The sequence below is a fragment of the Castor canadensis genome, chromosome 9, assembly GCF_047511655.1.
Source record: "Castor canadensis chromosome 9, mCasCan1.hap1v2, whole genome shotgun sequence".
Classification (NCBI taxonomy): domain Eukaryota; kingdom Metazoa; phylum Chordata; class Mammalia; order Rodentia; family Castoridae; genus Castor; species Castor canadensis.
In genome coordinates, this window is record NC_133394.1 from 40,397,447 (window position 1) to 40,541,625 (window position 144,179).

Consider the following 144,179-nt stretch of genomic DNA (forward strand, 5'->3'; position numbering starts at 1 on the left):
GCATATAAAATTAACTTTAAAATTCAATTCTCATGCTATATATATATATATGGAAAAATTACTGACTGACTCCTCCTCTGGTCTTGTCTTTTTGAAAAATAAAAATTAAATAAACATGGTAGCTTCATTGTTTTTGTCTAATTTAAATAATGCCAACAGAATAACTACACAGGATGGGAATAGAATCTTGTTTAGTGACACATTAAATTCAACAATGACACCCATATCTGCACTAGTCATGATATACTTCAAAACATTTTTGCAACAGATGTTATCAAATAATTCTTAAGTATACCATGAACCCCGCCCCCTTCTCCATAATAGTATGTTTTTCCCTAAACTGAGCATGGAAAATAATCATCTTTCACAGACACAGATTTTGACAGCAATTTTTATAATATAGTCAATAAATACTTATTTAGAACCTATTTTAGTATAGAAATACAGATGGAAAACAAATTATGTTTTTTCTGTCAATTGAATATTTTTCCCTCTAGTGATGCTGAGTCCCAGTCAGTGCTGCTGGTGAAAGATTGAAGACATAAAGGATAAGGTATGTACTGAAGCTTTTGGATCCCATGGTCTCAACAAATCCAAACTATTCAAGTTTTAACAGTTCTAACCACGGCAGTTGCCCAAAATACCTAACCAAATGCAAAATAACAAAAATGTATTAATTCCTAAAAATAAAAAACTGAATATGTTTTTCATATCTTGTTCATTTGTTTGCATTGATTGGATTTTATTTTATAGGTCAAGGAGTTGGGAATTTCTAGACATAGCAACACTTCTCTTCCAGTCTTTGGCATTCTTTTAAAAATGTGAATATTGCTTCCATACTGTCAAACATAGAGAGGAATTGTCTTTGTACAGACAGAAATACTGACTCAGAAAAGTCACACTCACTTAAAAACCACTTTTGAGAAAGGGTGTTCACACAAAGTGAAGGAAGCCCTGACCAGGCTTCCCCCAGCCAAATCCTTGATCTTTTCCCAAAGAATGCTTCCTTCCCTGAAAAAATAAGCTGAGGGTTTTCTTGTTGGGGAACTTTATAAGGAGCTAGAACTTCTGGCTTCCATTCCCAGCTGCACCATCAGATCATGGAGTGACTTTCCATAAACCAGTTTCTCTATGGTGTTGTAGACATGGTTAACCCCAAGCAGGGAGGAGATAGGATGAGTGGTTAATTTTGCTTGAGCATCTTGCCTAAAAGGTGTTTTATGCTCTTTGAGAAAGGAAGGCTAGTGTATGATGTCATTGCTTCCAACATATGTTCTAATGTCAAAAAAGGAGGGAGGATAACTAAAGCCATAGTACTTTCTTGGAGAGTGTTGTGAGGGATTGAGGAAGGGGTGACAGATAAGTAGATTGTTTTCCTACCATAAAGCACAACTTATGCATCATGTCATTCCGACAAGTGGAATTTAAAAACTATTTCCAGCAAGGTGTGATATGCATTGGAAATGTCTGATGAAAGAACATGGGGAAGTGATTGGAGACCTGGAAATATGGACTTGATTTGAACCTTTGGATGAAAATCCCCTTTCCTGGGTTGTTTCTATGATTTGTAATATTATGGTGATGACATTTGCGTTCTCCAGTCCAGGATTAGCTGAAGGGGAAGGAAGGGCTCAGTTCAGTTGCTTTAGTGAACACATAAACCATGACATCTCCTGAAAGATAATTCTGACTAAAGGATAGTAAACCCTAACTTCATTTGCCTCTCTACACGGGTAACAGAATTATACACTATTGTGACATTTGTCTGAATATAAAGAGGAAATTTTTCTTCATCGTCATCTGCATCCTGGTTTTGGGTTAAGAGAAGTCATAATTTTCAGATGGTGATGTCAGATCCATTCCCACAACAGAGATTAGACAATACCACAAACACAGATTTATGGTTTCATGGGAGAAATCTCCTGTTTTTCAAACATTTATCTTTAACAAAGGGCTACTGGCAAGGAGAGAAAGCTATCAGTGACACATAAAAGATATGGTATTTTGTTACCAGTGATGAACAATACACAGACATAAGTAATAGTTACTTCTGTTGACCCTGCTTTCATTCAAGGCCTCCACTTATATGATGCATTTAGCATTTGCCATTATGTATGGAACTCACATAAGATTAATGGCATCATGACTCATTTGCCTAAGATAATTATCAGCAGGTTTCTCCAAGTTAACAGGAAAAGTATGATATAACACCTTGTATTCCTACCAAGGTAATTTCTATATCAAGGGCAGAAAGAACATTTTTGAAGTCTGTAGTTAACAATAGAGGGAACCGAAGCTAAAACATTGTTCCTTTAACTTCCTTCTCTGAAAAAAGTTGACTAAAACGCCAAAACTGCTAACTTCAAAATTACTGCATTACACAAGTTTCTAACTTGCTAAAAGTTACAGACTTTCTCATAGTATCATGACCCCTCATGTAGAATTTTCAGATTAAATTACTTTAAGAAACCATTACTTTTGCCTCAGAATTTTATGGTGATTCAGTGCTTTTGTTGCTGTTGTTGTTATCCAAAAAGGTTTAAGGGATTTGTAAATGTGCACACAATATAATCAGATGAAGTAAACATATAATAAAAGTAAAGAGAAGAGAAAATAAAGGATGGGATTAGAGTGAGGGTAGCGTGGTTGATTAACACTTTCATAAAGTTGACTCCATTTTCCAGAGATGTGCCTCACATTTGCATCTCATCTTTCCAAAAGCCAAAAACAAATGGGAAACAGTACTAATTATAATATTTTAGTTTTCCTAAAGCAGTAGTTCTCAAAATGTGGCCTGAGAATACATGAGAGTCCCTTAGGTTCTTCAAGGGATATAAAGTGGAAATTATTTTCATAATAGGACAAAACCATGATTGCCTTCTCATTCCCATTCCTTCATGACAGCATGGAGGATTTTCCAAAAGACAGCACAACATGAGTTGGTACTGACTCTGAAGGCTAGTGGTGTGAATGTTGAGTATGATCACATCTAACAGTTTTTATTTCAATTACTGATGTGGTAAATATTAATAGATACAATTCACATAAACAAAAGCGGTTTGGGGGGTCCTCAAATATTCTTGAAAGTATAAAAAGGACTTGTGAACTGCTTTTCAAAAGTTTGAAAAAATTTGTTTTCGTTTTCCTAATACTAAAACCTAAAATATTTCTTTCACATCAATTTAATACCAGTTTATTCTAGTTGATCATGGCCAAAACAAATAATTTTAGGTTATTTATGATGAATGATATCATCAAAGTGGTAAATCTTACTGGTCACTACTTTTGAGGCTATCAAAAACCCCTTTAAGGAACTGACAAAAGTTATGAACATGCATCTCAATGCAATGAGTACACAAAATATTGCATAGAAATTCATAATGCCTTTGAACACACTAGCATCTACTTGTTGATATCACAGAATCCTAAGAACTACCCCATAAAAACAAAGAAAGTGACACAGATACCATGACTGACTTTTTAAGATTGCTTCAAAACAGTTTTCAAAGTTGAAAGCACTAGGTAAACTTAGGCAATAAGATAGCAAGAATTAAATGGTGATTCCTTCTTCTCTTCTCTCTCCTAGCATCCCTGTTCCACTCCACAGCATAAATCAAGGTGAAATATTTCAAGTTATTCTACAACTCATTGCTTAGGAGAAAGGAATGAGTTTTACTGGTCATGTTGGTCTATGAAGGTTCTACAGTTTCACTTTTTCTTTATTGGATCCTGAAAACAATATAATATAATATAAAGTCAATTGTCATTTCTTTGGAATACTCCAATAATCTTCAGCTTCTGAATTTTACTAAGACAGATTTACTAAGTGTCTCCCAAAGTAGAGACCTGGGTACTGGAAGGGTATTTGAGTATGGTATAACATTTTGCTAAGGCTCAACTAATTTATAAGACATGACAATAAACAGTAAGTGTACAGATGTTCCTTATGATAGGCTGATAAACTGATAAACCCATTATAAGTTAAAATACTATATTCCAAAAATTCATTTAATATACACAATCTACTCACCATCATAGCTTGGCAGCCCAGTATCCTGTAAAGTATTTGTTGTTATTTCCCTTTGGGATTGTTCAGTTGACTGGGAACCGAGGCTCACTGCCACAGCCCAGCATAATGAGAAAGCATCATACCAAATATCACTAGCTAGAGAAAACATCAAAATTCAAAGTATTTTCTACTAAAGACAGGTTGTTTTTGCACCTGGTAAAGTGGAAACTTCTTAGGTAGAACAATGGTAAATCAAGGGCCAAGCAAAATGGTTAAGAAAAAAGCCCCAATTCAGAAACTTGGGTGAGTGCTAGCCTTTTAGTAGCTATATAGTTTGAGCAAACATTTAAATCTGGCCTGTTGAATTGGCACAAAGGCAGTAACTAATGCATATACTTACTACAAGAATTAAACTAGGTAATGTGTATAGACTACAGAGAAAAGCATATATAAAAAAAAACACTCAGTAAATGTTATTACAGCAAAGGGCTGTGGGGTGTGATGCAGTGAAAAATGCAATATGGTTTTGGAAAAGGAAAGGCTTACCAGGGGTCAGAAGGGTTGAAGGGAGAGTTTGTAGGGGAGGAAAATCTTCAGCTGTGGGGCTACTAAGTGGAGTAGGGAGTTATAAAGTTCTTGGTGCACCATAAATTTAAAATCTAATGGAGGAGAAAGGATCAGCCCCTATATGCATAAGCACAAGTGTCAGAAACATGGAAAGAATGTGTAAGTCTCTAGAGATGCACATAGAAGTGCTAAAACACAGGCAAGTGAAAAGGATAAAGAGTGGGTGTGAGTTATTAAAATGATTGGAGTGGAGCTAAGTATATTCTACTGCTTATGGGGCCAGATTGTTCCATTCATCCCTCCCAAATTAAATTTCACTTTTCTCGTAGGAATCTTCTGAGGGTAATGGTTCCAAAGGGAGGATTTGTCTTTTATTTTATTTATTTCTGAGGAAAACACACCTTATACACATAGAAAATTCATACACATGCACACGTACTAAAAATGAATTACCAAAACTCTGTTTATGTGCTTTTTAAGACATTCATGTGTTTTGTTTCTTCATTGAAGAAAAATAAAAGATTATGAAAGGAATCTTGGAAAAGGCTTACAAGTACATGTTAATGGAAACATATTTCTATAAAAAATTTCAAAGATATTCTGAATATCCTTGAAATGGCTTTGTAAGTCGTTTGCTGATGTTTTAAATGGTCATGATGATATATCCTGGCTTAGTTAGTGCACTTTTCCTGATTAAGAGCCCACATCAGTCTAATTAAAATAACACCATCTGGTTTTCATGCTGCACAATAACTCTTATACCCCTTAATCCCAGAGCTGAAGCAGCATGCACAATCTGGACCATACAGAGGTCACACAGTATTAGTTCACTTGCTGCAATTTATGGATACACATTGGATAAGGCTTCAAAGTAGTGGTGCCACAGATTGTTTTTTTTTTTTTTTTATGATAAAGAAGCCAGAGGAAAAAAACACCAGACAAGATACTGGAACAGTATGCAAATACACTAGATTCTCCTCTTCCACTGGAGGCCTTCAGGCTCTAGAGGAAAGGCCTTTCTTAAAGATAGCAATGGTTGACCCTCTACAAAATAAAAGGGCCAGCCATGAAATTCCACTAAGGATGTATATGTGGAAACTATTACCACACTGAAAGACTGAAGGAGGGATGGGTTTGATCAAACAAACTGGGTGAGTTCAAAAAACAGGAATAAAATGAATTTGGAGTAGAGCAAAAGTGATAAAGATAGAAAACAAGGTCAAGAAAATCGCACTGGACTTGCAGGCTATCCTGAGTGTGAAGGGAGGCCCTGCAAGATTTGTAGCTGAGGAATAGTATGGCAATGCTTGTTCTCTTAATGTTCAAAACGGGGGAAAACCCACATTCAACTTAAAAAAGAAAATGGCAATGAATACTCAGAATAGAAGGTAGAGGTGGGAAGTGAAAAGAGTGACAGAATTCTTGTTTTTTCATAGCACTGGTCAATTACTTATAGGTAGAATTTCAAGCCCAGAATTTTCCTCTAGTTTAGGATGCTTTGTTTTGCCTTGCTTCACATTTCAGGAGAATCTAAACATCCATATCTTTTGGAATAAACTTCAATTTTCTAAATATTGGCAAATAACACAAATTTTCTTAGAGTCACCACCATACAAGCCAGCATTCTATAGACAAAAGTAAACAAGTTTGGAAGCCATATGAAGCCCTGGTTTTGATTATTTACCATCCTCATGATACTACATCTTGACTTTCATACATTACAGAAGAGATCAGTGAGAAGTAGACTAACATGTATCAGAGAGTTCTGGCAAGAAGCAAATGAGAGATAAGGACAGAGTAAATGTAGAGATAGAAATGAAGGGACTATTTGTTATAGTTGAGAAAGATTAGGAAAAGGCAGCCAGAGATACTGAGGTACCCAGGCCTGAAAGGTGTTCTATCTTGAGCTATTTTTATGGAAATGAGTTACAAACTGATTAACACCAGTTAAAGTTGTGGGTTTTTTTCTCTAACTTGCTTGTTGCTTGAAAATTATAGTCATTATATGAAGATTTTTTTCTGTTCTGAAAATGATTCTTCAAGTTGTTGATTTCCTTTAAGAAAATAATACTTCTTTTTATTAGCATATATTAATTGTAAAAAGGGGTTTATTGTGATATTCCTATACATGCATGTAATGTACACTGATCAAACTCACCCTACTACTCTTTCTCATCTCCTATCCTCCCCTTTTAAAGAACTTAAACAAGTTTCATTTTTGTATTTTCATACATGTCTATAAAGCACTTTTATCACATTCACCTCTTCTCTGCCCTCTCCTTTTACCCTCTCTCTGCTGGTTCCAGCTTCTAAATAGTCCGTATCTTACACTCCTGTCATTCATTTTTTTAAAGATTTAGATTTCCCATATGAGATGGAACATGTAACATTTGGTTTTCTCAGTCTGGGTTATTTCACTCAGCATAATAAAATCATTCATATTCTGGTGAGAATTTCTCAATTCCAGAGGTTTAATGAAAACCTGGCAATTGGTCTCTCTTTCTTCTTTAAGGAACCAGTGGATAAGCGGATGACACCAGCCAAGTATTTACAGTATAAGGAATCATCTTCCAGAAATTGGTAAGTTCTCTAGGCCACACTGTGCAAGGAAACAAAAATATAGTGGTATTTTTAAAAAAATGCATAAGAGAACTTGGCCCACAGATAAAGCATAGGTATGAAATTAAGGCATATCTCTACCTGTTTTGGTAAAGGGCACACAATAATGAATGAGGTCAATGGAATCTTAACTTGATTTTTTAAAAATAACATTTTCAAAGATTATTTGGAAAATTCTCAAAATTTTATTTGGAAATAATATTTTCAAAGTGGAGATTTTATTTTGTCTTCTGAACTCTGATTTCTCAGCAGTACATGAGATGGGGTCAAGGGGAGATTGAATTTGCTCGTTCAAAGTGTTAGTCATCCTAAGGCAAATCCTGTCCACATACTCCCTCTGTCCTGTTTGAAATATCTGTCTATTCGTTCCTTAAATTGCCTTTGCTGGTCCCTTTCTTCCAAATGGCCAATCTCTTCAGCCATTCTGCTCTTAGCACTTAGTAAGTTTTTCCTGGGATTGCTTTTCTGCGTGAAATAAACATTCTCTTCTGTAGCCTTAAAATGGTGTTTTGAGCAACTTCATATTAATTGAAGAAGTAAATCCTAATGGCTATAACTTGTTTTTATCCCTCCCCTCCCCTTTTTTTTTTCTGCAGTACTTGGGTTTTTACTCAGCGCTTGCACTTGCTAGGCAGGCACTCTATAATTTGGCCTAAGTCCCCAGCCTGCCCATTTTATTCTAAGGAATATTCTGCAAATCAGCCCACATTTCTCCACAGCTAACATTGATTTTTAAAAGTCCCAAACTGAATCCCACAGTGTACTGGGGAGTTTTATCCCCATAGGCAATTCAAGGACCCTTGAAACATGTAAAAAAGACTTTCTCTGTGTTAGACTCTGAGGCATTATAAAAGCAGCATCACTGTATTTGGATCTTGGAATGCCACAGCTGGAAGGAATGATAGACAAGGTAGAAAAAGAAATGGAAGACAAAATGATCTCAATTTCAGGGTCTGTCTGAAAAGCTTAAGTTGGACTTAGAATATCTTACATGTGCTAGCTGATCTGATGTTCTCCATCTGTTACGAGGCCCTGGAGACTGACTGGTCATTAAACACAGAACGATGACTGGTGTAGCAGGTGCAGTGAAGTGGGAAGGTGTGGAACAAATAAAACAAGTCCATGGCATCTATAAGAAATGCTGACACCAGGAAATTTTAAAAGGCTGTGTACTGTGGAATTCATGACATATGTGTGAGAGGTATGATTGCAAGTACATTTCACATGAAAGTACTTCAATTACTTGCATATTGTTGTTTCTTTAAAATTCACAGGCTTACTTAATACTCAAAGGGAACTACGACTTGCTTTGACAAGTTGGCCTTTAATGCATTTCATTGGCCCATTGTCAATGGGAGTGTTGCCTGAGCTACACGCTTTGCTAAAGCAATTTTCTAAACCTACTGCTGTGAGTCAACTGTTCTCTTCCCATAAGTTCTCCTTGACACCCTTTGACATATATATCAAATTGAAGCTCCTTATTAGCACCTTTTAGGATTTCCAACACTCCACGTGATACCTCTCTTTCTTATGCTTTCATTTGTAATTCTGCTTAGTCTTTCTGCTCTGGCCTCTGTTTGTTCCTCTTCTCTGTACCATTCTGTCCCTTTTTCATCCTTCTGTTTGCCTGCAACCACTTCCTTCAGTGCATACAATAAACTCTTTTCTTGATGCAATCCCACCTTCATAGAGTTTTTTCTTAAGATCTTGAGATGGCTGGTGAGACAGAGGATGGAAAACTTTGTAAAGAATTATAGGTAGTCTACTAAGGCAATTTTTTACCAGCTAAATGCAAGGATATTGTACAAAAGGGCTTTATTTTCATCAGCAATTTCTTTTCCTTTGGTCCTGATAATCATGCTAGACTTAAAGAGACTATTTTCTTTCAAAACCTTCAACCAGTCCAATGGCAAATCCAGTTGGTTCTACCTCTAATAAACCCTAAATTCAGTCATTGCTTCTGAACTCTACTGTTCCTCACTATTACAGGCCACCAGCAGTTCCCACAAAGATGCCCTCCACAAAGCAATCTGGGTGATCTTGGAAAGCTGATGCTGTTCTCCTACTCCAAAGCCACTACCAGCTCCATATCTCTTTCAGAATAAAACTTAGGATGGTTGATAAGGTTCTACACAGTCTGACCCAGCTCCATTCCCAGCCTTGTCTCCTGCCTTTCTCACCTCATTCCTCCCATCCCAGTCTTCCCCCAGTTAACTTCTTCCCACGGTCAAATGCTTGCATTTGTTCTTCTTTTGTCAGTCTCATGCTTCTTTAGAATTTTCAATTACTATCTCTTCAGTTTACTGAATTCTACTTAAAATTTGTCTTCTTACTGTAAGACACCATCCCTTACTAGAGTATCTAAAGTAACACCAATAACCAACTTCCTCTCCTTTATCCTGTTTGTTTTCTTCAAAATGCTTATATTTGTGTCCTATAGTATCAATATAATTGCTATTTAGTTTCTCCCTCTTACGTTGCACAACAAAAAGCAACTGAAATGTAAAAGGGAGAGTGTAGCCTTCATTGGTTTAATTCTCTGCTTTTTTCCACTGTGCCTACAATGTTGCCTCAGTGAACATGTTAAATAAAGACATAAACTGGGAGCTGTATTAGTCAGCTTCACATTACTACAGTGAAATTCAGGAGACATCAACTACATAAAGAAGAAAGGTATATTTGGCTCAAAGTTTGGGGCGTTCATGGGCATGGTACATGCATTGGCTCAGTTCTGGTAATGACCTCATAGCAAATGGCAGATGTCAATGACAGGAGTGACTTTCTGAGTCATAGTTTAAGCCAGAAAGCAGAGGATGAGAGAGATCCCACCATGCTCTCTGAGGACATCCCCCAGTGACCTAAGGACCTTTCACAAAGCTCCATCTTTTAAAGGCCCATACCATTACCCTGGGGACCAAGTACCCAGCAATGAACATTACAAAGAAAGAAGACAAGAGTCTTCTGGACTCTTAGGAGTATCCTCTTTGTCAAAAGCAATTTCACAAGTTTCAGTAGAAATTATAGTTCAGGAAGCTGTTGATACGCTTCCAAAATTAGAATAAATATAGGCATGACCCATGAAGGAATAACAATCTCAATGTGACACAGTCCTAGGAAAGGACAACTTGCAAGAGATTTTGAAGGTCACATCATTGGACAGAGCCTCTTCTCAGTTAAGCACCAGTGGTGCTTCAAATATGCTAAGTACTTGAGAAAGAAACCCTGATCAAGCTAACTTCATGGCAAATCTCTAGATTTAACCAATTTTACATGTAGGGAGCAATGCCTCTAACTTCTTGATGGGACATTTTTCCTAAGTAAGTTTAAGTTCATAGAGTTTTAGATATCTGGTTTAGATTGATTGACATTTTTACAAAGCAAAAATAAAGATATTTCTCCATTTTTTTCCTTCACTCAGATCCCATGTATCTTTGCTATGATTTTTGGCAACACAGAGTCCTACATATGCTAATGGAACTTGCCTAAAATATCTGCTCTAAGGGCTAAAGATTGACTTGTTTTCTAAATGGAGTAGCATCTTTGATGTTACCTTTTGTGTTTTACAAATTCACTGTACTTTGTAAAAAGCAAGTCATGTCAGAGGATGTTGTTGAACTAATAAATCAGACATTTACTCATTCCAGTGAACGTCCATACCATAGTTGCTGAAGGAGATCTAGCTCACCCATGCACCAAGAACCCTTCTGGCTGAGACAGACAGAATAAGAAATAATTGAGGAAATTTTTTTGCTGTTACCTTGAAGATTTGAACTTGTAAATAAGAATTTAATTCATTTGAACTTCAACTTAGTTTGACTTTAACATATGAGAGGATTTAATTTTTGTAGTTTTGTTTCTCCCCAAGGAATTTTCCATGGAAGAGGAGTTACATTCAAATATGGGACATCTCTTCATAGCTACAATGTTATTATTGGAATTTATGCATTATATTATTTGATACTCAATGTGCCATTTAATTTCACTACTGAATCTCTGGTAGACTATGCTTGGTAATACAACATAAAATGGGGAATTATTTTCCAGTCCAGGTTACAGCATGGTCTTGAAATTTATTTAATTAACAAATTATTTTCACCCATTTTGCAAGCTCTTGGGGACAAAAATCTAAATTTTGCTCTACTGGTCCTGAGAGGACCTGTAAAGGAGTGACTGGTATTAGGAAGATGCCCATGTCAGGGACTGCCTGTGTCAGTCATTTTTTATTATGATGATGAAACACCAGACACAAGCTATTTATGCAAAAGGAGCTTATTTTGCTGAAAGTTTTGGAAGGTGAAAGTCTAGACAATATAACATAAGTTCTATGGTGAGGGCGATCACTTGGCTACATCACCTTATGACATGGAAAGCAATGACCCAAGCATGTGTGGGAGCAAGCAAGTGCATACATCTCTGACCAGGAGTAGAGAGAGATACTGTGGCTCCACTATCTCCAGTAGCCTATTGACCTCCCACTAGTCCCCATCTCTTAAAGGTCCACACCATTTTCCAGTACTGCCACTTAGGGAACCAACCTTCCCTATACATGAACTTTGTGAGGATAGAAGCTATATTCAAGCCATAATGTTCTGTTATCTAGCTGGTCAGGTTTGTGTTCAGACCCATATCTTCACTATAAACAAATGGTTATATATCATGTGTTGAAAATATAAAGATCTGGAGAATAATGTGTCAGAAAGTAATCTTCTAATCCTCAAAATTCGGTTAATGTAGAGGAGAATAATAATATATGTTTCATTGCACTCACTCCTAGTATATGATATGAATTTTGCAGTTTTGGAGAATTTTGAGGATTCATGAATGAGAAATGCATAATCCAGTCCCTTCCTACTCCTTCTTCTTTAGTGCCAGTTTCCAGAAGCAAGTGTGCCATTCTGTTCTGCTTGTCCGTGCTGTAAACTTGAAATGGAATTGATGTAGTCTGGTGTCACCAGACTCTATTTCTAGTGCTTAGGTTGGGCACTATCATCTATCTATCTATTACATTCCCCACTATTTGTTTTACATGCCATCTGTTTTTTTAAAGACCCTTTTTCTTCACTGGCCTGAATTTGAATGAAGAAGTGTGGCTAAGAAAAATATCACCCATATGATTGTTATAATCTAAAAATACACTTTAGGAAATACAAATGTTCTGAATTTGAGGGAATGGATAACTAAGAATACCACAAGTGACTGATTAAAGTGATGTGGAAATTATTCAGCAGTGCTTAAGGTGTCTGTAACTCTTACCTCTAGCTCTGAGACTGTTCTGGTTTCATTAATCTAGCCTAGTTGCACCTAATCCATTACACTGTATCACAGAATGTTTACTTTCTACATTTCCAGCCCATTAACATCTCTAACACAACATGGACTTTTATAGTCATCCTTAGTCTCGTGACTGGTAAGTACATTTGGTCAAATACTCCTGATATTTCTAGGTTCAGAAAGTAGAACCATAGAAAGTAGATTTGAGATCATCAGGTCCTGGTAACGTGGTTGATGGCCACCCACAGATAATGACATCTTGTAGCCTCTGTGTGCCATATGGAAATGAGTCAATACCCTAAGCATATTGGCATCTCCATTTCAAAAAATTTCTACTGAGAGAGAAGATTGTGAGGAATATGCCACCTGTGTTCAAGTATTTTGAAGATGTCTACGGAAAGCTCTTATTCCAAGAAGTTCCAGGAAGCAAAGGAAGACCAAATGGGTAGAAATCACAAGCTGGAATACTTTGGTTTATTTTAAAAATAAATTTCAATAATTACACCTCTCCTACCATGAAATAAGCTGCCTCAGTAATACTACACTGCCTTGGGTCACCTCATTCCTACCCAGGTTACAAAATCAGACCAAATCCAATTGAACTTTGAGAATCTATGATTGTATAAGTACTTTTCCCAAAAGCAAAACACATGGAAATTTAAATTCAAGTTTTGGAAGAGAAACATTTAATATATTTTATCTTATTATACATTTCCCCTAAATTACAAAGTCAACAGCTGCAAATATATTCTGCTACAAAGCTTTCTGTAAGAAATATCTCTATAAGAAAATACATCTCATTAACATTTCCTGTAAATAAATTACTTCAAATAATAATTTTGAAAGGATGACTATAAGGGAAATAATGTGGAAGCCAGATTGTAAATGAAATTAACATATAGGAAATGTTTGACAGAAATGTTCCATTGTCATGTCACCAAGCTTGTACCACCTGTTTGCACAAATTTTGGCTCTTGAATAAACTAGCCTATAGTGTTTTTTTTCTTGAAGACATGTATGGAAAACATAAATCATAATCATCCTAGTAAACGTATGTGAGAAGCTGGAATTTTAATAGATATAAAGGTCTATATTCAATTTCTACAAGAAGAAATTTGAATTTGAGGTCTCGGAGTTTAAGTAAAAGAAAAGGAGTGAGTTTCAGTCTATAAAAATTTAAAATAACAACAATAAGATAATTTTTTCTTTTATATTCTAGACATAATATTTGGAACTGAGTTAAATAAAAAAGTAGTAAAGTGGTTTTAAAAATTTAGAACCTGTGGTTTCTACAGATTAGCAATACATAGATTTTACAAATTATTACATTTTCAACCTCAATGGCTGCAGAAAACAGAAACTCTATCTTTAGTAATAAACTAGCTGAGGCAGAGAGAGAATAGTGCAGAAAAATCAGATGGTCCCATCAGCCAGTAGACAAACTGGGCAATGGAACTCCTATACCACCTACCTTAGGAGTCCAAATTGTGAGACCTCCTCATATTATCATTATTTTACACCTCAAAAATATAAAATAAGTATTTTGAGGCTAGGAAGGGCAGTGACCCCACATCTCATCTGCATAGAAAACATTATGACAGCAAATTCCATGGAGAACTTCCAGTTACGTTGTGGAGGTTCTGGTTTCAAAGATGAAAGATCAGCTTGTGCATCAGATACATGATCCTAGTGTTGTTAAAACCTGGAAAATCAACAGAGCTTTCCCCATTTCCTTGCTGTGCTTCTGTTCAGTACAAATATCACTCAAGTCTCTATTATTGCTTCACCCTACTTCATAATATGTAAAAAATAAGTGTATTTACCAGTCTACTTCTGCCAAAATATAGGGTATGTCAAAGCTTTTCAAAATAATGATCTCCTGGTTAGCTTTGTTTCCCACATATTTTGGATATCTTTCAATTTTTTTGGCAATCTGGAAACTCTACTCTGTGTGTGAATTGCACTGTACTAGTCACAATTCATGAGTATAGTTTGGAAAAGAAAATGTATTCAGGGTTGGAATCCCATATGATTAGCAGAAATACAATGTTATTCCTTTAGCATCTGTTTTTATCTTATGTGAGTTATTATAAATTACAGGTGAGAATAAAAATTTTGAAAAAGTTGTAAATATGCAGTTGAAGAAAAGTAAACATGTTTTCTTCTAACAGCCTTGCTAGATTTGCCTTTATCTTGGAATTACATGGAAAATATTGACTGTTTTTTTCTTATCTACAAAGACCTTTAATTGAGCTGTCAAAGTGGAACTCCAACTTAACCATGCAAATTTACTATGCTCTATGTTTTCACTTCCTGTGTTTCAATTCTTCATATTTCAGAGTTTATATCAAGGTAACTTTGAATAGATATATGGCTTTTAGGTAATTTGTAGACGCAACCACCAAGCTGAAGGAAATTCCTCCTCCAGCACAACCTAAATTCTGGGTAGATCACATGGTATTCGTCAGTACTTCCCACTGTGTGCTTTATTTTAATAACAGCATCTTCACAAATGTGTACATTATTTACATAAACTAGTTGCATAATGGAAACACTCTAGTTGTTCCTGCATTTGTCACCCATTCTAATCCATTCGGTTCTCCTTTTCTTCGTTTTCCTGTGGTCTATATTCTTATCACATTCCTTACTGGAATGCATAGCCACCCCTCTGCATTCCAAACCTTATATTCCACCATGCCATAATGCATTAAATACACAAATTCACAGTCTACTAGTAATGATTTTCCCCAGTGGTAATCAGATTTTCTGACACACATGGAGTCTGGCTTTGGAAGAGTAGGTAGCATCTTTCCATACTTTGCAGGACAAGCCCTTTGCACAGTCACATCGCTGGAAAATTTCTAGCCCATGAGAGCCCTTCTTGCGCTGTTTGGTACAGACTTCCCCCTGATGCAGCACTGGCTTGCAGATTTTGGTCCAGAAGTGACGAGCACAGCAAAATCCTTCAATGCAGTCTGATGATCGCAGGCATGGGTCTCCTTCATGCCCTACCAAGAAAATAACCAAAACGTGACCAAAAATATTGCCGTGACACTTCAGAAAAAATTCTAACTGCAATCAGAAAATGCTGTCACTCATATTACCTTCTATGATGCTACCATTTATAATGAAAAGTCTTGGATTCCCACCAAATGATTTTCCCTTTAATTATGTAAATTCAGTATTGTCTATTACCATTATTTATCATCTGAATATCAAATTTAATGAATATGCTTCATATTCTCTTTACTTTCTCATGGTCTGCTTCTAGATATTTCCCTGATCATTATTTTATTCTCCTAGGTGAGTGAAAAATAAAATGATTGATTTAAAACCAATTAATTTGATACCTTTTCAGTAGTTCTAAACAAATCACTAATACAAGGAGAAAATCAAAATTCTCAAGAATTGCTAAGACTGTATATCATAGTCCAGCCAGGAAAATAGAAACTCTGAATATTCAAAATATAACTTAATTAATGCAGAGACTTGGTCACACAGGCGGTGGTTATGCTAAGAATTACCAGAGGATGGTGAAAAGTTGTAGGAAGTTACTACTGCATTTAGGCTGAAGGACCTAAAGGAGGTGATGGAGTTGGGTTCAAAAGCCAAGGCTGGAATCCTCACAGGCCTTTCTAGAAGGAGTTAATGCCACACAGAGACACAGCCCTGTTAGAAACACTACCTGAGTAGTGTTTCTCAGGTAGCAAGAGAATATGTTGGTTAAATCCAGCCAGATTCATCTGACAGGGAGCAGAGAAAATGCAATCTATAAAGGTCTGTAAAACAGAATAGAGCAAAGTTGAGGGTAAGTTGGTTGAGCAGCATCTAAGCATGCATGATAAGAACATGTGAAATGCAAATCTGGGTACTTTATCCAGCAAAAAAAAAAAAAAGATTAGATGACCAAGTAGCTCCCACACATCATGATTGGGCTCATGTCTATTCTATATAAAGCAGGGATGGCAAACTTTTCTGCAAAGTGTTGGATTGTAAAAATGCAAAATTGCATATATGTTAGGGTTTTGAAGCTTATATTGCAAAAATCAGCTACTAATACAGCTTAAGTGAATGGGCAAGTCTAAGTTCCAATAAGACATTATTTACAAAGACAGAAAGTAGGAACGCTTTGGCTCACAGGCCATATGTGCCAACCCCTGGTCTAAAGGCTTATTTGTTATCTCATGTAGCTAGTTCTACTATGAAATTTGGACATAATTCACTCTCCATCCAACATAAGATTTCTTTCGACTCGCCATCAGAAAATTGCATATGTAATTACCTAAAAATAATTTGTAAATTTCAAACTGTAAAAAAAAAAAACATGTAATGACAAATGATTATTATTTGGCAAAGTAGAAATAGGAAATATGAGAAAACAATTCAGGGCTTTGGTAAGTGTTAAAATTTAAGGCAACAGAAGAGGAATCACTTGTCATAGTAAGCACTACCCATGTGGCCATTAGCAATCCAAGCCAAACTAATGGGTCATCAGATATTCTCCAGGATAGCAGCTCCACAGAACTTGAAAATGTGGGAAAATAATTTTGTGGACAGATAGGCTATGTTTAAAGGTACCAAGGTTTTCTCATTACTGGACTTCTCAGGGCCTTCACTATACACATGTTAATTGTAAATTTCTTAAAAATGGGGAGATGCATTATTACAAAAGTCTTATGAACACAGGGAACTGTTATTCATGTAACATCTTGAAAGAGGAGTTCTGTATTTCATGGATACACACTTGGGGAAGGCCGCCTTAAAAAAAATAAAAGTACTTTGTGCTTTCACATTTTTACTATGAGTTATCAGGTTTCAATAACTTCATGCTTTCCAAGTTTGCTATTAATAGTAAGGTTTCTGAAATTTTTGATACAAAGAAGAGGATTGTATGGCCATACATAATCCTATGATAAACCAACAATTTTTGGTAGGTTGGCTTATGAATAATGTGTCATTTGGTTGTTCAGTGAAATAATATTTCTGAATCTGAATCAGAAATAAAATTTCTGAATAAAATTTCAGTGACTCCTGAACTTACTGATTTAATCATGGGGCAGCAAAGATTTCCATTTGTTTTCAGAATATTTTATTCCTTGATGTGTTTGTATAGAAGATTTCATCTAAATTTCATGTGAAAAGAAAGGTCTGTTAATTGGAGAACATCATTCTGAGTGAGGTTAGCCTGGCCCAAAAGACCAAAAATCGTATGTTCTCCCTCATATGCAGACATTAGATCAAGGGTAAACACAACAAGGGGATTGGACTTTGAGCACATGATAAAAGCGAGAGCACACAAGGGAGGGGTGAGGATAGGTAAGACACCTAAAAAACTAGCTAGCATTTGTTGCCCTTAATGCAGAGAAACTAAAGCAGATACCTTAAAAGCAACTGAGGTCAATAGGAGAAGGGGACCAGGAACTAGAGAAAAGGTGAGATCAAAAAGAATTAACCTAGAAGGTAACACACACGCACAGGAAATCAATGTGAGTCAATGCCCTGTATAGCTATCCTTATCTCAACCAGCAAAAACCCTTGTTCCTTCCTATTATTGCTTATACTCTCTCTACAAAAAAATTAGAAATAAAGGCAAAATAGTTTCTGCTGGGTAGTGAAGGGTAAGGAGGGGTAAAGGAGGGAGTGTTGGGAGGGTAAGGCAGGGGGTGGGGGGAAGGGGGGAGAAATGACATAAATATTGTATGCACATATGAAGAAAATAAAAATTAAAAAAAAAGAAAGGCCTGCTTAGAAAATGTTATAATGGACCAGGGTACTGCAACTCTAACAATTTAAGATCTCTAAGAAAACTCTAGCATCCTCAAAATTAAGAATTGATGAATTCAGTTTAAATCTAACCATTACAGTATCTTATTTGTATTTTTTCCGAAACCAATAGAATCAATTATCTTTACTTTTCTGTTACTTTATAAAACAAGAAAATACAAACATAGAAGTACAAGTACTACCTTTTATATGTGACATCTTTGTGTGTGGTCTTCCTAGATTCTGCCATCCCAAGTCATGGTTTGAATAATGACCATGGTTTCGATCTCTGTGCCGAGTGCCATCCAAGGCTGGAATGTGAGGCGTCAGGATGCTCTCAGTGACAGGGATGCAGATGCCTGGAGATGGAGATATAAGCAGTCAGACTTTTTCAGTTCTCTAAACTGTGGTAAATACTCTCACATGAGGTATGAATGAAGTATTTTTATGAGCCTACTATCTATCTATCTATCTATCTATCTATCTATCTATCTATCCATTCATAATTTACTTATTTATTGAGATTGAGTATTGAATACTTTGGTTCTGGAGTCAGATTTCATTGATCTGAATCTTATTTCTTTCAACACCAAGAAAAAATAAAAAATAGGAATAAAAACTGAATTAATATTACTGAATTATTGTAAATGTAAGTGAAGTGCTTAGAATGGTCATAGTAAACTATTTAATTAATGTTAGCTATTGAGTTTTAAAATCCTCCAACCAGACCTCCATTCTCAGGATCCAAGGTTGTTTATTCACCAACAGTAAATATTAGTCTACACTGTACATGTCTCTCGTGCTCTGAGGTCATCTTCCTTTCATGTCCTGTCCAAGGTACTCACAGCAGGTTTACACGCCAAGGTCAGAGCAGACGTAGCAATATGAGCCTGACTGTGCTATTTTTGTGTGAGTTTCTAACTACCTTCTGCAATTATTGTCACCATGCATTGTCTGTTGTCATCACTTCATTATTAATGCAGAATTTTCTGTCTATAGATTTATTGAGATCAGGTGAAGCCAAACTGGAGGACAGAATTCTGTCTGTGTTTGGAGAAAGCAATCACCCCATCATCAGATGAGGGTGCCTTGGCACATCTTGAATATTAGAACTGTAGTATAAAATAGCTATGAAACTGGAACAAGGACTCGGAGTTTTATTTCTGAGCCATAGTGGGTTCCTTTCTTTGGTTTTTTTCATGTATGTGTGCATTATGTATTTAGCAGAATAGAACATCCAGCTATTTAATGCAATACTTCAGTTATTTGCAGTTATCTTAGGCCAGTGTAAATTATAAAATACAGAAGTTTGTCAGAGTCCAAGAAAATTAAGATTTGGGGGATATTCTCATACTACATAAGCCAAGATCCAATCACTCCCAATCCTAATGGGCGCTAAGTTGTGAAACAGCCTTCCTACATGAGATAGAAAAAGGCCTGTGAACACTTAGCAAGATCTCTCACCATTATTGCAGCGAGTACCAGGGCAACACATGCCATCTCTGTGGCAGCGTTTCTTTTTCCTCCGACACACCATGCAGGCTGATGATCCTTGGTGGGGACTGTGACAGTATCTCCCAACTTCACATTCCTTATCACTGCTGCAAGGATAGACCTGTCACCAAGTGGAACAACACAAAAAACAAAGGATGAGGTCCTGTTATACGTATGACATTCTAGGAAATCATGATGGAAACTAAGTCACAGCTGCCTGCCCCCCAAATGAAACTACACCATTATAATAGTATTCTGAATATAGACCATCCGTAATGACACTTACTTAACTGAGGACTTTATAAATATTGATTACTGATTGTGACAAAGATGAAGTTGACAGCATTCATGAATTTTTGCTGACCCAACTTTGGAGTTAGGATTTACAGTTTGTGTTGACTGGTGGCCACTCCATTTTTTTATCCTGATGGAGGAAGGTGAGGTAAAATAACAAAGGGCTGGGCTTGAAGATAAGACCTATCTCTTACTTATGAAACAAATATTTTAAGAGTGACTCCTCTCAGTTCCCACCTGTGAAAAGCAAGGAGGAAAAACACTTCCTGAATAGTATGAGGAATGAAATGTTTGGCACAAATAAAGCAAGGAGCAGCATCTTCACTCTTGCTGCTTCCTCTGAGCAGCAGCGTGTTCTGGGCAGTGAGGGAGATGCTGGGCTCCAGTCTTATCAGCAGTCCTTGCTCCTTGCAAACCACAAGAGTCCTGCAAGGCTATGACTTCAGTTTATATAGAAAAGACTCCACACATTTCTCTAGCTAGAGTTTTATGTTCTGAAAGCTACTTAGTCACTGTCCAATATTATCGCAGAATAAAAATACCTACTCCAGTTAAGTATTCTTTGCTTCTTGGATGTTTCAGAAACATTTAGAATGTTCCTGATTTTAGAGACAGCTCTCACACCACACATCAAACTTACTCATATGTTGAAGCAGGGAAACTTACATAGGAGCCTTTTTTACTGGATTTTTTTCTAATTTTCAGAATAATACAAGATTTTTTTAAATTGAAAACTACAAACTATATTTTTTAAAAGCTCTATAGTTTTTAAATGAGCATAAATTATGAGTATGAAACTATGCATAAAAATCTTTGTGACTTTCAGATAATTAGTGTGTTTGGGGTGTTTTCCTTATGAAATGATATTTGATGTCCTAACCCAGCATGCACTGCTTATTCCTTTTCTCCTTCTCTCATTCTCTTTCCCACTAGCCAATCCTAACATCTTTTCTCCTTCTGCCCAGCCCAAGTATGTGTAACACATTCAGCCCACACATTTTCCATCAATGTCTGATCATCTTCACAGACGAAGAAGATAGAAAGATGAAGTTTCTGTGTGAGTCTGGAGAAAACAGAATATTTCACCAGCAGCACAATGTGTTGTTTACCCTTGAAAGAATTACAAAGCAAAATCACTAATTTCAAATTGAAAGTGATTTGAAAGGATTTCGCAGTGATAATGTTTAATGCACAGATTCTAACTGGAGCCAAAAAACCTATAAGATGAATTTACATGTTATTTTCCACCCTGCATTTTCATCATTAGGCTTTAGGGAATCTGAATGAAGTTGAATTCAGAATAGTCGGCCATTTTTTAAGAACCCAAGACTGATGGAAACAAAACAAATGTCACTTCCTGCCTTACCACACTCTTTCCCCCAGGCACTTTACCCCCTTCATATTTAAACCCATTAATTTTCATTGAAACACAATTCACATGTTTCTGATTCATTTACATCTATTTCATCAAATTGTTTTGCAAGAAACATTTGATGTCTTACAAGTTTCTTTCCTTCCTCAAAAATAGGACATGTCCTTTCAACGGAAATAATAAGTGCCTCCTAAAACATCATGTGCTATTTACAACTCAAACAATAAACCCTTAAATGATTCTGAATATAGTATAATACTTGGTTTCATTGCTAAAAACACAGGCTAAATGTGTAGAAAGCAAATTGTTTGTTAAACATAGCAGTTTAGGTAGAAAATGGTGGAAGGTATGTCCATTTTCCCATTCTTATTGATGAGAAATAGAAAATAGTGAAATGGCAAATAATTGGTGATAATGATATTAGAAAAAGTGAAATACACAGTAGTCCTGTATTCGGATTGGACTACAGTAAAATTCCCATAATTTAATTTTTAAGATGGAAATTCATTTTATCTAAGGCAAAATGTATTAGAGGATATGTAGTTTTATTATGTTCTAACAAATCTTTCAATTAAGCTAAAGTAGAAATGATACAGGCAAAAAAAATACTTAGATGTTTTAAAAATATGTAAATTATGAATATTGTGAACTTGTATTTGGTATTAAATCCTGACACATAAATTCCAGGAAGAATATTTTCAGAATTAAGAAAATAAACTTTAATCATTTATTTTTTATATGCAAAATTATATTACATGGCTTCTAGTTTGCTTACAAAACTCTTGGCTCCAATAAACAACCTTTATACTAGTGAACAAAATCAAGAAGGAATTATACAAATTGATTGAAACAAGTGTGAGGGAATGCAAGTGGTATTTGGAGACAAGCCTCGCCTTCTTAAATCAAAGCTCCAAGAACAGATTTCTTCATCCATAAAGCTTTTTGTGGCATAACCATTGGCAAGCAAACAGAAGATGAGAAAATATGGATCCAACCCATTAATAAAAATTCCCAATTCTAGTGTTTTCAGCAATACTGCATTATTTTTAGTAAGTAAATGGCATTTTCAACTCAAAAATGAGGGCTCTTCAGCAAGACATTTTTTATGCCTACATTAATTTAGGACTGGTATTGCAGTAGGAAAGCAAGAGAGACAGCAAGGCAGGCACTTGGCTAACAGTATCTATGAGATATTATGAAGAAGGCAATGGCAATGGATGGATTGCCAGTAAGAGTTGTATACAAAAATAAAAAAGCCATTCAGAAACTTTCACATGGAAAAATATTTTCCATTTACTTTGGCTTCCAAAGGTTGTTACTTGGTCCCATTTGATGATACGTTTGTAATAAATAAAAAGTGACCTTTATGCCAAGAGTGGTCAGACACACCTACAATCTCAGTACTATGGAAGTAGGGGAAGAGGGATAGTGAGTTTGATGCCAACCTTGACAACATAACTAGACCATGTCTAAAAAACAAACAAGAACAAAAACTCCCAAGGGCTAAGGGTGTAGCTCAGTAATAGAATACTCGATTAGCATATTCAAGGTTCTATGTTTGATCCTCTGCACTAAAAAAAGTAAAAGAAAAAAGAAAAAACAGTGAGTTTGAGTACCTAAATCTAAGTTTTCCCTTCAAGAAAATCAATAATGTACTTATCTAGTATTTGTTTCAAAAGTGAATAAAAGGACTGATTTTTAGAGCTTCTATGGGAATTATTAAAGTGAATTTTTATAGCTCTGTTAGTAGACTAGATAACTCCTTTTTATCTGAAGATCAATGCTAGTGTTCGTGGAAGAATGAAAATTAAGTGAAAGAATTAGGCCGACAACTTCCTACATCTGTCCCTACTAAAAAGTTCCATATTGATTCAGAAATTTGATTTTGTGAGTATCCAGGAATGATTCATGCATAATCATTTATTACCCAGGCTCAGTCACAGTTAGGAGATAAGTTAATTTGGGGCCCCTATGATTGGCCATAAATTAAGAATGTTCGAGAGCTGTCCAGGATCAGGTCAAAACACAAAGACATTTGTCCAGCACCCCTTCTAAGCTAAAAATAGAGTGCTTTCCACAAATAGCAGTGCTAGTGATCATTATAACCATGACATGAGCTAAAAAAGAAAGAACACATTGAACACAGCTTGAAGATCAAGTCTATCAGAAATTAGCCTTTCTGACTTAAGTCCATTTCCTGCTGCTGGTATGGAGTCATTATTTACAATTTTAGCAATGAAATGAAGAGAGGTTAAGTAACTTCTGAAAACATATAGTGTGTTCACTGATAGAGAAGTTATGGATTTTGAGCCCTGCCTTGGCTTTTAAACTTCCCTGTAAGGTGACATGACTGAAAGTATGTCATAGTGAGGGTTTAATGCACACATAGACAAGTTGATTCATTGGTGACCTATGTGTTGAATTTAGAGATTAAAAAAATAAAGTTGGTCACATCCCTTTCTAATACCAACAGCACGTCCTGCTGCAGCTGTTGGAAAGACAGATTACTGACAAAGTTGTAAACAACATTTTCTCATTCCATTTCTTGACAAGAATTTTATGTCCTTTTAAACTCAATGTAAATCATAGTTATAAACAGAAGCCCATCGTGCAAATAATAATAATTAAATAATGTTCTAATGAGCAGAGTAAAATGAAGTATTGTCAAAGCATCTTATTTGAACTAATTGAGCCTTTATTTCCCCCATTATTCTCAAAACTTCATGGACAAAGGGACTATTAATTCAAGGCTTACATTTAGGATTGAGTTTATTCTTATTTTTTAAAAACTGCCCATCCCTTAGAAAACACAAATGCAAGTATGAAGAAATCTGACCCATCTCTAAGAACAATGAAATGAGGAAAAGTGTTTCAGGTAACTTGGCAAAGCCAATCACTGAATAGAACTTTGGCCATAACCAAAACCTTAGTTTAACTCCCAAGTTTTCAGAATAATGATATTGTTCCTGTTTAACAAGGAGGAGGAAAAAACAGAAAAGAGAAACATCACACAGAGCTCATGTGGGATGGCCACCCATCCGGATTCTTGCAAGACCGTCCTAGTTTTATTGTTGTTGTTGCTTTACAGTCCTTTGTCCCCGCAAGCACTGTTTGTAACAATCTCGGAAGTTTGCTGGAGCCAGAAAAACGTCATCAGCTGGGCAGGCAGAAGAAAGCCTGCAGGGAACAACCCAGCTGTGTGAATGAAAAACATTTGGGTGGATAGAAGGAGGTAACAGCAAAGGGCTGGTGATGGGAACATAGTTGAGGTCTCTGGGTGCAGAGCAGAAAGGTTAGCAGTTACGTTTGGGAAACCAGATCAGACTGGCTTGCCAGTCTGAATCCTTACAGAAAAAAATAATTTCCTTTGGCATGATATCCCACATAGCAAATACATATTTCTGTGAATACACAAGACATGCGACTTAAGGTGGCCATTTAAAAATCAAACATTAAAATTGCCACTGTGAGATACGTAGGGACTTGAACCTGTGTTCAGTGCTCACTGCTGGTTGAAGGCTGTGCTATCACATCTTTCCCTTTGCCTACAATTGCATCCAGGGGGAAGGGGTGTACTAGAAGCATCTTTTTTTTTTATTGTTTTATTATTCATATGTGCATACAAGGCTTAGGTCATTTCTCCCCCCTGCCCCCACCCCCTCCCTTACCACCCACTCCACCTGTCCTCTCCCTCTCCCCCCCCCACCCCCTCAATCCGCAGCAGAAACTATTTTGCCCTTATTTCTAATTTTGTTGTAGAGAGAGTATAAGCAATAATAGGAAGGAACAAGGGTTTTTGCTGGTTGAGATAAGGATAGCCATACAGGGCATTGACTCACATTGATTTCCTGTGCGTGGGTGTTACCTTCTAGGTTAATTCTTTTTGATCTAACCTTTTCTCTAGTTCCTGGTCCCCTTCTCCTATTGTCCTCAGTTGCTTTTAAGGTATCTGCTTTAGTTTCTTTGCGTTAAGGGCAACAAATGCTAGCTAAGCATCTTGAGGATTCATGAACATCAGGCCATGGAGATTGAGGGGGAAAATTCAGAAATTTCATGATGTGTAGAATGTGCAGTGATAAGCTCATTAAAGCTGTTGCTTATCTATTCATTCAGCATTCAATGAATATCAATTCAGCTTTTATCTATTGAATACCAGCTATGATCCAGATATTTTAATAACTAGTTCAATGTTCTGCTAATGTTTCACCCTGAAAACAATTTTAAAACATGTATTCTCTTACACATTTGACATCTAAAATTTTTCAGCATGTGGTTAAGTTTGTTTTATTAATGATAGCTAATGTTAAATATTTTATAAGAGGAAGTTAATGATAATTTGCTATGATTCAATAAAAGAGCTCTTAACTACCTTATTGATCAAGTATACTGATCCAAAAATTAATCACAACATATTTATCCATAAGAATTTCCCTTTAAAAATTAGACAGCATGGAACATATTCAGTTAAATTTTGAAATATAAAAATCGTCATCACTATTTTGGATGTTTTGGATACAGAATTTCCAATGGAGTCAAGCTTCACTTAAGAATTAAGGATAAATGAATCAAGAAAATGTGGTATATACACACAAAGGATTTTTACCCAGCTATGAAGGATGTGGCTTCAAGGTAAATGAATGCAATTGGAGGACATCATATTAATTGAAGTAAACCAGCCCCAGAAATACAAAGGCCACATGTTTTCTCTCACATGTGGAAGATAGACCCAAAACATTAACATGCACAAAAAAACAAGCATGATCATATACAAACTTAAATGTACAACCTGTTTGTAATGGAACTACTCCATGGAACTCGAGGAAAGAGAATGACAGAGCATCAGCATTGCAAAACATAACATCTGTGAAGGTAGAGGATATAAAGATATACACTGAAAGCTGTTGAGAAGTGGAGGGTAAAGAGGTAAGAAAGAGTAATGGAAGGGGTTGAATGGACCAAAGTAACATATACTCACAGTGGGGATACACTGAGAAACCCCTTTGAACATTGACTTAAATATTAATAATGAAAGATAAGACTAAAATAGGTACAGTGTGTATGGGGGGATACTTGTGAGATGGGGAGAGTGAATGAAGGAGATTAAGGTGAGGGTATGTGGTTGAAGGACTTCATATACTTATATGAAACAGAACAAAGAAACCTCTTGCAGTTGCTTTAAGGGAGTCCGCAAGGAGGTTGAGGGGTAAAGAGGGTGAGAATGATCTAACCAGAATACATTATGTCTATTTGGAATTGTCACTATGATTCACCCCCTGTTCAACAGATATATCCTAATAAAAAATGAATAAATATCTAAAAAGAGATAAGGATAACACAATGAAAAAGAGTTTAAGACAAATCATAATATCATTGTTACAATTAAAATTCCAAATTTTATTTTTGTTTATCATCCAATAAGTCCTGGTAGGTTTTGCATATTTTTCATTCACAAAGTGACAAAAGAATCATCATTAATATAGGCATACTCCTGGACAATTTTGAGAAGGAAGAACCTTGGGAATTCAGGATCTGGAAATTGACTCCATTTAAATAGCTCATGCTGTGCACCACATGGAAAATCTTTGAGTTCATTTTATACATACTCTTTTAAAAGATAAGGTAGTAAATTTACTTTTGAAACAAAGCTCAAAGCCAAGAGAATATCTACTAACACCGCCTGGATTATAAATTAGAAATGATGGATTTCTTCAAGTGGGCTGTTAGCTTCCCAAATGTATTCAGAAAGCATCTATTAAGTCTTAAGAAGCAATAATTCTATGAAATAAAGGCACAATCCTCTCTAACTTTGGTGGCCCCACCCTGCTCTTTGAGTGTCATCAATAAGAAAAGAGATTCTAGGGAATTCTCTACATTGAATGCAGACCACATTCTCAATGGTGTCATCTACCTACTGTTATTGATCATAGAATGAATGAGGAGAGCTAAGCTTTTCCATATGGTTGTAGTACCTAGAGAAATCTAAAGGATGTGATTCACCTGGTTCTTGCTTATTTTGCTTGTTTTTTATCCATTCCCACCTAATATGAAATATATAGAACAAAACACTTCTATACTATGCCCAAAAGGCAGCGTGTCAGGATCTTCAGCAGTGGTTGGAACTGTTTCTGATTCTTGTGCAATTATGAAGTCCTTTATAATTTTGGTTGAGTAGAGTTGCTCCTAACCTAAACGAAGAAAGAAACTGCCTTATTTTAACCACACAATTTGAACTATGCCTCCAAAATTAATTTGTTTTGTGATCCTTAAGTTTGTGATCCTTTCTGTTTCCTCTGATAAAATGGATATGCAATTCCTAATTTCAGTAGTGTTTCCTTACTGCCGCAATTTTATCATAAGATTTTCACAGAATCTCTTTAAAAATTACTTATTAGAGTCCTCTTCTAGAGATTCTATTTCTCTAAGACTGGATAGAATCCAGGAATCTGTATTTTAACAAATTCTACCCTGGTGAATATACGAGAAGGTAAGATAAACAGTGATTTAAATAATTGTGACAAAGACTAATGATGCCTCTTGTGCATGTATTATACAGATTGTGTGCTGTAATATACACACTCAATATTATCTCCAGATAGTCACGAGTCTAAGTGGGAATTGGTTTCCTGACAGCATGGGTCTAAGTAAGAGACCCACAGACAACAACTATTTCCAGGATGGTTCATCTTCATTCCTAATACTTAGCCACTGGACCTAGGGGATGGCTGGAGAATTTTTAAAGCTATATGAAAAGTAAAATAACACATTACAAACATACCAGTGTACGCTGGGAAGAACATAGTGTGGACTCAGAGCTGTCAACACATCCATTATAACTGGATTGTTGAATATCCTCATGTGGTATACACCTGTGTCATGTTGGCAATGCATAACTTTGCAGTTGTCTTTATGTCTTATATCCTGTGGGTCTTTATAAAACATACTTTTCCTCTCCATACCAAGTATGATAAATAGTTTATGTATGTGTTTCTTCTTTTCTTTTCTTTTTATAGCATCATTTTCCCTTTTCCAGTGCAATGGCATTTGCATCCAGGTAGATACAAAAACTTAAAAAATTGCTGCTTAAAAAAGATCTTTATGATTATAGAATAGACCAAGGTTGGGATAGATTCTGTGCTCAAAATGTAAACACTTGTGTGTTTTCAATATTATATGAGTTTAAGTAAGCAAATGTTTGCTTATAATATCATGGATTTACAAGTGAGGATATGAGATCTTTGTATGTGTGTACACGTGTTTACATGCATGTGCACTTATAATTATATCAGGAAATACACTGAAGAAATATGTATCAGAGTTTACCCATGGGAAGGTGGAAACGGTTACTGAGAACAGAGGAAATAGGAAAATTTCATTTACGTGCAAACCTTTTAAAAATATTTTATAATTTGCACTGTATGCACACATTACTAACTAAAATTAATAAAATGTCTAAAATAGCTAACATTGCACAATTGAAAGTGAAGTTTCTTTCTTTTTCTTTTATTTTATTTGGAGCAGGGCAGTACAGGGGTTTGAACTCAGGCTTTTGTACAAGCGCTTTACCACGTGAGCCATGCCTCCACCCCGCTTGTTTCATGTTAATTTATGCCTTATGGTTTTGCATTAAAGAAGCTTTGAAAGAACTTAAGTTTTCTATATCCCTGGCATCCTACAATATATTTCAAGCATCCAGACTAAAGTCGCCATCAAAATTTGTCTGCTTTGTTTTACAAATGTAACCTTGTTAGCACATAAGAGTATCAATGAAACATTCAAAAATTATGCAGATACGCATGTGTGCATGCACACAAACAATGGATTGTTAGAACAGTTACTTAACTGAGTGATGTTTATTGTCTAGGCTGATTTCACTTAATATAGAACATTAAAACTGTAACTCTTCTTTAATCTTGTTTAATTCTCTTTCATTTCCTCTGGGAATTAGGCCAGACTAATAATCAAGTAGCCACTGGTCACAATTTATTCTGCTTTTGAGGAAACAGCTGATGGAAGCAGATAAAATTTGAAAGATTTCTTTTTTATGGCCGAGAAGATGGGGGGAAACACAGCAAAATATATTCCTCAATATTCACTCTTCAGTGAAACAATTTCTAATTTCTATTTAAGAGTTACTTTAAGCCCTAAATAAATAAATCTTGCTTGCAAATTATAAAATGTTCCCATTTGAGCTTAGAGGCTGTAAACAAGAAGACAGGTTTGTTTTTATCACTCCAAGTGTGTCAGCAGGGTGTAGGAAAGACTTGGGAAAAAACTGGCCCTGAATGACTACATAGAGGTTTGGAGCACAAGTTTTACTGTATAATGATCACCATACAGATTGAATTGACTAACTAAGAAATCTTTTGATTAAAAAACTAGGCCAAAGAGGTGGTTCACAATTTTATCACAAGTTTGTGAAGAATATTGGACCACGATTATTATCTTTACTTGAGCTATAGAAAGATTAGAGGCAAGCTATACCCACAACAGGATAAAGGGCTTCAACTTCTGAGCTTTGTTTATTGGAAGAGAAAGGAATGAAAGTTATCTCATAAGAGCCACAATTTCGCCATTTTTCCCATCTCCCACCCTGATTCCTGAATTTCTAGGTGTATCAACCCTGTACTTATACAACCTATAAAACAGGTAAGGATCTGTGTTTTATTCTCATTTATTTGGAATGTTCAGTATTTAAGGCAGATCTCACATAGCAGTTTATGTAAGGAGCACTTCAAGTACATTTATATTGTCAATTTAATCATTTCTGTTCAAAAAAACTATGAGAAAGTTTGAACCAATCTTAGAGTCTCAACAAAATGGTAGAGTTAAAGCATTGCAGTGAAACAATTGCTTGACTTTCTGACAAATGAAATTTTACAATAGCCAAGGCTACTAATTTATTTCAGACATTTTCATGATGGTTGAGTGGAAAATCCTTAGCTTGGAGAGTATTGTTTTTTACTTTCTGATAATAACAATAATATGACCACATGTTGTTTATTAAAATAAGATACTTATCCAAAAAATAATTTATATCTCAGTACACACATGGACTTACTTCTCATCCTCCTACCCCTATGAACCAATTTAAATTCTTACTCTGTGGGAAAAGGAAGGAAAGGTCAGCAAACAAGCACACGGAAAATTGTGTCTGGTGAACAACATGATATAAAGACATCACTTATTGGATTGTTATCTATTTCTATTCTGTCTAAAGCTTTGCTAGAGGATTGGAAGAGGAAGAAATTATGAGTCAGATGATAGATGCTTTGGTTGTGTGACCCTAGTGTTCAAGTATCAGTCTCAGAAATGTGGTACATCTTGTGATGACATACTCGATGTGTTAGTAATCCCAAAGAGAACATATTGAACACGTTGGTCCTCCACGCAACCCACATCCCAGGACATCTGCTTTGGTGTGGTGACCAGCATATTCTCAATAGTGCAAGAGAGGTCAGACGATTTGTTAGCAGATGAAAAAAAATGAAATCATGTCTCAGGGTTTAAGTCACTCTCCTTTCTTTTTCCTGCCTGTACAAAGATTATCCTCGTCTTTATTTCTGCTGCTTCTTTTGTGACCCCCCTGTTCATTACTAAGGATCCCCAGATGTACTGGCATTAGTCTCTTTTTAATGCCTCCAAGTCTGGCCTCAAATTCCAGCAGCCTTTGCAGCAAATATGGAGCTTTAAATGAGAAATGGAGAAGGGTGAGTGGGAAAAAGAAGTGGAGTAGGGCTAGAAAGTAAGGATCCTTGTCTCAAAAAAAAACCCTGCGTACTGTATTTTTCTGTTATTTTTATTAGCATGCGTTAATTGTACAGAGGGATTCATTGTGACATTTCTGAATAGCCTTACGTTGTACATTGGTTAGGTTGCCCCCACTACCTCTCCTTGTCATCCTCCTCCCTCACCCCACATAAAACAATTGCAAAAGTTTTCATTGTTATATATTATATATATTTACAAGGCATATAGACCATATTTACCCTCTTTCATTTCCTCCATTCACCTCTTCTTTCCACCAGTACCTGCTCCCATGGGATCTATTTTAGGGACCTAACCTTCAATTTTAATTCCAAAGTCAGTGTTCAAAGGGGTTTCTCCATGTATCTGAGCTGTGAATATACTGTATTTTGGTCAGTTCAATCCCTCTTATTACACTCCCTTACCCTTCTCCTCCTAACCCCTTTCAGTACATAGTGTTATGTCATCTACCTGCACAGGTGCAATGTATTTCAATATGGTTGACTCTATCATTCTCTTTTCCTTTCCCTCCTATCCCAAGTTCCATACACTGCTGAGTATTGTCTTGATTCATAGAAAGTCTAGGCAAATAGAGTGAAGAAAACTCATTAGCCAAATGGAATTTTTAGACAACTTAACTAGGGCTATTATAAAATCTCATATTTTTTTGAAAATTTTTGCACCTCAACTCAAATATTGAGATGTATCTACAAATACACTTAGAATGTTACGTGAAATGTCTTAAGTTTTGTTTGTTTTAACCAAGGAAGGAAAGTATATTACAAATGAGATCCCCAGAAATCATCTTTATTCTTGACATGGCATGTGGCATATTGTCCCTATGTTTTCTACCTGCCTTTCTAATTTTTGTATTTGCACTCCAGTGGTTTAGGACTACTCAAACATCCTTTACTCAGCCATAGTCCATTACTGTACATTTGCAAACATTTTAACCTCTGCCAAGAACACCCTTCCTCCCATCAACTGCATCTAACTCATGCAGAGATTAAATCAACTAATTTGACTTTTGGGAAATCTTCCAGGATGACTCTCCACCCCCAAGTGGAGATGGATGTCCCATTCAACCTGCACACCACTGATACCCAAGTTTATTTGTACCAGGATATAGATCATGTCTATTGAATCCCTCTAATAGCTATTTAATATTCGTTGAGTAAGGAAATCATTTTTCATCTCTGTATCTCCCCTGGCTACATAATACCTGGAATAATTTAGCATTCCACAGTTTTTCCTCTCATGAATTAATGAATGAGATTTTGTTGCAATGGTGGCTGGAAATTTGCAGCATTGAGTTGATAAAAATATATTTAATATTTGGTAAAAAGGACTGGTAAGAAGAAGAAGGATAAAAAAGGACTGGTAAGAAAAAAAGGATTGAAAATTAAAAGGTAATCTTCACAGATATTTTGAAATTGATTCTTTAAAATCAGCTAAGTCCTGCAGAAACCACTTATAACCTACACATATGTAGCAAATAGCATCATATGTATTTGAGAAGAAAGGGAATTGCATGGTGAGTAATTTTCTGGCCAGCAATTTGGTTATAAATCTCCATGTTTAGCCACCTGATTCATATTTTCATGTGCTATTGTCAGTTACTTACCTTAAATTTCTTTCCTGATCATGTTTTGCATGCATAATTTACCTAAAGTGAAAAGTAGGATCTTTTCTTTCTAAGTGGTATAGATGATCTCTGCCCAGCAACAATAATACCCTGAGTAGTCAGGGTAGTAACTGTCTTTGATCTCTTTCCAAATTGTCCTCTGGAAATTGATTAAATTTTTTGGCAGTTGGGAGCCAAGACAATGGGTACTTCTAAGGATCAGTCAGATGTAGCTGGTAACGCTCTGAAGTGTTATTGCAAAGAAGCAAGAAGGGAGATCATAATGGCTTCCTTTATACATTTCGGTGTCTATAGACTTAAACATCTTGTTGATATTAAAAGGATTTGATTTCTTGATACACCTTCATGGGATCAATATAGTAACCAGAAAGAACATAACCAAACTACATGTCTCAAGGTTAAATTTCCTAAGTTCTATATTGGCTACATGTTTTGAGTCCAGTCAGGGAATATCACTGTGCATTTAGAAAGGTTAAGTCCTTGTAAGACTCTTATGCAGTCTGGCTGAAGAGAATGGATGAGAAGGATTGGATTCCCTTTTTCTGTGGGAAGAGGAAAGACACATGCCACACCTGGGCACAGCAGGTATTAGACTGGATGGATTACAGTTTGACTCTAACATTTCCTGGGTTTAAATGAGATCACCAGAACATTATTCACACAAACAAGTCAAGTTGTTACCACATTAAGATGAGATGAAGTGATTTTGATTACAAAACCCAGCACTGGCCAGGCTCCTGTCTGAGCACAGATCAAAAGCATAGCGATTTGCTCATGTACTGCTTTTCATCTGTCCTCCTGGAACAAGGCACTGTCTCATATATGTTGGACAAATGCTGCCTGGGATTTTTTAAGCAGGATGGCTTGAAAAGCCAAGAATGGGCCCTTGCCATGAGACTGCTCATTCCATGGTAATAAGAATCAGAGCTGTCTTTTTATCAATGGCACACTGAAAACCATTTACAACTTGCAAATGATGCTTCCAGAAAAACATTAGGAAGTCTTTTCTGTACAGAAACTTTAACAAAGATCAGTATATTTGCTAAGAAGCCTAGTCCTGCATTCTGGAGAAACTTCCACTTTAAAAAAAACATGAAATTTTCAAAATAGTTTCACAGAATGAATCACTTAGAGGAATAATCCTTCAGTTACTGCTTATACAGTAACAATTAATATTTAACAGTACTGTACATAGACCTTTGTCTTCAAAGTAGTAAACTTCTTAAGCATTAATAAATTAACTCTCTACTGTAAACTGCCAACACATGTTTGGAAAGCCATAAGAGCTTTAACATCTATGTGTTCTGTCCTGTCATGTGTGTACTGGGACCCTTCTACAGTAAGGTAACTATGCTTGGATGTACTTAGATGGGTAATTGCACACACCCATGTCCCATGGTCTTACTGGTTCACTGCTGACCACTCAACCAATACCAGTAAAAGGCAAAAGTATGTTCCGAATGATAAAGCATTATGGTTTTCATTGAGGACAAGTTTAGCTGAAAAGAATACAGAAATTGTCTGGGAATTTGGGTGCATAACCTGGGTGTGGTGACGATGAGATTTGCACATTTCTCACTACAGTTCAGTAACTTTACACATAACCTCAGTTCAGCCATGGATCCTATAATTTACCATCTCGCCAGCCAAAAAATTCCTCCTCCTAACAGATGCCACAGGGGCTGGAGCTTCACTGAAGACTACACAGATTTCCAAGAGACCCTGAAAATAATAGGCTCCTGGAAGCTGCAGATATTTTGCAGATGTTCTTTTTGTAAAAGTGATTTCACAATTTGCCTAGGCATTTTTTTGTGTGTGTCACTTTATAGATGAATACAGACCGACCACTGGTCTTCATTACAAATTACAAATTTGAATTGTAATCACTTTTCCTTGGTGATTTCCAAACTTGCAAAAATTAAAAAATTCCCTTACTGGGATCTAATGATAGGAAGGAATTATTGTAAATTCTTAGTTTTGATGGTAGTATTTCAGCTTTTTTTTTAGTGTATATTCATTGTACAAAGGGTTTTCATTGTTGTATTTCCATACATACATATAATGTACTTTGATCGAATTCATCCCCTCTATTCATCTTTCTTAGATTCTCTCTCCCTTTTAAAACAATTTTAATGGGTTTCATTATTCTATTTTCTTCTTTATTAGCTTATTATTGTACTGGGGATACACTGTGACATTTACAAAAGTGCTTACAAAATATTGTAGTTAGATTCATCGCCTCCATCATTTTCCTTTATTCCTCCTCCCCCTGTCTTAGAACATTTTCAATAGGTTTCATTGTTCCATTTTCATGCATGAGTACATAATACTTTCACCGTATTAGCTCTCCTTCATCCTTTCTTTATATAATTTCCCCTCCCACTGGTACCAACCCCCAGACAGGACCTGTTTATCTTTCCTTCCTTCATTTTTGAAAAAAGACATTTTTGTTTGTTTAAGATAACTATATAGGGAGTTTCGTTATGACATTTCCATGTATATATGTATTATATCCCTAATTGGCTCATCCCTCTCCATTTCTTTCCTTTCTACCTTAGTCCCTTTCTTATGACTATGCCAAGAAATTACATCAATCATATCCACCTTCTTTACTTCCTTCTTTTACCCTCCCCCTCCCATTCTCACCCTTCCCTTAGCATGATCTATTTTTCATTCTTGTCCTTTCTTATTTAGATGTTCATTCATTTGTTCAGTGGGATTTTTGCCTTGGTAGTATACCTGTATATGCCTTGTGCTGAAATCAGTCTAACCCTGCTCTGTGTCACTTCCTCACCCTTTTCCCCCATCCTATGTTATTGTAACAGTTTTCACTGTGTTTCCTTGTGTCTTGTTCCTACACAGATGTGATGTATGTCATTATTATTTGCTATCATTTTCCTTTTCTTCCTCCCTTATTCTCCCCATTCTTATTCTATTTTCATATATGCCTATAAAGTACTTCAATCAGAACCATCTCCCATTCAGTCTCTCCTTTCACCCTCTTCCCTACAACTGGATTCCACCCCACAGTGTTTTACACTGTAGTTCTTTTTTTTAGGTAGATCCTGGATATGAAAGAGAGCATATGATATTTGTCTTTCTCAGTCTGGCTTATTTCACTTAGCATTATCATTTCCAGTTCCATCCATTTTCCTATAAACTACATAACTTCATTCTTTTTATGGCTGTGTAATGCTTATATATAGATCTACATACAACTCATGTTGTCTTTATCCATTCACCAGTTGATAGGCACCTAGGCTGATTCCATAGCTTGGCTATTGTGAAAAGTCCTGCAATAAAAATGGGTGTGTAGGTGTCTCTATTCTACGCTGACTTAATTCCTTCAGACGTTATGCCCAGGAATAGTACAGCAGCTATCTTTTAAGAGTTCCTTTACAGAAACAACCGAAATATTTGTGGATAAAAGAGTATGATGTTTAGGATTTACTTTACAATGCTCTCTGAGGAGCAAGGATGAGTTGGAAAATGTAGATGAAATGTGTTAGCCATGAGCTAAAAATTGTTGAACTTGCAGGATGAGTATGTGGGGGTTCACACACACTATTCCTTCTACTTTTGTGTCTGTTTGTTTAATTTCCATGAAAAAGACAAACGAATTTTTGCAGTACAGAAAGAACGTCAAGATTAATCTTCAAAGAGCATCCAACTCCAGACATAATCTCAGATCACTTGGCTCCCGCGCATAGAGCTCTGGGCAGTATCTTGAGAATGGGGACTCAAAAATCTCTCCTGATGCCATCTTCCACTTGGAGAGATTGAAACGCAGCCTCTCACAGTGCTACATCAGGCTAAGAAGACCTCTAATGGTGTGAGAAACGTGAGCTTCCACAGCCCCGTGTGCACAATCCATTGATAAGTGGGCTTAACAACTGGTGCTCTAGCCTGTGTTCCTCAAATCCCTAAAGACCAATTTATCCCGAGTCAACAGGAAAGCATACCCACTTCCAGTCATTAGGACCCATTGACTATTTCCTAAAGGGCTAATTAATGTAGTCATTTCAACAGAGTTAAATATGCTTAGGACATGCTTACTGCCTTAAGTAGGCTAACAGGATACAGACATTGCTCTTGCAGGTAGTCACAACGCAGATGGTGACAAGACACCCTCACACATCTTTTTATTTGTATTCACAGGAACTCTATTATCTAATGCAATAGGCAAACAAGACAACTAGAAGAACTAGTATGATCAGACAGAGTACAGATTTTCTAGCTATATGGAGTATCTAACTTGTTAAATTTTTAAAAAATCTTTTGGTCTTGAAATAACGGGGGTGGGGGGAGACATGTGACCTGGAGGCATAGGACTGCTATCAGCACTAACCACATTCCCTGAAGCCAGGGCTCCCCTCAGTGTAACCCAACCTTGCTTGGAACTGTAAAGTGTTTTTCATTAAAATGCTACATGGTTTGGCAACACTTGCTAAATGTCTGTCTGATTGAGATGACAGAGCTCTCTGTTTTTCAAGAAAAATAAAAGGGAAATACAGCTGCTTTTGCAACGTCCTTCCCATAAACTCCCATCTGTATAGATCTCCTGAATGGCGAAGAACCCTTCACATACATTCTCACATCTGATTAGGAAAATGAGCTGGCCTTTATGACAACTTATTGGCATAAAATTCATAACATAAACTTAACCATTTTAAAGTGAATAGTTCAGTGGTGTTTAATATATTCACACACTGACAGCTATGCCACCACTACCTCTATTCAGTTCCAAAACATTTTCATCTTGCTAAAATAAAATCCACTGGCCACTAAACAGTTCAGGATGGTATTACATTTCAAGTTTTCAGGTGAAGTGATCTACTCAGAGGCTGTTCAATGAAATGACCAGAACACAGGTCTTCTAACTCTAACCTCATAATCAGACAAAAGGTCTCAAACATTACCCTCCGTGGGAAATCTCTGGTGGATGTGTCAAACACAGATGCAGGCTGGGCACTGGTGACATACACCTGTACCCTAGCTACTCAGGAGGCTGGGATCAGGAGCACCACAGTTTCAGGCAACAAGTTTGTGAAACTCCATCTGGGAGAAAGCTAAGGGTGGTGGCACCTTCCTGTAATCCAAGTGCAGGTGGAAAGTGTAAATAGGAGGATCATGGCCCAGGTTGACCTGGGAAAAGTTTCAGATCCAGCTCTGAAATAACCAGAGGAAAAAAGGGCTGGATGTGTGGGCTCAAGCAACAGAGTGTCTGCATAGCAAGTGTGAAACCCTAAGTTCAAACCCCAATACCACCAAAAATACAAACAAACAAATAAGCAAAACAAAACCCAAAAAACCCCATAGATTGCAAGTTTCTACCTTCAACGTCTCTGAGTCAGTAAGCCTGCAGTGGGAGGTCACATTTCTAACAAATTCCCAAGTAATGATCCTGGTGTTTCTCCCCATGCCATCCTTTGACAGCCATTGTGTTGTACTGAGTAGCCTGCTCCCCAATTTCCTAAATGCAGGTTTTTCTAATGTAGCCAGAGTTTGTAGATTCAAGCAAAGATTAACTACTCACTGAATGAATCTGTTTGTATAAATTAAAGGTAAGAGGACTTCTTTTAGTATTACTTCAAGTACTTCTAAATACGTGGTTATGAAGCAAAGTGTTTGTATTACCTATGAACAGAACTTGGTTAATCCTTAGCCAAGTTGCTTCCAGATCAGTGTCCTACCCTAGTCCAATTCCAGTGAGAGGCCTTTTACAATGCTCTGATCATGATGCCTAGACATCCCCTCCTCTCTCAGATTTCTGTTTAAGTTGATGCCAATGTTTTAGCGTCAACTGTAAACCATTTCCCATCCCTCATCCCTGCTCTAATACATGTGTACAGGCAAACCTATAAAATAGCCAATGTATATTCCAACATCTGTCCACCAGATCCATGGGTGCCCTCTTGGCCACTATCTTGAACTTGGGTGAGGTGGAGAATTGCAGGAGAGTCAACAGCGAGGCTGACAATGTCTTGTTTCTAAACTACTGGGATCCTTTAATCTTTCTTCCTTTGATGTCTGAGAGTGCCTTCTTTAGGCAGTGATATTGGGACTAACTGGAACACCAGGAAACCATTTACCAGTAAAGGGTGTGTGTTAGGACACCTGCAGCGCCCCTGGTACCAGGTGACTTAAATTACTCACACATTTCGAGATCTCTGTTTTGTGTGTGGGTGGCAGTTTTAACTCTTTTAAAAAAAACTTGGGTAAAAAGATGACAGCTCTGGTCACACTGCTATGACTTCTACTTATTTTCTGTCCGTACATCAAATAAAGGCACAAATCATGAGGGGAAGTACATATTTGTAGCTCTTATGTGTATAAAAGCAGTTGCTTGCAAACATAGAATCTTTGTACAATTGGTTTGTGGATTCAAAAAACAGAATAATTTGTGATCAAAGTTGCTGTGTGCTAGGAGACAGAATTTTTGATAAGTTGCATGTCAATTTTGCACTTGTCAGTTAACGTGTCTCATCTATAGAATGAAGAACTGCTTTAAAAACGTTAGTTTTTTGTTGATTGCTTTCTGTTTTTAACAAACTGTACTTAAAACTGATGAAAATACTCCATATTCCCTAGGGGCTATTTGTCATTAACCTGTTTTTTCTTTTGCATTACAGAAATAGTAAAAACTGATGCCAATCTGGGCTACAGAAGAAACTCACTGCTCAGCACTGTCTATATTTAGTCATGTCTAAGTTTAAGATCACCCTTGATTGTATCATCCTCTAATTTTTCTATAGAAATCACATTTATGGACAATCATTTTCCTCAGCTCCTAGAATATTTCATCCTGGTTCTCATCCTTATCTTGAAGGAGTCCTCCATATTCTCTTGCCTTTCTAGCACAGTAATTCTCAAAAACTGTGGCATGAGTTTCTTATTTTCCTATAAAACCTTTCACTCCAGAATTCTGTCCATTCATGGTTTTAAATATCTTGTGCAGACATCATTCTGAATAGTAATGATGAGAAATTGTCCCTTGAGACTCCAGATTTTTTTTTCTGTTCCTGCCTAATGTCTTCTGGCATTCCAAGTGCCACATGTTACATCCACACTTGTTAAGATTCACTCAAAACCAATTAATCCTCACAACTTTCTGGTTTCTTGAGTTCCTCCAAAAAGGTGGAAATTTGGGAGTGTTTGAAAGGTTTAAAAAGAGACCTACAAAGCTAGTTGCTAATGGAGTGGGTACAAGATTGTGGAGGCAAAGAAAGGAAGCCATGTTCAAAGTATTCTCAGGTAAACATGTTGAGCTCTAACATTTTATTTTTTTCAAGCACTTATGAAAAAACATTAGATGTTCTTAGTTCTGGTCAGTGAGACTCAGGGGCTTTAATTATGAGTTTTGAGTGTTTTATTATTTTTTCAAAAATATGGCTTTTACAAAATAATTCATGTGTCTACTATTTAGGAAAATAGTCATATGAAACAGATAATAATGCAATCAATTTGCAATTTGGAGATCACTGTATATTTGACACTAACCAAAAATAAAACTACATAATCTTAGACTTAGATGTTAGCTTTGCCATTATTTAACGCAACTTTGAATCTTTTTCTCAGTGTCTTTGACATGTGGCCATCCAGTCTTCACTCCAGGAAGAAGGTCAAGACAACCTCCAGTGCTGAGTTGCTCTTCTCTGTATACACCCTTTCAAGCCCTCTCCACGTTTTCTGGTTCTTCTACTCTAAGTCTTTTGTTCTCTTTAATCCTGAGAATTCATTGAACTATCTGTGAGTTAAATATTATAGTTTATCTTAAACTACAAGAAAATCTCCCTCAGATTTGGTCCAATTTCCCTATAAAAAAAGACTTACTTCTATTTCAACCATTTTTATACCACCTACCACCAAAGTAGGTATAGCAGGATTTTTTTTAAATATCAAAATTAGCAATTTTATAAACTTTCCAACTTAAGAGTGATGAAGATTAAGAACCTTCACTCTGCTTCTATATCTTTTCATAAATAATCAAATCCTGTTCCTTTAAATGATGAGTAATATCAAGACCAAAATTCTTTATTTGTATTAAGGTTATAATTCCAAATAAGTATGCTTCAAGATCAATATGTATTTAGTGAATCCATAAAGAAAAAGCAACCACTCAAAATAAATCTAGACTTAAATCCTTAAAATGTAAAAGTAGTATTTTTAATTTAATGACTAGAAATAGAAAGAAATTGGTCAATCACTTCTAGGGAAAGACGAGTATTTTCTAATCTTTAAACTCCTCATCAATACACAGGAGCTTAACTGAACTGCAAACACAGTATCCACCTCTGTTGGGATTTGAAGAGACTCCAGAAAACTCTTGTTTTTTCTAGTCTAAATTCTCCAAAATTGAATTTGTCTTTTATCAAACACACAATGGTCAATTTGCTTATAAAACCTAATGCAAAGCTTGCCTGGCACCAGTGGTTCACACCCGTCATCCTAAACTATGCAGAAGTTTATGTGGAGGATTGTGTCCCACACCAGCCCAGATGAAAAAGTTTGGGAGACCCCATCTAAAAGGAGAAAAACAGAGAATGGTGGCACGTACCTGTCTTCCCACCATGATATGAAGCTTAAAATAGGAAGATGACAGTACAGACTGGTTTGGGCAAAAAGTGAGACCCTACCTCCAAAGTAACCAGAGGGAAAAAAGTGTAGGTGTGGCTCAATTGATAGCACACCTGCTTAAAAAGCACAAAGTCCTGAGTTCAAACCCCGGTACTGCCAAAAAAAAAAAAAAAAGAAAAAGAAAAGCTTAAGCACAGAGACTTCATTTATTTCTAGGGACAAGATTCTCTTTTATCCATTCTTTAAATCCTCTCTCTCTTTTGCAAGTTGCATCTAATTTCCTGCTTTAACTTAGCTATTTCTTGGTATTCCTCCTAGGTAACCACTTTTATTTTGTGGTATTCCCATTTGTGTTTCAACTCCTTGTTCAAATTTTCTGTAGACAACCAGCTGTTAAGCTTAAGAACACCAGATGTTAGTGTAAGATTTGAGATGCTGTTACTAGGGCAACCAGCATGGAGAGCTGGGCCTCCTCATCCCTGTGTTCACTACTCCAAAGAGGAAATTGAACTTCACCTTTTTCTATGGAAATGAAACAGATAAAAACACACAGCATGAACTTAAAGAGACTAGAATGCCCTGCTAGTGCATCTCTTTTCCTCCTCCCTTTTACTTCCTGCTCTACATAAAAAGAACAAAGTAATAGTGTTTAATTTTAAAAATAAAAGAATAAAAGGGGGAGCTAGAGAAGGTTTTAAACATTACTACCAATTACATTTTGACGATTTTCAAGGTTACAGTGAGTTCCCTTATATGTAGACGAAAAGGGAAATATTTGAGTTTCTTACTCTTCCTACCCTTCTTTCAGAAACTCACAGGCTACAGAGAGATTTTTTTGTAACCACATGAGGTAGTCTGTGAGATTTCCTATAGAAAGGGAATACTTCTGGCTCTTTTGACATTCTAAAAATGACAAAATCATCAGACGTAGAGCTATTGTATGCAGTATATTTCAAGTAAAAAAAATCACTTTCAAGTAGCAAAATTAAATATTTCAGTCTTTAAATCTCTACTCATTATTTTATGATCTAGTCAATTTTAAGCTCTTGCCATAGTTTTGGTATGGCATGAAAGCCGGGCTGTGTGATGTGGTGAGGAAAATCCAGGTCTTGGATGAAATCTGAGTTACACCTCTTGCAAATAACCAGGAAAGCCTTGGTTTTCCACAAGCACATCTTGAGTATAATAATCACTATTTTGTTTGCTATAACCATCAAGTGATCAAATATGCCAGAGTACATGATAAAGTATTGTAAACACATTACTATTCTCATTGATTTGTATAAAGTCCGAGAACAGAAAATTGCCTCTCAGATGGAAAATTGTCTCCTCTCCCAGATACAGCTGCTGTTTCCCTGCTGTGCCAGCTAAAATTTTACAGACAAGACTCAAAAGGCAATACATAAGAGTCCTAGGTCTATGAATGTGTATTTCGAAGGTTTTGAATTGTTTTGCTTATTGATTCATTTTACCTGGTCTAACATTATCATCACTTGCTTATATTCTCCTTCTGGAATACCTGAAAGTTGATTTTATCACATGAAAATAAGAGAGGGAAATGAGGTAGCTGCTATAATGATATTTTAAATCATGAGCCAATACATCCTCTAATATACCAGTTCACTATTTCAAATGACAACCTGAATCAGATTTAGAAACTTTCTGTTATTATGTGACAGAGAAAAGCAATCTTTGGCAACCCATGGTATACAAAAAGCACCATCAATGTTAAGGATATTTCTAAAAGGACCAGAATAAAACCATTTCTGGACAATGTGGAGAGGTTTCTCCATTACAGACCATGCCCTCACAAGTTCACAATTAAAAACATTGCTTTGCTTCAATTGAAGAGCCACGGGATATTGTTTAGCGAGGCAACTTCACAAGTCTTCTCAATGGAAATTGTTTTATTGATAAATCAAGTAATGAGAATAAGACATAGTGTGCCAGATTTTAATATTATTTATCTAAAAAGTAACAACTTACTGGAAATTTAATGGCTGTTTATTTTCTATTTTAATGTTATAGTGATGCTCACCCAAAAGCTGAAGGCTAAGTAGCTTTTTGATCCCTCTTCTTTACCCATATTTTCCTACCTATCTCTGAAGTTGAAAAGGTAGAGTATCATATAGTTAAAACTTTATGGAACCAATGTAATGTAATGTAATGTAGTGGTCTAAGTGGGGAGACACAGAACTGGCAAAGGTAACCCCATGCCATAGTGTGTCTGTGGAATAATAGATCTCCTCCCATGAACGCCCACCCAAAACACTTCAAAACATCATATTTGAATTCCTCACAATTGGTCTTTTCACAGCTAACAATAAAAACAGAATCAAGTTATCAGTGTTTGCCAATAGAGGCCAACAAGCATGTGCTATGCCATAGGAAACACTGGCAAAATTGCAGCTGGATATAGAGAATAGTTTTATTTGCCACAATGAAATATAAAGGGAACAAATGCAAAACTTTCCAAAGTAGTGAACTATTTTCCTTGAATGCTGATTAGTCAGATATTCTACATTTAAGCGATAACATAGCCCAGTGAAAATTTAAATGAATATTACTGTTCTGTGGAGTCCTCTCTTCCATGCGCTCCTTCTGCATGTCAGAAAGAGAGCTCCCACCCCTATGCACATTGAACTGCATTCTCCTTGCTGCAGCATGGATCAAATTCTATGATAGCAGTTCAGAATTTCCCTAGGGGCACCTAAGGTGTTAGCTCATCTCCAAATATGAGTGTAAGATACAGTTGTGAGTGATTGGTGAATGCACATAGGAATTCTGAATTCTAAAGGTAATTTAAACTAAGGGTTAAGAAAATATAGTCCATATATCTTAAAATGATGCTTGATTAAAATAAGCAAGAGTTGTTCAGAAAATTTAGCTGACCACATTTACTGAAGTAAAAGAATTTATTCAGAATTGTCTCCTTGGCAAATTCTTTTTTGCAATTTCTATGAGCTATAATAGAATGATAGTGGTATGATAATGTATATTAAAAGTATATTATACATATAGAGATTATATTTAGGAATCTCAGAATGGATTATTTTGCTATCTTATTTTTGTTGAGAGCTTTATTAGCAAAGTAGGAATTATCCCAAGCTGAAGTATAAATACTAGTTACAATTTTCTCTAAAAGGAAAAAAAAATCAAACAGATGCAAGCCCGAGCTCTACAAGAATATGGCTGGATTACACATTCCCTACAATCCACAAGATTTACACTTATTGCTAAGAAATAATCTCTATCCCACAGAAATTAATAGTAATAATCTTATTGTACTGAATATGTGGTAAGCACTGTGAAGTAAGCCCCAATTCATGGGCATAAACCTAGTGACACTTTCAAAGGATACAGTTTGTAAAATCTTAATTAATTAAGAAAGACAAAAAAAATATGCACTTAACCATAGCTGCTTCTAATTTTTAGTGTCCCGTCAACCATTTGCCCTCATTCCTAATAGATTCAGTTTTCCTAGTGCTCTTTCCATACTTAAGTAAAATAAAATGAGAAAAGTTATAAATGAGAGTTTAAGAGATAAAAAGACATTAAAAACAGACTTGTTTGAATTTCTTAATAGTTGATTATATGAAGCACACAATATTTTGGAAAAACAAAAATATAAGCTCAATTACTGTATTTGACTTTCTGAAATCACAAGATGTCTAAAAAATAGATTTTATTTGCCTGTAAGAGAAAATATTCCCAACAAATAAAAAGGATCTTCTTGGTGGATTAGGAATGAAATATCCAAAGTCTCCACATCACAAAAATTCACTTATTAAGCTGTTTTTATGAGTGTCTGATTGCCTCACATAAGTTTATTTTCTTGATTGATCTCATTCTTTCTTCTCAGGGACTCTAGGAAATTAGTCTTCCATGCCATTAAGAAATAGTTGGCTTGCTATACTCAATGCAAGAAAATTACCCCTTTCTCTTTCATGTAAATCCTTTCATTTATATGTGAAGCCAACCTGATTCTTTATTCTTTTTTTTAATGTTTCCTAAGAGGATATGGAGGTTAACTGGAGCCTAGAGTCTCAATTTGTAAAATTCCCATAAGTAACTAAATGCTGTTTGTAGAACAAAATAGCCCCAGTTTAACAGAATTTCAAGTGTTTTTATTTTTTAATATGGAATGTACTTAATAAGGAATGCAGTAAAAATTCAATATATGTGCAAATCCATAAGTATAAAAGTTTGCATATCAAAAAAATTATGAGTGCTAATTTCACTCCTCTTTTACTGGTTCTCTAGTTTATGTAAGCGTTCATTCACCAAATACCTTTTGACCCTTACAAAACCTATCAATCTTCACACCCTTCTTCCCTTGAAGTACATTAAACTCAATTAAGCATACTTATACACAACGAAGCTCAAATAATTTTAAAAATATGATTTCTGAGTTTGCTGAAAATGTCATCAATTTATGAAATAAATTTGCCCACTGACATGAAAACTGAACTAAGAGGTGCTACGTTAAACAAAATAAGGGCAACAAGAAAGAAAAACTTGGATGTCTAGCTATCCGTTGTACATTCATTTTATAAACTGATTTATGTCTCATTAAATCAATGTTCAATTAGCTCTAAAACATACTGCCTGAAGTTTCAGGATGTTTCATATTACATTGATATTGGCACAAAATATGTAACTTTCCTTTGTATTAGTTTTATTTATAGTTAGAAGAAATTATTCTAAATAATTAGCTAAATTCTCCTTTCTACTAAGTTAGTCTTTAACTAGAGTGAATTATTAAATGGTCAGAGAACAATGCAGTTCTTTTTCCTATTTTCCTTCTTTACTACTAGTTTGCTCATTTTATTGTGATACGTCTGTTCTAGTTAAGGAAAATAGTTTAATGATTTGATCACTTTATAATTCTTATTCATTATAATTGTAGATATTTAGGGGACTCCCACCATGTAGAATTTCTTTTTCTCTCCTTCTACAAATTGATACATGAAGAGGTTAGTTTCTTTTAGGTAATTCACTTATTTCTTTGAAGGCTAACTAATATTTTGATAAAGGAGAATGTTTTTGTCAATCTTGAATACTGATATTGGCTATGTATGCATGGTAATGACATCTCACATCCTTTTTCTCCAGAAAATCAAAAGTTAGCTAAATTTCTGTGTGTTGTAAAAAAAGAATCTTAAACTCATTAAATCTTTCAGGGAAATAAAAGGTGTCTGACTTTGTTGAAAAGTTGATACATGTCGTGAGTTGTCTCTGATGCAAAATTATCAGAGTTGAAAAATATTTAATATTTAATTATAGAAACCATGTCTTAACACTGTGTTAATTTTCCTAAAGTTTTAATCTTATTAAAACTTCTAAAACCTTGACATTTTCACAACAAAGTGGTTCTAGAATTCCAAAAGAATCAGGCAACCATATAACAACAAATTTTAAATGGTTTTAACCTTATAAAGAATTTCAAACTCTTAAATTTAGAGTCACTAACAGCCTATACCCCCCAAAAAATTTAGTAATTGTCAAGAGTTATAGAATTTCTCAGCAAGCATGGATGTGGGCTTTCTCTTTCTTGTGCTTCTGACATTAACAATTTACTTACAATTATTGTAAATTAGATACACAATAATAATCACCTTTGCAGATCTATAGATATCCAAAATAGGCTTTATAACTTTTTCCACTAAAAAAAATTGCTCATGTAAATCCTGCCTGTCACTTGCTGCACAATTTGAACAAATACAGAGAAATGAGCAATTATATATTTAAAACATATGCTACTTGAATCCTGACCCCAGCACTTACAAAACTGTTTGGCGTTGGGAAAATTGCTTACTTCTCTTGTGAATCTATAAAATCTTGCCATGTGGAAATTTTTCTGAGAATGATATAAAGCACTTAGAATATGTGGCACTTAGGAAGAGTTGTCATTAGGGCAAAGCTTGAGAAAATAAATCTGCAGATAATCCGCAAGTCTTAGCTGGCCAAACCTTCCTTTATTTTTTCATCAGACGTTGGGATTCTCCTTAGAGGACTCTGGGCTTGATAAAATGTGACAACTACCCTGTACCTTCATGACCTTCACCTGGGAATACACTCAATGCATCAGCATGGCACATCACATTCAGTTTATTTCTGAATCTCAAAAGATTGTTTTCCACTCATCACCATTTAAAATTATAGTGGCTTTTAAATGTATAGCTCGTTCTTACATTTGGCATATAGATAAATAAGTATCTTGGTGTATCACAAATTTGGTTAACTATATTTCAATATAAATAGTGTTCTTTTTAGTTTTATCATTTTATGCAAATATTATTATGAGAAATAGGCCTCTAAGCTTCATTGTACTGCCCAAGGAGTCTAGTATACTTAATCAACTGATCTTTTTTTTTCTTTTTTTAGTGGTACTGGGGTTTGAATTCAGGGCCTCACAGTTGCTAAGCAAATGTTCTACTACTTGAGTCATGCCCCCAGCATTTTTGGCTCTAGTTTTGTTTTTAGATAGAGCCTCCCTCATCCCTCCATCCCAAACTTTCTCCCACCTGAGCCCCCTCTCCTGCCCCTGGTTTACTGATCTTTATTTATTCTCTTTTCTCTGACTCTCAGGAGAATGTGCCAATGTACAATAAAATGGTAAAGGGTGAACAAATTAAGGGAAGAAAAGATGTAACTATCACAAGGACAAGACTTTCAGAATTGCTATAGTATGGAAGTTCAAGAATATTATTTGAGTTGCCAAAAAGGGAAATAAGGTTAAGAAACTCTGAGGCTAAACCATGACGGCAAACACCTGTGATCCCAGCTATTCTAGAGGTAAAGGCAGGAGGATTCTGAATTCAAGGGTAGCCCAGGAAAAACATTGAGATCATATCTCAAAAACAACATAAAAACGGAAGGGCTGGGAATGCAACTCAAGTTAAAACATTTGCCTACAAAGACCGAGGCCCTTGGTACAACCCCAGGACAACAACAAAAATTGGAAACTACTTGATTTCAAATGGAGTAAAGGTAGAAGAAAAAAATGTTTTTCCCTTCCTGCATTTTTTATAGTACTCTTAGATTCTTCTTTATCTGTAGCTGACAAATACTGTTTCTTTATCTTTAGATACCACCTAAGATAGTAGTTTCGAAAACACAAAATAAAAATACACTTTTGCCTGGTTTTATCAATACCCAGAAAATTAATACATCATATTTCATGGAATAGTATTAGATATTGTGTTAAAACTTAGGCAACATAACCTTTTGTAAGCCTAATGAATTATTTCTAAAACTATGGCAAAAATAGGTGTATGCACATGTGAGTAAATGAATAAAAAATTTAAAAACAATAAAAACTGGAGCATCCCACCAAAAATAAGATTTAACACCTGAAAAGTACCTCATTTGCTCTTAATCTTTTATATAATTCTTTCAGTTTTCTTCTGAGAAGTTTTTGGTTATAATAAAATTCAAGTGAAAATCCAGTGGTGCATACAGTAATTTAAGATTTTTAAATAACTTGGAAAAATGAACAGGATTTTAATTATACATTTCAAATTAACTTATGTTTTGGTGTCAGCCATTAGTTATAGGCTATTAATTTTGAGATAATATCTAATCATTAATTTGCCAGCCAGTGGTTAATTAAGTAGCTCTAGGGAAAAAATGGCTTTGTGATGTCCTATGTCTTCACTGCAGGACAATAACAAATGTCTCTCACTTTGGAATTAGAATCTGAGTTTAAGGAAAAGCACATCATTCATTGATCCTTTCATATGCCTCTCACACAATGGCATTTAGATAAGAATATGTGTCATAGGCCAAAATTCATGTAGCTTTTACTTTAAACTCCAATCCCAAAAGCTGCAAGTGAATTCCAACACAATCAATTTCCTGAGGGTTTTGTCATTAGTAGCAAATGTCCATCCTTCTTAAATTTTTAACCATTCTAATTTTTCCAAGAATGCACTTGCATTTTTATTTAAATCTCATCCTTAGGAAATAAATAAAATGTCTTAACTACTGTTTACAAAATTGTCATATTTGAAAGATCATATTGTAAGTCTCTGGGAGCTTTCTTTCTTTAAGCAATATGCATCTTAATGAAGAACCTGGAAGTCCTAATTTTCTGGAGGCTGCTTCACAAATACCAGGCTTTGCAGCATAGGTTTCTGATTTATAGAAGAGTACAAGTAGGAACTGTCTTCAAAGGATTATCTTCATAATTGTAGTCTGTTTATGTATTACAGAAGCCCACACATCTTTTATTATTTTTAACTTTTTAATTTGAAGAGAAGCTTTACTTTATTACAAACTTCATGATTACTAATAGGAATAAGAATTGATGGCAATGCAGATCCACAGTGGCTCTATTGGTACATGCATCCAGTAGGCCCTCATCCATTCATCCAGCCAGCCATTCTACTAGAGCATGCTGGTCTTACAGAACTTACCATTTTGTGAAGTAGATGGCTATTAATAAAATAAAGATGATACACAGAGAAATACTCTGAGGAAATGTAGCACAGTACTTGTTGTGAGGTACAGAGCAAAAGAAACTAGATTAACTAGATCTAAACTAGATTAAAGGTCAGAGAAATTTTCCTGAAGGACAGACATTGGAGCTGAAGGTTGGAGGATGCCTAGGAGCTAACTAATTGAAGGGAGAGCCAAGCTGAGGAAAAGTTTGAGAAAGTGGAAATGTCCTTTGTAAAGTCCCTGTGTGTGGAGACAGCATGGAGAAAAAGGAGACAAAGTAAGTGGCAGATGGAGAAGAGCAAGATGGGGACAGTGTGAGGCGGGGCTTGCTCTGCCACATATAAGTATTGGTCTTTAATCCACAGGAAATAGGAAGCTACAGAATGAATGAAAGGGGAGTGGGGACATGAACCTAGGCCATAGACCTGTCTTCCTCACTGGGGCTTTGGCTAAACCTGGTGCCTACCACACAACACCTTTGAAATATTTTTCAAAGGAAAGAAAATGGGAAGGAAGGAAGGGAGGGAGGAGGGAGGGAGAAAGAGATAGAGGGAGGGAAGAAGGAAAACGATTAAGATGATACAACCAGTCCTCATATCCGTCCCCTCTCCAGTACATTACATATGTGTGTCTATATGTGTGCATGCGCACACCTCCCATACAGATCACATAGATAGGGATAGATAGATGATAGATAGATGACAGACAGATAGAGATACATAAATACATACTTACATATATAGATGATAGATAGCTCCTTCTCACTGGGAAGTTCTTGTGATTAAGATTTAAAATGAGAGTCAAAATTATGAGAACATGCTTTACATATTCTTAAAATTATTGCAGATATTACATTTACTTTTAATTAAAGCTGCTCCGAAAGTGTGCCCAGTGGGTAGTAAACATTCTATTTATGCATAAAGTGTCCTGAATAATGAAGGAGTTGATTCTTCTTTCTCCTTAGGACTTCCTGGGTAATTTTAGCTTTGAATGCGCTGGCAAAATGTCTGAACTCTTGTAGCACATGGGAGTTACAGAACACTGAAGAGCTGGCTCTGGCTGAAGATCCTTCAGGTTAGGAGAGACACTCCTCTCAGTGACTGGCCCACACAAGAAAAGATAAACACACACTCTGTCAAGACACATGGTCATCTTCCTTCCTTTCCACACTGCACATTTGTATTTCACAGACGTGAAACTGGTCAAGTTGGAGACTCCCAGACTGAAAAGTACTAAACAAAATATGCTAGAATTTGACCTAAAATAAATCTCAGTTCCTTTCCAGAATTAAGCTGAGTGCTTGGTTCCTAGAGAATAAGGCTGATTTATATTTCTTATTTTGTTTTGCTCTTAATTTTGGAGTCAATTATCTCAAAGAAGTAGTTTTATGATCTTTACACAGAATTGAAATTGGGCTTCCCTTTATCTGCTTTTGTTCAAATTTTAGGCTCCATTTGAGGCACCCCCTCATCTCTCTCACATCTCACATGGTTCAGGGCTCAGCCCACATGCTCCCATTTCTGATCCATGGCTACTTTTTCTGGGCTCCTCTACCCTCAAGACCAACTTTCTTAGGAGTGCTTAACTACTCATCTATCACTTCCCATCCTTCCCAGCCCTCTACCCAGAAATTCTGCCCTATTGCAATTCCAGAATTACCCAAAGTATTTCACTCAGAAAATCAATAAGTAATTTGCACCAAGTATAGTAATTAAGTAGGGAAAAATGGGAGGTTAATGTTTTTTTAAAGGAAGAATATGTTTCCTCTTTGATATACTTTTAACCCCTCACTATTTCTTTTTGATTTCTGCCCATATAACATTTGAAAGCTTTAGACAGTAATGTTGAGTGATTATTTTCAGCATGAAAAACATTCTACTTCTTTCTAAACTAAAGAGAACAGGGAGAAAAAACAATTTGGAATTGATTCATGGCAGAAAATGAAAGTTGCTGTATCTCTCAGCTCTCAGAGGCCAAAAATATCCCCAAGATTTAAAAGTGGTCACCCTCCTAATTCCAGTCTTCCTCTAAGTTCAAATCTGTGGGATCCATACCCAAGGAACACAGACTCAGAGCCCTACAGAGTAGATGGGGAGTGAAAGAGGGAGATTGTTCCTTACAGTCTCAAAGATGTGGGGATTGAATAAAACTTCATGAAAACCCAGCTGCTGGCATTATTTTCATAAGAACAAATAGTTTGAACTTGAATTAATGCACTCAAGTCATGGAGCTTGAATTTGAATCCCAATTCTACCATTTATGAGATGTATGGTCTTTGGCAATTTATTTAACCTTTGTTTTTCATTGATAGAAAAAGAATAATATGACTATCTAATTCACAGGAATATTGTGAAGACTAAATGAATAAATTAATGCAAAGAACTGACAGCACTTTCTGGTACTGTATGGGATTGTTTAGTTTAAAATGTAAATACACATTTTACAGTATATCATGGGAAGCATGTGAGTAAGTCCATCTAGAAAACAGCAAAGTTTCTATTTTTGCCGTTACCACTCTAAAGATTTAGTGGGATGATGTTTGTGAAATTCTCAGTGCTTGGCATAGAGAAGATACTTAATAATAGCTACTAATATCAGTCTTAATTTTTTTGTCAGTACTTAGGTTTGAACTCAGAGCATTGTACTTGCTAGGCAGGTGCTCTATGGCTTGAGCCATGATTCCAGTCCCTTTTACTCTGGTTGTTTTGAGCTAGAGTCTCATTTTTTGCCTGGCAGCCTGGCCTGTGATCTTTCCTATTGCATACTTCCCGCAGGAGCTGGGATGACAGACAGATTTACGCTATCACGCCCGGATGTTGGTTGAAATGGGGTTTTGCTAACTTTATCCCTATGGGCCTTGAAGCTCTATCCTCCCAATTTCAGCCTCCTAAGTAGCTAGGATTACAGGCATGAGCCACTCATTCAGCTCCATTATCATTATTTTGATGATTACCATGCACACACGTCAGCAAAATCCCCTTTGGCAGTCCCTTTGCTGTTATATGAATGACTTAACAGGTGTTCATAGCTTTTACTGCTACTTTGTGGTCTACTTTGTGAACTCCTTTATCTGCAAAAGGGTTTGTTGAACTATAAAACATTAGGATTGTGGAAAAACTGGCATTGCTGATTATTGGAAAAAATCTTTAATCCAGACAGTGCAGATCCAAACTTTCAAGTCAACCCTAAAATTCATATGATTACTTTGTATCTAAAGAGGGGGAAAGTGGTGGTCACAATTCACATTTGGCATAATTTCTTAAGAAACATTCTTGTGAAAGGCAAGTGACCACATCTTTGAGAAGGACCAGAGGTGATGTTTCCAAAATACCAATACAACTTTTTGGAAAGAGAAAAAAGGAATCAAATAACTGTTGTTATGTTTTAAACTTTATAAGTATACCAAATTAGATTTTGTTTTGTTTTGTTTTGCTTTGCCTTACTGAAGTAAACAGTTGTTTGGGTGGCCATCTTAGAATCCAGTCTAGCACTGACTTTTGTCACAGTGTGCAAACACTTTCTTGCTCTGTGTTCTCTAGGTAAATATATAGAGAATATGATTCTCCTTATGTACTCTGTCATTTGCATTGCTTTGGGAATTTGATTAGTCTGAGATATACAGGATCCCTGAGTCAGGATAAACTCAGACATAACTTTCCAAATGATACTGAGTTATTCCCTCTAGAAATGTAATTTGTTTGTATTACAGACTTATCTCTCCTAAAAGAAAATAGTTATATTCTTCTGCATAGTTTCCATATTATTAAAGGGATAGTAGCTACCTAATTGCATTTAATATATTTGAAAAGTAATTATAAAGCACTTAACTTAGTGTTGGAAAGGGAAAAGAGAATGAAATTAATAGCACACTGATGGAACAGAGCAGAGAAAACTCTTTCCCCAAGATCATCAAATAAAAGACACATACACAACTACCTAAAATGTAGACCAGACCATGGAAAATGCCACGGAAAACTTTAAGGTCTTCTGAAAAATAATTTCTTAACTAAACAAAAAAATCACCCGATATCCAAGGTATGAATGATGCTGTTACTACTTATTTCTACTGTCTTCCATCTATTTTATAACATTCTTTGATCCATTCTTTGCATTTTTCTTGTCAGAAAATAATATTCTTCATATTTTTAATAAGGAGACCCCCTCCTTTGTTCCTAGATGCCTTGGTTGCTGATCAACAAAAGCCATTGACAGAATCTTCTAAGCTTGGCACCACATCAGTCTGGAAGTAGTTTACACGCAGAGTCCTTTGGGGTAAATACTCATTAGAGGTTCCGTTGGCTTATTTGGTCACCCACATTTTGCAGTGGGTGGCCCAGTTGGCATCCTCGTTATTTCATTTTCCATCACAGAAAATGATCCAGATGTAGTAATCTGACACTGCTCTCTTTGCTACTCGTGGTGCATTGTAATGGAGCATCCATTTACCTGTGAGACTAGTTAAGAAGTCCACATAAGGTAAGGCTTTTGGGCGGATAATACTAATACTACAGTATTTTCTAAAGTACCTTTTTCAGTGCAAGTTATGGAACTGTAATCAGATCATTTCAAAGACACTGTCTCACATCTGAAACTTGGAGTTGTTTTCTCTCTCCTTCCCTTCCTCCCTGACTTCTCCTCTTTCCATCCCACCCACATCTTTACACAAATAATAAACCAATTCACAGAAATAAATTTATGTAGTTATTCACAAGTTACAAATACTCTTACTTCTTTGTTTATTATCTAGATAGCTTGTTGATTACTGCTTGGATCAAAGAAGCAGTCTCTAGAATGTCTTTATCTTTCTAAGTTTAGCAATGAAAAGCTCAAGAAAAAAAATCCACCACTAATGTTTCTTTTATTGCTTTGTTTAGTGGTGGTATTGGGATTTGAACTCAGGGGCTAGTGCTTGCTAGGTAAGTGCTCTATCACTTCAGCCATGCCTGTAGCTCTTTTCACTTTAGTTATTTTTCAGAGAGGGTCTCACATTTTTGCTTGGGGCCAGCCTTGGACAGTGATTGCAACTGATCCTCCTACTTCTGTCTCCTCAGTTCCCCTATAGCTGGGATTACAGATACACAATACCATGCCAAACTTCTTTTCTTTCTTTCTTTCTTTTTTTTTTTTTTTGTAGATAAGTGCTCTGTCACTGGAGCCATGCTTCCAGCCCTTTTTGCTTTATTTATTTTTTAAATTAGGGTCCACCTTCGACCATTATTCTCCTGTTTATACCTCCATGTAGTTGGGATGACAGGCTTACAACCACCATGCCCAGTTTATTGATTGAGATGCGGTTTTGCAAACTTTTGCCCAGGCTGGCCTCAAAACATGATCCTCCCAATCTGTGCCTCCCAAGTAGCTGGAATTATTATAGGTGTGAGCCACTGCACTTGGCAAAAAAAAAATTCCACTAATACTTCTTAACTATCAAGTGTGTAGAAAAGTGCTAGTAAAAATCCAAGAAGGCTAAGACACGTGATTTTTTACAGGGCTTACATTCTTGTTATAAAGTCAGTATAAGTAAGTTGATACTTGTTTTGATTTATGATGTTATGGTATGCATGTGCAGGAATTTGTAGTAACAGCTACCAACTAGGATTCCTATTAATGTAAGAATTAAAATCACAATACACATCGAGTTCTTAGAACAGTGGTCTGCTTTTTCATATACAGGTTCTGGTGTATGAGAAGTTATTGTAGTCTTATCCTGTGAATTAGCGTCAATCATCCGTAAGAAAACATTCAAAGTTTCTTATTTTAGAAGTTATAAAACTCTAACTTCTTTTGTTAATGTCTCCATGGCTGAAGGGAATTGAGAGGAGGTTGACAGAATGTGGCCACTTAATAGATTCTGGGTATTATGTAACTATGTTTGCATCTATTATCTCATTTAGTGCTCAAAATAACCTTGTATGCCTTGTTTTGTCTGTTACATAAAAACCCTAAAGTGTACATTAACAAAGGTTAAATAAGGAGCCTGCATTTGAAGGCAAGTTCATTTGATTCAAAATTCACATTCTTTCCATTCCCTAGTTCTAATCAGACTATTAAATATCATTTTTTTCAGACAGGAAGAGTATAGGAAGCAACCTGTCAGCTTGAGCAAAGTCATATTATATCTTGGATTTTAACTGTTGCTAAGATTTAATAACTGCTGGGAGAAAACAGCAAGGTATCCTCCCGTGTACCATGAATAGGCCACTCCACGGTAAATCGCATGCTCACAACTCATCCTAGAAGGAGCCCCACATCACTGTTGGACAGCACTGCTGACCATGGGCAAACCATGAGGGCTTGCACATGTTCAGTATCACTGTCTGTCTACAAACACAGGCCGATGCTGTGCTAGTCCCAGCCTTCCTACCGGCTTACTCAAACTTGCTGCACGCCTGTCTTTTCTCATTCCTCACAGTGCCCATGTGTTTGTTTGTTTGTTTGTACAAACTTCACGTTTAACCACATAAGACTCTTACAAATAGTCAAAGACACCCATAAGGGGATAATTCATAATACTAGTCATTTAAAATAGTTTACTACCATAGTTACTCATCCATAAACCTACACATAAAATTCCATCTCAGTGTATGTACAACAATCTATTTTATGGAAAGCTTCTTCCCTGGAGGAAGCTGTAAGAGCTCAGAAAAAAGGTTTTAATTTAACACAACATTTTCTGTATAGGTAGACATTTTTATCTTACTCCCCTATGTTTTGTTTTACTACCAATGTTATTTGAAACACAGCAAATTCTGAGGCATTAGTGTGATTAATTTCAACTTAGAATGTATGGTTGTTTATCTATAATACATCTATATGTTTATGTACATTGATACATACCTACAGATGTATATCTGTCCTCAGATATATGCATATGTCTATCCAGATGATATCAAGATTATTTAAGTACTTAGATTCAAATCTTTTAAGGTTCTTAATATTGAAGCATGTTGTATATAATAATATGTTATTATATCATGTGTATTATGTTTACCTAAACACAAGTGAAGCCAGTAGAAGGTATATAATTTGACTTTAACTCAGCATGTTATTAGATGTCTCATTCCAGAAATTCAAGAAGTAATGATTCTGTAAGGATTTCGTTTGTTTGGGAAATAAGATAACTCTTTAACTCTAGATGGTTTACCATAATGAAATAAGATAATACATGTTGAATTATTTTGAAACTAGAGTTTGTAGAACGTTATCCATTTACTCATCAAAAAATCTTATTAAGCAGGTTCTGTGAATAAAAGAAAATAAATATACTGTAGTGTTCTTGCTACTTTCAATAATAGTGCTAATAATAACTGTAGCAATAATGTGGAATGTGACAGGTACAGAGGTACTTGGAGAATGCAAAGATTTATGTGTAAGGAGTGATCCAATTCATCCAAGTTTATTACCTAATATTCAATCAGAGCTCTACCATTTCTTATAAAACTCACACATGGTCTGATTGTAACCTTACATCAACAAAATGAGACAATCATTATGATTACATCCCACTTAGAGAAGGCAAGTGGCATGAGCAAGGATTCAATACAGATAAGGGCTCCAACTTAGGAACATGCTGCCCAACAGAAAAATCAACTTGATAAAAAGAATTAGTCCATTATTTTGCCTATGCAACATTTATAATATGACCCCTGATTTATGGTGGTTGACTTAGGATTTTTTTCAAATTTAAAATGATACAGAAGTAACTTTAGCACCCTGCTACATTCAGTAGAAAGCATACTTCAAATTTTTGTCTTTTCCTGAGCTAACCAGTTGTCACCTGATACACTCAATTCTGGGCAGCAGCAAAAAACTGCAGCTCTCACTCACCTATGCGATCAAAGGGGAGACAATTCCTTGTTCTGCTAAGCTATGATGCTTAGCAGGTTAGGTGTACCAAATGCATTTTCTGCTTTGGTAGCCTTTATATATATATAAATAGATAGATATACATACGATGGGTTTATCACAATATAATGCCATCATAAGTCCACAAGCACCTGTAATAGAGTCCTTTAAAATTATTTAAAATACTGTTTTACTCTGCTATTTACTGAGAATTCACCCTCTATGAGAAAAACAAATGGAAAGACAGTAATGTAAAATTGTGCCCTGTGGATACCTGAAAGAGTGGTCTAAATGAAAGCAAAAAAGATTAACAACAAAATACTGATTTCATGTTGTCATATTATGCAAGTAAATATTTCTGGCCTATGCTTGTTAACAAGAAAATATTACATTTTTTTATTCCACAGTTTAAGATTTGTAAAAGGCAACAAACAAGTGAAAACATTCACCTAACCTATTTAAAGCCCATATGCTTATTTGCTTTCCTCTGGAGCTGTTATGAGTATAAGGTCTACGTGTTAGTAAGACATCTCTCCACTAGCTTTCCAGATGCCTTACTGTACACTTGTTCCCTATATTTTTTAATGTCTCCCCTTTAAACTCTCATGTTCAATCAGTCTTTCTCTCATTCCTGAAGACAAAGGAGCCTCCTGTTCTCTCCATGTTAGGTCTCTGTCCTCTACCAGAACAATTTTATTTTACCTTTATGATTCATCCTATTTTATGATGCTTATCTAATATATTTGTGTTTATGCATAATAAACATGTCTCTAGTTAAATAATAAATTCCTAGAGATCATAAATTATGAAATTTGGAAAGCTGGGCTCTGTAATCCTTTGGACAATGCTTTATTTTTTATAAATTTTTTTAGGATATGTTTATTATATGGAGAGATTCATAGTTACAATTCTGATTTGACTCATATTGTACACTAGCCACATTGGCCCCATCATCTCTCCCCTGAAACCGCCTTCCTGCCCCACTTAAAGCAATTGCAAGAGGCTTCTTAGTTCTGTTTCATATAGGTGTATGAAGGCCATCAACCACATACCGTCACCTTAATTTCCTTCCTTCACCCTCTCAGTTCCCACTAGCATACCCCCCACACATTGTACCTATTTTACAGTCTGTTTTTCATTATTAATATTTAAGTTGATGTTCAAAGCGGAGGTCTCAATGTGTGCCCACTGTGGGTGTACTTTACTTTGGTCCATTCAACCCCTTCCATCACTCTCCTTTACCCCTTTACCTCCCATCCCCCATCTTTCAATACACATCCTTATATACTCTACATTCACATGTTATGTTTTATGATATTACTGATGCTCTATCCTTCTCTTTTCCTTTCCCTCTCTCCTGGAGTTCCATAGAATAGTCCCACTGTTACAAAAATGTTCTATATCTGAGTTTGTATGTGATCATGCTTGTTTTTGTTTATGTGTTTATCTTTTGGATCTCCCACAAATGAGAGAAATCATGTAGCCTTTGTGTCTCTGAGCCTGATATACTTCACTTAACATGATGTCCTCCAATTGCATCCATTTGCCTTCAAACCACATGTCATTATTCCTTATGGCTGAGTAAAACTCCATTGTGTATATATACTGCATTTTCTTGATCCATTCAATTGTAGGGCACTTGAGTTTTTTCCAAAGCTTGGCTATTATGAATAGTGATGTGAAGAACATCTGTGTACAGGTGTCTTTGTTGTATCCTGACTTATGTTCCTTTGGGTAGATGCCCAGGAGAAGTATCACTGGATCATATGACAGTTCCATTTTCAGCTTTTTGAGGAATCTCCATATTGCTTTCCATAGTGGTTGTACTAATTTGCATTCCTACCAACAGTGTATGAAGGTTCCTGTTTTGCCGCAACCTCACAATTTCTTGTTGTTTTTGCCTTTGATTATGGCCATTCTAACTGGGGCCATTTTTATTTGCATATTTTTTATAACCAGGCAAGTTGAACATTTATTCATATATTTTCTAGCAATTTATACCTCTTCCTTTGAGAATTCCCTGTTTAATTCATGTGCCCATTTCTTCAATGGGATGTTGATTCTTTGTGGGTTGAGTTTTTTTAAGTTTCCTATAGATTCTCGATATTAGTCCTTTATCAGATGAGTGGCTTGCAAAGATTTTCTTCCATTCTGTGGGCTGTTCTTGAGTCTGGTGACTATTTCCTTTGCTGTGCAGAAACTCCTTAGTTTGATGCAGTAGGACAATGCTTTAAACATTGGTGTGCTGAATAAATATTAAATAAATCAACAAAAGATTACTGGTGAATTCAATGTTAATATCTCTCTACTGACATACTTTGTAAATTCTAATGTGATAGATACAACTAATCCCAAGACATGGAATATTTCAATGTATAACAATGATGAAACTAAATGAAATGACATTTATTCTGATATTTGATTATTTCCTTTATATATTTGTGTATTTTCTTCTTTCACTAGGCTGTTCTAGCAAAGACACATCTATCTACTCTGCTCAATATTTTCTTCTAAGGCATTTATTAAATATTTGTATAAGAAGGAAGGAGAGAAGGAGGAAGAAAGGGAAAACAAGGAGAAAGAAAGAAAATAGGAGGAAGGGAAGAAATCTGAGAAAAGGGAAGGAGGGAAGAGAGAGGGAATGTACAGAATCTGATCACATAGTTACAGTTCTCAACATTATTTTTGCTAAAGAAAGTCACCGCACCTCATTTTCTACTTTCCAGGGCTCCCGGGACCACTGAACAGAAATAAAGGCAGATGAATTGGGGCTACTGACTCTGGGTGAAGATGGAAAATGTTTTACCTATTTCAATTTCTCTTTTACTCAATGAATGTGACAATTATGAAAGTACATAATTTGACCAGTGGAATAGCAGTTTACATGACTTGTAAATCTATAAGAAAATATAAATCTGTGCCTTCCATATTCATATTAAGCATTAACCTCATAACACAAAGGTGCTGAAATCTAATTTCATGGAAACAAAAAATACAGCTGCATGGAAGATATTGTAAATTATGTAAAGCAGTGAACAAAAAGAAGAGGGAGACAGAGAGAGGAGAGAGAAAGCTTTCAAGGGAGGGTGGAAAGAAGGAAAGAGTGTCATTGGAATTTTTAAAAGTAATTCAATGGAGTAGGCATACCTAATCCTTTCAATTAATGGGCACCAGCAATTGGCTACACATGAGCAAAAACTAACTTAATCTAAGTCTTAAATTAATTCAAAATTAAATTAAAGTGAATTATAGACTTAAATGTAAACATAAAGCTTTCTTAAAAAGGAGAAAATTTTTGGATCTAAAGCTAAACAAAGAGCTCTTAGACTTGACACCAAAAGTGCAATCCAAAAAAAGAAAAAAATGATAAATTATACTTTATGAAGAGAGAAAACTTTCGCTCCATGCAAGACTTTGTTCAAAAGATTAAAAGACAGGTGACAGAGCTGGAGAAAATGTTTGCAAACCATCTCTCAGACAAAGGACTAGTAATTTAGATGATGTAAAGAACTCTCAAAACTCAGCAGTCCTTATGGGAAGTAGGCAAATGGTGTAAGAAACATTTCACTTAAGAGATGTAAAGACAGATGACCAAATGAACTTGTCAAATGTTCAACATCATTTATATTAGGGAAAGGTGAGTTAAAACCACAGTGACATATCAGAATACACCTATCATAATAGCTAAAATCTAATACAAAATTTAGCTGATGAAGTGACTCAAGTGGTACAGCTCCTGCCTAGCAAGCATGAGGCCCTGAGTTCAAACCCCAGTACCACCAAAAATTAAAAAAAAAAATTAGAGACAACATCAACGCTGGTGAGGTTAGAGAGAAATGAGATCATTCACACATTGTGAGTAGGACTATAAAATGGCACAGTCACTCTGGCAAAGAGTGAGCAGTTACTGGTAAAATACTTACTTAGCAAATGCAAGGCTCTGAGTTCAAACTCCAATACTGCCAAGAAAACAAAAGAAACAAACTATGCTAAAAATACAACTATCATGATTCAGAATTTAACTCCTGGGCTTTTATCACAGAGAAATGAAGACTTATTTCATGCAAAGTTCTGAGCACAAATGTTTGTAGCAATCTTATTCCTTTTCTAATTATTGTAATAAAATATATGTAACAAAAATTACTATTTTAACCATTTGAGTGTTCAATTCATTGGCTGTCCACTCACCACATTCTCCATTTCTAAAACTTTATCATCATCCCAAACAGACACTTTGTACTCAACTTTCATTTCCCTCTCCTCAAAGCTCCTAGTAATTTTTCTTATATTTTCTTTCCCTATGAATATGCTTATTCTAGGTACATCACATGGGTAGAATCATATAAAATGTGTCTTGATATGTCTTTCTCATTTCACTTAGTATAATGTTTTAGAGGTTCATTCATGTTGTACAATGTGTCAGATTTGCATTCCTTTTTCAGGTTCAGTAATAAGCTATTGATAGTACACACTACATTTTGTTTGTCCATTCACCTGTCAAGGGACATATGGGTTGTTTCCCCTTCTGGGTAGTGTATACAAGGCTACTATGAAGCTAGGGATCAGGGTGCATGCCTGCAATCCCAGCACAGAGGCAAGAGGATTGCAAGTTTGAGTTTAGCCTGGGCTATGTAGTGAGACCTTGTCTCAAACAAATAAAAAAAATACTACTATTAACATTGATGTTCAAATATCTGTGGCTGCTTTATTTTTAATAGGCAAAAACTGATAATAAACCCCGATATTCTTAAATACATGAATAGTTAAGGTAGCATATCCATATCATGGATACTGCCTTCTAACAAAAAGGAACATATTATTGATGCAATCAACAGCCCAAAATCTCCAGAAAAATGCTGAGTGAGAAAAAGATAATTCTGAGAGATTACATACTATGTGATTCCCTTCATATAATATTCAACATGACAGAATTGGGACAGGAGAAGTGGATATGACTATAAAAGACAACTTAAAAATGCTATTGGTGATGGAAGTGTTCTGTCTCTTGACTATCAGTCTCAATATCCTAGCTATCTTACAAGATGTTATCACTGAAGGAAGTAGGAGAGAGGAAGGGAGGAATGAATCTCAAGAAGAAACTATTTAGATCTCAGCCAGTGTGGTATTTATACACAATGGAATTTTATACAGCCATGAAGAAGAATGAACTGTTAACCATTCGCAAGTAAATGGATGGAACTGGAGAACATAATTCTGAGTGAGGTTAGCCTGGCCAAAAAGACCAAAAATTGTATGTTCTCCCTCATATGCGGACATTAGATCAAGGGCAAACACAACAAGGGGATTGGACTTTAAGCACATGATAAAGAGAGAGCACACAAGGGAGGTGTGAGGATAGGTAAGACACCTAAAAAACTAGCTAGCATTTGTTGCCCTCAATGCAGAGAAACTAAAGCAGATACTTTAAAGCAACTGAGGCCAATAGGAGAAGGGGACCAGGAACTAGAGAAAAGGTTAAATCAAGAAGTATTAACTTAGAAGGTAACACACATGCACAGGAAATCAATGCGAGTCAACTCCCTGTATAGCTATCCCTAGCTCAACTAGCAGAAACCCTTGGTCCTTCCTATTATTGCTTATACTCTCTCTTCAACAAAATTAGAGATAAGGGCAGAATAGTTTCTGCCTGGTAGCGAGGGGGTAGGGAAGAGGGGAGTAAGGGAGGGGGCGGGGGGAAGGGGGGAGAAATGACCCAAACATTGTATGCACATATGAATTAAAGAAAAATGAAAGATCCCAGCCAGGCGAGTCCCCTCCACACTGCCCCCTAGTGGTGGCACAAGTTATGCTACCACTAAGCTGTGGAATGGAAAGGGTCAGTGACTCAGACTTGAATATCTAGAGTGTACTCCACACAGGATAATTACAGAATGGCACAAATTTTTATTTCCTTTAACTCATACATTTGCTTACAGAATTCCCTGAAAAGCCTTGCCACCATCAGTGCCAGCAGTTTCTCTGAGTTGGGTTGCCTTAAGGAAGCAAAGAGCCCTCCAGTTCTTCTTCACATTGTGTAAATATTTCTGAGGAGGAGAATAATTTTGAGTCTTACTTTAATTGTTTGAGGCCTTGCTTTGGCAGGGATAATTGTTTAGTTTTAATGAAGGGCATTGTTTGTTGTGAAGTGAAAGCAGAAGATTTAAAAAATAGAGTTGGTTCCTTTTAAATTCCTGATGTTGTCATACAGCCCATAAGCAATTTCAGACTCAGTTCTTAATGGATTCTCTCTTACTGTTCCTTAAGAAGTCACAAATTTCAATGTCAATTGGCAATCTTAGTGCAGAACAACAGTTTACCACAGAAAATATTCAATTATAAATGAATAGTTCAGGGAAATGTTCTAGAATTTCTGTTTTGTTTACACACAACTGTAGTGACTTAGTCACACACAGATACACACACACACTTCATCACTATCATCATCGTCATCAATGAACTCATGTCACAATGGCCTACAGTCTCCCTAATTTGAAGCAGCTGGTACATTCTAAATATGGAGAGCCCACGACTTCTAAAACCATCCTTAGGAATCAGAATCCTTGATTTCAAGGTTCTTTATTATTCTCTCTCTAGGAGAATTTATACCCCATGGCTGTTAGTTCTCCTCTGTTATTCCCAGACTGTCATGCATAAAATGTCAACAGGGAATATTTCATTCATACTCTAAAATTAAACCCTTTATCCCACAATTAGACATAATCATGACCACATACGACTATGATTTACCATAACTAAAATAGATGGTGTGAGATTTATTGTTGGCTTATGTTAGAAAAAGCAAAGGCAGATTTTTGAATTAAATAATTGCATGCTAACTATTTGGAACATAATTATTACTCATTATATTTTCCATATATCTCCGCCTAGTTAGACAGCAAACTGTTAAAATGCTCAGTAAATTTAAAAGTGAAATTCAAGGGAGGGCTCTGAAAATAAATATTTTTCATGTATATTGAAATATGTGTGTGTAAAAAGTAGCTTTTTGAAAATATAATCAGATCACTGTTACTAGGGAAAAACAAACAGAATTCTGAGCGATCTCTAAAGATAATTTTAAAAATTATCTTCATTGGTAACATGAGTCCTGGCACTAGTACTTCTGCTTCAACCAGCACCCATGTCCCTTTGAGAGAGTCTTAGGAAAGAAGACCAGGGCAGGCCCAGCAGCAGCCATTCACAGGAAACAGGTGAAGCTTTCAGAGCCCCACAGTAGTTGTAAGTTCTACTCACATCCTGGTTTAACATCTCACTGAAACATACTGTCACCCTGTAAGTTCTGTGAATCCCTACCCTCTGGTTTTTTTGCTCCATTTCTGCAGAAAATCTGCAGAAGTCTGTACAAAGGTCAGCTAGAGATTTCATTAACATGTAATAAAGTTGTGGTTTTATGTGTATGCTGCCTTACCAATCGCCATCTTGGTTACAAAGGGGTATTATAAGATAGTCTGCTCCCTGGCCAACCCTTTCCAGAGAAAAGCCTTCTCATTTCTTACAAAACTCCACAATTATGTGCATAAAATTAACTTGTGTCTTACAGCCCATAAAAGTACATGGGACTCCAGAGCGTGGTGCACGTGGCTATTTGGTTGAGCTGCCCACTATCAATTTCCTCTAAAGGTGTACATTTGCTTTTGCTTCTAATAAACCTTGATTTGTGAAACTCCTCTATGTGTCTGCTGCTGAATTCCTTCTTTGAAAAGAACGTACTGTGTCCCGCTGATCTGGTGATTCCTTTTCTTGGTTATACCACCTCATGTTTTATTTGTAAACTTGGTCACAGGACTTGACTACAATTTGATTTGTCAGTGGTGCACCCTGCCTTCTCCTGCCTTCCTCTGACCAAGTAAGGGCACACAAGCCCCCAACTAGCCACTGAGACTCTCCCTGGGGAATGTGTATCTTGAGTAGAGAGACCTGGGATGCAATCGGTTGAGCTCTTTCATTCTCTTTGTGGCTCCTTAACAATACCAATATGTTCATGTTTTCTGCAACCCTAGAGCTCAAGGGCCTTTTATCTTTCTGAAGCCCAATTCATTTATTTATTTGATTCCTTTAACAATCTTATAACCTTACAATCAATCCCCCCTTTAAAAATATCAGTTGCTTAAGGAATGATTTCTTTTGCCTGCACCTGAAAAACCCTAACTGACATAATTGTTACCTTCTTCCTACAGATGAGGAAATTGAGGTGTTTTGAGATAAAGAAACTAGCCCACAATCACGTGGTACTTTTAACACAGTTGAGTGAAGTTCTGACTCCAAGCTTTACTTTTAAACTCTATAAAAGATGGCCTTTGTTTCCAGTTTCAGAGGAGTGTCAATGAGAACATAACTAGGTGGTCACACAGTAATATCAGATTCAATGGCAAACATAAAATGGATATAGTAAGAAGCACCCCTTGCTTTGCTACATTCAGTCAGTATTATGCATCCAAAAGATTCCTTGAACTAAATAAGGAGTATAAAACCATGACCACTTTTGCAATGACCCTTGAGGTTCATGTCACTCTTCTTTTAGTGTTTAATGGCACACAGCTGTGCACAATTCCAGAATTAACATGGGTTCAAGTACAAAACCTACCTGCATTTTAAAAAATATTTTTATTTCCCACCCATTTAGCAAAGGAGGTTACACGAAGTCCAGTGCAAAGAGTACTAACATATGTATAAACATCATTTTAAATTCCCATGAAGAACTACACTGGTAAACTAGAGTCAAATGCAGGAAGATCAAAGTATGTCTAGATTGAACATAAGAATGGGAGGCACACTGCAAAGTCTTCAAACCTGAGATCAAGGTCTTCATTGGTGACTTGGACATAGTTTACATCTTTGAGCCTCTGTCTTTACTTTTAACAGTGTCCTAAAAGAGAAGAAAGACTGTCTAGTGTAAGTCCAGGTAATGCTGCAATGAAAGGTAGAGGCCAAGGGTGGCTAAGACTACAGCTGAGCTGGGCTAGCAGGATGCCCAAACTGGCTGGAGTGATCCCACCAAACCTCTTGCTCTCCCTTCCTATAAGTAACCTGACAATGTTCTTGGAAGCAAGCTTTCATGGAAGTGTTATGGTACGTTTCAAAGTGGTTGCCCTGAGGCCCAACAAAGAAGCAGAATGTGGTCCAAGACATTGGTGTGGGAGAGACAAGCCACACTAAAGACCACCTACATATTAAGAAAATTTTTAGAATCAATAGCTAGTAAACTCAACAACTTTCCCCATAAATTTTGTTTAAAATGCCTTGAAGTAAAGAATATATTCATTGTATGGTATGCTAGAAGGATGTTGAAAAATAAAGTCACGTAAACCTGGTCTTGATTTTGCCCTCTATTATTACCAGGTGTTGACTTAAGTAATTTCTCTGAGCCTCAGTTTCCTGGCTTATAAAATGAGGCTATCTCAAAACATTCTATTCCCTGGGAATATTGGAAGAGTTGAAAGGAATATTCAAACACTGCATGGCATATGATAGCTACTCAAAAATATTAATATTTCCTTCCATTCAGAAAATATTTTTGAGGATATTCCATTAGAGGATACTGTAAAAATCCTATCATTTGTTTAGAAAATATCATTAGAAGCCGAGAATTTCTTAGTTAATAGTGTCCACTGAATATATCCTGCAAAAATAGGCCTGTTTGTCTTCTCTTTAAAAATAAAGTGGTAATTTAGTTTGCAAAGAAAAAAATAAATTAGTCACAGTAAACTACATTTTTTGGTGGTATAAGGATCTCAGAAGGATACTGATAGGATAGCCCAGCTTGCTGTGCATTTGAGGAGAGTGGGTAATAAAGGGCTATTTATAGAAATTTGGGCAAAGTTTTCAAGCCGGGCTATCAAATAGTAGGAGCCACATAGTAATTTAAATTTGTATGGTTTAAAGAAACAAGTTAAATTAATCTTATTAATATATTTATTTTAATCCAATATATGCAAAATATTATTTAGGAGGAAATAAATATTAAAAAGTTATTAGTAAGACTTTCTCACATTGAGTCTTGAAATCAGTATTTATTTTACATTTATTACCCATTCACTGTTCAAAAAATAAATCTTCAAGTAAAATGTAACCTCGCCAAAACGTGAAGTTGTGTGTAATGGGGAAATATTTTATATTTTTGGTAAAACAAAAACATTTTTGTTTTTAAATTTTAATTTTAATTAATATCTGAAAAACAGACAAAGCAATTCCTTAGTCAAAAATCAAGTAACAAAATCAAGTGGTTATTATCACCTGTAGATAATGGCTACTTTATTAGAAGGTGCAGGTATAGAGAAACAAGAGACAGTACAGTAGCCTGACACAAGCAGGGCAGGGAATCATCATGTCCTTTAAGCTTGGAGGAATATGGGGAAAGAGTAGTTACAGAAACCCAAAAAGTCCTATATGTATGGAAAGACACGGCCCCTCCATATACATCTTAGGTTGAGAAACTCAGCCAACCTAGATGGCCAAGAGCAGAAATAACCAAAGAAACAGTGCTTAGAATCATGTTCCAAAAATGAAAACCCTGATTTGCAACCTCTGCTCATTTCCATGGGGTAAATTCTCCTAACATAGCTACTATAAACTAACAACATATCACTGAAAACATGTTGGGGAAGTTGTGCACAACTGACTCTCTCTGAAACATCACTGCATCTCTTTCCACCATATAATCTCTTGCTAGAATCTCCTGCTGGCAAGGTCAACTGGTAACCAGAGGCAAGGGACCCACGGATGTTCCTTCTACAGGTCAGCCTTCCAGGGTACTGAACAGGATAGAGAAGGATCAGAAAGGGCAAGGGAAAAAATACTCAGGGTGCAAATTAAGGAAGAATAGTCATAAAAGAAAATGGCCACCATTAGGAAGTTGACATTGATAGCATGAACCCTGAAGCCAGGATGCTACAACAGCTGACATCAGATTGTTTATTTCTCAGATGAAAAACAAAATCTTGTTCTATGAGCATAGAATTTGTGCAATAGTAGGATATCTTTATCTATAGATCGTTTGTGAAAAGAATTTTAGCAATTATTGAAATTCTACATTTCATATGAAACAATGAGTTTATTTATATTAATAGTGGTATTATACCATAGATTAATAAAAACAATGTGCTACCCAGACACAATTTTGTTTCAGTTAATAATAGAGCTTTCATTTTCAGTATTTGTGCACCTGCAGTCTTTGACAGCTGTTCTCCCCCATCCACTCAGTAATATTTCAAATTCTTCCCTGTAGTTCCATTCTACTGCATCACCTAGGTCTTCATCATGCTGACTGCATGCTCTTGCCTGCTATGTCCCCTCTGCCTTCTCTCTTTCCAGATTACCCCACGTAGCACCGTTCAACTTTTCTTCCTAATATACCACTTTTTATGTCATCCCTCTCCTCAAGAACCTCCAAGGACTCCCTTTTGATTACCAAAACAAGTACACATTCTTGGCCTGATTTTAAAGAATTCCACAACCTGAATTTCAGTTATATTTCCGAAGTGTCAACTGAGCACTACCATGAAGTGAGACCAAGTTATAGCTGTCTGCAGACCACAGACCCAATTTGCCACAGAATCTTGTTTCTTTTTGTCTGGTCTCTAACACACACCTACACATACATGCACACATGACAAAATGTCACTTCCCCATATCAGTTACTGAAGCTCAAATTCAAACTTTTTGAAGCTTTCATAAGCATTTAGCCTAGAGTAACAGGTCCATATTCTGAACTCCAGTGACAGTTTCCTGACTGATTTTGCCACTTGAATCATCACTCCAAGTGTTTCTGTGGGCTCTCTCACACCACTCCTTTTAGTTTCCAGACCACTATGAAGTTCTGAAAGGGACACTGTGCATCTAGAAGGTGGTAAGATTTTGAATAAAAGTTACTTGCTGAACCTTTTCCTGAAGATCTAATGGAGATAGGAGATACACAGTCTAGGAAAGACCAATGGTTGTTATAAGTAACTGTAACAAGACTGTCTGTTTGGACAGACTTTTCCTGTCAGTAGCAATTACATATAGGATGGTACTCTTCCTTACCTCCTGAAACTACTATTTTATTAGGTGAAAGACTTGCATGAGGATATAGCAAATAGCTAAAAGTTTGAGTTTTTGAGTGCCAACTTGTACTCAAGTGCCAAACTTCTATATTTGTTTCTGCATTAGCCAATGAAATGCAGCTTTGACCACCTGAGCCCAGAGTTTCCGGTGTGTTTATAGAACCGTTAGCGCATCATCCCTTCTTGTCTGCTGCCCTTCTCCCTTTCTTGCCATTGAAGGTTTGTTTCTGGATTCAAGTTATTATTGATGGTCTGGAGGAATAATCCTCAATTTTTATTCTGTGAGAGGTTGGTGGGTCTTACTGGAGACAGGGGAGATATAGTAAAACAAATTTAAGATATACCGACTGTGCAGAACTTCTGGAGACTTTACTAAGCTAATAAACAATGCAGATCAGTAAAAAGGCAATGTACTGCCCACATACCTGAATAGAGAAATAATTTCCCGTCACTCTATCCTGCCCCCAGAACATCAGAACAGACCCTGTAGGGATATATGAAGGTTAAGTAAGTTGGGAAAGCACTCAGAATGGTGGCTGGGAAAAGAAGAAAGCTCCTGGTGCTTGTTGCTATTAGTGTTGTCACTAGATAACTAACTGGAACCTACCCTGTGTCCTTGTGTCCTTGAAGAAGAAACAGAGTTGCATGAGGATTGAATGTTCCCAGGAAATGGGAGGATCCCATGTGGATACGGTGTAGTAAGACAATGGGCCTCTCTATGGGGTCATTTGCCTCAGAAAGTCGCTCAAGGGCACCTTTCCACTCCCCCCAAAGCCTAGGTAACCAGCCTTTCACCAGGATTTCCTTAACTAGCATGGAGTAATACTTCTGAGCACAACCTTTGGAATCTTGCTTAAATCTTTATTTTTATTTTTGTCTTTTAGTGACCATATAACCATGGGCAAAATTGTTTAAAGTAGTTAAGCCTACAAATCTGTAAAATTTGGAATCATTTTATTTACCTCTCTGTGTTGTTTTCAGGAATTAAAGAGAAAATGTATGGAAAGTACTGAGCCTCATGCCTGGTACATGGTAAAATGTTCAATAAATAGATTCCCAAATAGCTCTAGTTTATCCAAAGTGCGAAATCCCAACTGACTTTATCCATGAAGCCATTGCCACAGCATCCATGAGGACCAATTGGCGTCACGCTTACTTTTAGTAAATATGTTGGCAGCTTGGATAGCTGAATTAAGCCCTGTGAGGCCTCTAGGAAGTGAAGGGGAAGCCAAACAAACTATCAGGAACCAGTGTTCTGGGCATCCAAGACAGGAAACTAAATTTCACAATATCAGAAAGAACCTCTGAAGTAACCCTGGTACTCCATTATTTTATGGAACCTTTAAATAATTTCTAGAATAATGTGCAAAGATATAATTCCTAGTCAAAATAAAATGTCTTCCTAACTACACTGCTTTTCTTCTGAATGTTGTGAATAATACTGTAGCTATTCAGAATCCAGTGGTCGGAAGCTGTGGGAAAAATAATTTTAATTTTAGATGTTTCACGCAACACTGCTAATGTTATCTATCCTGTTTGGGTGGGGAGAAAACTGGCAGGAGCCGTGAGATGGGGAATTTATGTGAGTTAATGGAAATGTGTGGCTGACCAACAAAGGAACTTCCCTAGCCAAAATCAAAACAAAGATATTAACTTGGAGGGAGGGAAAGCCTGCAGCACAATAATATCATGCATTGTAACCTTATCTAGTGGTGGAAGTAATTTGGTTTGAAGAACTTAAAGAGCATTTTGTGGTTTATGTGAACTGCCAACAGACACTGTGTTTAGCAGGCTCTCCACCATTAAGTCACATACATCCTCTCCTCTCACCAAGGAGGGCCATTGAGCTCTCTCTCTCTCCTCTCTCTCTCTCTCTCTGTCTCGCAATCTCTCTCTCAATCTCTCAGGCAAGACCTCCTGTAAACAATACCAAGCTCTCAGAGCTTACATGCAATGCCCATGTATTGCTGGTTATTTCTGAAAACCCAAGGTGCCACAGCACACCTAAAGATTTGCTTACATTCACCTGAGATAATTTTTCACTGTATACTTATAAATCCATCAAGATTTAGACTGAACCATCCCTCTTTCTTCCTGAAAAAAGTCTTGCAAAGCAACCACACAATATGTATACATAACAAACACTCAAATGATCCTCAGTTCAAGGTAAAATTTTAAGTTTATAATTGCTTTGAATCAAAGAATTTAGGCTGGACACAGTAGCTCACACCTGTAATCCTAACCACTCAGGAGGTGGAGGTCTGGGGGATTGGACTCTGAAGTCAGCCAGAACAAAAAGTTAGTGAGATCCACCTCAACCATAAGCTGAGTGTGGTGGTAATGCTCTTGTGTTCCCAGCTACACAGAAAACATAGGTAGAGGATGGTGGCCTGAGGTCTGTCCTGAGCAAAAGGGCAAGACTCTATCTGAAAAATAATTAAAGCAAAAAAGGCCTGGGTGCATGGCTCAAATGGTGTAGGGTATAGTGTCTGTCTAGTGCATGTGAAGACCTGAGTTCAAGCTCCAGTACCACAAAAGAAAAAAAAAAGATTTCAAAGGATGGGTTACACTAAGCGAATTTTCTATTGAAGAAAAATATAATTGGGAGAGTAGGGACAAATTTTTTGTGTTAATAATAGGACAATAGCCAGAGAAGAACAACAGAATCAATTAACCCTTTTACCATTAGTGCTGGTCCATATGGCCCCCAGCTGCTCTCCCTGGGAATCCATGATCAAGGTGTCCTGATAGACCAGCACATGGGGCACAGGCAGTTAACTCTGCACCAACATTTTCAGGGTCATAGTAGCACTCACTTCCAAACTCATTCTTCCAGTTAAGTAAACTGTTATTCTACACAGGAAATTTCCCAAGACAGGAATATTATTTTATTAAAATATGGTCGCACAGGTTATGCATAACACTACTAATGGTATTAGTTACATATAGTACTAAAATTTTTACCTACAATGTTAATTCCCTACAATCCAAATTTTTCCTTTTTAATATTTGTAGAATTGCATATTATTAAATATTATATCAAGATTAGTAGGCATATGCTTATAATCCCAACACTCAAGAAACTGAGGCAAGAAGATGGTTTTAGGCCAGCCTGGGCTAAATAGCAAGACCTTGTCTCAAAAAAAAAAAGATCCGTAATATTCCTAGTGTCCTTTCCTAGGGAAAGTCATTTGAGAATTTAGTAAGGAATTAAAATGTATGCATACTTGTTAATCTTTCTTTTTCATTTCTCTTTAGCTGCAGACATTATTAGAACTGTGTTGGTTAGAGTTCTGAAGTTCTTTTTCCTATTTGGGCTACATTATATAAGAATTATGAATTGAAATTAAAACCTTACTTCAGAAATTTTACCAATGTCCCATTTATTGAATTTTCTCTTCCTTTTCAATTTTAGGTTAGATAAAAGTTTCAATGGAAGTTTTTTTGCTTGTCAGGAAATAAGAGTTCAAAAAATAAGTTCACCAGTATGAATTTATATCATGTTGCATGATTTAATTGAGAAAACAAATCATTCTCAAGTGCAGAATAAGGTTTCTGGTCTTTTGCTCCCATATTTTCATTTAGTCAGTCATGTGAATGAATATCTGGCCTAAACTCTCAGTTCTGTGATACTGAAAGATCTTAAAGGGTAAAAAATTTCCATGAGAAATTTTTCTTAAATCTACTTTGAAAGTCTTTCATTTGTAATGAAAATCAAAGAGAATGTATACTGACAACATCTATTTGTCGTTTTGGATATTCAGAGTCCTAGAATCTCTTAAATGTCTGTTTAAATACAAAGCTGTCAGCACCTACCATGTTTGTAGATTGTATTTGTTGTAATGCTATAAAGTTCAATTTATGGAAGACATAGAATATTCAACTCAAAGGGAAAAAGTAAAAACTTGGAAATTTCTTGTTTTAAATGTTTTGATCTATATTTCATTCTATTCCCAGGAAAGATGACTAGATGCCCTTCACAAATAGCATAATGTAACATTAGTATGCAACCAAGAAAGGTTTTTGGATGAAATTCTCTTGAGCCCAAAACTTCAAGATAAATTCTATGAAATCATGTAGATTTTGAAGTTGACAGGTCTTGGAGGTCACTGCTAGTCCCTGTCCCCAAGACTTCAAAGGAAGGGTAATGTCTTGTTATTAACCTTATGCACAAAATTATAAGGTCATGGGATGAAGACAGGTTTTCATAGCTGTCTTGGTGACCTGATCTTTTAGTCTAAAAACTAGCAGGATAAGGAAAAACAGCTACATAAAGTTGTCTTTCTCCTTTCTAAGGGTGCTGTGACAACAGTGCAGTGAATTTATTTCCTCGTTCTCTGAAAAATGTCTTTCACTACTTTAGCCTTTTTCTGTAGTCCAAGTTAACCGTGAAAGTCAAACTTTAATTTGTCTAAAAATAAATTCCATGCTAAATTAAAAATAAATCATTGTGATGATTAGAGGAAGCTTAGAAAGTTTTACCAACTATCATTTGTTAAATGTTCTCTATAAATTATCACACTCCTAGAGATTTCCATAGCCTTTTTATTTTTTTTAATCTGTGATGCTTACAAATTTTTATGTGATGAATATTCAAGTGTGAATCTCTGTAATGCCCACCTATTCCTTGCAGTTTTTCCATTTATAAATAATATTTCCATCATACTAATAAAGCAAGTAGGAGGCCTTTCTATCCCTCAGCATCTAGCACAGGGCCCAACACACAGTAGATTCTCAATAAATGTGTATTTAACAAATGAATGAATGAATGAATGAATAATTTCCTATCAATCTTAAAATGTTGTTAGACATTCTTTCCTGGTTAAAAGGTTTCAATTGTTTGTCCATCCTGTGAAACAGTTTTCAGACATTGTATCAACCAAATGCTGTGTGTTTTTATAAATATATAGTTCATGCTTATGCTTCTACTGTCAATATGCAAACAGATTAAGCTCTTCCCAAAATAAAGGAGATCACCCAGACTTTCAACAAGGTAATCTCAGTCCAACCGCTATTTAAGCACCTAAGAGATATCTTTCCAAATTTCCTTAGAGTTCACTTCTTCTATTACCATGCCAACTGAAAAACTTCCTTGCAATTTCATCAAAAAAAAAAAAAGTTAATTGTAACAGGAATATAGTAAGACCACAAACGCAAACATCCTCGATAAAGGTGCTGGTAACTTGAACACTAAATTTTCTTCTCAACAATCTCCAAGGCTTCAGGAGAAACCTTTACTTATTGAAATAAATATTCAGGTCTGCAATTATACATGTATTTGTAATCAGTTACTCAGAAACTTTTTAATAGGCTTACACTTACCTTTCCCCTTTTAAATTGCTTCTTCTTTTACCCTTTTATGGTCTACCAAATTACAACTGACTAAATGCACCTATTTAGTGAAAATGGATTCCATTAGAGTGTAATCTTACCCAACTATTGTTTTCTTCTGAAGGGAAAAAGGGGGAACATGTGCAGATGCTTAACATCAGGCTCCTGTTTCTAGAATTACAGTCTTAAAGCTGCCAGAACTGTTCAAGAACAAGGGTGATCCAGAGCTCACTGGCATATGAAATGCCCATTTTGTGAACATTTAAATAGGTGAGCAAGACAATCCTAAATGTCTGGCATGGAGGGCTTGAATATCCAAGCAAAGGAACTTTTCCTTTTCTGTTGCCAAAACATCCTGTTTTTCCACATAATAAGTGAATCGTAGTTTTCTAATCTGTTTTGAATGGACTGGTTATTTTTTCAAGTCCATTCTGTTCCAATCTCAGAATGAGGTATTCCTCAATCTGACCTCCAAACAAGTTATTTTGCTTAAATTTGTCCTGGAAAAAAAGAGCACATAAGTGTATGTACATCCCGCTATCAAACTGTGGTGATCATTTTGGTTACTCAAGGCCATCGTGGTATATTTGTGCACCTTCTTTCATCTCATTAAGGACAACCAGTCAGGGGTCCTTCCAAAAGCAATCTCTGAAATGGACATAAGAAGTAATTATAGTATTCTCACTTAATTCAGTAACTCCAGTCAAAAAGAATAGTGATTTTTAAAACTATAATGATTTAAAATGAAAATGTCTTATGTAAAAGAAAACATTGCGTAAGTATCAACAATACTTCCCAAAAGTATATGTTTAATAAATTATGATCAGACATATTTTAAGATGAGTATATTAGAGTAGCGATAAGCTATCTAGAAAAAAATGACCTATATTTTGTTTGGAAAGAGAAATCCATTGATTTGTGCTAATTTCAGAAAACATAAGAGTACTTCCTATTGAAGACCATATTAGAAAGTTTATATTTGAGGCAATAAATTCCCAACCAATTTCATGTTATCTCATAAATTGATCATCTTGTAAATATATGATTTTACAACTGATAAGAAATAGGTTTCTGCATTCCATGTGAAAATTTCTCAGAGGGAACTGAGGCATTAAAAATGAGAAGTCACTGACTTTATAAATAAGCACATAAATAACTTCTGAAAGCCATCTGCTTTAAGTTTCTTTAGGAAAAAAAGTAGAATTGGCTTCAAAGAAAGCATATAAACCTTAGAATCAGAAAAAACTCTATTAATATCCTCACCCTGAAGAATGGATTGTGTGTTCATACACAAGTTACTTTATTTCTTCATGATTCTATATCTGCTCTTAGACTTGCTGCAAGCTGATGTATGTGAATCACCCAGCAGAAGGACTGAATCATTGTAGGTTGTAGGGTTTTAAGAATGTGCTGGTAGTAACTCTACTTCATAAAGAAAACTTTTATTATACATAAACGTAGGTGTGTGTGTGTGTGTGTGTGTGTCTTTCTTAAGTGAACTTTTTTTTTTTTGGCAGTACTAGAGACTGAATTTAGTACCACATGCTTGCTAGGCAAGTGCTCTACCATTTGAATCATGCCCCCAGTCCTTTTTGCTTTACTAGTTTTACAGATAAACTTCACTAACTTTTAGCCCAGGTTGGCTTCAAGCTACAATCCTCTTATCTCTGCCTCTAGAGTAGCTGGCATTATAAGATATGCATCACCACAAAAAGCCCAAGTGAACTTTCTTCTAATTCAATTTTCATTTCATTAATTAGAAAGAATAAGGCTGAATAGCAATAAAAAAATAGCTGATTTTAAAAATCTAAGTCAATTTTTTGCTTTTTCACCTTTTAACTTTTGGTGTGCTGTATATGTACCTATAATGTAAAGTTTAAGGACAAACTGAAGTATTTAAAATTTCAATTTTTCACTAATGGTAGAAAGAACAGTGTCTGTGAAAAGAAGGAGACTCTTTTGAAATCTTATCACTATGAAAATGAATAAGTGTGACAATGAAATATGGACTGTGAAAGATATACAGAGGGGTGATAAGAGCAAACGTCATTTAAGGAAAGTGTGCAAGAGACCGATACTAGAAGTAGAAGCAGCAAGAGGTCAAAATATTTAAAACAATATGTAGTGTTATAAGTAATCCAGGATAAAAGCATGCTAAAACTGTTTATTGGATTTAAGATTTGCTATAAATCTTACTTTTCAGAAACATACCTCTTGATTAATAGCAATTTTTGCTGATGTTATAGACTGAAAAACCACAGGTGATAGTTTTGAAACAATGTTAATGACTGGAGATTATATTACAGTGTTTCTGTTTAATTCATCAACAGTATAGCACTTACTTCAATGAGAATAAAGAATGTTGCTTACAGCATTTGGACAAAACCATTGCGGGTGTTCCAGCCAAACAAAATATGCCATCAATTTTGTAAGGGTAGATAGTGACATTCTTTTAGCAACTGAAACGTTGCTCATGGACGATTCTACTCAAGGAACAAAACCTGTCCACCTCAATGTGTTATAGGCATTTGGCAATATTCAGTATCTTTTCTGTCTGTAATATTCTAATCTTTTCCCATTTTACTGTTTTTCCCATCGTGTTTGTGATTCCAAGGGGCTCACTGAAGATCCTAAGCTGTGAACCCTTTGAAACACAGGGTACCCTCATAAGCCTGAAGACAAAGACAAAGACATGAGTTTCTGTGGTCTCTTTTGTGCCAAGGGTGATGTCAAACTATGAATTGCCTCATAAAATTTTACGTAAGGTTTTTAATCTCTATTTTACAAATGAAGAAACTGAAATGTAAATTTTCTCTTGTCCATGGCCATAAAGGGGAAATTTATATCTCTCTGTCTTCAAAATCCCTGCGGGCTGAGGAAAATACTCTCAAATCCACAACTTACTTGAACTGCACTAACTGCCTACTGGTTCCAATGTCATATAGTTAGATATCACACTAGGCGTGACTGGACTTTGGATTGACATCTTTTCACTTCTCACAATAAGGATAGGTCTCTTCTCTATGTTGAATTAAAACACACACATACACACACAAGCATGTACCCCTACTCTTATCTAAGAAGCATAAAGCCCAATGAGACTAGACACTATAACTTTCCAGAATCACAACCCATACAACATACAAAGGAACATAAAAACCAAGCAATGGCAAGAATTGCCAGCAAGCAAGAATTCCTCCTCTTCAGCCTTCAGAGAGACACTAGTGTGTGGATACCTTGATTTCAGTCTTCTACCCTTCAGCCCAATTACAGAAACCATTTCTGTTGCTTTAACCAACTAGTTTGTGGTCCTTTGTTATAGAAACCCTAAGAAATTAACAGAGACTTTGGTAATCATACATCCTTTACTCTCCTAAGAATTTTCTTTCACTGTGTGTGTGTGTGTGTGTGTGCGTGTGTCGTGTGTGTGTGTGTGTGTCGTGTGTGTGTGTGTCGTGTATGTGTCGTGTGTGTGTGTGTGTGTCGTGTGTCGTGTGTGTGTGTGTGTGTGTCGTGTGTGTGTGTGTGTCGTGTATGTGTCGTGTGTGTGTGTGTCGTGTGTGTGTGTGTGTGTGTGTCGTGTGTGTGTGTGTGTGTGTGTGTGTGTGTGTGTGTGTGTGTAGTACTGGGGTTTGAACTCAAGGCCTCGCACTTGCTGGATAAATACTCTACCATTTGAGACACACCTCCATCCCTTTTTGTTTTCATGTTTTTCAGAGATGGTCTCATACTTTTTGTCCAGTTCTCAGATATCAGTCCTCTTACTTCTACTTCCCAAGTAGCTGGGATTACAGATGTGTACCACCAATCTTTTTTTTTTTTTTATCATATGGTCTTGCTAACTTTTTTGCCCCAGCTGGCCTGAAACTGAGATTCTCTCATCTCTGCTTCCCCCATAAATGGGATTACATGTGTGTACCACCACACCCATTCCCTAAGAATTTCCTAAGCAAACAATTCAACTCTTATATGAGAATATTCCTACTTTCATGACTAGTAAGGAGCTATTTTTAAGACAATAGAAGTGGAGTTTAAGTCAACTAAGTACTGATTATCAAATAAGATAATATATTTAAAACTCTTAGCCCCAAACCTGGGTGGTGGCTAGCTCTCAGTAAGGTGCATTCTTTTATGTTTCTCTCCTTTGACCCAAGTTTATTTGCAGGTTTTAAAGTTCAGGCCAACAAAGACCATGGTTTAACATCTCTTAGTGAATGTTGTCTATGTTATCTGACTCCTAGAAGAAAATATTTCACATGCACAAAAGAATGAAGAATTATATCTTACTCTAAAGAATGAATTGTCTTCCATGTGAAAAGACATGCACCAGTACACTAAAGGCTATTTCTGGAATAGTTAGGAAAAATAAATATTTAGGATTTACAACAGAAATAAATCATTTCTTTTGACTTTCATTTGCCGTGTGAAGGTCTTATCATTACATTACCTTCATCCAACTACAACACACCTCAACCCTGGAAAGTTCCCTTGACTTTGCTAACAAGAAATACAATCATCCAATCAAAATTAATCAGGAAGTGAAATGTTACATTCCATGAAAATCTTACTCCAAACTTAATTTTTTGCACTTGGTACTTAATGACTTTTCCATCTTCCTTCAAAGAAAAGAAATCTTCGATTTCAAAACCATGTGTTAGAAGAGGGAAAAAAATCTGTCATGAATTATATCATTTTGAACTAGCTGCAAGACTGTTCCTTCACAATGCCTGATTTCACAGTACATAGATATGCAAACAAATTGCTCACATCTTTTAAGTCCTCCTTTTAGCATTGTGGAACTCTTAAATATCACTGTGTGGCTATATAGTTAGCAGACCTACTGGTTGTGTCTGCCTTTTACTTGCTTTTTCCATAAGCAGAAGCTGGATCTAATTTCCAAATGAAAGACCTCTTCACCGAAAATTTATTTTTATGAAGGAATGGGTTTACAGTGTTTGCCATTTGGGTTCTTTTATTTGGCTTTTTTATTCTCTTCAAAATGTGAATGGAAAATGTTTATCTGCTGGAGGGCTTCACATGCTTCTGCTTTGCCGGCTCCATGAATTTTACTGCCAAAAAGAAAAAGGAAAGAAAAGAAGCAAAAACCACTAGTCACTGAATAAATGTTAAGTTGAAATCAAGTTTGATGTAGACTAAGAATGGCATAGGAAATGTGAATCAATCTCGTTCTAATATTCTGTCTACTGACCTGGGGTTCTGGGTCTACTTTCTGTCAAAATAGTTAGCATTGTACAGCTATTGAATGTACAGGTGCTGTAATACTATAGCTATGTCTGGATTTGGCTGTACCACTTAAGAATTGTGTAACCTTGGACAAATTACTCGTCATCACTTTTGCTTCCTTTTCTGTTAAATGGCTCATGTTTTGATACTGTTATGGGGATTAAATTAGATAACATATACACAGTGTTTAGCTTAGCATCAGATAAGTAATCTGATTCCACAGATAGTTAATAGTATCTAATCCATGATACCTACGAGAAAACTCAAAGTAAGACTCTTCTTAGTTCAAGTCCATTGGAACCTTGCTAAAAAAAAGCAACAGCAGGATTTGTTCCTTCTAAGGAAGCTGAAGGAGAGTCTGTTCCATGCCTCTCCACTAGTTTCTGGTGGTTTGCTAGCAATCATTGGTGGTACTTTCTTGTGGATCTGATCTCTGCCTTCATCTTTTCATGACATTCTTCCTGTGTGTGCCAGTTTTCTTGAGGGACACTGGGATGGACACAACTACTAAAATCTTCAGTGTTTCATTCTATACACAAGTAAAATGACAGATCTACACGTGAGGACCACTATGGACCTCCACTTGTTCCCTGGCTTCACCTTGCCCAGGCATAGTTCCCCATCTTTTTGGGCCCTAACATGGTGATCATGCTCCACCTCCCTGGCACTATAAAAAAGATTGGTCTTCCAAGTATACCTCTAGCTGATGGGGGAGGCCCCAGGATCTCAGCAAGGGACCCCACCAACTTATGCCTTCATTGCACAGTGAGACAACCAAGACTCAGAACCATTGCCCTAAAGTTCTATGTTGTTGGTATTTTGTACTTACAGATTTTTCAAACTCGGGTTTTTATATACTTCTCAGCCAAGTGTATAAACCTATACCTAAACCTGTAGGTTTGTTTCCTACTGAGCAGGACTACCATGGCAACAATATATCATTAGGATAAAGCTGACTTGTTTCGGGACTGGGTCTGGCATCATCACCTTGCCTGGTATTTTCTCTATTAGTTTAATTTTATTACCGTCATGAATAATAGTAAAAAATTAGAATTCATGAAGCAATGTGGCTCAACATAACATATTCCTAATACTATGTAGAGAACTATTAAGAGAGAAAGAGAGAAAGACAAAGACACAGAAATAGAGAGAAGGAGAGAGCAATAATAAAATGGGATGCAAGAGGGAGCACAATTAAATTGAGCCTACTGCTCCCAAGCATGTCATCAGAGGGGATATATGTGTATCTTATTTCCTTTTTCAGTCTTAGTTTCAAAGCTTTTCTCTTACCATAGGCATTTCACTTTTTAATTCAGGTGTTTAGCAATACTTATTGTTTAGCTAACTACTGCATCTGTTGCTTGGCCAGATCATACTTCTTGTGATCTATTCCAACACTGAAGCAAAAAACGATTGTGTTGGTTATTATTGACAGACCTATGTAAGGATACACAATAATGTTTTTCTTTTTCTCCTTTAAAAATTTTTTTTTGTACTGGGGGATACACTGTGACATTTACAAAAGCTCTTATACTATGTCAAAGTTGAATTCACCCCCTCCATCACAATGTTCTGCAAAATGTTCAAGGGTGATTTAGAATTCCAGTTAAGACTAAATAACATCTATTCTACTACAAGTCATCTTAATCTAATTCACTACAGATGCAGCTGCCACAAAAATACTACTAATAAAATTTTTTAATTTACCTCATTATATAATTTATAATTCTATGAAATTATAGAAAATGTGGTGAGCAAAAGAACTGCCTAAAGGTCACATGTATTATAATAAGCAGAATAATGGCCCTCAAAGATGTTTATACCCTAATTTGTGAATCTTATGAATGTGTTACCTTCTGTGGCAAAAGGGACTTCACAAGTGTGGTTAAGTGTGAGACATTAAGGTGGGAATATTGTTCTGGAATACAAGTGGACCCAATCTAATGAAAAGAGTAAACTGAGGAAGTTTTCCAAGCTATAGACAGAAGGAGAGGTTAATAAGGAAAGAAGGTTGGAGGGATAGAATTTGAAGAGAATTCAACCTGCTGTTTCTGGATGGCTTTAAAAGAAGAAGAAGGGGGTCCTGGAGCCCAGGTCTGTGGTCAGTCTCTTGAAAGTGGATTCTCTCCGAGGGCCTTGAGCAAGGGACTCAGCCCTTCTGACCTTAAATTAGCCTAGTGAGACCAGTGTTGAACTTCTAACCTACAGAATTGTGAGATAATTGTTTTGACTTAATTCACTCAATTTGAGGTAATGCATTATAGGAGCAATGAAAACCAAGGAACTAGAAAATGAAAAATTATGAAAAAACAAAAGGGTCTAGATCTGCTTCTTTCTTGTTGATGCCTTTAACACACTCTCCCCAATTACATGGAGGTATTCTGATGGTGCCCTAAAATTCTATTCTTTCTTTCTTGGGTGGCATTGAGTGTGGGCCATTTTCTTAATTTAGTTATGTTCATGTGTCCCATTTACTTTATTATTCTGAACTTGCAAATAAAGAGAGAGTGAATATTATCAGAGGTTTAAGGGGAAGAGTGTCTGGGCACATTGACTCATGCCTGTAATCCCAGCTATTTGGGAGGTGGAGATTGGGGCAATAGTGGTTTCAGGTCAACCTGGGCAAAAAATTAGCAAGATCCTAGCTCAATAAAAAAGCCAGACATGCTGGTGTGTACCTGTCATCCCAGCTACTGTGGGGCATGAGTAGAAGGATTGATATCTGAGACTGGCCCTAGACAAAAACACAAGACCCTATCTGAAAACATACTAAAAAGCAAAAACAGGACTGGAGGTGTGGCTCAAGTGGTAAAGTACCTGCTCAGCAAGTGTGAGGTCCTGAGTTCAAACCCTAGTACCACAAACAGAAGAGAAAAAGATTTAATGGGGAGACAAAACAAGAGATTTTTAAAATTTTATTTTGTATTGTAATTTCTAATGAACTAATATATTCACTATTACATAACTAAATTATGATCATCAATTAGCAGGAGAGGTCCAGGAATATTTTCTTTCACTGACTCAGTGATTCTAATTAGAACAATGAGTTGTTCAACCTCATCTAGTAAACACTTCTGTCTCTAGAGCAGTGCCGTTCCAAATCTGGAAACAGCCTATCAGAATCACTGGAGAAACTCCTCAGGGAAGGCTATTGTTTCTGGTCTAAAATACCTGAATTATAAACTCTAGAATTGTTGTGCCATTGAGGATTTAAAATAAATAGCACAACTCTAGATGCAAAACTGCCATGACTTAGAGACCAATTCCAACATTTCAGAAAAAATTGAAAAGAAAAGCTGAAGTGCTAGCTGGTAATCAAAGAGCCAAAATGTAGCTAATGAGTTAAAAGGTAAATGTTGGAAACCAAAATTAAAGGGATAGAAGGCTATGGTTTGGGGGATCACATTAAAATGACTTTGGAGAAAAAGTTTTTCCTGTATTATTAATGATAATCAAGTTCTAACATATAATTGTGGTAATGTGGGTAGAGTATTACACATGATTGAGAAGGAAGAATTTCAATATCTCAAAGATAAGTTCAAAGTAGATAATTTTTCTGTGCACCTAACTAAACAACAGGGAGAGGAAGTCTCAGATCCTCTTCCCTTGTTTAGCAGCACCTGGCTTGGTGGGGGAGGGGAGAGGAACAGACCTTTAGCAAACAATCTTTGGTAACCAAGAAAGTTTGTTTTCTGGGTCAAATTTATAGGGTCTGGCTGAAACTTTCAGTGACTCCAAGACCACATTAACTGCACAAACTTGTCCGGTGTTAAATTCTGCATGATTCATTTGATGGCTGAATGGCGTGCAGGTTCTTTTCACTTGGTGCTCTCTGCTTCCTCATACCCACCGCAAACCTCTCAACCGGACTCAAGTGAAGGACAAGGGGAAAGGCAGTTGAGAATCTCTGGCTTGTGTCCTGTATTAAATAAAGCCAATCAAATAAAAGCTGAGGAGATGTATAACTGTTAAATGAGAACTAAAATGTCATTCTCAAATTTTGAGAGGAAAGTGGATTGAAAGCTTAACTTGAAACATAAAATGCATCCATTTTAAAGAGAGATAGTGAAGTAAAATAAGGACTGTTAATATGACAATTATGTCAAATACTGAGAGACTAAGCAAACTTTTCAAAGAAACAATGTCTCAGAAATAAAGAGAAAACATTTTTTACAATAGGACTTTGCTTACATGTTTTTGCATATTCCTTGAAAGAGCAGCTATCATAGAAACTTTGGTTTTTTTAGGTTAATGTTTTTTTTTATTCTCTGTAAGTCAATATTTGATTTATAAAACATAAGTGATTGCATTGACTTTTAAATTTGTGCTTAATTTGAGGCGCCAGAATGGAATTTTTATACCTCCTCTGAGTCAATAGACTCTGAAGCCCTGGAGGGTATCTTTTTTTCTAAACATAGTCATGAAATTTTTAAGTTCTTTGTCATCATGGCTTAAGAAAGATGGCAGTAAGGAAGCAGGTTGTATTTGAATACAACTGTTGCTCACAACTAGAGGTGATCTACTTGACCCAAAGACACCTGACCTTGAAGGTGCTCATGAATTTGAATGTGATTCCAAATCAGCACTTCCACTGTCATCTCTATGAACAGTGGATCTCAGAGAGGCTGGACACTGAAATCTACATTTTCCACGAAGAGATTAGATTTAACTCATCTGAGGTGTGGCCTGAGCACCAGGTAGTTCTATATGCACTAAGTCTAGGAGCTGGTGTGCTAGTGGTTGAAGTCATGCTATATGAAAAATATATGTATATAATGATATACTTTTTATTTCTGGGTCTGAAGATTAATGGCAAGAAATGATTTCAGTTGCTCATCTTTGTACAGGTTTGCTGATTCTCTAGGAAACATCAATTCTAGAATGATAAAGAATCAGAATAAGCTTCCCAAACTTAACCCTTGTATCATCTCCTGACCCTTAATAAATTTCATAGTGGAACTTGGTTTGACTGAAATCCAGTAGTACTCTTTATAAGATATGCCTCTACTGGTGCTACATTTTTTAGGCTCTGGAAGAACAGGGTTAATAAAATATAGATAATCTCATATCACCACCATTAAACCCTAGGGAGGCCCACATAGGTTAAAAAATAAAATCCTATTTCAGAGTTCAGAAAAAAAAAGAAGGATTTGTAACTCAATATTCACTCCTTTATTCATTTACTATACATTTATTTTGGTTCTGTTGTGGATATACAATGGGTACACAATGATGACTTTGGGTATACAATGGTGAAAAAGATAAGATCTTTCAGTTTGAGTGGGTATGAGGAGTAATACTAACCAAAAATATTCAGAATAGATACAAGGTGCTGTTGGAACACCTAGAAGGGAATCTTGTTTTGTTTAGAGAAACTAAGTCTTTTAGCAGAATGTAATTTAAGACTCTAGACTGTAAGGTAAATAAAAGTGATCTGAGTAAAAATTATAATGGGGAAAGCAAAAGACACCATGGTGTTAGGCAAAAAGAAGAGTCTTGTAAATCATGGACTTGTGATCATGCTAAGGTGTTAATCGTTATATTAAAGGGGAGAGATACACTCAGTTTCAATTTGAAAGCTTACTCCAGTCACAATATGGAAGATCAAATGAAAGGGGTCAAGGGTCCTTCAATGCTTCCCACTCACAAGGAAACCTCAAAGACACACACACACACACACATACACACACACACACACTCATGCCTTCAAATGGAAATCTCTCTAGACATCCAGTGATTTCTTCAGCATCTAATTGGCTTAAATGTGTTTCCAAGTTTTCAGTGTTTCATGGTCTAAAAAATTGTAAGTTAAAATTACTTTAGTAGTAGTATTAGCAATAACATAGAACAGTGTCCTATATTTCCTATTTTACGAAACAGAATCTTCATACAAGAGTATGTAGAAAGATGAGAAGTAAATAAAATCAAAACTAGATTACCTAACAAAACACACTAATTCCTTAGTCCACATTCAGAAATATTTGATTATTGATAAATTGATTAATGCTTTTCATAAACTGAGAAATAACAAGGAATTTTCTGTTTGCAAATGTCATAAATAAATGAAAGCAAGCATAAACATTAAGGGTCATCATAATTAGAACCAAGTATATCTCCCCAACATCTGTAATGTTTTCATGTACTTAATCTCAAAAATGAAGGGATTGTAGATTGGTTACTAATGAATCACTTCAAAAAGTAGGCTATCCTATCATCTTCAAACACAGAAAAGACAGTTCCCCCGAACTTCAATAATAGAAACTTATACTATGCCCTTCCTGAGCTAATGCTCATTTTGTAATGTTTTGAGGTCTGAAGAATTCAAAAATAAAATAAAAACAGTGGAATTCAAAAGTAATGTTGCAACTGAGGAAGGGCCTGAGCTAATCTTTATTGGCAGTGATCAGAACCACGGAGAGTTGGCACAGCAGTGTAGACTTGGAAACGCCTTCATATTTTGAAGTAGTATTACAAACAAAAATCTTAAAAACAACACGAAATTGCTAGAAATCTGCAGCTGGGAGGGTAGAGAGAGAAGATGAGTTCTTATTTTAAACATATGTATTAATTTTTGCACAAAGCTGGGTAGAAGCTTGCAGCTGGAAAGGGTAGAGCAGAGGAAAAACGAAGTTTTATTTCAGAATAAATTTTTGAAATCATACTTCAACAAGGGAACTTGCAGCTGGGGGAGGGCAAAGGGACAGCAATATTTTTTAAGTAAGTCACTTTAATAAAACACACAAACCCTCGCTTTGACACAGCACTGGAAGGGACATTCTTGAGTCAGTGTAAAATGGAATCAGGCATTTTGTTATGCACAAAGTGACTTTTGACTTCTTGCCTAAGCAGAGATTTTTCTTTAAATGAGTACTTGCTAACCAGTTTCTAAATCTCTGTAATTCTGTGGGAATTCTCTTTGAATTACAGAAAATAAGAATTTGGCCCCAAGGTGACTGTTTCCTCAATTCCTCAAATTCGTACTTCAAAAGAATTTATTTTCCTCTAGGGATCCCAAAGCATTTTCCCATCTGCGAAATTTACCGTCACTTTATAGCCTTAAATTAGCTGGATTTTTTTATATTTAAAAAAAAGCTTTTTAAAGTCATTTAAATGATTTGATTTACCTACCAGTAAGCTGCCTCTTTGAAAGGTAGGAAACCAGTAATGCTAAGATGTCCATTGGAGTTTGCTTTTAGTTAAATTACAACCATGATTCTTGATAATGCCCCTGTCAACTGAAACCATAAAATGTCCAACGATTCCCTTTCAAAGTATAGGTTAACTTTTTATTAAAACAGCTATATATGAAAGCCATTAGGCAATAGAAATAGTAATATTTTTGCTGCTGTTTTCTAGATTGAAATTGTCTACTAGATACACATCCATCAGTGCCTTCACATAACCTTTTACTGTTGTAAAGTTAAGTTAAATACAATATTTAATTAAGTTTCCCCTCTTAGAAAAGACAGGGACATTTCTTCTCTGTATTCCTAGTTCTAGGACAATACTTGTCACATGAAAGATTCTCAATAAATATTAAAAGAGTAACCGTAGGCTCCAACATTAATAAGAGGTAAGTTTCAGAAACCTCAAACTAGAAGAATAGATCAAGTTGTCTTCTGTTTACTCACTCTAAGTTCTGAAACTCCTGAAAGTATTTATTTAGTTTGATTTTAACCATTGAAAAAAAGAACATGAATTTCCCTAAGGAAGTTGTTCTCAAACTATTGAGACAGTCTATGGATCCTAGTAGAATCTTCAACTATTGAAGGCTCTAAAGAGTTTTTGTTTGTTTGTTGTGTGGATACATAGTTACTCTATTAAATATTAAAACTGAAAAAGATTGCAATTATGTATTAATTCATCAAAAACAATGACCCCATTATATGTTAACACAAATGATGTATTTTTATGACAACTGATTTTCAAAAGCAAAATTGCAGTGAGAAGCATAGCATTGTTTTATACTTTTGAAAATCCCTTTAATATCCGACAAAAGAAAAAAGTGGATACTGTTACATGCTTCTGCATTCAATGTCTGGTAATATGTTATTTTGATTGAAATAGATAAAAGAAAACTTGACCTCACACAGATATATCGTTTAAAAGGAGAGGAGTTTTGTTCTTGTTGTTTTTGTTTTGCTGTACTTGGGATTTATCCCAGGACCTTGCACTTTCTAGGCAAGTACTCTACCACTTGAGTTACTCACCCTAGCCATTTTTATTTGTTTGTTTGTTTTTGAGATAATGTCTCACCACCTTAGCCTTGGCTGGCCTTGTACTCGTGATCCTCCTGCTTCACCTACCAAGTAGCTAGAATCACAGGCATGCAACACCACACCTGCCTCTAGGAGAAATATATTAATAGCTTTTTTATATAATTGTAACTATTTTTCTGGTAACTATAACAAAATTTAATAGAAGGTGGTTTCTTAAAGATTATTTGCAATTTGATATCCTAAACCAAACAATGAACATTTCATACTCTGGAATAGTAAAATCCTCTGGTCTGCTTCACACTATGACTTTGCAGCATTGCCCATTGTTCATTTATAAAATGTTGGCTCAGAAAGTCATGTAGACCTTGAAATCTCAAAACTTAAGATAGCAAAAAATACTGTGAGTTGTTTTTTCAAAGCAAGAGACTCACCTTTTTCATTTCTGAAAAAACACGTGCTAAATACCCAAGTCTAGAAAACCACAGCCTGTTTGTCAGTCATTCTTTTATGTAGAAATGGTGTTACTGGTAACTCCATCTCAAAAACCAGGTCAGCTCATGGCTCAATTATTGTAAAATTATATTTGAAATGTAGCAAAAGTGAAAGTGCTTTATACATGCTTCCTATTCATCACAATATTTACATGATATGTGCTTAGAAGTCAAGATGTAACTAAATTGACTTATCCTGCTCTATCAATAATATAGTAGCATACTTATTTATAAATTTTTATTATGAGTGTATTGGTAAAGAATACAATGTACAGAATGCAGAGTTGAGTACCACTAACTTGATTTCTGCTAAGCCATCAGCAATCCTCCTCACCATTTTTTCTTTTGCCATTATTACAAATATCAACACAGTAAGAAAAAGCAGGAGACCTCTTAGTGTTGTTAGTGAATACAGTTTTCACCTTTCAGATTTCTTGAAAGGGTCTTGGATATGCCCAAGAATGTGTGAACCAAACTTTAAAAACCACTGGGTATAAGACAACTTTGTATCTCAATAAATTAGATAAAGTAATTTTCTATGTTGTTCTTAAGAAGCAACAGTGCCTACCTTGGTCATCTTTACAATAGGAAGTTGTAACCTAGATACAGCTTCCCATATAAATAACAAAAATCATTTCAGTCATAATCTCCATGTGTAAGAAAAATGCATCCAGATCTAAAGTCCTGAAATATTTCATATCTCACGTACATAATAGTATTGATGGGAACATTTAAATAGGTTTTAAATAGATTTCAACCTATCATACTACATTTTAAAAATTATCATCTACTCTCTAGAAGAAAGGGACCCAAGGAACAACTGGATTTAACAGCATTTACTGTTTTGAAACATCATTTGTAAATATGGTTAAAATAAATTTTACCAGAATTTATGCCAGTTTCAGTGTTGATAATTTAGAATTCATTGTTCTCCTCACTCACTATAAGTAATTTCATGTTTATACAATTTCCTAGGAAGTTAGATGAGACATGCTTAGCAGAAGAGGATGTTTCTGAGAGCCACAAATGCTTTTCTAAAAGAAAATTGTTTCCAGGATAGGTAGAAAATACTCAAAACATAGTGTTTCCAGAGATACTGAGGAAGCAAGGAGATATATAGTTCATATATCAGAGGGTGGGGACGTGTGGGAGTGGGAAAGGGATTCATCAGTGGTCAGGGAGGAAACTCATAAAATCTTTAACTTTAAAGTCGAAGTTCTGTTGTACAACTTTCTCTAATATTGTTTATCATGCTATTCCCAACATATGTCTTCTAAAAATGCTTTAAAATCATCGTACTTCTCACAGGATGTGCTCAGAGATATTTGCCTCTTAGTTCTCATGTTCAGATACCCTGTCTGAGTGGAAGACACTCAAGTTATCCAGAGATTCTTAGATCTTTCTTTTGTATTACCTTTATATATTTCTTTTAAAATATTTAAATATTTTAGGTTATCAATTAACAACTGCAAACCTGCCATCCAGTCTTAGAACTAGGAAAGTACCAGTAACTTATCTCTGTTTAGTATGCCACCATATCCCATGCCTTCCAAAATGAACATTATCCCCAATATTATTTATCTTTCCTTGCTTGTTTATTCAAAAGTAAAAAAATAAGTCACTGTATTTCAAATCTTGATTCAAGCTGACTTCTACTTATAGTTCATTTATTTAACTTGGACCTTCCATAACACTTTCGTGGTATTAATCTACCACAATTTCTATAGACATTCTCTCTCAATGAATGTTCGAGTTGCTTCCTGTCCGGACCTTCCAGGCCGTGCTGCTGTGGTCATTCTTCCATGTGCACATGCTCAAACATTCCTTGGGTTATATTCTTAGGAAAATTGCTAGGTCTTAGTGTAGACAAGTGTTCAGAGTTATAAGATATTACTAAGTGGTTGTAGTGCCTTAACTGCCAGGAACCATAATCTAAAATTCCACATATTCCCCTACATACTTGTTATTGTCTCTGGTGGTACTGGGGCTTGAACTCAGGGCCTCATGCTTGCTAGCCAGGAGCTCTACCATTTGAGCCACTGTACCAGCTTTGTTATTGTTAATATTCATAATTTTCTGAACCTAACATTATAAATTATAAGATCAATATCTTAATTTTCATTCTCTTGCTACTAATAAGACTGAGTCTCTAGTCAAATATGTATTGACCATTATTTTATTCTTCTGTCAAATGCTTCTTCATGCATTTCAGCCATTTTTACAGGATTATTTATCTCTTTGTCCTTACTGATACAAAAAGATTCGTTGAATATTCTGGACAATGATCTTTTGTATGCAAGATTTGGCCTGCCTCTACATGCTGCATATACTTCCCAGTTTTCAAATTTCTTCATGGTGCATTAGATAAGCCAGTTTTATTACTTTTTTAAGAGTTGGAATTGATTTTGTAAAGTAAGGTAGTATCCCAATATCATTTATTCCTACATGGATACCCCATTTTTCCAGCATCATGTAGTAAATGGTAACTTCTTCCCTCCATGATGATCTATATCTCAATCAATGTCTAAGGTTTTCTAGTCTCTTCTGTTGGTTAATGTTAATGCCATAGTGATAATTAATATCCTCTGTATTCTTTATCTCTTAAGATACAAATGCCAATTCCTATAAATGGGATCACATAATGATCTGAGAGTGAGGCAAAAGAAGAGGCTTTTAGTTGCTAAGTGAAATACATTTTTAAAAAATGCCTTTGTAACATATGGTAGATAATTCATCATATTAACAATATTAGTGAAAATTAAAGAAGAGAAATTCAATACTCACGATAAAAATTGGAACCTATGATAAATGATGTGATAACAATATCCTAACACTGCTTCTGTGATATTATTTCACCTAATCCTAAACAGCAGGTAAGGTTTGCTCATTCCAGTCAGTCAAATTAGAGAAAAATCATTTGAAATTCTGGATTGGGGGAGCTCAGTCACATCTCATCATTAGACCATGAGACAACATCATAGAAAATCTAAGAAGTAATTCTTCTTGTCTGCTTGGCTTCCATTACTAAGTATATGGTACAGAGAAACTAAAAAAAAAAAAACCAGAAAAAGTGAAAACAATTAAGAAATATAAAGAAAGCTATTAATGTATTGGTTTTGATTTTGCCCGGTCACTAACAAAGTGTTTGGAGATTCCCATTCCCACTAGCAAAGAACAGGCACTACGTTTTTTTCTTGTTACGGGGGATAGTTAACAAATGCTATCTTAGTAATGTTTTCTGCCCTGGCAGTTGCAGACTTGATGATTTAATTGGTTTCTAGAATACCATTTTTTAATGTTCCAAATGTACACAATAAAGCAGATCCTAGACTGTAAAATAAAGAAGTCTCTCACATTTACATGAGTTCTGTTTCTTTTCTCAGAAAGGTCTGCTTTGCCCTATGCGCATCCTGTTCTTTCTAATTGAAATTCCTGTGCTTTTCTCGTGAACTACTATGAAGTTATATCTTCATAGGATGTCTTTTTTGACTTAAAGATATATTTTAAAGATAGAGCAAAGGGACTTAGCTAACCTCTTAGCCAAAGGCCTTTCCTAAGGGGCTGAATATGTTTGTAAAGCAAAGAGAAAAGCTACAGAAGAATGCAAGCCTTTTGGTAGAGAACTCTGTGTTCCAGAGTCAATATCAATTTTATCATTCTATAGAGTAAACCTTCACTTTTTGGAAATAAGAATCTCTCTTCAATGTTATCTGATTTATTTTAGAATAATAGCAATGGTGGGATAAAATGACTTTGAGGTGATAAACTTTTAATTTCCTGTTGAGTTGAGTAATATCTGTTCATCTAAAGGCAGAGCCAATCAATTTTGTAGGACATGCTTGAATGAAGATGGATAGACTTTAGTAAGTGAAATGCAATTTTCAAATTTGAGTTCTTGTGGAAGAGAGAGATAGAGACAGAGCAAAAGCACAATCTACTCTCCTCGAACATTTCCATCTTGTTTTCCTATTTGGCCATACTCATTATAAGCACTTGTTAGAAGCAGCTGTTACTAAGATGGAAAGGAATGGGAACGTTCTTAAATATTGCTTTCTTTAAAAAAAAAAAACAAATTTCAAAACATCTGGGCTCTGACATTGGGAAATATTTTGGTGAGACTGAAATTATTATGTAAAAAAAATTATGTAGAAGGAACAGCAACTAAGTCTCTTCTTTGTTTCCTACATTTTTCAGATCTACTTTCACAGCAGTTTTGTCAAGTGCTGTGAAAAGTGTAATGAATGTATACCATTTTCCTCATTAAACAATAAACCTAATTTTAAGTTTGAAGACCCCTTAACTTTAGCATATGGTTGCTTGATATTTACCAATGAATAGAAAATCCACGCATTCAGTACAATTTTAGCTTTGCCTGTTTGTTTGCTTCTTTGTTTGATTACTACAACATTGTTCCCCTCCCTGGAACATTCCCACACTTTCGAGAAGCACCCAACATTCTGAGAGAGAAGGGAGGAGGAATGAATGACAATACACAATACAAGAGAGGAAATCAAAACCAAAAAGTTGGCCCCAACTCTTACAGCAAACCATCCAGCTTCAGTCTCAACTTCATCTGAGTCAGAGGGCTATGTTATCACCTTGGTTGGGGCTTTTATGGTTAGGGCAGTATATCTGTTGTCACTGGAAAATAGCATAGCCAAGTCATACTTCTCAATGGAGGAGAGTGTGGTGTCAGAATTTCAAGAAGGTCCAGATCAGGACACCTGTGTGCCAGATCGGCCCAGCTGCACTGGAGGGCTGGCCAGTGCTGCAAAACACCATCTGCTCAGCACATGAAATGCCACTTTCCTTGCTGAAGATGGGTTTGAAGGATGGGATTCTTTAAAGAGAAAGCTCACAGCTCGCCTGTGACATCCTTAAACTTTCTCACATTTTAAAATAAACAATTTTAGGAAGAAGGGATTAAAGGCTTATGTCTGAGAGATGACAAGTAGGGTATATTGTGAGCTCCAGAAGAATTGCCTCAGAAGTTCTCCTTTAGATCGGCATTTGGCTTTTCACTCTGGTGACTGATGAAGTATGACTGTAAGTCTCAGAAAATTCCAGGTGTTAAGCATGTGCACATTCCAAAAATGCTCGATGTTCCTATGCTGGGTTTGCAACAATCAGGCCAGCAAGGAACTCTGTCTCTCTCTCTCTCTTTTCCCTAGCTCTTCTAAAACACTAGCAGATATGGGACCCACACTTTCACTTCCTGATCAGTGAAAATCTGGTCTGAGAAAATATGGCAGTCAGTCCAGACTCTACAGAACAATTAGTTTTAATTGCCTTTTTCCTTACTCAAAAACTGATATCTAACACTCACTTTTTTTAATTTTAGTCTTCTTGATTGTCCACAAACTTTGTCTCATTTTAGCAATCTGTCTTCAGGGTATTAATAGTAATTATTGGTATTTAAAAAGTTTTTTGTAAGTGGTATTCTGGGGGAGGAGGTTTGTTTTGTTATGTTTGTCTGTTTATTTTACTTTTGCTACAGACTTATAACCTGCACCCCTCCAGATTTCCTATATGTAGATGAGAAGACTTTGACAATGCTTCCAAGGTTTACAGGCACAATTCTATAAAGTTTTTAACCCCTAAAACAAATCACAATAAAGCTCCGATATAGGGATAACAATTGTATTCACTTTTATGGAAACAAATAACAAACTTAAGTGATCTCTTCACTTAGTTCAGCAAAGCAAAACTATCTCATATTAAAAATAAGTGTGAGGCCAAGCTATCGTGGGACCAATGACACCAATTCTTGAACTTGCTTGTAACCACCATGGTCACTTTTTTAAAACCATCTTTTTAAATTGTCTTTCTCAAATATTTAAGCTCATAGGGTTTTGAGAGATTGAGATCTTTTAAAATCCTGGCAAAAAGTAGATGCTCAATAAAGGTTAGGTGTCCTTATCTTCTAGAAGAAAGATAAGGTGTTGCTTCAATATACAATAACAATAATATCCTACATGCAACAATGTAGGATATTACTTTGAATATGTAGGAGAAATGTAGTGAAACCATGTTGAATGTCAGATTGCATTATCCATGAGTAAACAATTATTATAGTTTGTTTTATCCTATTTGATTTTGTGTGTGACTGAGTCACAAATAGCTGTCAGTTACCTCTTCCTTTCCATTTCATGCATCTGAACTGCTGAATATCACTCCTTCCACCCTTACATTCAGTTCCACTGTGATGATTACTACTGGCACTTTCGACTCTTAAATCTGATAGCACAGATTTGAAATCAATCATTTGCTCATCACCTTGGCCATGCTCCCTTGGTGGGTGCCCTATTGTAAATACTCCTTGAATATCCAGGACACCTCAGTTCCACCATCACAAGATCCTCTCCAGTTAGTCTCTTACTCTATCAGAAGTGGACTTTTGTACAAAATAGAATTAGTAATGTGGTCGGGCTACTAGTCTATACTGATGTCTACTAAGGACCAATGTTATATTTTTTGGTCTCAATTTTGTAAGCTGAGGGTCATCAAATATAGTTGCTCTTTTGTGCTGAAAGCTTATATGTAAATAAGCTTATATTTCAATTTTAAAGAAAACTCACAGTACACAATCCAATTCAATTTATCATCAACCACTGGGTGGTTGTGGCATAAGACCTGAGCATTGGCCACTTGTGTTTTTAACAATAACCAACAGAGACTAAAATTTAGTTACAATGCCTTGCAGCTGCTGTGGCCAAGGACCCCCTCAGAAGCATAATTTCAAGATTTTTCTTGTTAAAAAGCCATTTCCTTCTGAAGAGTGTTGGGAAGATAGCAACAGGGCAAACAGGCGAGCAAGGAAGTTTAGAAGGATTTACAAAGAGCATTTTGAAAGCATTGTATTAATTTGAACAATTGCAAAAACATTTTTTACTAAGTTAAGAAGTTTAGTCTTTCTCCAAATTTTAATAGGATATGCTTATATTTAAAAAATAACTTTTGACAGGCAATTTTTTTGTCTCAGTGCACGCATCTTAACTAACAAGTCACACATGAAGTGATGTGTGTCACCAGATTGGACTCCAGGGAATTGTACTGGTCATGATTTTTTCCTGCCTCTTCTTTTAGGAAAAGAGTGGGCCTGGGATGGGGAATTAACATACTGCTAGCCTACACTCATTAACTGCTTCTGAAACATGGTGATTCTCTCTATCAGACCTATCTTACATAAATTCTGACTAGGTTCTTCCAATGGAGAAGATCTGATGGCAAAATAATCATAGAAAAATTGTTTTTTAATTTTAAAACTTTATAAACCCAATGGAGGGTTTCCACCTTAAAGTAACTGACACTGAAAGGTTCACAATTATATTCACTATACTGCCTTGATTCAGAATATTCTCTAGAACTTTTTGGAATTGTTTTCAGAAACAACCACATATTTATTTTACATCCTTCTGTGGGGTATTTACTCATGAAAACAACAAAAACCCACTCAAAACCAAGAATTTTGAATGTGATATATTAGTCAGTATGCACAATATTGTTTATGGACAGTTATGGTCTAAAAGAAATAAAGATGTAAATTACTTTTGAAGTAAGTTTCAAAACAATGGTCTGCTCTAGACATATATAAAAGGAATGATACTTTTGCAGTGACTAACTTGGAAAAATAATATATGACTGTGTTTATTTTAAAAATCTATGTCAAGGTTTTAAACTTAAACCTGTCAAATTTCTTTTTTTTTTTATCACATATTCTATTCCTATGCCTACCAGTGTTAAGATCTTGAAACTCCTTCCATCAATCAATCGTGAGGTCATGGATGACTACACGCCATCTTAGTTATTTCTTCCCATATTTCTAATTCCTTGTAAGCCTGCCTCTTCCCACTGATGGTTCTTTAATTTAATGATGCTTTGTAAATTATAGAATTAGAATCATACTTCCATTGAAAGCAGTGAGGTATATATAAAGGAAAACATTCAAATTTTTATTCCTGCTAAACTATTTGGAAAATTAAAAGAAGATTCACTTGTTTATTGCATTGTGTCCAGCATAAGCAGATCGTCTCATGATTGTTTATGGAGACAGTCTTATTCCCACAGTTCGTCCTTACTGTCCATCAATCTGTCAAGGAAGACTAAAATAACTTGATTGCATTTTCTGTTAATTAGGAAGTGTTTTTGCACAGAGATTCATATCCAGCTTTTTGTTATGGGTGTGTCATTCATTTATAATAGCAGAAAGTTCTTAATTTTAACATAAAGTTAGCTAGATAACTAAGATATGCAGTAAGTGTTCATCTTTAGAAATTCTTATTAAAAAAACCTCATCAAGTTGTCTAGCTCCAATACTGAACTGGAAATAGAAGCATGAACTGGACAATTTCTGAGAGCCTCTTTCCATCTCACCATTTCCACTGGATTCCTCAAGTATGCTACACTTGTTTCATTGTTAAATATACCAATGACCCAGAAAGTATATGTGTCTAATAAATGTTTGATGACTAATATACCTAAGAAGTAAGCAATTAAGGAAGTAGAATCCTATAAGTTAGAGAAGAATTGCTTTGAAGACGGGATAAAAAGACTAGAATGTTTCTAGATTGGACAAATGGTTGAATAATGATGCTAATGACTTTTGCAAGGAGCATAATAGGGGAAGCAAGTTTCAGATGAGTAAGTACGAAGTTTAGTTTTGAACATATTCAATTTGAGTTGTCTTGCAGGTGTCCAAGTGGATGTTACCACTAAGAACATAGCTACATAGACATTTTCCTAAGAATCTAATCACATAACTAATAAACTATAATACTTTGCTTTACATTCACCACTGTAGTCCCCATGTTGTAGTTTTTCCATAGACTATATCAAGTTTTCCTCATTTTATTAAAGAATAATAATCATGCTTATAAAATTCATTACTTTTTCTCATTTACCAAGGGAACTAGAAGTCAAATATTATGTTCAGAGCTTGCTAAATTAAGATTGTTCATTTACTTTGGAAAGTACTTTTAGCCTAAAAACAGAATCACCACGAGAAGACAGGGGGAACCTGAAATGCATATTGCTATGTAGATTTTTAAAAAGTCAATTGGAAAGGGCAGCCTACTATCTAACTCTAACTCTGCAACATGTCAGAAAAGACAGACAACAAAATGACCTGTGGTTACAAGAAGTTGAGGAGAAAGAGGAGATGAATAAGGGACACACAGAGGACTTTTAGGGCAGTGCAACTACTTTGTATGATGCTATAATAGTGGATGCAAGTTTTGAGACATTTGCCAAAATTCATAGATGTACAACACAGAGCGTGAACTCTAATACAAATTGTGTACTTTAGTTAATAATAATAATAATGCATCAATATTGCTTCATCAAGTGTAACCAATACATTACACAAATGCAAATTGTAAATTGTGGAGAAATTGAGAAGGGCAGAGGAGAGGAGGTTTATGGACACTCTGAGATTCCTGCACAGTTATTATGCTGTTGGATAGGAAATTGCTGCTTAGCAATATAGTAATATCTTTTCAACAGCTTTGAAAAATACCCACTTTCTTGATAAACTGCATTTCTTCTGTGCCAGCTCTATTTGGTTACACACCAATAAAACTTGGCTTTATAATTGCTTATTTCTCTGAACTTCATCCATCAGAAAACCCTGTAACTATAATGTGTCCAAAATAGGATCTTCAAGTTTAGTTTTAAAACTGCAAAAATACACTGTTTTCTATTACTGAGTACCTTATTGTGCTTTTGCAGAATATATTTGAAATGTATAAAAAGCAGCATATTCGAGGTATAATAGAAAGAAAAGGCAGGGGTTCTTCTTAAATAGCATAGTCAGGATATTCTGATAGCAGTCAAGAGAGTTGTTTACTTCATGCAAGAATAAAACCAATTAAGTTTCCATCAGAAATGTGAAACTATTACTATGATACAGACTTTTTTAAGAAAATCAAAACAAATAGGCAAAAAGAAAGCAAATATCACTTCCACTTTCAATCTTTCTGCCTATATTTTTTTTCAAAAAAGGTAACTCTTGCTGGCAGAGTGGCTCAAATGGTAGCAAGCTGGTGGAGTGGACTCACCTGCCTAGCAAGCATGAGGCCCTGAGTTCAAACACCAGTACTGCCACAAAAAAGGGTAAATTTACCAAAATGGGAACTAAATTTACTGTATTTATAATTTCATAATAAAAAATTATTCTTGCATTGAGTCAATCTAATTCAGATTTGGCACTCATAAAATCAGGGTGCAAAGGTCTTAAATTTGTTTTTGCTAAAACAGCTTTTAATGATGTTAATGCAAAGAAGTAATGTTTTACAGTTTGAAAGAGACAAGAAAAAATAATTACAACTATGAAAAACAGTACTGATGAGGAAACTATGGGTTAAAGGTGTTAAACAGTTTCCTCATTGTCCAGCATATTAAAAAAATTGGCTAAACAGGTGTGATGAATTTATATCTACTATTCCCTTGGGTTTACCTGCTGCCCTATGTAGAAATTGCACCCATCTTTAACAAAAAATTCTTAGAAACAAAACATGGTGGTACAGATGACTTATGCTCAGAGGGAATAATACTAATGTGGGGTAACAAATTCAGATTAAACATGCCCAAAACATCAAAATATCAAATGCTTCATATGTATTATTCATGTACTTCAGTAGTGAAGAGAGAAAACTAGGTTAAGCATCAGGGGAAGAGGTCCACCATGTGCCAATGGCTGACAGAGAGTTGTAAGAGGGACAGTGTAAGATGGATGCATCTCTCCATGAAGGCCTGTGTGCCTCCAACATCCCTCACCAGGGCTGATTGCCACAGTCTTCCTAAGACTATGCTGACCTCCAAGCTTGCTCTGAGCTCCCTACAGAGCAAGGACAGTGGCCTATTGGGTCAGCATTATTCAAATCACAGATATGGATCAAATAATGCAAGGAGTCATGACCAGCATTTTGAGGGAAGAAGAGAAAAGAATATCAGAAGCAGAATAAAAGGAATAAAATATAAAATTTAAAAATGATATGTTGCACTGCCCATTGTAAGAGTATTTTTTAAACCTTTTTCAGGAGTGTGAATGTGGGGGTTAGAACTGGATAGCAATGTAAAATATAGTTCTGTCTTTGGCAGGAAAGTTTTAAGGCCATTGGCCTCTATCCTAGTAAAGCTTGGACCAAGGTCAAGCAATCTGTGCTCTCCACAGCCACCATTGCTTTCCTGACTTCCTTTATGTCTCCTGTCATTCCAGTGCATGCTCAGCCAGGCTTCTTGCTAATCACAATGTCACAGTATCAGGACTGAACAAATGAGCAAGGACAACACAGCCCTTCATTAATGTTGTTTCAAACCCCCTGACGCTATTGTCATCATGATATTGTAATCTTTGATATATATTTGAGCATGTATAAGCTTACAACTGAAGAAGAGCTCTATGTATAATTTATCTCCTATCAACTTTTTGATCAACTGAAGACAACAGAATTCTTGCACTAATTGAACTCTGTTAGTACAGATTTCCAGAAAGCATTGCTTTCGGTTATTTGAAAGTCTTTGTATTAGGTGTAGGAGTATCCAAGTTCCAGCAATAGTTTCTTTTTCTTAAGAGTTATCTGTAGTACAGTGGGAAGGTCATGAAACATGCCTCAGCCACATTCCCTAAGTGTACAATAAGCAAGTTAAATTAGGAGATTTCCAATATGTCTCCTGGTATAACTATGTCCTATCATGGTCTGTTGGGCAAGTTCTAGAAACATTTGGATAATAAAAGTTCATCTTGGTCCTTCAAAAAGCTCTCCATCTTGAATAATAATGATTAAACATGTGAAGAATTCTTACTTGGTTATTAAATATTTCAGCATTTTTATTTATTTATTGGCAGTACTAGAGGTTGAATTCAGGGCCTTATGAAGCAAGCACTCTACTACTTAAGTCATGTCCCAGTTCTTTTGCTTTTATTTTGTTTTTCAAATAGGATCTCAAGCTTTTGCCAGGGCTAGCCGTGGACCGGCTAACCGTGGACCACCTTGCCGCTTAGTATCATATATTGCAAGCATGCAGCCACTATGCCTGGCCCTAATTTTCCAGCATTTTTAAAGAGTCTATCAAGTTGAAAGTAAATGTTAAGGGGCTTTTTTATATTGAAAATTAACAGACAATCATTTAGGAGATAGCAAAAAAAATACTTTAGCATATATTCCAAGGTATGGAAATAAATATCGTGTGTATTTAAAAATATGTATGTATATTTTCCAAAATGTAACATTTTATGAGCATAAATTGGAGTTGCTTGCACATCCTAATCAGACACAAATGTCTTTAACAACAGATATATACTAGAGGAAAGAAAAAAGCCAAAGGCCTTTTAAACCCCAAGCTTTCAAATAAATAGGGTTAACAAAAACACAAAGCACCTGTCTTGACAGAAACCTGCACAGCTTTCTTTCATCACAAGTGAATGATGAAACAGAACAGAGCATGGAAGAATTCTGAGCAATCAGTCTTGATTCTTAGGGTCTGCATTAATCTGCAAGGCTTTTTGCTAGTTATGAAAAGTCATAAAGAGTTGCCTGGGTCCTGAGATTCTGAGGTTAGACATAAAAGGTTTGCTTTTCCTTTTGTTTGCTTGTTTGTTTTGCTGCTGTTGTTTCTGGCATGTTTTCCAAACTTTGGGGCAAGAAATGGAACTCAGGAGTTTGTCAATCTAAAGGTAGATATCTGAATATATGGCAAATGATTCCAGAAAAGGGAAATAAAACAGGACTCTGAGGATGCAGCCACATTTACAAGTAGATGGCTATAGAGGAATCAGAGGAAGAAATATAGAACATACCACAGAAGAAAGCAGAAATAGCATAATATGAAAGGAATAAATTAGGTACAAGGAATAGGCAACAGGCTACAGAGTACACAGGATGAGTCCTGGGGAAAAAAAGACTTTAGCTTTCAAGAGACTAACACAATGTCTGTCAAGCAAACTTCAAAGGGTTCTGATGAAGTTAAAATGAAGTTAAAAAGTGAAAACCACTATTTGAATCTAATGATTTTAAATGGTAATTTTTCCCTCTGCCCTCCTATTTGGATGAAGGTTTTTCTTCTGTTACCAGACAGAAACACTTATTGGCAAACAATATGTTTCTAATACATTGAAGGAAATTTATCACATACTTCCATGAGATGAATTTCACTCTCGATGTAACACTATTAAAATATTTCCAATTTATGAAAAACTAACTCAAAATGAAACTATAGGGGATTGGATGGAAATAACAAGCCTCCAATTTGTAAGTCCTAGAATAGACAGCTGACACTCAAAGAGGATGGTCAGCCTTCCAAATCCCTGCAAGCTTTGCCGGCCCAGATGTACTGGAAAAAGTCAAGTCTCTGGCTTTGCCAGGCCTATCTTACTTTGGACAATATCAGATTAATGCTGTTGGCAACAGACTCTATCATATTGTTAAATTTTTTGAGTTCCTGTGGTTAACAACTAATATTGCCTTGGTTGTTAGGACTTCTACTTACTGTGGTTTTATTTTTAAAGTCTGGGGTACTCTTGCTTCCATGTTCTTTCAGTAATTTCACCAATTATTCAAATATGTGCTGCCTTATTTATTTTCTACAAGTAAACACTGACTTACCATTCTTCTTAATGTTAACATTCAATAAGAGGAATGTGACAGCAGAGGGTATGTGTGTATTTATTTTGTCTTGCTTGTTTTATAGTTCTTAGACTTAGCATAATTGAGTTCATTCGTCTCCTTCAGCACATCATATGCACCAGTTTAGTCACCGTTGTCTGACTTGCTAGGGAAGATTAAACAGCCACTTCTTATTTGGTGTACTAGCACTTGACTTTACTTATTTCTGCCATGGCATCGGCGATGACATCACAACAAAAAATAAATGCCCTTTTCTCTCCAAGACCTTTTAGATATGTTAGCTCACAGGATTCTCACTATCACCCAGTGAGTGATACTACAATTATTTGGTTGGTATTGTGATACTTATTTCACAGATTTAAAAAAAGAAGTGGGAGGGCGCGGGGGCAAGAGACACTAAGTGACTTTCCCAAAGACATTAGGCTGGTCACTAGTGTGCTGGACTTTGAAACCTGTTAGGAAACTGTAATTCCAAAATACTGACACAGACCATCTGATGCTCTAAAAGGTAACTAGGAGAGGACAAAGCTAGGGAAAATACAAAAGCAATAGCAAGCTGCAATATGGGACCATTTCCCCCATATGTGATGGAGGTATAAGCAATGTAAGCTGAACCCAGTAGAAGCCCTGTAGTCCTCAGATTCAGGGACGTGAGTAGAGAGGAATGTGTTGTTGGCATAAGAGAAACAAAAAGAGAAAATAAGATTTATTCAACAGCATTCCCAGTGACACAAAGTAAGGCCAATGCCATATTTTGATGGGAAAAGAGTGGTGTGTGTTTTTCTTGAAGTTCCCTGGCATGGAGGCAAGTAGAGGCAGTGAAGAAAATGATATACAGCAATGCCGTCTGCCTCTGTATCCATGACATACTAACATGCAAAGCATGTTAGCATGTCAGCATTGTTGGCAACAATCAAGGGTTTGGATTTTGTTATGAATTTTGTTTGGATTTTGTAATGAAGCTAGGGTTAAACCCATGTCATTATAACATATAAGAGAAAACAATAAAAGAAAATCCCATGTTCCTTCTTAAATCCAGAATAAGCTCGCGTATTGTAGCAGCACAGCCTGGTGGTTAAATATACAGGTTCAAACATTAGATCACTTAGCTTTGGACTTTTGCTTTCTTCATTTACTACGATGTGAACTGTATGAATTGCATAACCTCTTTGTGTCTCAGGAAAGTTAATATTTTCATTATTTATCAACTATTTCATCATTTATAATAATAAGGGTAATATTAGGATTACCTTCAAAAGGCTTCCTAGAAGATCAAAAGAGTTAATGCAAGCAGAGCATTTGGAATCATGTCTGCCATACAGTGGATGATCAATCAATGGAAACTCTTATTATAATTTAATGTGCACCATACCTATTTGCAACCTTGTTTAAGGAGATAATATATCTGAAGATCACTCAATTCTTTCAATCCCCAGAAGGAAGAACATGTGCTTTATCTTATTCCACATGATAAAGCACAATATGGAAAGCAAAGATCTCTTAGGATGAGTTTAGTGGATAGACCACGTTGAGAAGTCACTTCCCATAATTGTGATGCTTTGATTAATTTTGCCATTTAACGTATTTATTCACTCATTTTTTAGACAAGATGTGGTCAGTATACATATGTATGATTATGAAATAATCTAAGCTATTATGTATACCAAATTATAATGCATTAATAAACAAATGAGATACTGCTAAATGTTTAAACGATAATTATGTCCCTTTATTTGACTATGTGAGACAGATGAGTAGCATTCTTTTCAAAATTCACAACTTTTGTGGTTTTGCTGATTTTATTTCTGTGTTTATAATCTGTAGACCACAAATAAATCTAAGCTGGTGTTAAGAACCCACAAATATAATCTGTTCTAAAGGTTCAAAGTTTGTGGGAAAAGTTAGAAGAGCAATTCTGGTTTTAGTGCTACATAAATTAATTATCTGAGTTAAAACACAATGATTTCAACGATACTGAAATCTCTAGTCCTAAAGGTTTGTCTGGCTCAATTTACCATTATGCAGAAAATAATTTATGGGACAAACTCTTCAAGAGGACACCTGATTAGATGTTAGTGTCATTCATGGCCTTCCTGTCATTTGTTTGAACCCAAAGTGGGCAGTGACCCAAAGTTGTCAGCATGAGACACACATTGGAAAGTCACTATTTTAAATATTTGGATGGTGACTTTTCTTCCTGAGGACAGATGTTCCTATTTTTAAAAAACTCCCAAATTTTAGATCAATTGACCTCTTTATTTGAGAAAATGGTTTAGATTTGTCCTAACAAAACTAACAATTAGAGAAAATATGGTGTCCTGTTTTAGTTCCTGGCAAGAGTAGATCTAGGATAAAAAGAATTGACCTCTGCTTACCTAAAATAGTAATACTAAATTTTCATTGTGTATTCCCTATTTAATTTTTCTGTATAATCTTAACACGATGCTACAGAATACAAAAGCATTAATTATTATTTATCTTTAATTATTGTTTGTCTTAGTTCTTTTTGACTTTCACTTCAGATTTCTTTTAAAAAGTAAAAGGCTCATGCAGTCACAAATATCACATAAATGACTAGAACCAGGTTTATCTCACTTGAATACAAGCGACTAGAGGTAAAATGATGTAAAACAACTATAACCATCTGTCAGGGAGTCACAGGCAGAAATAGGATTGCAAATCATTTTGCTGTTACCTCAATATCAAAAAAATGAATAGCCATAAAAGACTGATCTAAACTGGTAAATATACTAAGTATTACAAATTTCTGCTAAGACTTCACAGGTGATTTAATAGTGTACATTTAAACTAATTACACAGAGAAAGGAAGAGTAAGTGCCAATAATCTCCTATAACAGAATATGTCAGTGACCTTTCTGTGACATTGTTGTATCTTTAAAAATTATAGACTTGCATTACTCTGGGAAGGAAAAGAGGACAGAAGTTTGTGTTTTGGAGAATACTAAAGAAACCTATGGCAGGGTCGGAGTCACAGCTGGAGTGAGTTTAAGTCACCTTGTCCTCTTGGTCTCTTCAGTCTAGCACAAAAATAAAATGATGGATGCTCATACTTAGATTAGCATTAAAATGCTTTTCTTGCTGTCTACAAAGTAACCTTCTTCTTGTATCAATTATCAAAGTCATTGTAAATCATAGGTTTAAGAAGAGGGATCTTAATGTAGACTGCTTCAAAAATTTTTAAATTATTTTGGAAATTTTAACCTTAAAAATGATTTGCTTTTAGTGTTAGTTGATATCTAGAGAGGATTAGCAGGTTATTTACTCTGTAACAAAGGGAAGTTGGGCTGGGGTTAAAAAAATAAATAAATAAAAAGGTCACATAATTTCAGAAAGAGAAGAGAACACCTACAAAAACTAGAGTATATAGTTTGCTTCAGTGATCACTGTCATAAATGCTTGTGTGTGCAAGCATATACAGCATTCTTATTAAAGAAAGCACAATCTGCAAACATTTTAATATTTGTAGATTAATGATCTCTAACCAACTCCTTTAAGTTCTGTTTCACTGTATTTCAAGAATTATTTTCTCAGAACAGAAATTCATCTAAGTTACTGTCCTTCAAGTGTCCACATTATATTAGAAAATCATGGACTGAATTTACATTAAACTAGTTTCAGGTTCTCTTGAGAGACACATGTCAAAAAGCTTATATATATTAAGAATATAATTATTTGTCACTGTTGCTGTCATCGCTTTTAAAAGAATTTCAAAATACTTCAGCCCTGCATTCAAATTACATTCATCTGTTAGTCTCAGTAAGACAAAGTGTGAAAAAAATAAAAGAAGCTCTTATAAACACTAATTCAGAAGTCTTTTCGTTTTCATTAACGTACACACAAAAAAGTTGTGAATTGTACAAGTAAAATGATTTGTAATTGCTTGGATCTTTTTTAAAACTTGTTTCGGAGGTGGCCCATAAAATTTGATACTGCAACTCCACAGGCAATGTCAAGCGACAGCATATTTAATCAGAATATATTTATTCACGTGATATTGAACATTATATCTAAAATTACTTTTGATTTTAAAAGTATGAACTACTCTCCTGAGGAACTAAAATATATAAACATTGAAACATATAAATGTTACATATTAGTAACAGTCCTGCAATTTATCTTGTACTCATTCACACATACACTACCTTTTAAGACCCACTAGCAATAGCTGCAAATGAAAAGTCAAACTAAAAATTCATATGAATAATTCAGCAAAATCAATTTTGCTAATTCTGTACCAACCAGTTTCCATCATAATGTATAGTTGTGTCTTTGAAAGCAAACCAAAGAAAGCAAATTGTAACACCTGAAAATATGCTAAGCATAGATAGCATGCTTTCTCTCTGCACATTCTAAATTATGAAATTTGCCTTAAAATTTAAGGGTACATTTTCTAAGAGTAATCTGCAAATAATCCACTCTGTGAATGGAACAAGAATTGCTTCTCTTACCAGTGTTGCTCTTCATAGAAAACCAGGCCAACAGTGAATCAAGAAAGCCTGGGAGTCCATTTAGTCTCATTTTGATTTATGTGGATTAATGGATTATTAAATTTCTTCAATAATCTCTTCTGCCATGACAACAAATTTTTATTTTAATTCTCTATCCTGAGAAAGTAAAATAGATAATTTTAAATTTACATTTAAGACAAAGGAGATCATAGACTAAATTTGTAATCTAAATTTGTATCCTAGAATTCCTTAATTCTTTTATCTCTGAAAGGCATGTGCTTCAACATTCTCATTCATGGAAAGTGGGTGGAGGGAAATCAAACACATTAAGCCTAGGATGGCATTATATAATTATCTAGTTGGTCACTTGACACTTTGTTTCCAGTCTTTTCAACCATGTTTTACTATTATGATGGATAAAAGTTCCATGTAGCTACATTTCAATTCTAGAAATTTCTCTACAAAAGTGGCATAATCCCTTTTGAGATGTCTTTCTAATTTTCATCTCATTTTGAAAATAAGAATACTAAAAATTTTGGTGACCACATAACTAGTGGAGTAAAGAACACAGATTAATAAATATTCAAAGAATTTGTGTTTCAAAGATGGAGGCTTTCTGTTTGCTTCTTCATAAAGTATACATTTTAGATCCTGTTTGACAAATGAAAAGTTAGAGTACACAAAACACAGTCCTCCCACTTACCAGCTATTCTTCTGGTATTCAACCCAACATTTTGATTTGTTTTGTCATTAATTCCAAAATGTTACAATTGTCTCACAAACCAAATGTCAAATTTTCAGGATCTGTTAATTATGGCTACATACACATAATGCAATATATTTCATAGAACTTAGTTATGGAAGGCATATCATAATTTTAACTTATTTGTAAAAAATAAATCTTCAATTTGAGGAGGTGCAAGTAGAGTCGCAGTACAATTAAATAGATACTTATAGAAATGACCAAATAAATTTACAAAATTTGTAACTATTTATTTATTATCAAAACCTAAAAGATAAGCTAAATTCTGGAATGTGTCACAAAGCACTTTAGGAAACTGAGAATAGAGTTAGAATCTAGGGGAATCTCAAAAGATTTTGGGTCCCTCTGTCCTTGAAGGAACTACACATTGAGCTCTCTTAAACTACTAACGTGGAGTTATAGGTCAGTAGCGTTGAAGAAGTTCTCTGCGATTAAGGGTATGTATTGTTTCTAACCCTTGCCCCATCTCATGAGGGATTTCTAAGAGACTGTTGAATTGATCCCTGTTGAAAATGTCAAGGTGCCTCCCAGGAAAAGGGAAAGGGGCTGAGAGTGGTTGTCTAAGTGCGGAGGCATGCCAGTGCTTGTAAGGATGTTCAAAGGCTATGTGTGTACACACATGAATCCATTTGCATAGCTTCTTATTTTCCGTGCGCTCTTAAAAAAAAAATCCTGTGATGCAGACTTTGTGATCCATTGAGAGAATAGTTGAAATGTTTGGCATTTCAAAACCCTGGGAATCATTCTCCAAATGCAAAATGACCAAAACTGTCCCCGTGAGAGGGCAGTAGGGGGCCAAGCTAGGGCCTGTAGACTCCCTCTTAGACTGGCTCTGGCTGTCAACCGTCACCCTGCGTTCTCCTCTTTGCAGTGGGTAGCGGCGGCGGACACAGCTCGCAGAGCCTCACGCAGCCTTAGCAATTCTAAAGAGAGACGGAAACCCAGACCTATTGGGTACGGCGACCTGCCGGGTATGGCCCGCCGCCGGGGGTTAACACTTGCGCGAGGTACGTGAGCTGTTTGGCAAACTGGCTTTCGGTTTTGGCTTCCCATAAAAGGAGCGGAAGGTGGAGCTGTCATGGTTCCCAGTGCCCACAGAGCCCCCTCTCCTGGCCGCTGTGCGCTGGCGGACCACAATTGGTGCCCTTCGTGCGCGCTCCGGTCTCAGTGTGTGTCTGTGAAACTGTTTGCAAGAAACTGTCAATCTATCTGTCCGTGTGACACTGAGACCCGCGGGAAGTTCCCTCTAGCAAAACCGCCTCCGGTGTCCTTTCTAAATCGCCGGCGCCTAAACCGCTGTCCTTGTCACCTCATCATTTTCTTCCTCCCAGATGATTTATTTACAGTTCTACAGGAGTGAGAACCGCGCATCTACTGCAGATGGTTTGTGCCTGTAGAAAGCGGTTGGGAGAGAAGGAGAGCCTGAAATGGGGTAAATCCCCGCTCCAGGTTGTAAAAATGTAGTGCGCGCCCAGGACCTGGACTCTGGAGAAATTCCGCTTTGTCACCGATACTCTAGACGTGTGCCTTATGCAAATCCTTGATCTACGACCCAACTACTTCATTTGGGGATGGAAAAGCAACAGCGCCTGTCTTACGGAATTGTGAAGATTAAACCAGTGAACACGAGAAGCTCTTGGAGCGATGCTTCTCACGTCATAGTCGCTATGTGTTAGCTGCACGTTTTCATCAGTTGCATCTCCATGCTACATGGAAGGACCACTCTGGCCACTTTCCTGAAGGAGACACACTAGATCTTAATACGTGCCCACGTCCCAAAGCAAAGGTGAAACAGAACCCTGGCCCGCCCACTCCATGCAGCACAGGAACCAGCAACCACCCAAAGACCCGCGCCCATGCAGACCCAACTGCGGGAAACCGCACCCCAGCCGCACAGCGCGTCACACCTGGCTGCCCTAGTGCTGTGTTGCCAGGCGCAATGGCAAACGGCGCGCGCAAGGAGCGCAGGACCTTGACTCTCTTGGCTGAAGAGTGTGTTTGGGAGGAGAGGGAAGGGGGTTCCTACCTGCCCCAGGTTTTTGCCCTTCTTACTGCCGCTGAAAGCCAGTCCTTGGTATATGCCCGCAGATCGATTGGCGGCCTGAGCAGGCGTCTCCCCGCCCAGAGAGGACTTGATGGAGTTGAGTTTGGCCCGCGAGCTGCCCAGCTGTGAGCTCTCCACCATCAGCACCGCGGCCAGTAGGAGTAGGCAGCGGGACGAATCCTTGCCCCGCATCAACGCAGCCATCTCCCGGCGAGGGGTTCCCGGGGAGACGCAAAGCCCCGAGGGATGTGGATGCAAGGGGAGAGAGGACCCCAACACTCGGCCCCTCACGTGGGGCGCAAGGGTTCCCCGCAGACACTGTTCCCCCAACCCTTCCTGGTTTGGAGACCCAGGACCGTTTGAACTCAGTCTCAAGCCTCAAGCCAGGAGTGAGCGCGACCCGAGCAAGACCCGCTTCTCCACCAGGGCAGGAAGTTGTGCAGTGACTGGAAGCAATCAAAGGCGAGGCGCCTTCCAGCCAAGGAGGCGTGACCCAAGGTGCTAGAAGACCCAGCCCGGCGGATCGCACGCCTGGCGTTGCTCCTTGCGGCGCGCGCACCTCTGCGGTCGCGCTGGAGTCCCCGCGGTTCGATCCTCTTCTTTAAAATCAGGGGGTCTGCACCTTTTCCTTTGGGCTCAGCTGCTTTCTCTCTTTCCTTTCCTATACTTTATGCCTGCACCTTTGCAGGACATAAGTCACTCTTTTCAAGGTTAGCAGACGCAACAACGAGGACTTAGAAATAGTCCCTCCAGACGTGACTCTTGAGATCTGAGGCTAGCGGAGGCTCCCCACGCGCGCATTCACGGTTCACACGCGGCTGCCAAACCCTGCCAGAGACTTAGCGATGCCCTGGGAGCAGATTTATGCTCTGCACAGGCGAGTGCTCGCTCTCTCTGCTCGCTCTCCGCGCCCTCTTTGCTTTTTATAGCGTTCCACAGTGGGTTTTTCCTCCGCCCCCAATTCAAGAGTGACAAAGAGTAAAAACATTTCTCTCACCCCCCCATGCTACCGCCCTCTCCTCAACCCCTCACTGAAGCTCCTTCCCAGGCTTCCCCTCCTCTGCTTCTCCCCTCCTCTCTCTCCCTCTCCTCCACCCCAGGACAATAAGAAAAGGGGATTCACGCCCAGAGGAACATGGGGCTCCTCATCCCTGACCCCAGCTCAGGGAGCAGGTAGGCCATTGGAAACAGGCACAGGGCAAATGTGGGAATGGAGAGGGCATGCTGTCCCCAAGCGAGACCCTTTTTTAGTCTTCCCACCCATCTTTAGCCTGTGACTCCATCTCTGCCAGGAGTGCTGGAAAAGCCCTATAGCAGCTTTAGAGAAATGAACATTTGAGCGATGATACTGTGTTCTGTGTGCACACAAGCTTGATTTTAGCCTGTGCCTCCCAGTGAGTGTGTGTGAAACTGGAGCCCTCTAGGTGAGTCTGGGGGTACCCAAGAGATCCAAGAGAAGCTTTGGAATGTGGGAGGAGAGGACCAAAGAAGGGGAAAGATGGGACTTTTTCCCCTCTGAAGAGTTTGAATCATTTTAGTCTCCTCCATCCCCAACCCCACCACACACAGAGTACACGTCTGTGTTTCTGAGGGACTGGGAGAAGGGGGAGTCCCTGGATATGCTCCAAGTGTTTAGGCTTCGCAGCTCAATTGGGCATCTTTACCTTCCAAGCAACTGCCCTCTCCACAAAAAATGAAATCCTCGACGGGATAGGTGAATGGATGGGTTGAGAGTCTTTGAGATCTTGCCTTCCTGGGCTTTCTGCCTCCTAGCCCCGGGGAATTCTAAGCAAAGCCTTTCTTGTGGGCCCTTATGGTTCCCCAGGTGGGGTTTGTTTGTTCCAAGGTACAATGCAGTCCCAAGAGCTACTGGCACGTTCAGCGCGCAGCGCTTGGGGGCGCCATTGGTACCCACCAGACCAGCCCCTGAAACAGCAGGAGACAAGCTGTCCAGGCAACTCTGCCTGGTGAGGATTGTCCACCCAGCGACAAGGCTTCCAAAGCAATGTATGGGCTATTCAAAAGTCGTCCCATTTCTCTTGCTCTAATGTCTTTGAGCAGAGAAATGGAGGCAGCAAGCCACGACTTGAAGTTAGACAGTGATGGCTATAGCAAAGAGGAGAGGACTCTAGCAGCAGGCTCTTTGGAACTTTCAGACATAGGTCTGGGCTTTCTCACCTGATCCTGGCACATACCAGCCTGTCCAGAAGTGGAATTTAACAGATTGCTGAGTGAGAACTTGAATGACTCTAAGAGAGAAAGTGTGCATTCAGAGCTAAAATCCCCTAGACAGCTCCATTATATAGTACCTGTAGTAAACAATAATGTATTTTACACTTAAAAGTTTAAGAGGGTGGATCTCATGTTAAATGTTTTTACCACAATAAAATTATAAATATGAATACATGTGTTTATTCAATAGTACACATATATGTACACACGCACACACATGTGCACACACAGGAATGAATTCGTAAATTTGTAAGGATAAGCCAGGCTGTAACAAAGGCAAGGACCCTGATCCGTGTGCTATAATTAAGTACCTGTAAAGTACTTAGACTTTACAAATGGGCTATATCTTGTGCTTTTGTTTTCATTTGCCAATCAGGGAACATTACAGAAGTGGAGAAAATTAAGCTGCTAATCCACTGCTTCATATACTTTTGAAGAATATTTTAGAGCAAAGGAAAAAGACAAAATAAAGCTAAATGTGTAAGCAACAAATCTCCATTCGCTTATTTGAAGGGAAAAAAGCTACATTAAAGAAAAAAAACACCTCAAGGAATGAAGAGAAAAATCTGAAGATGCTTTACCTATTTCTGTCATTTTCCTCTCTGTTTATCTCCAGAAAAATTACCTCCTACATACACAGGGTTAATTCTTCTCATGTATACTGCTAATCAAAAAATTAATTCAAACATAGTATACTTGCTCAACAACTCCTTTGCTATGGGGACCATTATAAAGAGATTACCTCAGAGATGGACGCAGCACCCTACAAGCTCCAAAAGCAAGCTTTTACAAGTACAGTTAAAGTCAAAGTTCACATGAAATTTGTTTGCACAAATATTCTGCCATCTAAAACAAAATTACACATATGGACTCAAATGCTAAAACAAACACAACTACACCTTAGACTAAAAAGGAGGCAAGAACTAATTTCATTCATGAGCCAAATGTTTTCTGTAAAGTTATCTGACAGACAGATGCAAACATACATAATCTATGTGGACATGTAAACATCCATACAAAATCAACTAACTACAACTAAACATAATCTTTTGGGTTACTGTCATAACCCCACATGTGTTTTTTCCTTCTGTGTTTTTCTAAGTATGAAGAAACAAGCTTCATATTTTACTTGGAAAAACAAATAATTTTGGCATTTGCCATAACATAATTGGAAAGTAAATACATATAAACAAGAGTACACAGAAGTAAGCATAAGGCTCTCTTGTCCAGAAGGAAATGTGTCTATGGCACTTTGTCTTTTGGCTGTTCATTCCCTTTTCTCTCTGTTCCTCTAGCTGGAGAGTCATTTTGGTTCCACAGAAAACCACAACTTTCTCAGTTATTATTTCAGAAACCAGGTTTCTTTCTGAATACTTACGCCAAAGGGTTATTAAGTCTATACATTGTCATTTTATTCTTATTCACTGCCATTTACTCTTTCATCCCATTATCTCTTTCCCTGTAAAGATATTTTCTATAATAGTTTATTCAGCAGTTATTCTTGAATTCACTACATATTTAGCAAATGAAAATACAGAGGTGATCCTGGTGAAGCTTGCAGCCCTCTCTGGCCTGGACTCACTGACATCTGCCTCTAACCCCTCTCAGGAGTTGCTGTTCAACACTTTCCTCTATTTCCACCCACTCCTGAATTTTGCTAGTCTCAGAGTTTAGCTCTAGGATATCTACAACTTCCAAACTGGCTTGAATTCATGTGACTATGGATATAAAAAAGATTAAAGATGACCACCCCCCAAAGATTTTCCATTCCTCAGAATTTACATGTACATTTCAATAGTGTACATTAAAACAACACTCCTACATTTGTGATTTAATTCAAGTAAATAACCCTAATGATGGTCACATTAGGTCAGTCAGAATAGAAATGTTGTACTAAGTCAAACTTGAAAAGAGAAAATGCTGTTGGTAGGTCTTACAGGATCCCAGATCATCTTGTACATAAAGAATGGACATGAAAGGCCTTCATGATGTGCTGATTTGGAAAATAAGGTTATGTGAGTTTTTCCTTTCCATAGTAAACCAAACTACCTGCTCCTGTAGTCCAGTAGCACCCACACAAGAGGGTCTCATCACACAGGTGCTTTGTGTTTCTCAAGCTGACTAATGAATAAAAGTATCATGTGTGCTATCAATTACATTTTAAATAATTTGCAAAAGATTTAAGGCAGTCCTGGTATCTTAGAAATCATTTGTGTTTCTTAATTGGGAATAAATTTCATACCAGGTTCTCACATTTGACCCCTGCCTTAGTTTCCACTGTGAACTGTATTCTGCCTTGAACTCTTAGACAATAAGACCAGTTAATGAGAAAATACCTCGTCACTTACATTTCAGCTACTAGCTGTGGTTGGTACAAACATGCACAAGTGAAATGGATTTTGCAGTAAGTCAATCAAAAACAAAATTGCTCAGCCAATGGTTTGTTTTTGAGTCTTGATACATCTGTCATCTTAACACTTTACCTAAGATCCAAATGAAAGAGAATTTTTGGACATATCTTTCCTCTGGAGCCTAAACACAATTCATAAAAAATGCAAGTAACGTGATCTGAAATTCAAATAGGTAAACTTTGATTCTTCTACATGTGACTGTAAGTGGGGTTGGAATTAGAACCAACTTTCAAATGTTCAATCCTGACTTTTCCCTTTACAACATACAAGTTCTGTTGATGCTATACACTATAATGTTTTTTTGATGATCCATTTGTTTTCACTGTTGGGTTTTGGTAGACTATTTCAAGATTCATCTTTGGAAACAGCACTAAAAGTATCACTTAGAAATGAAAGGGAAGCACATTTAATGCTTGAGACAACAAATCTCATCTTGAGCAATGACTTGATCATCTGGACTAGAAATTTTTTTACTTTCTTACTTGGAGGTCACACAAAAAAAGCCAACAGCCATAGTCTTTCAATCAGACTGCAGAAGAGAGGAATGCAACATTATTTTTTAAATGTCTGCTGTTTGTTATTGTTTTTATTTGGAGGAGGATTGTGTTTGTTGATTGGTTGGTTTTAGTCAACTGTTAACTTCTCAGATTTGGAAACCACAGTGAGTTGGATAAAATACCCCCAGCCTTCAGGATGGACTGATTTCTACTCTGATATTGTTATAGATAATTCCAAAGCAAACAATCCTCAAATGGGGAAACAATTCAAAATCTGACAGTTTATTCAGTCAGAGATAATTTGGCCATTTGAACTAGGGAATATAATAGAATGAAGGGCAGGGTAGCTAATCCAGTCATGATATAATATGTTTGTTACTACTCTGAACCTCTAAATAATGAAAAAAACTTAACTGTAGTCACACCACACCACATGTAAAATAATCTGTGGTAGAGATGGAAAAATAATAGGAAAACTATTTTCAAAAAAATAAGAACATAGGCGCCCTAAGTGGTGACTGAAAATCTATTTTGAAGCATGACTGGGTTTGGCAACAGAAAATGTAAAATGTGTTTAGTTTCTCTTTGGAAGATCATTTTATAGTAGATCTTACTTTTTGATAATATAGGAATAGGGATACTCTAGAATAGGGAATACATCAGCTCAAAGACAATTTGGAATATGAAAAAGTCAAGAACATAAATTTCAATTCCCTAAGGAGTTTTATAGGTAACCAGTTTGCAATACACAGCAACAAAAATAATTACAACCAAATATCTTAAGTGCTTACTACTATGTGTGCATGGTTTGTTAAATACTTGGCATATATTGTCTCTTATTTTTATCGCAAAGTTCATACCTCTGTAATAATGGATGTACAGTCCCTGCCTGCAGCACAATGGGTCGTAATAGAAGCCCAGTGATGGCAGCAGTGTAAAGGCACATAAGGAAAGGGGAGCCCACCAGAACATATTGGAGGTGCCTTTTGATCCTTGCAACAGGGCCCAACACAGATCTCTGTAGGAACTAAGATAACTCACTTAGTAATGGACTATAAGTAACTACAAAAATGTGAGTAGATAAGTACACATATTGCAGTTTTGTTTAATGTAGTAAAGCTCTTAGAACTAAATGGTCATAGATAGCAGGGAACTTCAACCAGCCCTGTCCTCTAAGAAAGCTTCACTAGATAGCCAGGGCCAGGGCCTTCATAATAAAGCAATGCTACTGAGTTGGTGGCTTAAGCAAAAGAATTTTATTTTCTCACCATTCTGGAGGTTAGAAGTCCAAGATCAAGATAATAAGTTTGGTTTCTTCTGAGGACTCATTCCTTGACTTATAGATGCCACCTTCTCACTGTGTCCCTATGATTGTCCCTTGGTCTGTGTCCAATTTTTTTTTTAAATCTAAAGACACAAGTTACACTCAATTAAGGCTTACCTTAAAGACTTCATTTTAATTCAATTTCCTCTTTAAAGACCTTATCTCCAAATATGGTTACATTTTCAGGTACTAGGGGTTAGAGCTTCAACATATAAATTTGGCAGCAGAGAACACAAATCAGCCCACAATGTGGATTTATAGATGTAGTGCATAGTGAATCATTCGGGAAAAAAAGTAACATTTCTACACAAAAAGCATACAGCAATCTACCAGAATCCTAAATTTAATGGGAGAGCTGTGCTACATATCTACTTAATACATTACCTAAATCTTTCCTATTCCTTTTGACCTGTGAGTCACTCTATTATGTGCATTAATTCTTGCATGTGTTCACATTAACTTCCTGAGCTTCCATCTGTATGTGTTTTTGCCTAAATTTGAACTTAGCTAACAGGCTGAATATGGTTGTCAAGATTCTACCGGGGTCCTGAAAAAGAAAACAAATAATGCAAGCTATTTGCCAGGAAGATAAGGTAATTTCTACATTTTTAAAAAAGGACCTAGTTAATGAAAGATGGAAACAATAAAAAGCAGGAGTACATGATACAAAAATGAAATCATTGTAGATCAAAGGAAAAGGAAGCAGCAATCAAAAAGTGAGTGATCTAGCAATCAGCAAGTTGTTATGTTACTAACTTAATTTGTCCATTTATTTAACTTGATTTGTTCAATTTACTTAGTAAATTAATAGTCACTGGACTCACAGTACCTTTAATTAATTCAAGGCAGTGCTAGATATCAGAAAGCAGGGGGAGTATCTAATTTCACCAAAACTGCTCGTGAAATCATTTTTTAACATATGTACACTTAACCACTTAGTCTTTAAATTATCAAGAAATCTCAGTTGGACAAGTTGAAATTTATTTTAGTTTTTTGTTATTGTTCTTTCTGAAAATCATAAAATTCACTTTGTTAGTATTGAGAATGTATGTACATATTTGTATAAGCTAAAATCAAACATCTCCTACAACATAACAACTGTTTACACGTTACAGCTAAAATTGTGCTCTCCAGTACCAATGCTGTATTTTTTAACTAACAAGAAAATGAAATTCCTAAATCTTTGGTCAACTGCTTTTCATATTTCAAAATGTGTAAATATGATCTTAGCATATAACAGAATTCAAAATTTGCAAACTTTTTGTTTTGTGATTTTGAATATATTTTTCTCCTCTGTTTAACACTGTCTTGCATTGGGACCAAGATATGCAGACTAGCACCCTTTTTAATATCAAAGGGCACTGTGCATTTTTCCTCCTGTCTGTTAACATAATTTCAGGAGGTCGTTCATGTAAAAAGCTCACAGCTGCAAAGTCCTAACAAAAGCAACATTGAAGCAATGTTTCAGTAGGCTAAAACTCTTCTTTCTCTTTACCCAAGCGTAGATACTGCCAAAGGATGTTAAATATGTTAGTTTACAAGTCACTTACTTCTACAGTACTTGCTGAATGTGGCAATAGTCATCTGATTTGGAAAATTATACAGTGCTCTTGGAAGATTTAACATCATGAAAATGTCTATTATTCCTGAGTTAATGTATCAATTTAATATAATCCCAATAAAAATATACCTGTTTCTTTCCTCCTGAGGCTGGAAACACTCCTTAAAATTTATTGGATTATATCAAAATCTTTTGGGAGAGTTGAAGAAAACAATTAAGGAAACTCTTTAAAAAAAAGAGTATTGGTTGGAAAGTTAGAGATCTACATACTAAATATTAAAGCCTCTAGGAGAGAGGTTAGTTATTGACACATACATAGATGGTATTATTAGTTGGCTTCCTATTATTGTAACAAATACATGAGATAATTAACATAGAAAGTTTATGTAGCTTATGGTTTTGGAGAAATTTCTTTTTGGCAGTACTTGGGCTTGAATTCAGGGCCTGTGCTTGCAACACAGGTTCTCTACCACTTCAACACTCCACCAACCTTAGCTTATGGTTTTAGAGGCTCCAGTCTATGATCCAGTGGCCCCATTCTTTTGGAACTCTGGCAGGATGCTGGATGATAAAGGCTGGGACCAGAGGTGCAAAACTGCTATGTCATGAGTCAAGGAGCCACAGAGAGGAAGAGGAAACTGCTGAGATCAGGTCTCCCTCAGGAGCATGCCCCCAATGATCTGAGGACCCCGCCCCCCACAAAGCTCCATCTGCTAAATTTTCTACCACCTCCCAATAACACCATTCTGGGGTCCAAGCCTTCAACATGTGGACCTTTGGCACTTATTCAACATCCATATTGTGGTACAGACCAACATCACTCAATAGAAAACTCAGAAGCATACTCAATTGCATATGATCATTTAGTATGTGATAGAAGGATACCAAATCTATGGGGAAGATGGAATTTTAATTTACTTTTAATTAAGAGATGGCTTTAACTAGATAGATAAGAAAAATTTAAAACTGGATCCATACCTCAACACTGCAAATTGCACCTTCCAAATGGATAAAAATTTAAATAAGAAAATGAAACAATATAAGAGGGGAAAGAAAACATAGGTGGAGTTCTCAATAAACTGAATTCCTTCATAGCAAGGCGCTCTTAACTTCTCACTTAAAATCCAGGAGTAGTAAAGAGAAAAAATAGAAATTCTGTTCTTATAAAAATTATTTTTTCCTATGGCAAAAGTCATATTATGACCCTAATATATGCAGAAATAGAAATGAAAAAGGAAAAGTCCAACAAATTTATAGAGAAAAGGCCTGGATACATAAGCAGTAACTTTAGAGAAAAATTAAGTTAATTTTTTTAAATAGGAGACAGGCATGGTGATGCATACGTGTAATCCCAACTTCTTGGGAGGTAAAGGTAAGAAGATTATGGTCTAAGGCTGCCTAAGAAAAAGTGTGAGACTCAATCTGAGACAATGGAAAATGTGTATTATATGTTATCATTAATCTAGGAAAGAATATATTAAAGTACATATCTGTAACTGTGTATCTATCTACATGCATGTATATGAATATGTTTGCATATACACATATATATGCATGTATTTACATATATACATATATGCATATATATGTATTAGGTTTGATTTTTAAGAAATAAACACAAACCACAAAATAGAAGAAAAACAGAATTAAGTTGATGAGAACAATTGGTACAAACTAGACGTATTTCGTATAGTTGGCTGTGTTGCCACATAAGTATTTTATGTAACTATTAAATATTTTTCATTATTGAACTATTTTCAATCAGTATTGTAAGTGGTAGGGTTGTATTGTTATCCTGACTTTTCTGTGGCTTCTATGGGATAGCAATTACATTTGTGTGGTGGGTGAACAGAGGTTTTAAGCAGTAGGGAAAGGGAAAACAGATACAAGATTCATGAGATTAACCAAACCCTGTATTCTGAAATTTAAATCTCCAATATCACTCTTCATTTCCTGCTGAAAGTATCCAGGACTCTTTTTAGAAAAGGCTATCTGCAAGTCTGAGATAAAAGTGTGAGACTCAATCTGAGACAATGGAAAATGTGTATTATATGTTATAATTAATCTAGGAAAGAATATATTAAAGTACATATCTGTAATTGTATATCTATCTACATGCATATATATGAATATGTTTGCATATATACATATATATGCATGTATTTACATATATACACATATGCATATATATGTATATATATATACATATATATATGTATATATACATATATATGTATATATATATATGTATATATATATGTATATATATATATACATATGAGCCAATTATCTTGAAATTAGAAAAGACTACTGAGACCATGTTCCAAGGATTTAGGAGGCAATTTAAAGAATCTACATTGAAGGGCCAGGTATGGTGATGCACACATGTCCCAGCTACTTGGGAGGGAGAGGGGGAAGATCACGGTCTGAGAGTAGCTCCAGCAAAAGTGTGAGATCCTATTCAAAAAATAAACTATAGCAAAGAAAAGGAATGAGGGTATGGCTCAAGTGCTAGAGTACTTGACTAGCAAGCACGAGGCCCTAAACTGTCCCAGTACTAGGAAAGAAAAGAAAAGGAAGGAAGGAAGAGGAAGGAAAGAAGGAGGAAAGAAAGAAAAAGGAAAAAGATCTACAATGAGAAATTGAGCAGAGATGGGATATCTCCAGTATACTTAAAAACATAAAGTATAACTAGAGCATCATTCATAACAGTAATCAAAAATCACTGGTAACTTCTAGAGAATGAAAAGTAAACAGCTTATTGTAAAAACCGATAAAGGGGGGAGAGGGGGAAGTAAGCATTTACCTTATATTTTTCTATTACCATACCTCAGGATAACAAATAAATTACTGAGAAGTTTTTCCATGAAAAGAAATGGTAGAATTAGGATATCACCTTGTTTCAATTCCTAGGGATTTAAGGAACCTAGACCATCATTGTCAATGTTTATATTACAGAAACTGAGACAGCCAACCATTTTGTGCTACTTCTTGCAAATGCACAGTACCACCTATCACGTGGTCTTGCCATAAATGGAATTTTAACATGACCAAGCCTCTAGATAGAAGTACCAGTTTCCAGATACACAGAGAACTGAGGAACATGATCAATGAGTTTCACCATGAGGATGAAGTCAGTCAAAGTCTCACCATATGAAACTTTCTACTTGATAGGTAGTAATGGGGAAGTTTTAAATTTACAAGTTGGGAGAATTTTCTATCTTGTGAACAGGAAGAAGGGAAAATTAGTCTTTGATGAGATAGAATGATGCAGATGAGCACCAGTGGAAGGGTAGAGAATGTGGGGAAAGGGTTAGGAGGGTGAATATGGTACAAATACTGTGTACACATGTATGTAAATGGGAAAATGAGACCTGCTGAAACTATTCCAGGAATGGGAAATGGGGGGTGGGGGGAGAAGAGATAAAGGAGAATGATGGAAGAGGTGAATTCAACTATGATATATTTGATATATTGTAAGAACTTTTGTAAATGCCACAATTTACGCCCAGCACACACACACAAAAAGAGCTGGAGATAAATGATAGCATGACTAGATAACGTAAAAAAGTGAAATATATAAATGGATAGATGGATAAGTGGATGTGTCAGCAAATAAATATAGAAAGAGACATAGGTACAGCAGTAGAGATAAATAATTATCAAATGCAGCAATTTCCCAAGTTATATAATTAAGTTAGAAGAAAACACAATGCATAAAAATATAGACAGTGTTTGTGCATGTGTGCACAAGCCAAACATTGGAATGAAAGTCAAATCCCTGAGTGGGTTTCACTCTAGCCAGGAAAGTAGGAGTGAGGGAATCAAGGTGGGTAAAGGGTCCCTTTTAACATTTTAGTGTATGTATTTCAATATTATTTAAATTTTTGCAGCTGTTTCTATTTCTGTTTTATTTATAGCAATGTAAAGATATACTTGTATTAAAGAATTATTTGAGTAGGTAAATTTTTAATATTAATATTCAGAAAAATTAACAGTTCAAGGTCCAGAAGGAAAAAAGAAGCCTGGCTTTAAAACCACTAGTAGAAGAAAACCTAAAAATCTATCAATGAAAAATTTTCTACCAATTCTCAATTTACTATTGAAAGAAACAAATAACAGCCTAAGACACGCTGTGGAATGCAGTGGTTTATTCCCATTCATAGACTCACTTTTTATGTTGCACTTAGGCTAACCTGAATGAATTACTGTTCCCCAAGCACTCACGTTTCCTACAAGACAGAAACCATCAATCGTAGTGGCATTTGAATTTTCAGGACAGAAAATTCAAAATACATTATGGTAAACAAGAACAGGAACTCCAATTTTCTGTTCAGGTAACTTTTTCAAAATCCTTAATCATCACCCATGGAATGTGACATTGTTAAAATGTTTATGAAAAATGACTATGCATGCATTTTAATTACAAACTGACAAGCATACATAGTACAAACTAACCTCAGGTCAATTTTAGTATGTAGTAAGTTAAGTCACAGTAATGAGATCAAACCTCTGCATTTATTCAAGATTCTAATTAATAATTGGTCCACCTTGCCCAGAGCATCAGTGGTAAGGCCCGAACTGAACTTCATCCTGTGACAATTTGAGCACTATTTTCAGCAAATACTACTGAAGCAAGATCTGCACAGTTTCCTCCTTGGACACTAGAGGGAGGTTATTTGCAGTTATCCACTTCAAGGCATGTCTTGCAACAAGATGATGCCCTCTCCATCATTGTCCAGTCTGTGGATACTCATGGACTGACAGCAGTTCTGCATCTTCCCATCCTAAAACAAAAACATTTTTATAAGCACCGCATCAGGAAATAGGAGAAAACAGCAATTTAGGAAATAGTTCACATCTACTTATAAAGTAAGATTCTAAATTGAGGATATTTAAAATAGATTTAAAAAAAAATTAACCAAAGTAGAACATAGATGACTTTGTTAACCTCATTGTATTTAGAAAGCAAAACACATTTTTAAAAATGGTAATAACTGAACTAGGCATGGTAACACACACTGTAATTCCAGCATTTAGGAGACTGAGTCAAGAGGATAAGAGTTTGGATCTAGTCTGCACTACATAGAAAACCCTGTCTCAAAAAAAATTATAATAGCTAAACTTTTAGAACTACAAAGGATACAATGAACTTGTAATAAAGTATTTTAGTATAAAATATATAATGATTACCCTCTCTGTTCTCATCCCCTACTTTCCTTCTCATTCATTCCATCCCAATATGCTAATCTCCTTTCCTCTCTGAACCCTCTAGAAATGTCCTTGCCTAGACTGCTGCACTGGCTGGTCCCTCTGCCATCTGGCTCTCACTCTTACCATTTCTAACTTGTTGCCTAAATTTTCCCAATAAAATCTACATTACTTTAAATTGCACTATTACTACCCCACAGGCCTCCTTTTCTTTCCTAACCTATTCTGTATTTCCCCCTGGCATTTATAAGTTTGTATCATTCCACATTTTTTATTTATTTATGTTGTAATCTGTAAGATCAGTAAAGGTGAAGATTGTAGACTTTTTTATATATCAATGAATTTCAAACATCTAGATGGGTGCCTGACATGCAGCAGACACTTAATGTTAACAGACTTAATTAAACCCTCTTCAGTTCAACACAATGAAATATTACTGCTTGTGCTTTTCTTTCATAATAGCTTTATGATCCCAATATCTGTTATTTTGAAATAAATTTTTCTTACAAGAAAGATTTGTAAAGATAATAACATTATCTTTCTCTGACAGAGTCTTAACACCCTATGAACATTGATGGGTAACGCCCATATCTTGTTCTCTTTGTGGTTTGGCTCTTGAAATCCCTTCATTTTTCTCACATCTGGTGAATAGGAATTCCTTTTGTCATTTTCTTAGTGTGTTTTTCCTGTCTTATTTCCATTATAATTCATCTATATTTTTATTAGAGTTGAAGAGTTATAAAAGATGTCTTAAAGCAGGAGCAACTATAAGTAAAACTGTGCAGTTAGATCAAGCAAATCTTTGATGCTGTGCCAATAAAAAGTACTTAACATTCTGCCTTCCTTAGACACTGGCCTTTATTAAACTGTTGTATCACTCACCACCAACTAATCCTTGCTAGAATGTCATTTATGAGTAGCTGAAGGTACTGCTGCTGTAAGGTAATATTTGTGTTCAAATAAAACTGGAAATCCGCAAGATCACTAAGCCCAAAAGAAGTGCATCTCCATGACAGGAGTGGGAGGCAATATTAGAGAAAAAAGAAGAATCTCCAGGCACTCACAACTATAAGAGCTGAGGTAGGCACTGGAAGTTGAATGACTTCAGAAATAAGTGAAATGTTGGCTAGATAAAGGGTACATCTTTGCTTATCCTTCCCGCACCATCTATCCTTCTCCTTATAGCAAGAGCATCTTGGTTTTCCTCTGTGAAACTATCCTCTCTTCCCCCTCACCATTGCCCATGTCTTACTTCATGTGTGTCTAGAGATAGCCATTTGTAGCATTCTACTCCTCGCATGAAGGCTGATTCTTATATGAAGTTCGACTTTTGCCAAGATGTCTTAACTGGAAGACTGCAATATAGAAGAGATCCAACCTGACAAAGAAATCTCCACAAGGGAAAGCCAAGTCATGAAGAAAGATTACTAATGTGATTCAGCCATCCCTGAAGTCTAATGTCAGAGCTTCCTATTATGAAGGGCAAAAACTTTCTGTTTTATTTCCTCAAGCAATTTCAAGTTGTATTTTTGTCACAATCAAAAGAGTTCTATTGGGATGTTGAGATCAGAAGCATTGCAGGTCACGAGACCCCACCTCTAAAATAACTAGAGCAAAATGGACTGGAGGCATGGCTCAAGTGGTAGAGTGCCTATTTTGCAATTGGAGTATGTCCCACAAAAAAAAATTTCTAATACATAGAAATATACTGGACCTGGAATAAATAAAAGCACCATATGGAAAAATTCCAAACTAGAAACAGAAAATTTATTACTGAAACTCTTTAATGAATAAATGTATTTTCTTTTAAGTTCAAGTTGAAGACTATGTTTGATTGAGAGTTCAGGTTTGATAATTAGAATTTCTTAGAGAATATTGGATATGATTTTGCACAGTGTGATCAATAGCATGTGAAAAGAAGAGCTTATGATTTCCCAATATGGATGTACACATTAAGATTGAGAAGTTCTTTTTAAGATTGAAGTGTGTTTTATTGTTTATATACTTTGAATTGGTAATTATATATGAAATGGAACTATACAGAAATGCTCTTATAAGTATCTGTCTTGTTTATAAATACATCACTTGGGATTATTAGGTTGCAGTTAATAAAAATGTTCTCAGTTTTGCATAGAATACTTGAAGTGGGTGGTGGAATAAATTTGACAGTGAGAGCACTAGTAGGCACTCAAGTGTCCGAAGATAAAACAAAACACAGCTCACTCACACAGCGTCCAGACCTGATTGCTGAGCCCAACTCTGCTTTTCACAGACTGTGAATCTCCTGTCTTTGCCTTGCTCCTTTCTGCTTCAACCTGCTGCTTCTCTCTAAAAACCACCTTTCTTGCCAGGCTCCAGTGGCTCATGCCTGCAATCCTTGCTATTCAGGAGGCAGAGATCAGGAGGATCGTGGTTCAAAGCCAACCCAGGCAAATAGTTTGCAGAAAAAAAAAAACAAAGAAAGAAAGAAAAAACCTTCACAGAAAAGGGCTGGTGTAGTGGCTCAAGGTATAAGCCCTGAGTTCAAGTGCCAGTACTGCAAAACACACACACACATACACACATACACATCTACCTTTTTTGGTTGCTGTGTTTCTCTTCTCTCTGTAACTCTGAACTTCGACTGAATTTGAAGGTTTTCAGAACCTTCTAATATATATGATAATAACCAGCTCTAAGTTTTTTTCAGTTAGATGATCCACTCCATTCTATCATTCTAAATTCCATATTCCTGGCTAGGAGGATTTGTTTGGGCCATGTTAGAGGCAGATTTGCCTGTTACAAAGGCCACCTACACTTACCATCCCCCTATTATCTTCCAGTGGAGAAGGGGACCATTAAAAAAGGTTGTGACCTGGGAAACAATGATTAATTTTGTTTTACAGTAGAAGGTAATGTAAAAATTATTCTGATTACCAAAGGAATTCTTACACCATCTTTCTAGAGAAACAGAATAAAACCATAAGAGAGAGCATTGAGAAACAATGATTTAAATCATTAATTCATCCTTTAATCAAATGATTAATGTTCCATATGGTATTAAAGCATCAACTAAAATATAAGTATCTCAAAATATTCATGAGACATCTTTGAAATTGTTGTATGCATTATGTCTTACAAAGTTTAAAATCAACAGTATTAACTCTATAACATTCAGAAGTATGTGAGATATATATATATATATATATATATATATATATATATATATACACACACACACACATCAGGATTAAATAAAGTTTTTAGAAACACACCAGACATTACATTCACTCTAACAATTCTTTAAAGATTTCGGTTTTACTGGACAGTTTGGAGGGAAAGAAATAAAAGTAGAAAAAGTGGAAAAGCATCAACTACTAACCCATAAGATCAATTGAAAAAGTAAAAATTGTTTCTGATGTTACAAAAGATGTAATTTTAGGGCATTATGAAATAATTAAAAACATATTCCAATTGCTATAGATAATATTTATCTAAAACAAAGAAACAATAACCATACAAAATTGAATGTAGCTGACTTAGCTTTAGGAAATCTTTATGACCTAATATACAAAGAAATGTAGGAGAAAACTTAAGCAAAAAATTCAATCTCTAAGATCTAATTTTTTTTTCTGATGTGTGACATATTGAAATAATCTCTACTAAAGAGAATACTGATGAAAACATTGAGTAAATGATATTAGTTCAGAAGATCAAAGAGGCAAGTGATGTATTAGTTAGATGAACAATATAAAATAGTGTACAATACATGTTATAACTCATTAGGGTTCTTTTACTGCTTGCTATTCAAAATTTATAAAGGTGATTTTGATAACACTTTATTAATAAAATCAATTTGGCAATTAGATTAGAACTAGTATTTTCTTGTGTTTAAAGATTGTTTAAAAGTTGAGAAATAGATGGAACTTGAAATTTTTCATGCCTTGAGTTATGTTCTCTGCTCTACCTGCAAACTTTGGTTCATTTAATTTCCTAGGTGAGGCAAAGATCAAGGTTTTCAGAGCCCACACTGACAGCTTAGAATGACTTACCTCTACCCTGATAAGTCTGAAAACCAAGAAACCTCAGAAGGAAACTATTATCAACCCAGCTCTCTACACTATGAGGTGGATATCAAAATAATCAATGTGGGAACCAGCTCAGGGTGTATTTAAATGATAACAATCCAGTTTCTGAGGAAGAGAAGATATTCTTCCTAATGAAAGCACACATCACTTATGAGACTAAAAACATTAGGAATCATTCTTATTTAAATTAATAAAGTAAAAATCACAATAAAACAATGTAGACATATCAGAATTTTATAACAGTGGTCATTTCAACAAGACAGAAAAAAAATATCATTTTAAATCACTGAGCAATAAATTCAGCTTTTGGAGGGCTAAAAAAAAAATTGATTCCAAGAGGAGATGATATTTGAACTGAGGTTTTAGGCATGAACATGTGTCAGTGAAGTAAAGGAAGGTCACTGAGATCAAGGAAACTATGACATCAAACAACAATTGTACACTGCAGAAACTTAAAAAATAACAAAAATTCCTGAGAAAGTGAGACACAGACTCTCCTAAGAACAAAGGAGAAGAAGGTGTAAAAGCAGCGGTTCCAACAAATGTCTTTCAGAGGCTGGTGGAGTGGCTCGAGTGGTAGAGCATCTGCCTAGCAAACATGAAGATCTGAGTTTAAACTCCAGTGCCACAAAAAGAAAAAAAAAAATCCAACAAATGTCTTTCAGCCATGTGCAAAAGAGCACACTGACTTATGTCAAAGTTTTAGTACATTCCCCTAAGTCTTATCTTCTAAACCTGAATAACCCCAAGGATGTCATCTGTCCTTATCATAATAGATGTTTTCAAACATTAAAAAAGACTTCACTGTTCAGAATATGTGCTTACATGGTCAGCTCTTCTACCGACACAGAGCCTTCGCAGGGAGTGGGCACATCGTCTGCGTGGGTGTAACTCAGTGCGGAGCACTATGTAGCACATCATAGGTGCTATACAGTAAGTGTTTATTAAATAAATGCTAAGCAGTAACTTTCTGCATATTTATAGAGGCCTGCATTGATAATAAAAAAAGGTGGCACCCAAATATAGATCGCATTACACAAAAGTCTCATGGCTAATAAGGAGAAAAGTTAATTGCATTGATCATTTCTGATTTAATGTGTCTTCGTGGCTTACTTACCTAAAAATCCAAACCCTTGGCCTTAAGTCAACCAAATTCTACTCCTAACTAATTGTGTGGCTGCACAAGTAACTTAATCTCATCTTTAAAATGAAAACTAACATTGTTTCCTTTAAACTCTGTACCATTATGAACTTATAAAACAATATAAAATCAGACACTTAAGTAACAAAGAGCTAATATGAGATTACTTTGCTTTAAATATAATGTTTAATGTTTTAAAAACGTTTTTATCTTTTTGTTTTCCTTTAAAAAAATATTTATGTATTCTGCCCTTTTACCCAAATTAAATTTACAAAATAATTTTACTGTCATTATTAATGTCTGTTAATATCATTAATCACTTTGATATGAAATATATCTATTTCTACATATCTACCTACATATGTCGGGCTTTTTCTCTCATTCTTTTTTTCCCTTTGGTGGCACTAGGGTTTGAACTTGAGGCCTTGTGGCTGCTCTACCACTTGAACCACTCTGCCAGCCCTCTCTCATTCTCGTGAGTATAGGAAAAGCACTGTGCTACTCTAATGGCGTAGTTACATTTGGAAGATTTTTTTAAACGTAGAAGTTGAAAATAAGAACAAGTAGAATTTATTCATAAATATATATATTCTCACCTTAATCCAAATTAAGGTAGTCAAAGACATAGTAGATAATATTGCACAGAATCCCTCCTTTTTGTATTTGCTGAACTTATTTATCAGAGGAACTACAGGGAGATATAAATCTTTTAACTATCAGACAAATTCCTTAGGGACAATTAAATCTAGGATATTTATATAACATCTTAGGTGGAAGGGTAGAAGCCACCATATAGTTGGACAGAAAGTGTCATTATAAGAAAAGTAAATAATATACACATACTCAACAGGAAGACATGAATCAGAAAAGGCAGAAAAGGCAGGAAACTTATCACCAAGAGCTTAAAGCTGCATGTGAAGAAGAAATAATTCATTGTCCAAAGTCTAGAGATTTAAAAATGTCACAGCAACAATGTTTACAAGGAGGAAATGTGGATTTATTACAAAGGCAATTTTTCAAAATTATGGCTTAGCCAAATAGATATTACTGATGAATTGTGAAAATGGAAACACTAAAGATGTGTCTTTAAGATGTGTTAAGTAAAAGTAACAGTAAAGACTTAAGAACTCGACAATTTAGATCAATTAATAATGGCCACACATAGATTCAAACAGCACCTCAGGATGCAAAGATGTTTATAGCACAGTCTTTACCCATAGATAGCCCAAAGTCACAGAAGAGAAACAGGTATGAAAAGAAGTAAGTCAAAGCACACTAACAATGTATGCAGGGTGCTCACCTACCCCAGAAAATGAATAATTATGAATAACGCATCTGTAGAGATTTGGGGGAGAAAAGATGTAGAAAAGCTTCCCAGAGGAGAAGTATTCAGAGATGAACAGTTCACCCAAAGTTGACTTTCCTCTTCTCCATTCTTTATATTCCTGAAAAGACAATGCCTGTTTGGAAAAATGAAAAAGGATCATCACAGCAGGGTTTGATTTTATTTCTTGGCAAGAAATAAAGGAGGAGTACAAGGGGCCAGAAATCATGGTAATTAGAGGAGGAGGTTCAAAACCTAAACAATTGTAATAACCAAAGAGAAAAGCTTTTAATTCAATTGTAAATTCAATTTAGAATAATCATGAAGCATTATTTTCCTCCATATCTTCCAAAATTATCCACATCTGCCAAATACCATCCGCAAACTTATCCTGCACATTTGTTTCTAGTAGAGAGTGAAAATGGTTTATTTCAGCTGCCTCACTTTCAATGTGTTGTCAGGAGCATGGCCTATATGCCTTGAAATACTCAAAATCTAATTTCATATTCATTTATCAAAGACCTTCCACATGCTCTCCTACTGTGTGCCTAAGATAGCCCTGGAGATAAAAATTAAGGAAATTGGTTAATTATTTCTCAACCCAAGAAAGCTTACAGCCACATAGAAAGTCACATCATACAATTGTAGAAGAGACTATATGTAAAATGCTTTTAGCTGTACTTATAAGAACACATGATGAAGAGTATATTACAGTGCTCAGTGAAGGACCAGAAAATAAGGCAAAGATCAGCTGGAGACAGTCTTGTGAGAAAATATTTTCAAAGAGTAGATGCACGTGTTAGCATCTTTGACCTTAAGCTATCATTTATGGAGGGCCTGTGATGTCTCAAGTATTTCATTGAGTGTTGCATATGCATTTTCTCATTCACTCTTTGTCATAACCCTGCAAATAACTGAAATCCAATTTACAGATGAGAATGAGTTTTGAACCTCAGATACACCTGTCTTCAGAAGCTCCCCAAAATTGTAGAATTAAATTTAATGGGGTTAGGAAAAAAAACACATGGGGTACTATTCTGGCAGAGCAAGTTATCTGCACGATGCACTAAAGCAAGGTCACTGTGGAATTTTAAGTGTTATTCTGCCTATTTTTGTAGAGAGGAAAGTAAGTATCGTTTGCAACAACAGTGGGCTTCCTCTGTCCCCTGCTCTCCTGCCCCTGTGTTTGACTGTCCTAACATTCAGAATCTGTGAGTGAGTGAAATCAGGCGCTAGTTTATCAACTGAGGAGGCCTGAAGAATTGGCCATGGGCAATGTAAGCTGTGGTGTGAATCATGCCTGAAGAGCTCAATATACAACATTCCAGCCTCATCTATACAAGCACACATGCTGGCCTGCTTAGCCTGCAGGAATAAAGCATACCATGTATAATGGAAACATTTCTCTTTCTGCTATTTTTAAGGATTCCAAGGAACTCCATAAAACAGCTTGCTTTCTCTCAAGAAAAGAGGAAAGATACATTTATTTTGACTATCTCTTCTCCAAATACCAGTTGTAAATTAGTCACTTTTTCCCTAAGGCAACTCTTAAATCCCCCAAACCAGAGAAGACAGATTTATTTGCCATCCCCCATGTACTTTCATCATGAGCATTTGGTCCCCAAAGTGACGGTGTTAGGTATGTGATCCATGACTATGCTATATTTCAGTGAAACTCTTTAAGTGACTACTCAAACTCTAGAACTCCAGAATTTAAAATTTGTTTATCTGGACTTATTATATTTTGAATTACATAGGGAGATGCATATGTTTGCTCAAGAGAAAACGGCAAAATAGACAGTAGATTTGATACTAAAAATTATCATTTTATAGGTTGAAGTTCTTGTTTTTTTGTTTTGTTTTGGTTTGGTTTTTTGAGACAGGGTCTCACTATATGGCCCAAGCTGGTCTCAAAATCTTGATCCTCCTGCCTCAGCTTCCTCAGTGCTAGGATGACAGGCATGAGCCACTGCACCTGGCTGGAATGCTCTTTAAACAAGAATTCTTTGGCTCAACATTTTATTAAATTATAAATTATTTTACAAAATATATATCTACCTTCTTCTCAGCAATCTCTGTTTTTTTCTATTTAAATTTTCACTTAAGTTGTCGTAAATAACATAAAATTCTTAGTGGCAGAACGAGGTTTGGAAGGCTGGCTGGACCATTCCACACTTCTGGTAGGAATCACATTGCCTATGGTACAAAGTTCTTATGGATAACTGTGCTGTACAGCAAAGGCATTTGGAACTCCACCAGTGGAACTTTTCTAGGAGAACCTATATGTGTTCTCTTGATCCTTGGGACTGGCACAGTGCCTGGAAACTCAGTCTAGTTTTTGGGTGACTAGGATTAAGAAACCTGGCAAATATCATTTGTACTACTGCCAATTCTTACTTCAGTTAACTCTTAGGTTTTTGCAACATTCTTTAGGTTTATATGCTTCCATTCTAACATTTTCACTTATTCAACTGTGTGTTTACAGAATGGCTCCAAGAAATCTAAACAATTTTAAAGATAGCTACCACAATTTGATCATGATAGTTTGAATGAATTAAGCTTTCAATCCCGGACACTTAGAAAATAGGTCTTTTACATTTTCATTTTCTGAATGTGTGCGGGGTGCAAGTAGTGAATAAGAATGGAAGTAACACTAGTGATATCGATACCCACCCCCAGTTTTCCCTCACTGTCTCAAGGATTTATCCTAGAAACAGCCCCTGATAGTCTTCCTAAGAATGTGACTTTTGACTTCTGTTTTGTTGATGTTGATGGTTTTTCTTCTTAACTACATTCGAATGTATGAATCCTCTTTGTTTTTGCACAAACATAATGATAGGTGAGGTTTGCCACCCTGTCTTGGATGAGCTAGAATGGCATTGTAGCTTCTGTAAGCTGATCAGGACACACAGGCCACAGAACTTCTTCCCAGCATAACCTCAACTCTGGTCATTATAAGAATATGTGGTTGCAACCCCTAACATGGTTATATATTACTACTTCTAAGACAAACACAAGATGCAGAGAATTTACTATTCCAATTTCAAGGACTTTATTAAGGAAGGCAGTATTTACTGATACTCAAGCCTCCCCCGAGAGAAGTATAGAGCTGCCTCTCCACATGCCACAGGATAGACCTAGAATGCCAGCGACTGCCTGCAAGCCTGAGATATTCGCTGTACTGCTAGTTATTACTCCTGCCATTGACAACTGCCATTGACAACTGCCATTGACAGACTCGCAAACTCTTTTCTCAAACTTCAGGAAAAGAAAACTATAAAGAGACAATTAAAATACATCCTACAAAAGCACCTTCTTAGTAAGCATGAAGCCCTGAGTTCAAACTCCACTATCACACACACAAAAATACATCATTTAAAAGGCTCCAATGCCACAAATGATACCACAACTAGAAAGTATTTAAAAATTCACTAGAATTCACATTGCTTTTTGTCAACTCTTTTATCACTTTATGTTTAATATTAAAAGTTTAAATTATACTTTAAAATCCAAATTAATGAATCAAAAATTTGTCAACCAAAATCTATATATGACTTAACAATACCCTAATTTTGCTATGTAAATCCTTTACTTTTAAAGGTTATTCCATTTCACCTGTATTTCCAAGAAATGAAAACCTGCTATAGTATTATGACATTATTAGTTCTTTCAACAGCACTATATATACCAAATTCCAACCTTGTTTTTTTGCATTAATTAGTTTGTTATTTATTGTTAGATGAGTGATATCCCAGGAAGTAATACTCCACTGTATAGGCTTTGTGTGTGTGTGTGTGTGTGTGTGTGTGTGTAAGCCTCTGGTATAGCTTTTATTCTGTCTTTAAATTTAATAAGAATAGAATAAGAGCTTCTGTCACTTATTGAGCTTCTACAATATTCCATAAATAATGCTTTTTAACGCTTTAGTTTTTCAAACACATCCTCACATTTAAAATGAAACCAAATCAAAGAAAGATTTGCCTGCCCAAGTTTCTCTTCTGAATCCTCAAATTATGACTACAAATAGTGCAGTCAAGGTAATTAATGGGCTATTTCATTATAAAACCACATCTTATCCTTAAAATAATTTGGGGGAGTTTGTAGGAAGAGTGATTCATCATATTTTGATTTGAAATAACTGAAATTCCTAGTCAATTTCTCTAATGGTATAATAAAGTTTTGATAACTCTCATAACTCATATGGCAAATTGTGAAACTTAACATGAAAAGGAAAGTTAAAAAAATTTTCTAACATCAAAATTGCTCATGGTAGCCATTACATTTGTTCATTAATTTAGTCTTTTAAAAAATAAGTGATTAGTCAGTGCTAAAAATACAACAGTGAGAGTGAAGGTATAGTCTTAGACTTTGTTGAAGTTTTAGTTAAGATATTAAAGCATCAAATAAGTAAATATTAAATCTGAAACTTATACAAAAACTCATGGGAAACTTCAGGATAACTTAGGGAGGCTAGAGAAACTTCAGGATACTGAGGCAGCAATGATCAGCGAGTTGGAATATCATTGATGAGATCTTTCAAAAAGTAGTATTGGAGTTGGAATAAAATGGACAGCATCAGTTTAGGGAATTAGAAAAGCATACTGGCCTAGTGGAAGGATATTCCAAGCAAAGTGGACTCAAGGAGCAAACCCTTAGTTGGGGAAAGGGCACAGTGTGTTTAGAAAAGAACAGGTCCTCTGGAGGCACAGTGTGAAAGAGGTCAAAGTGTGGTGACAAGTATAGAGGAAGCCAGAGCACACAGAAAATGGTAAGGACATTGCACTTTATCTAAAAGCAAATGATCCCACCAAAAAGATTTACATAGAGGAGCAACTTCACCAAAAATAACCTGAAATGTTCAGTCTAAGTAGAACAAATGGAACAGAGATTAAAAAGATTACATGACTTGACATGAATGATCAGATCCACCATAGGAGAGGATACCATATCCCCAAGTGCAGAACGCTGTAAAGTGAAGATGTTTGTTTTTATCTATAACAAGTGACAATACTCAAGGAATTCAATAGTCTGGCTAAATTGAATATAGATATTAAAGATGGAATGGTATACTTGAAAAAGACATTAATAGAAACAAAAAATGATGAGAGCAAATCACTACTTTGTACTAGAGATTATTATTCAAATGTCTATTTTTATTAACTCAGAGAAGCTTTGTCAATTAAAGAACTTTATCAACTCTATTTTGGGGAGTTTAGGGGTTTAAAGTGAACTAGCTTTCCTAAAGTCTCACTGCTTGTGAGTGGTAGAACCAAGATTGAAGTCCAAGCAGTTGGTTCCAGATTCTATATGTTTAACACTGTTAGGGCAACGCAACTATTGAGTGAAAGTGACAGCTCTGGTCACTTTGGTTCCTCAACTGAGGTTGGGGAACATAAGTGTGGGTGACACTTACGTGTGTCCCTCCTGCTTTTTTTCTACCAAAACCTTTTTCTCAGTTTTTTTGATATGCCAAATTCTCAAAAGTAACACAGTATTACAAACATTCTCAGGGTCTCCATGCACTGGAAAAGTCCATGAATACTAAATGTAAAATTAATGATACCATGAATTCATAGGTAGAACAAGGATAGATTTTCTCTTCCAAAGGAAGAGTAAGGGCAGAGTATGGTGGTTCACATCTGTAATCCCAACTGTGAGAGAGATGAGATGGGGATTATGGTTTACAGTGCTCAGCCCAGGCAAAGCCAAAAGTTACAAAGACTCTATCTCAAAAACAAGCTCTGTGGTGGTCCATACCTGTAATCCCATTTAGGCAAGAGGTGGAGGTAGGAGGACTGGAGTCCAAGGCTGTCCCTGGCAAAAAGTGCGAAACTTTACCTAAAAAAAAAGTGTTGGAGGTATAGTCCAAGTGGTACAGCACTTGCTTAGCAAACACAAGATGAAGCCAGCAAAAAACTTTTGGCCTTCATTTTTTTAAGGATGTATTTGTTGTATGGTGGGGGGGATGGGAATTCATTGTGACAATTCTTAACACAATGTACATTGGTTACATCACCCCCATCATTTCTCTCCCCCACCCCGCCAACTTCCTTCCTGCCCCACTTAAAGCAATTGCAAGAGGTTCCATTGTTCTATTTCATATATGTATGTGATGTCCATCAACCATATTCCCTCCCCCTCCTCACACTGTACTTATTTTACAGTCCCATCTCTTGTTATTATGCCAATGTTTAAAGAGGCTTCTCCGTGTATCCCCGCTGTGAGTAAGCTTTACTTTGGTCAGTTCAACACCTTCTGTTACTCTCCCTTATCCTCTCTCTCCTACCCCCCCATTAATCAACAGCTTTCAATACATATCATTATATCCTCTACCTGCACAGATGTATTTTGATATTGTTAATACTCTATCATTCTTTTCTCCTTTCCCTCCTCCACCGAGTTCCACAGAGTAGTTCCACTGTTACAAACAGGTTCTACATATGAGTTTGTATATGATCATGTTTGTTTTTGTGTATATGTTTAGCTTTTCCACCAAAATTTTTCAAACAAAATACAGAGTAAGACACTCCTTCAGTGGTTTTATACATAATTTAATTTTATTTTTCACAAAATCCTTTCCAGTGTATATATAATGCAGATAATTATATATTTTATCATCAAAAACTCATGTAGGCAAAAAACAAATTTTTATTCTTCTTTGTCAATGAACTGAACTATCTCCACATGTCAACTGAAAGTAGAAAACTCTTACAAAATCAAAGTAAACTCAGTCATCAATGGATATTTCTTGCATGAAGAAAGTCAAAAGAGTAGTCTTAATATAACATTACATAAGGAACTCACCCATATCTACCAATTGAAAAATAGAACCCTGTGGTTCAGTGTTTTTCTTTCATCAGTCTTTCCTGTTTATTGTCTTTAGAACAGCCAAAAATTCTCCTATCCAGACAAGAATCTCAGGAAATACACTGACAACAAACTTATCAAAATCACATTAATAAATGAACTAGTTAACATTTTGACCCTATGCCTCAGCAGCCAGTACATAATAAAGTTATTTAACATGTATCTGCTGAATGAAGGAGTGAATGAATAAACAAATTAATTCTAGTGACAAGTGTTGCTCAGATTCTTAGATAAAATGTTTTCACTATCAAAAGTTATTCTTGAGAGTAGATTTGTACATACTACTATTGCTTAAGTTATAATAAAATATTGTCCACTTCATTAATGAAGATAATTAGATATAGGTTAAACACAGAAATATGAAACTGCAATGAAAACATGCAACGAATTCAATAGCTGTAAAAAACTCTTCTTGTTATATAATTACCCTGCTTTACTCCAACATACAAACATGAATACACAATGCTCCCATTCCTACCAAACAGCTTGAAATGTTTTTTAAACCCAAAATTTGTTCAATTTCTTTATCTTTGATTATTTTAAAATTCATATGCTATTTGGAAGCAGGGATATTTTAATTTTTAAAATATGCATAGCTATAAAAATATCCACATTATTCTATTTCTGCTTGCTTTCTCAATTTTGGAAAAAGAGATGTTGGCCTTGTCAAAATTTTTTGTTGGTGGTAATAAAATTTAAAACTCATATTACATTTTAAATAGGCTGTTGGAAATACCTCTGTTCTGACAGGTGGTTCCTTTCCATGATACTAAAGGGGACAGAAGTTGTGCTACATTATCTCCAATGTGCTCTGGCTGCTCGCCCATTGTGGCTTCAGTTAATGTACAAAACCATCAGTACACCTTGTGGATACTTTTCTAAATTATATAGTTCATCTGCCATGGTTTGAATGTCCCTCCAATTTCATGTGTTGAAACTTAATCTCCATTGTGGTGGTATGAAGAGATAGGGCCTTTGGGAAGTGACTAAGCCATGAGGGTTTAGTAATCATGAATGACTTAATGACTGATGGAAGGGCTGGAGGGAACTAGATGAGGTCCTATTTTTTTGCCATTCTGTCCATTTACCATGCAAAGACACAGCATTTGTCATTTCTGGATGATGAAGCAGCAACCATCTTGGAAGGAGAGACTTGATCTCTCACCTGACCAGAACTTGCCTTCGCCTCTGTCTTGGACTTAACCAGCCTCCAAAACTGTACCAAATAAATTTATGTTCTTGACAAATCACCCAAAGTATTTTCTTAAAGCAGCTCAAACCATCTCAGATGCTATTGCTGTAGCTGCAACATGTAAATATAGAGATATAGCTTGCAGACTTTAACTTCTAATTTATTAAAGTGATAAAATTAAGGTCCTTTATCATTCTATATTTTTCTTTTTTGATTTCCATGTTTAAAAAAAGTAACTTTGTTCTTTTCTTTTCCTTGTAGAAAAATCTTAAGAAAGTTACTAAGAGTTGCTTTATTTTAGTGTTGCATACAAAATAATTTTCTGCTTATCTAGAGTGTGGAGGCATAATTTTTTAATCCTTTCTACATATTTTATACAAAACAGACGTAAAAACATCAGAATGTTGTGAACATGAAAGTGTGCTATTGATTTAAATCTCCATATTCCATTTTTTCCCTTTTACAGGAGCTAATCAGTGAGTACAAGGTCACCAATTAAGTATCCGATTTAACATTTTTAGAAGTACTCAAAACTGGCAATGAGATAAAAAGAGAAAAATATAAATGGAAGGTGTGGTGTGTGCAAGCTATTTGAACCTTAGTGTTTGGAGGATTACATAAGCATTAATCAAGTACAACCAATTAAATCTGATGTTTACCACTTCTGCATATCATACAGCTCTTTCTTAAGATCCAAATGTGAGAGGTTTTTTAAGTATCCCATTTTCTTGTACTGGGGCTACATTGTGACATTTACAAAAGTTCTTACAATTTATAGTAGTTGAATTTGCCCCCTCTATTGTTCTCCTTTATATCCCCTCCCCCCACCCCTGGAATAGTTTCAACGGGTCTCATTTTTCCATTTACATACATGTGTACAGAATATTTCCACCATATTCACCCTCTGACCCCCTTTTCTTATATCCTCCCTCCTCCTACTGGTCCCCATCCCCCAAACAGGATCTGTTTTTCCTTCTTGTTCTCTGTTTTAGTAAAAAACAAAATGGCATTTTTGTTTGTTTAAGACAGCTATACAGGGAGTTTCATTGTGACGTTTCCTTGTATATATGTATTATAACCCAAATTGGTTCATCCCCTCTATTTTTCTCTTTTATACCTTAGACCCCTTCTTGTGGTGATTTCATCAAGCTTAAAAATTCTGTATTCATTCTTGTATAGGAAGTACATCAAATGTGAGTTTTAAATTTTGACTTACATACAATAGAAAGGGGGTATGTTGCTTGAATATGAGTTTAATATTTAAATTGTATAGCCATCTCAGTTAAGTTGTGTGATTCTCCCAGTAAACATTCTTTCTGAAGGTCTCCTGAGTGATATTTGTATATATATTTTCCCCCCAGGGGAAGAGATAAAAGAAATCATTTTATGTTCTTTCTCCCAAGGTCCAAAATTGGTTGAATAAAGGTACTATCTTTTTGATGGGTCTCAAGATTTCCTGACAGTTGGAAATGGCTTGTAAGCAAGCATATATAAAGCAAGAATGTACATTACATGTTTTTTTCATGTGCACATGTAACAAAGATATCAAACAAATTGACATTTCAGTACTACAGTTTCAAATAACATCCTGTATGACTTCTATATGCTGTGCTGTTAGCTCAATTTCACATTTTCTAAACACTGGCTTTGCTTTCAAAGAATAATGTTCCAGTTCCTGTACTGACTGTGTGGAGGCTGGTTCTGGAGTTAGGGGAAAGTTAAGAAAGTGTGGCTTTTGGCTTCAGAATTAGCCATGCTTCAGTGATATGTGCATTAAACTGTTTCTTATTAATAGATCAGGCAATTACCCTCCATTCACCCTCCCCTCTCCCCATACACGAATCTGACACATACCCATAATCAATAGCAAATGTTCACGCTTAAAATTGCACTGTTTTTTTCTTAAGCCCACCCTGACTTTCACTGTGATACAAGGAAATGATCAGAACTTCGTGTTTGGGTTATGGCATAGAAAATAAGTGAGTGTGTCCTAAAGTAGAATTGGTACGTTTGAAATAAGGTGACATTCATTGTGCTATGTTTCTCTCCAAAGAGAATGAACATGTATTCTGAATAAATGGAAAGGATGCGTATGATCTCTAGATCAAAAGATTCAGATAAAATGTATACACTTTTTTCTCTGAAAAGCTATTTTATACATTGGATAAAGATTTTTAAGGAGTTTTCTTTTAAAATAAAGGATTTTTTAAAAAGTTTTTTCAATATTTTTTCCTTTTTCAACACTTTAGGTTACAAGAGATGTCCTCACATGTACCCCTCCTTAAACTCTTATGACATCCACTATGGCCCAGTACAAACGTGCAGCTCTTTATTTATAGCCAACTATCTACTCTTTTCCATTTCTTGTCTTCTTCACTGCTTTGATTAACTTACAAGGTTGATTATTCCTTCAGTGATATGCACCCCTTTCTTCATTTGACTTCTCTGCCAGTTTCTTGACTCTCCTCCTTATATAAATTCTTACTTAATTCTTTTATTAATTGACTTTATCTCACATTCCCTAACTACAAATGATCCCTGTCTGTCTACCTCTTCTGTCTTTCCTTTCTGAATTTCCATTGTCTTTTGTGCACTTAAAGCAATTTTAAACCTTATAAATACATTGATCTTTATCTCCTGTCTCTCTCCTTATATTTTCTGAAACCTTCATGATACTGCTCAGTAGATAAATAACTATACAGAAGGAAAATTAAACATTGCTAGAGTAGAAGATTCTAGAGAGAGTATTTGCTTTATGGATGAAGAAGGATTTCATGACTCGTTCAGTACATGCTATACATCAGGAACTATGCTAATGCTGACTAATATATGGCCTTTTCCCTCAAAGAATTTAGGCAAGTAGAAAAGATAAGTATACGAAAACAATACTCACAGTGAGGATACTTAGAGAATCCCCCTTTAATAGTGACTTCGGAATGAATAATGAAAAACAGGACCATAAAATAGGTAGTGTGGTGGGGGGCACTTGTGAGAGAGGTAGGGGGAATGGACGAGCTGAAGATGACAGAATATGGTTGATGGACTTCATATACAAACATGAAATAGAAGGATGAAACCTCTTGCAATTGCTTAAAGTGGGGTGGGGAGGGGTGTGCACTAGGAGGGGAGATGGCAGGGGACATCTAACCAATGTACAATGTAAAGCTATTTGGAATTGTCACAATGAATCCTCCCTATACAATGAATATATCCTAATAAAAATGGAAAAAATTAAAATTGGGTTATAAAAAACATTACAAAGCAATTATTTATATGACATTATTTTATATACAAGTTTATTATATATAATAAAAGTTCAAAACAAACATAAAGAAAAGAGAGGAGTAGACAGAAAACCCAAAGACCACAATCAGAGGAAAGGATGCAGAGGGGTAAAGAAAAGGTAGGCTTGCCCAAGCAAATAATGGGAGAACAGCATTTCAAAACAAGAAAAGTAACCAGGGTGCTGGAAACACCTAATTAGTTCTACTATCTACCTAAATTTTAGACAAGTATTGTTGAATAGGCTAGAAGTCACTATGACTCATCATGTATAAAACTTCATTTTTAATACGGATAAGTGTATTTGTATTTGATTTTAAAACTATACCCCAAAGCATTACTCTCCATATTGGCATGGAAGGAGTTCTCAGCAGTAGGTCATGTCCTAGACTACATTTTCAGCAATAACTTAGGTGCAGCAACAGTTCCGATGACAATAAAAGTTATATTTTACAAGAGCTTTTGACACTATAAATTCTTCCTGAGTACTAATTTAATTGCAACTCACAAATTTTGGTGGATAAAGTGTTATAACTAAGACATAAATATTTTCTCAATTTTGTTAATTTTTATCTGGCCCATAAATTTAAAAATTACTGAGAAAATGCTTTAGAATGCCTAAATCTATGGAAAGGACAAATTAGGTTTTATTGTTAATCTCTAACTCTACTGCCTTATGGTCAGAAAGTGTTGTCTTCATAATCTTGGGGTTTTTTAACATTTTCTGACACTTGTTTTATTGCTCAATGAATGCAATTTTTATAACTACTACATGTGTGCATAAAATGTGTATTCATTGTGTATAGGAACTTTATAGTCAGTAAACCAATCTTTTAATATGCTATTGAAATAATTTATATTTTCCCTTTTTTTCGCTTTGCTCTGTTACTATGAGAGTTTTCTTAAAACATTTTCACACCATGACAATGGAATTGTCAATAACTCCTGATAATTCTGGTAGTTTTATCATATATTCAGTCTATTAGTGGGTATGGATAAATTTAGTGACTTTCTAATGAAGAAATCTTGTGTCTTCTTTATCCCTAATAATTTTTGTCTTAATATCTTTATTCAGACCTAAAAACCATGCCCCAAACGTGAAATATCTTTTTCTCTCACTCCTCACATCCAATCCACTAGCAACTCCTTCCAACTTCACCTCAAATTAGATCCAGAATTCAACTTTTCCTCCTCTGCTGCTACCAGCAAGTCAAAGCACAAATTTTTTCTTTCATATCTTCCATTAGTTAAACATATTTTCATACCTTCTATCTTCTAATTCTGAGAAGTTTGACATTCTTAGGAGTCAAATTCTGTTCTTTGTGACATCTGCTATTTTGTAATAAATTAAATTCTGTGTTCATTATAATTTTAGATTGTGACCTCCTGTTGTGTGAGACTTTATCTCTGAAGTACCATCTGGGTTGAGGGTATATCCCTCCAGGGAAGTTTTGTTTTTGTTTTAGCCAGGTGCTCTAAATGTGTAAGTAGCTTGGGACCATGTTTTATGTTAATTTCAAGATCATACAGGAAATTAAAACACCTAGTCCATTTGTGGATGAGTCATAGGTAAATACTGTCAAGAGAGATGTTTTTTTCTCTTCCAGAGTGTATCCTGTAACGGTCAAATTTTCTTGTTATCTGCTCTTACAGACGAGATGCTCTTTTTCCCCGTCTCACTCTTACCCAACTTAATGCTGTGGTCTCCGTTTGCATGCCCAGATGTGTAGGCTGTCCTTACCTGTTTTCCCTGAATAGCTGTTGACAATCCCTGGTTGGCAAAACAGGCAGCAAGTCTCCAACATCTCTGTTCTAAAAAGTTGTATCCCACACTCCAGCTTACTGTCCTTCCTTCCCTTTACTTCTCACTTGTTTTTAGTAGTTTACATTTTAAAAAGAAATTTTATATACTATTGAACAGGTCTAAATGTGTGTTTGCACAGGCTTTTCTGAGGGGACGCAAGCTTACAGTTTTAAATAGAAGAGCACTTATAGTTTAAAGCTTTTCAAATTAGTCATTATTAAAGGTATTTCATTGTAGAAAATTTGAGGTAAAAAAGCAAAAGAAGCATTAATTTTTTTTCTAACAAGTTCAGCTGCTTGACACAGTATCAGGGCCCCCTGATTCTTTTTCCCATCTTGCATCCCTAGTGTGTTGGCTTTTCTTTCTTAGGTGTATCACCTCCTGGTTGCCAAGTGTCCATTGCTGCACCATCGCGAATTTTATACATGCTGTTAACAGCAAGAGGAAGCAGGGCAAAGAGCCACTCAGCTGCATCATTTTCTGTTGAGTTTTGTTTTAAAGATAGAAAACTCTTTCCCAAGACCCTTGCCAGTGAAGGTCACTTAATTTTCTTTAGCCATAGATGAATCACATGACCACTTCTAGCATAGTGGAAGACTTGTCTCATTCTCCCCCCAACAGCAGAGGCTCTCAAACACTAGTGTGATCAGAATTACCTGGGACACTTCTTCAAGCATTCGCTGTTAGACCTATCCCCCAGACCCTTGGAATTCTGGTATAATAGGTATGAGAAGATGCTTGGTCAACTGCATTTCTAACAAGTCTTCAGATAAAGTCAATATTGCTGGTCCCAGGACCACACTTCCTGCTCCACAGTAAGAGGAAGCAATGTGAAGGGCTTTGGAAAAGATTTTTAAGTGAACTAACCTACAGTCTCTGTCCCAATAACATATCTTTCTATTGTGGGATCAGTGAAGTACAGATACACGAAGACCTAAGGAGTCATAATGAAAAGCAGAGAAAGTGTTCTGTCGTGTGCCAAATCTCATGGCAGCCTCAGGAGAGAACAGGATGCAGGATCACAGAGTCTGAGGTAAGAAGAGAGAAGAGTGCAGATGGGCAGCAGGAACCTCCTGGGTTACGTAACTTCCCCCAGGGCATGACACTGGTGAAAGAAGGAGCCAGATGAAAACAGATGGCCCAGTTCCAGGTTTTACTGCCTCTCTGCTGAAAACTAAAGAAGAAAACTTGGTACAAATCTTTACAGAAATTTTTGTTGCCCAGGAAAAGATTTATTGATTTAATTATTTCTAAATGGTAAAATAAGACAAACTGGGGGTATAATCTATATGAAGATAAAATGGTTGATATCCCTATTTTAAAATCATGCTTCTACAATGGATATACTCACTTTGTTTTGAATATTACATAATTATACA

General features: G+C 36.0%; 1 protein-coding gene across 1 annotated transcript; it reads right to left on the minus strand.

The window, feature by feature from the left end:
- Window positions 1–13,129: 13,129 nt before the first annotated feature.
- Dkk2 (dickkopf WNT signaling pathway inhibitor 2) lies at window positions 13,130–110,791 on the minus strand. The gene is made up of 4 exons (XM_074041501.1): window positions 109,870–110,791; window positions 19,694–19,844; window positions 18,433–18,588; window positions 13,130–15,474 (listed from the first exon to the last, which is right to left on the minus strand). The coding sequence occupies exons 1-4, from the start codon at window positions 110,089–110,091 to the stop codon at window positions 15,224–15,226; spliced, it is 780 nt and encodes a 259-aa protein (XP_073897602.1). The 5' UTR covers window positions 110,092–110,791; the 3' UTR covers window positions 13,130–15,223.
- Between the last annotated feature and the right edge of the window lie 33,388 nt (window positions 110,792–144,179).

What these genes read in the sequence shown, in the direction of transcription:
- Dkk2 (XM_074041501.1), bottom strand. Translation starts at nt 110,091, where the DNA reads ATGGCTGCGTTGATGCGGGGCAAGGATTCGTCCCGCTGCCTACTCCTA. An exon ending in AGGGCAAAAACCTGGGGCAG is followed by an intron (nt 19,845 to 109,869) that starts GTAGGAACCCCC and finishes ACTTGGTGACAG; the next exon opens with GTCTATCCTTGCAGCAGTGA. An exon ending in AAAGATGTCACATATAAAAG is followed by an intron (nt 15,475 to 18,432) that starts GTAGTACTTGTA and finishes TTTTCTTGGTAG; the next exon opens with GGCATGAAGGAGACCCATGC.